Genomic DNA, 144,179 nt, shown 5'->3' on the forward strand with positions numbered 1-144,179 from the left:
GTAATAGACCAAAGATCATGACGGCTAAATCATGTCACACTTGTTGCAGGATCCAGTTTTATTTGTATACCTTCAATTCACAACAGTCAAAGCGCCCTAAACGTATAATTACATATAAGATCTTATATAAATATATATAAAATAGAGGTTAGGAAGCTGTAAGATCTCAGCGATCTCAGAGAAACCTCATTTCTCCACATCTGTGCAGTTTTCCCCGACATGAGACATGATTGTTATTTCCTGTGACGTTAACATCAGTTTGTCTTAAATTGAACCGAATCACACACACCCAAAGCAGACTGCCGCTCACTAAAAAGTGTGTTTACATTATTCACTTCTATGAATAAATCACTCCACACTCCTGATTGTGCAGCATATGTGGGTCCTAAGTTGTGTTCATCTGCCATTCCCAACATCTGTTCAGCTGGAGCTGCTGAGGAGCGCCGCTCAGGAGTGACCTATCCTGAGCCGATGGGACACGGGGATGAAAAATACATGACAAGTGTAGAAAGGAAAACACTGAAGTGAGTGCAGGGCGGTGGGTTATTGATGATCTCTCATCCCGTCTCCAGAGCTGCTACCTCTCTCATTTCCCAGAACTTCTCTGTAGTTCACGGTCATTCCAAGATCAGAGGTTCCTGCATGCAATTCTCCTGTTTTAGTGTGGATTGTACTCATTGCATCCATTGCACAGTACATGAACGTTGACTGAGACAAACAATAAATATAATTTAATAAAATGCATAAGGATTATCTAGTGATATAATCTAAATCGCCATTAGATAAGGAAAATGCATATTTGCTCAGTGACTTCTTTTCTCCCTTTGTTCCTCTTTTAATGTGTTTGTCATTTGGCTGCTATAAAACAGAAAAAGCAGATCAGTCACAGGAATAAAGCTTCAAAGACTTATGAAAGAGGATTTATTTGGCATATTAAATTGTGAAGAAATCAAGTGAGCTGAATATCTGGTGGCAGAAATGTTTTCCTTCTGCTATCCCATCTGAAAGTTTGTTTTGAAGCAGACGTTTTAGCGGTGATTTCTAGTATGTAATACAATCCACTGCATCTTCATCTTCATTAGAATCAGCAGAATCATTAGAATGCGGTCTTGCGGTGTAGTAGGATAAATAAAGCTAAATTATTTTATGTACAAAAGTATATAGTTCTGCAAATACATCCACTGTGGCACAAATCAGTGGCATGAAGTCTACCTTCAACTACAAAGCAGTATAGAATAAAAGAAGTTAAAATATCCTATATACCAAATTCAATTGTTATAAATTTACTTGTTTAGTTTAATTCATCCCCTCACTGCAGTGCAAACACTGTCTATATTTCATACACTGTCTTTCATTTCTTATTTTTTCCTGAACCAGAATCTGATCTGAGCGCTTGCTTATTGCTTGTAAAGATGATAAAGTCCCTCAAGGCCAGTTAAACAACACTGTCAGTGAAAAGGAGATTAACTATGAATGCTGGATGCAAACTTGCCTGCTTCACAGACAAAGACCATAATATGTTCAACTTTTAGAAGAAATTAAATATTCTCAAGTAAGTTAGAGCTGAAAACTCCCACTTTAAAGTCTTGCTTAATTCCAAAAGTGCAAATGATTTGCTGGTAACATGATTTGATATTAAAAGAGCTTCACAGTAAGACTGAGATTTTAGCTGCGGGAGGGGTTCATCACTCTGTGAGAGACCGCTTGAGCAAATGGTTTAATAATTTAAGACTCACGTTTTTGTGGATTTCATAATCTACAAGCATAATATCGTTAAAAGATTGAGTGAATCCAGAGAAATCTCTGCACTCAAGGGACAAGGCCCCAAACCGTTATTTGGCTGTGATCTGTGATCATGCAGAACTGCATTAAAAAGCAGATGTGAATCTGTAGTGGAAATCAGTGCACGAGCTCAGGAACACTTCTGGAGTCTGTGCTCACACTTAAAACTCCATGCAAAGACAAAACTATGTTTATGTTAGATCCTGTTATGGAAATCTGAAATAAATTGATCTCATCTTATCTGATTTTAAAGTATACTTATGATAGGAGGGCCTGTTAGGCCGTAACACAGGAAAAAAATTGACTCGCTTTGACACAGAGAATATGACAACAGAGGCTATTGAACGATTGGGCAGCTGAAATCCTGAATAAGAAAACATGTTGCTTTTGAAACTTTTAAGACAGTAATGGGTCTCTTCAGTGAGATAAGTACATTTGCAGCCTGGTAGAAAAAGTTTTATGCTCTTTAAATGGGTTCCCTCTTCATAATAGCGGTTACAATTACACAGACATCTTACTATTCATCACTGATTGAAGAAAATCAGAGCAACCCTAGGTTTCTCTTCAGCACTGTAGCCAGGCTGACAAACAGTCAGATCACTGTTGACCCAACCATTCCTTTAATGTTAACTAGTCTGACTGACTTGATCAATTTCTTCACAGATAAAATTTTAATCATTGGAGAAAAAAATGACTCACACCACATCACGGACGTAACATTATCTACAGCTACTTTCAGTACCATTTTTTCTTTTTCTTCAGTTGATCTTTCTGAGTTAACTTCAATAATTACTTCCTCCAAACCAGCAACATGTTTTTAGACCCAATTCCTACAAGACTGCTCAAAGAAGTCCTGCCATTAATTAATGCTTCAATCTTAAATATGGTCAACCTATCTCTAATAATCGGCTATGTACCACAGGCCTTTAAACTGATAGTAGTTAAAGAACTACATAAAAGTCTTGAACTTACAAAGATTAAAAATCTAGTTGTCTTGATTAATTATAGGCCAATCTCTAACCTTCCTTTTATCTCAAAAAATCTCGAAAGAGTAGTTGTCAAACAGATAACTGATCATCTGCGGAGGAATGGCTTATTTGAAGAGTTTCAGTCAGGTTTCAGAGCTCATCACAGCACAGAAACAGCTTTGGTGAAGGTTACAAATGATCTTCTTATGGCCTCTGACAGTGGACTCATCTCTGTGCTTGTCCTGCTGGACCTCAGTGCAGCGTTTGATACTGCTGGTGGTTGTGGTTTGTATCATTGTAGCTATCTGACAAGGTCCAATTGTTCATATAAATGGAGAGTCCTCTTCACACATTAAGATTAATTATGGAGTTCCACAGGGTTCAGTGCTAGGACCAATTCTGTTTACATTATACATGCTTCCCTTAGGCAGCATCATTAGGAGACATCGTATACATTTTCACTGCTATGCAGATGACAGCACCTTTATCTATCAGTGAAAGCAGATAACACACACCAATTAGTTAAACTGCAGGAATGTCTTAAAAACATAAAGACCTGGATGACGTCTAACTTTAATTTTCCTCCTTTACACTGCAACAGGTCTAGGCTGCGGGGGCTTCCCATGAAGTGTTTCTTCTTCACTTTGCTTTTTCACTCACTATGTGTTCATACAACGTTCTGCATTTAATCATTAGTCATGATTAATCTCTGGCTCTCTTCCATAGTGTGTGTTTTAGTCCAGTCTTCTTCCACTCACCCTTAACCAGCTGTGGCAGATGGCTGCCTCTCCCTAAGCTTGGCTCTGCTGGAGGTTTCTTCCCTTTAAAAGGGAGTTTTTCCTTCCCACTGTCACCAAAGCCCTTGTTCATAGGGGTTCATCTGATTGTTGTGGTTTTCTCTGTATTATTTTAGGGACGGACTGGGTCAGACTGAAGAAGTCACTTGGATGAGTGATGATGTGTTTCTCACACTGAAAACGTTTCATCCAGATGAATAGAATCAACTCTCTGGGATTTCCTTACCTGGATGATTGAGCATACATGAAGACATGTTTCTCTTTAAGCTAAATACAGGTTTTCAGTGATTGTTCTATTTAATTTTTGCACAGCATTTCAACTTTTGGAGCTGTTGGGATTGTAGTTTTAGTAGAATATCTGCATGCTACACTTTGAAAAAAATTAAAAAAGGAATTTTACAATCTTCAGAAATGTCCTCAGGGGTGCAGGGACCAAGATGGACCTGATCCCATGAGATAAAACTCTGTGTGAAAGAGCAGGATGAGATCAGGGACATGGCAGACATCCTACTGGCACAGTCCGCCGTGTTAATTTGTCTAGATTAAGTTGTCTGAATCCTGTTCAAAGTGTGACCTCCTCCATACAGTAGCAGGTGCTGAGGCAAGTAAAATGGCCCTTGATGATTGATGCCTTTTCAATTAGTCACAATGTGAGACCTTCACATGTCACTCTCGCTTCCTTATTAATGACACGCTGTGTTAATACTGGGTCTCTGAGTGAGGTTTATAATTAATGTGCATAGCCTTAAAGACAGGAAATGGCTGTGGGATCATATAACAGGAGCTTGAGGTGTTTGATCTAAACTTTTCATTTTATATTTATGTACTTAATTATCTGCATGTAGTTCACACATTTATGCAATTCACAAAGATTCCTTTTTTCAATTAATTTAGAATTAATGTGCTATACAAATAATTTAACAGTATTTAGAAATTAATATTTATGGGAATTGAACTAACATGCAGTTCTGACTTTTGATTGATAGAGAATTCAATCTTATCTCTCCCCGAGGCTTCCTATAATTATGTATACAAGAGATACACGAGTTTTTGATGCACGAAAATTTAGACACGCTTTTAATGCGTATTACTTTTTAACTTGTTTTAGCCAACAGCATCAATAGGAGCTAATTTGAGTGTGTGTCGTAATTAAAAGACAAGGGCTGTTCCTAGTCCTAAGAAGTCCCATTTCCACGATTGAAACAAAAAACGAGTGTGTCAGAGAAGGAACTGCCGAGTGTCTGTCACAGCCCGGTAAGGCTGCGGTAAAGCTTGTGCCTTCGATTTTTATTGTAGTCAGATACACAACAAGCATTCACACTGTTGTAGTGGGTGACATGTTCCCTTATCATGAATTAAAGTATTTTAGTGTCAAATACACAAATTATATTCTCCAGAGCCTCAAATGTGTGTTGATCTGACATGAAAAATACTGATTATGAAATAAACTGTTTTATTGTCTCAGCTCCATTTATGGGAGGGTCATGGTCATGAAGTCAAACCGGTTAAGATGTTTTCTAATGTTGGTTTAAATCATATGAATCTCGCAATTAAGCACGAGGCGTTCACTGGCATCAGTGCACAGACATAACAGCAGAAACGTTTTAACAGAATGAATAGGATTACATGGGAAAATTCAGGAATGGCGAAGACGACAGTTATCCCACAGTTTCTCCCCCCAAATCACCATCAGCAGCTGAAATGTGGGAACATATGAACCAATGCACACATATAACTGTGGCTCATGATGACTTACACTGTGTTTGAAGGCACATCTACTCATTTTCAACCCAAAGAGGTCTTTGTCTTTTTCCTCTGCCCACTTTGTCTTTAATGTGCATTAACATCACATTTGAATTATATCAGAATCAGAATACTTGAATAATCTCTAAGGAAATTATGTAAATAGATCTGTTACTGTATCTATGCATCTGTATCTATTATTTATCTGACAAATACTATGGCCTGCTGGATGGTGCAAATCATGCAAGACGTTCATAATTCCAGTATTTTATTATTTACTTACTTAACACATAGCATGTGTGCCTATATGTTGTACACACACATTTAATGAATGCAGCTAGCTTGCATGTTTAATGTTAAAGTTCATGAAAGTACAGTAAGAAACAGACTAATAAGTAAGGCTTATGTTTGCAAAGGTTGCCAGGAGAAAGCCTCCTAAACCAGGGATGGGAATGGAGAACTGGTTTTACAGTAAAGCAGTCACCACAGCGACTCTAAAGTCTCTTTGGTTTTCATATTTGCTTTGAGCTCCCAGCTTGGTGTTTCTACCTAAATACTAAGACAAAGAGTGTATGCGTGTCCTCATTAGGATGGGGATTTGTGTTGGTGTGTGGGACTGTTAAATATTGTTAACTAGTACTTATGAGAAATGCATTGCAAGTCATTTTACAGAATGTTCTGTGTAAGATGTGTAATAATCCAACAATAACATGATTCTCAAAGCGGAACCAATTAGAATCCAATGAGAATCGATTAGCTGTCATACCAACTGTCACCACGATGGTGGAGGGGAAATTGTTTAGGCTTGTTTTGGAGCCACATGACCTGGGCACCTGCAGTCACTGACCCGACCTCTGTACACCAAAGTATCCTAGAGTCAAATCTGAGACCATCTGTCCAACAGCTGAAGCTCAGCTCAATGGGTAAACAGGACAATGATCCCAAGCACAGCAGGAAAACTACAACAGAATGGCCGGAAAAAAATTCAGACCTTAACCTGACCGAATTAAAAGAGCTGTGCATGAACGCAAGCCCACAAACCTCAATGAACTGAAGCAACATTGTAAAGATTGGGCCAAAAATTCTCCACACTGAGGGACTGATAAAGTAACACAGAAAATGAATACTGTATTTTCCGCACTATAAGGCGCACTTAAAATCCTTTCATTTTCTCAAAAATCGACAGTGCGCCTTATGTAGGAATTCTGGTTGTGCTTATTGACCTCGAACCGATTTTATGTGGTACACACCTCTTGATGGATTGTCAGAGCATTACGGCTGCCGTAGTCAGGAGCCTCGCGGAGTAATCTGGGTCCAAAACGCCATCTACTTCAGGTCCCAAAGTCAAATGAACACTGCGGCATCACTGAGAGTTATAAACTGACTAAATTCTTTCATCTGTAATAAAATGATCAGTATTGCTGCTTTACCAGGTAAGTTTAATATCCAGGCATCCATGAAAAAAGAATTTATTAAATTTAACAGAGTTAGAAGTTAGCAGGAAGTTAGCTCGCTAGTTTCCACCTAAACGTGATATAGCATGTTCTGACTGAGAGATTTCTGAAAAAACTAAAACGTACAGCTCTGCTATCACTTCCAACATAAATGAAGACAGAAAACTAAACAGCAGTGACGTTTGTAGGGTTACTGAAGTTGGGCTGGTATATAATGGTGTGCTACTTGATTGCTAGCGACACAGCTATGTTAGCATAACATTAGCACAGTGAAGGTAGAGGATGAACGCTAACTTTTTTCCACTCGGTAAAAGTTAACGTGGGGGTTTCTGGTGGTTAGGGACAATTGTTTCGCGTAATGCGCCTTATAATCCAGTGCGCCTTATGGTCCGAAAAGTACGGTATGTCCAAGTTCTTACCGCTAAACATGGATCTACAAGCTACTGTATCGTGGCTATTTTGTTTTTCCCCACACTGCTTCTGAATTTTAGTTTAGTTTGTGTTTAATAAATAACAACACAGTGAAATATTCTATATGCTGTTGTTCATCTGAAGGTGTATTTGAATAATTGTAGATGCTAGTTTGATTCATCCAGCAAAACTAATATGCCAAAACAAGAGCCGCCCGCTTTAAATGATCCCTTTGTGAAGTTAATATTTTCAGTCACAGAAAACTTTATGGGGATATTTGGAGGATGTAGTGATGTTACATAGTGCTAAATTGTATTTATAATAACATTTAATCATTTCATGCAGTATAATAGCACGTGACTGAAACTCACAAATTGCTCCTCTTCAGTTCCCTATAGAAAAGACATGCTCTACATATTTTAATCTCATCTGATTTTCTCTAAAGGAAGGTCTTTAATACGTGTCTTTTTTTACAGGATAGCTGGAAACAGGATAAGCTGTAGGGCCATCCTGCCGTGACTTCCGCTCTGCCTTAAGAACTCTAAGAGTTAAGCTGTGTAATATGTCAGAAAATTCCCCAACAGATTTTCATTTGGTCCACATAATAACATCAGCGACCCGCCAGCCAATGATCCCCCCAGTGTAAGTTTGGAGGTCACGTAAGTTTGGTCACGCTATTGGAGATTACAGCAGTAACTCCAGACAAATAAAATATACAGGATTATGTAGTACATACAGTACAAATGAAAATACATATGTGCTCTCTCATACTGATTATTGTTGTTGGATAAAACCCTGAGGGACACATCGGATCTTTATACAGCATTGACTGAATTCTCTGAAGAGACGGACAGATTTCTAATGTAATCAAGACCATGGGTTTTTCACTGATCCCACTGGCTAAAGCCCTTTGAGGAAGGATATGTGTGTTAGCAGCAAATTCAGTAAATGCACAGTGCTGTTTTATATGGAATCAAACATATTCTGACATGTGACACTCAGGTAATAAATGCATTTAAATGATGTAGGTCTAGATCTCTGCACAGATCTCTGTGGAAGCAGGCGAAACATGTAAGTAAATGTGGAAACTTTTGATTAGCTGTATTTATTTCTACAGAAAGTTGGAATAATCGTATAACTGTTGTGGTTTGGAAGCTCTGCACACTGACTTACCTGCATTAACACAAACCCTCATCTGCAACAACATTATACAAAAAAGCCTCCTCTTCATTTATTTTAAATGGACTGTGACACAGTGAGGACTTTGAGGCAGATTCTTAGACAGACAAAGACATGGACGTCAAACCGAGCAAAGATTTTTACTGACATGCAATTCATTATCAGTGCACTGATCTGACAAATCAAATATGTAAGAAGACACAAAGAGGGGACTTTGTAGCAGCAATGATGTAATGCTGCACTAACTCACATATGGACAGTAATAAACACCGTTTATCTAAAACTTTTAACTTTATGCCATTGTTTAACTTTTAGAGAAACGCAAGTGCAAGTACACCACTGCAGGTAATCTAGGTCATAATAAGTGCCAAGTAAATAAACTTGCTACAGGTCTAGATATGTCCATGCTGCCACGACAGTGAGAATTAATGACATCGTAAATACTCGAGCTGCTATTTAACAATAGAGCAGTTTTTCTCGAAGTTTTTCTAGAAGCAGAACAGCAGCAGTGACACGGTGAAAAAAAAAAGAATTTCAGTGAGTCAGTCCCAAAAGACTGCCATGTTATTTCCCTTTATTTAACCAGGAAGTCCCACTGAGATCAAATCACGTTACAAGGGCTAGCCAAAGGAGAAGCCATACTATGTCAAAGTATTAAAAAAGTACAGCAAATACAACACAAAATACAGGATCTACAAATAGCCACAACAAAACAACACTACTGTCCTCTCAAGAAAATAATCATGCCACACATTACCACAGTCCTCATTACACTTTTACATCCAGCAGTACATATTTAGAGCAAAGTGTTTAAGGGCTTCCTGAAAATTATTCCATGTCCAAGGTCTGTATGAAAATGCCTCCAAACAGCACATTGAAAGCAGCTGTTTGGAGTAAACAGCTGGAAACTGTTGGAACTGCAACAGAGAAGGTTGCAAAGGTAAACTTTATGTAGCAGTGACGCAGAGACCTGGCATGTGTAAAAAAAAGCAGCGATGCATTATACACTGAATAAAGACTGAATGTTTACCATCATAACCAAGCACAGGCACAAAGCTGGTTCGACGTGGTTTTTCTTAGAGAAAAAATAAAACAATATGAAAACATTCAACTTTACTGAGATTTTGACATCGGTACCTAATATTCAAATTTTTATCTGCCATACAGGGCAGAGGGTTTTTTTTTTTATATAAGCTGGCCCTTTTTATTATGGAAAGTGAGGTATGTGAGACAGTTTGTACAGTACTGGGTAATATTTATTTGCCAGACATTCAGTACGCGCTATTTAGTATATGCTATTTTTCATGGGAGAGAACTTCCCCTAGTGCACACACATTCATCTCTCTTTCTGTATGAAATTGATTAAAGTTATGCCTGATTGAAGGTGTAGCCATAGGTTGGTGCCAGTACAGGCAGCTATCTGCAAGATGTCTTGATGCATGCTCAATCATCGATCAAACGCTACGTCCAGATGAACAGAATCAACCTTTTGGGACAATCTGCAAACTTAAGTGAGTCACCTCATTGTGCCAGTCTCCTTTGCTTTTTGGTTTAGGTGAGTGAAATGCTATTATTGTTATTATTATTATTAGTTATGACTAATTAGCAAGCATAATGCGATCTAATGGATGGTTTTTTACTTTATTTTCCATCCATTCTCTTCTGCTTATCGGGGTTGCAGGGGTGGGGGATGTTTGGGGCACCCTGGAAAGGTCATGAGTCTGTCACTGGGCTATCACATAGAGACAGACAACAATTCGCACCGATGGGCAATCAGAATCACCAATTAACCAAATCGCACTAAATGCATGCCTTTGGACTGTGGGAGAAAGGCGCAGCACCTGGAGAGAACCCACAGAACATGAGAACATGCAAACTCCACACAGACAGGCCACGGCAGAAGGTGGAGTCGAACTCAAGACCTTGCTGAGAGGCCTCAATTTACCACTGTGCCACCTCGCTGTCCTTATTCTTTTTTTTTTAGTGTTACTTATTCTTCAAGAGTCCACAAACCAATAGCTGACTTAAGAAGGGCCGTGCCCATCTTTTTTATACAGTCTTTGCTCCAAACACATGACCCTATTTTAAATGTAATAGAGACATTTGCTACTAATAAAGTGGAAATTTGTAAACAACAGAGCGCCACATGTACAAAAAAAAAAAATCCAAAATATATAAAATGTGTGGAAAAAAAAATCGTATAGTGCAGAGGTGGGACCAAGTCATTGTTTTGCAAGTCTCAAGTAAGTCTCAAGTCTTTATCCTCAAGTCTCAAGTCAAGTCTCAAGTAATGTCAGGCAAGTCAGAGTCGAGTCTCAAGTCACTGGTGTAAAAGTCCGAGTCAAGTCACAAGTCTGAAACTTTGAATTTCAAGTCCTTTCGAGTCTTTAAAAAAAAAATAATAATAATAATGTTGCAGTTATGCTAAATGTAAATATTAGACCATGTAATTTTAAAATCTGTGTTTTTCTCAACACATGACAAAATAGTGAACTTAGAAAATATACACAAATTGTGAAATTGCACCTCTTTAAAATGCAGCTCAATTAAACTTAGCTCCAAGAATAATTTTCACCGACAGTTCTGAGATAAGCTGCATGTTATTCTTGGATGCGGTTGTAGGACCAGCTTTAAAATCGCATGACAAAAATATCATACACATTAAAAAAAACTGTATCACCAACGTAGCCTGGACAACATTTGCTAGTTAGATGAAGTCAGCTATCTCATCGTAGCATATTTATATGCATATTTATAATCATACGGTTCTTGGAGTGAGTGCATACACTCATGAAGTTTAGTAACTTCAGGTCACAGCAACAAGCCCAGGTACAGTTTACCGACGGATGGGTACAGGACCTTGAAATGCACCGTGTCGAACGAAAGACCATCGTACGTATCATAAGTTTACCAGTCTCACAAATCGTCGTCATAAATACACATTCCTTAACAGTTTATTAATATAACCTTTGAGCTCAACGGTAATTAATTAGTAGTGGAAATAATTTCTGGTACCCATCAGGGAAATGTAGCAGTGACAATAATACTGTATGCTGTAATCGTACTGGACAATTAGTGATACAAAAAACCTGTTTTATCCTGTGAATAAAAGTATGTTTTTGTCAATGTACCATAATAACAGAAGCGAAACGCAATATTGTGTCAGGACAATTCACTATTTATGCACAATAAACAAAGGAGCATAGCGCGACAATTTCTGTTCAGCGCCAGACTTGCTTGTAACCTATATCACCAATTATGTTATGAAAAATGACGTATTAACTACTAAAAAACACTGACCTTCGTGTAAATGCTTGGAGCAGACTAACCTGTGAGCTGGAGTGTTCTGGGACGTTATATTTGATCTTTGAATGGCTGCAATCCAGGCCATCCGTCGCCTCTTTGTTACTTCGGAAACATGGCTCGAACAATTTCTCTTCAACGACGTAATCCGATAACAACCGATCTCTTTACCCGTCGGCTTCCCGTGGCTGTCATGCGACCGGCTATTGCAGTTAATAATACAACAGCTTCTTGACATTTTTGTGTTTCTTTTTATCGCTGTATAACTGATTTTAATTGAAAGCCTGCGCGCGCTAGTACCGCTTGCCACGAGTTCCCAGAATCCTTTGCGGTTCTACCCGTGAATGACGTCACATTTTCAATCTCTATATAATATGCATGTTAAATTTTATATTTGGGGTAAAATATCAAGTCTTATAGTGAAACCAAAGACTAAAACTCAATGTGATGTTTTTGAAATGTTACACATGGCACCTGAAAACAATACCTGGTGTCATTTTTTCTTGCTGTTTACTGCTGTTACAGTGCTGACAGTTACCATTAGCTTCAAAACAAAGAATAGATGAGACTGGATGACGCTGATGGTGTCACAGCTTGACAGGTTTTCTAGCCTGGACTGAAAGGCTGATATCAGTGACTGTGTTTCTTTAAAGAAGGGGGGTATTAGAAGGAGGCAGCGCAGGGTTGTAGATGAGGCCAACCTTCGCCCAAGGCCTTGCTCAGGTGAGGACATGTCAAGGAAATCTTGAGCTGGAGCTAGATTTCTTCACGGCAGAGCCACACAGGCCCCCAGGGGCCACTCTCACTTCATTTTAACATCATTCACTTTCATCCGTCCAGGCGAGCGAGATGATGGAGGCTGTTCCAGCCAACTGTCCGAACAGGATTTGGGAGAAGTGCAAGTCAATGAGGAAGAGGCGATAATAGTGAGAGCGATACACGGAGGGTTCAGGAATTATTTTTGCTGGTGCAGATTGCTTTAAATCAGAATATTGCAATAACTATGGAAAGTTCATCCATTATAGGCACAGAAACAGCAGTCTCTAAAGCTCTTTCATTAACTCCACTAAATTCTTGGTTGTTAAAATATTGCCTGGGTGGCGGTGACTCAGATGGCAAAGCGGGTCGTCTATTATCTGATCCCTGGCACAGACACATGCCGAAGGCGCCTCGCATGGCAGCTCTGCCACCTTTGGTGTGTGAGTGAGTGTGAATGAGAAACAAACTGCAAACACATTTACAGTAATTACACAAACAAAAATGTAAACGTGATTCTGATTTTAGGGACAGTATGTATTTTGAGGTATTTCCACAGCCATACTCTGTCCATCATCTGCTACACTGTGGCAGTTATTTGAGTTATCAATAAGTAGTAACTTAATAGGTAAATGTTTAAACAATTACTTGAAAAAAGCTGATAAATAGTTCTGATACAATCTGCATATATGACATTTTATCCTGTGTCACATGTTTGTTTATGATAACGAAATGTTTCTCAGTTTGCCTTCATCTAGCAACGACCTCCAACTTGCACTCGGGAATTTGTGGCCAAGACTAAAGAAGCTGAAAACGGTGGATGAGAGTTCAAGGAGGAGTTCTGTCAATTTACTGGTCAGACTATGTTCCTGTAGAGCTGTTACTCCTCCACATTGAAAGAAGCCAGTTCAGGTAGTTTAGGCATCTTACCAGGACGCCTCCTGGACACCTGGTAGGTGAGGTGTTTTAGCATATCCAACATAAAGAAAACCCCAGGCATGACCTGGGACATGCTGCAGAGATAAAGCTTCTTGGTAGCTTGGAAATGAGTCATTGTGCTGTCAGAACAGCTGGAGAAGCTGGAGAAGGTGGCTGCAGCAAGGGAGGTGTGGCCATCTCTGCTTAGACTGCTGCCTCTATGACCCGGGCTGTCATGGAGACCATCATCTATCCATCCATGGATAGATGGATGACGAAATAATGGCTCTGTTTTATGATACATATTTTGATTGATGATTAGTGCACACGTTCTCTCTCACAGGGTGAAAAGCCTGCCATTTAACCAAACCTGCTGCAGTGTCAGCAACTCACATGGTGTTGGTTTAGTGATATTTGTGTCTCACTTAATGTTTTTATGAACTAAAACCATTGCTTTTTACAAATTTCACAATTTTGGGGGGGCTATACCAAAAACAACTATAAAGGTGAAACTTAATAGGGGATAAAGAGGAAGCAACCTATGGGCTCTATGGTGCCTCCAAGTGTCATGAACATCAGTAAAAACTTAAAAAAAACAGTCAAAACATTTATTTTTTCTTGAAAGTATTATTTTTAAATTTGATTGTGAGTCAACATCTTTTTTTATATGTTACAAAATAGGTTTGTTTCTTTCTATTTTTACCCCTAAAGTTAGGCTTTGTTATTAAATGTAATCGTTAATATTTGTTAACATACAGGACAAGGGGTGGTGTGTGTGTGTGTGTGTGTGTGTGTGTGTGAGAGAGATTGGGTGCTATATAAATACAATTACATTGAGAATTGAATCACCTTTTGACCAAATATGAGGCTAAAATGAATTTCAATAATGATCGGTGTGGATGAATAATTTTTCCAAAAAAATTTGAAAGCAACAGAAAGGGAAGAAAATTAAAATCGAAAGTTGTTTTTTCTCTTTAATATTTTCTTTCCTCATCTTATCTTTTCTATTATAATCTGTGCTTTTGAGCTGAGTGGCCAAAACACCAAAGTGCCCCCCCCCCACCCCACAAAAAACCCCCCCCAAAAAACAAAAACCCACCCTATTGTTGTGTTTACCTTTACACAGATGTCTATCAAAGTCCGCAGTAACTATTTCGACCTGATCTGGTCTGCTGAGGCTGGAGTGCAAAACAGGATAATCAGGAGGATAATCTCAGTTATTAATAGGATGGAAAAAATATGATTTATTCACCAATTGTTTGAAGACTTTAGGCTGAAACAAAACAAAGGCAGGCCAACGTAGGTAGGGAATTATTATATACACATGTACATAATAAAACTGGGATCAGCGATGTGACTTGTTTTCGGCTCAGTCCGTTGGTCAGCCGTCATGTTGTTTGACTTCACCGTGTTGATCTGAGGTGCTTTTGGTGGATTTGGAGGAAAAATCCTGGAATTACATGGATTCCACCATACATGCTAAAAAAATAAATAATACATGCTGCAAAAAAACAAAGTAAAATTCACTTAGGAAAGATCAACAAAGTATCAGCACTCTTCACCACACACTTCAGATGGTAGCACACAACATCCTGCCAACCTCATGAATAAATTATTCCACTCCTCACTGCCAAACGGTGCCACAATGAGCTAGACTGTATTTTTGCCATTTAAATTTCGGAGCCCATTTTCATGCAAATGGGAAATTTATTGTCACAAACCATGTAACGCTGGCAGTAACGCCTTATCTTAATGAATATCAAGTGCGGCTGTATTTCCCTGCTGCAATAGCTCACTAATCAAGTTTTAGTTGGGATGTGATTCATAAAGGGACGATTCATGGCCTCTCGACTTACACTCAGACTCCGTTATAAGGATTGATGAAGTCATCCATCAGATTGATCGCCAGCATTCTACCAAATGAAAATGATTATCAAATTACTGTGGCCGAGGCGTTAAAAGACCCCTGACTCGTAAAACTTGGAAGTTAGAGCTTCTCTGAACCCACTCAATTAAAAAGTAAGAGGTAATCGCTTATACATGCTGTTAGTTTGAGTTATGGTGGTTAGTGCGGTCTCTCTCTGCTGGTGCTCCCGAGTCTATTGTGCAATTACTTAAGAAATGATACATTAAACCTCTGAAGGTACCAAAGGTTTAAGTTCAGGTGACCTTTAAAAGTGCAGTAAAGTTAAATAGAAAGTTGGACTGTACCGTTTTCTTTTTTTTCCCTATTAAAACTGCTCGAATGTTGCTGTGAGACATAATCCTCTTCCTCCACTGTCTGTAGCGTGACATGAATTCTTTGTCTGTAAGCCAAATATTGATATTAATCAAAACCTGGAAATGAGTTAAGCCTCTTTACTTGTTTATCGGTTTGTTTTTTGACCTTTCACACCGGGGTGAGAAACCACTCTAGAGTAGGCCGGCTCTTGCCTTCTGATTGAAGTATTAATTTGTCTGCAATATGTGCAAGCTGCAACATCACTGTACAGTTTAACAAAGTATTCAGGATGTACACAACAGTGGCAGAGGAACACACAGGAAGTGTCTGACTTTCACTAACACAGGATATCTCTTATATGCAAAAAGAGATTAAATATGACAAGTAGATCTGGTTTACTCATTTTATTTATAGTGACAGTGCTCGTGTCATTTAAAATTTTCTTACGAATTAGCCTGTGTGATTGATTCGGGTGAAACTCAAATTCACATTCACACTTACAGCCAATTGAACTAACGAGCAACTGGTTTTTGTTCTGTGGGAGCTGGAGCACCTGTATAGAACCAACTTAAGAGATGGAAAAAACACAAAACAGAAAGGCAGAGGCCGATCGACAGGTTCAAATCTGCCATCTTCCTTGTTGTTAGGTGATGGTGCAAACCACTGCCACCCACTAATGTACTGGAGAAAAAAAGTTTCTGTACCATAAATTACTAAACTGTTACAAAATGAATTCAATATTTTAAGTGTTGCAGTAAGAAATGAAAAATCATCTTGTGAACGACTGATAAAGCATTTCTATATCCGATGAAGTTTTTTCAAACACTAAATACTAATCTTCTCTCCGTATATATGCTGGTAAATTTACTGTAAAGACCATCTTGGGGGGTTGCACATAGAAAACAAAAAAGGCCATATGACTATTTTCCCACAATACTTTTAGTACCCTTTATGAAATATCAAACCCATCTTTAGAAATGACCATAATTTTCTTATTTTAACTGCACACCTGCAAGATTTAATCATTGCACACATAGTTGTGCTAATATCGAGTAAACAAAATCTTTCAACAGATGAACAGAGACAAATTTACACGTGCCACAGTACTCCAAATACCTTTATTGGGTTTTACCACCATGAAACAAAGTGAAAACAGCACCACTCATCCTCCCTTCTTCTTGTGTATCCGTATCCTACCTTCATTAATATAATCCAGATTTACAGTTAACTGTTAGTCCACTTCTCTAAATCTCAACATTTCCAGATTAAACTAATTCATTTAAAAACACAATCAGGGAAACACATAATGAAATGTCATAGTCCAATAAGAAGACAACTGCTTTTGTCCTGAATGTGTTTTTACGTTCTCAGACTAGACTTGTGGCTGATATTATATGAAAACCATAGAAAGAGGAATGAAATAAAAAAGTAAAATATTAGATTTGAATGTAAAACACTATTATGCTTTTATTTACTGTATACACTGAGCACCCGCTCCATATTTCTAATGCTGGAGATGTTATGTTGCTATAGCAGTGCATGGGAACCCCCTCAGCTTGGAACGAGATACTTTAGAGAAAGGTGTTCAGGTACTGCGGGAGGAAAAACAAAAACATCCACTCTCACTGATGCAAACTAAGCTCTTAACTCCTGTTTTTGGTTAACAATCAAACTCATCTTGCTGCAGAGTGGAATACCTCACCTTCTGTCAACAAACAGTTTTTTTCTTTCTAAAATATGAGCTTTAGTGCTAACAAAGAGGATGATAGACGCACATGTAATACTCTCACTTTCTGGGAGGAGAATGACAACAACAGTAATTCCCTGAAGGCTTTTGTCCCTTTGTTTTTGACAGCTACTTCAATTACCACCATATGACACTGGGGACAAGGTGACAAACATGTTGTTGTCTGTGTGCACATGAAATTGTTTGTTTGCATTTACAAACTGCGAGGTTTAGCTAATACCTCGCAGACTTTGCTAAATTACACAGTTTGAGAGGTATCAATCAGCAGCCCTGCCTACTACCTTTTCTGCAGTGGACCAATAGGAAAGCGGGGAGCGAGCACCAGCCTCCACCTTTCTCCCCTTCACTCTCACCATCTCCCTGTCCTTTTCTCCCCTCATTCACTGAGGATCAAGCCTCCATAATCCCTGGATTTTATATCCACCAAAACAGCTTGGGCCCATCAGCAAATTGCGATGGCATATGGTATAGGTTTATGATTCATCTGGCACATGCATAGCAATGAGAGCCTCATCATCCGTGGGCAAACACCGGGAAAATATCGTAATGTTAAACGATGCCAGCCACGGAGAAAAGTGGCACCGGGCATGTGGGAGGCCTGTGTTTGTTCGGCCCAGCGAGTGCAGCAGCTGAGGTTGTAAACAGCGTTTCAGATCTGCCCTCCTTCCGCAGTCTGGCCTAGATTAGGGCCTGCTGGGAGTGGGAGCTCCGAGCAGACCTCATCTCCAGGGGGAGAAGAATGGAGAAACAGAACATCAGCAAAACTCTACTATTTAAACACCAATGTCAGATTTGTTGGGTTTCAGACAAGTGTTTTTAAATTTAATATTAGTTTTGATGAGATGCTCATGGGTATTTTTGCAGCCCCTTTTAATGACATGTACAATACATACATGTGATTAATACCATAACTAATGGCTTCTTATAAGCAACAAAGGATCCAAACACATGCACTTAAAGAAGTCAGATGGTATTTTTGGAAATCTCTTGTTAATACTGTAGCCTGTACAAAAAGCTGGTTTTAGCTACCGGAAGGTTAATCCTTAGTTTTTCTCTTTTGGACCCAAAACATTTTTTCACTGAGCTTGGAGCATAAACGTCTTGGATGGCCTGTACCCCACAGAGGTCCCAAACTGTGAAGGCTTCATCTTCACACTTTGAATCTACTGCAGGTCGCTAAGTTTAAACCACCTTTTTCTGACACATCAAAGTTTTATTCAGTTAAACTGCCATAAAACGTTGATTGTAACGCACTAGGAGTGAGATCCAGCCAACACACCTCTCTGCAGGATAACATTTCACTGTGCTATAACCGTATTTTTCTTGAGCTCCCTGCATTCATACACATACAGTTTCTATTTTGATCCATTCAAAATAAGAGAGAGCTACTTCTGTTGAAATGTAAAATGCAGAAGGTATCACAATAACGCACTTAATGTGCAACTCCAGGCGATTACTAACACCAAATGGAGTCAACAAAACCTTTGACTGGTCAACTGGGATTATTTTTAGTTTCTCCATGTGAGCTCTGACATCTGCAAACTGAAGCTTTCTAATGGCCAGCCGGGGAAACCCCACTAAAAGTCTGTGGGAAAATAATGGGTGCATCTGTGACATCAGTAAACACTTTTCAGTTGTTAACTTCAAATCATATCCACAATAATTGTTTTCATTTTGCAAATAATGGTTGTTGGATCTTTGAACGGAATCAACTCTGATTTCCTTACCTGGATTACCAAACATAGAAGACATTCAGGTCACAATCTTTCCTCTTATGGAGCGTCAAGATCAGTTCGGAGGTAGAAGGAACAAGAACGGGGCAAAAAGTGCCTTTTATGGAGCGCTGATTACTAAAAGCTCAGTATAAAACAATAAAAAGCACAGACCTTGAAACTGGGCAAAGAGGAGAGACGCTAGAAGACAAGCAGAAGACAAAGGGGTATTTACTCAGAGGGCTTATGAAACAAGACACAGGTGGAGAAAATCATCCACTGATGAGCACACAGAAGGGAAAAAACAGGAAGTGAATAAAACAGGGACAACTAACAGATACTAATAGATGAATACTAGATACAAGAAAGAAAGTAACACTAAAAAAGACTAAAAGCTAAAGGAGAGCACATAACACATTTGGTCTCTTCAGTCATTTTATACCTGTCTGCTTGCATATGTGTTGTTGTGTTGGAGCATAATTTATTGTTTATCATGTAGGAAATTAAGCACACTTCTACAAAGCAGGCATGTGTGATATGAGTAAAAACCCCCAGACGTAACAGACTACAGAGAAATAGCAAAGTGAAGCACCACCACTGCTTACCTCGTGCATTTCTTTGTGCAGGAAATCAAAAGCACATTTCACCAAAGTTAACTCAGTTCTCATTAGTATCAGAGCTTCTCACTGCTTGCTCACCCACAGACATAATCCACTACATTAGCACCATTTCCAAACATCTGCTGGAGAAGTCAGAGGCGATCTGCTGCCTCTTCTGCTCATGGCTCTTTGGAAATGTGACATGATTACATACAAACACCTCCAGCCAATGTTCCCCTCTGCCTTCATTAAAGTGCAACGCAGAGCGCTGCTGGCAAGGTGACTCGACCCGGGTCTGCTGCAGCTCCACCCCCATCGGTTCAGCCCAGGCTCCCAGAGCCCCACGCGATTGGCTCAGAGGGCCATCCATCAGTGCGGGTAGTGGGTCAGTATGGGTTCAGACGTGGAGCAGAAGCGACCGCGGCTGCCTGCGTGGATCTTCTGCTCAAAGAAGACCTGCCATGAGCTGACAGCCAGTATGTTGGAGGTTTATCATTATCAGGCTCCAGACGGCCTGCCGACCCCTCCGGCCGGACAGGTGATCTCTCCCTGGCCGCCTGACTCAACATATGCCCCCGTGGAGCTTCAACACACATATTATGCCATCATTATTTCATACCTAGCAGGAGCTTCACGTAGCACAGCCCAAATGTAGGTGCAAATGCCGGCTACTGTGAAAAGAGCTTTTTCCCCCCGCATAAGTAGAAATAGGTTGGAGAGGGAAACAAAGCACAGAAATGGCATCCGTAACCTTTTGCATGTGTTGGCCATCTGCTCATTTTAGAACAGCTTCAAAAACACTTCACACAAGCGATTTCAAAAAGCAACACAAGATTTTTGTCATGTCGCTCACCACTGCCAGAGTCTTAGCTTAATATTTATCACGTTTGCAAACTGATCATAGAGATTTACTTTAAACACACACTCTAAGCACACGCAGACTCCACAGGAACTCCTGCTTATCATGTCACTTCACCTGAGTGGTAAATGGAAAGGTTTTCTTAACTGTAGCCAATGAAATGGCAAATGGCATTAAAATGTTTGTTACTTCAAGACTTTTATAAAGAAATTTCCTGTATCTACACTAAATTAAAATGGCCTTTTAATGTATAAACATGAACCACTTTACAAGAACTTAGAGTTCGTAGACCTCTACTCGACTAATCTTTGTTTAAAGATGGTACATATGTTAATTTAAATGAATTTAACAGTTAGAACTTGTTTTTTGTACTAGTATACTTTAAGGGTTGATATGCATTAAGTCCTGTTTTGATTAGACAGTTAAACATTAACAGGGCTGCATGTGTGTTAAACTATTTTGGCAACTGAAATGTTATGTCAAATACAAGATGGTATTTTTTAAACCATTTTTTCACACATGATGCAAAATGATGCAAAACACTCTGAAACCACAGACTATAGACTGATTAGATTAGAACTTTATTAATCCCTCGGGTGGGTTCCTCCGGGAAATTCAGTTATAGAACTCATATAGAACTTAAATAAGAAAAATAGACAAAACCAACTTGATATTACCCACTGGTGTACGGAGTCCTGTTTTTAAACCTGATTTTATTTTAACATTTTGTCCGTTTTGGAGCCTCAGGCTATTTAAATAAAAATGCTGTTAGCTAACTTGGCTAACTTGCTGACTTAGCTTGTTAGCATTAGCAAGGAACTTCCAAAGGACACTGAATGTTTAATAAAGATGGACATAGCCACTGTGATAGCCTTATCTTTTGTGAAGCTACGTGAGGGACCTGACTGAAAACCAACGTGCCACCAGAGCTCATTTTTGGATGTATTTTGTCCGCCTGGGAACAATCGGCTGGTTTACAGCTAATAATTGACTGTATATGAAATAAATGCCCTCACCATTTTGGAGTTTTGTAATTAAATGACCGAGGGTAGGGTCGACTGTACAAAAACAGTAAGACTGCAGGCTCATGGCGTAATTGTCAATCACATTTCCTGTTTAATTGTCCTTTCTGACTCTAATGTAAACTTAACATGATGTTATATCCGATAAGACCCCAGACATGAAGGGAGCAGAAGCGTTGTTTTCCTGTAGACTTCTGTTGAATCAGACTTCTGCCAAGTGCCCCCCAAACATTTCTGCAATTTAGTTCAATGTATACAGTGCCGATATGTTTTATATTCTAAGGTATAGAACAATACAGAGAAATCAGATGACCCTGTATGAGCAAGCATTTGGCGACAGTGAGAACAAAAACCTCCCTTTTAACAGGAAGAAATCTCCAGCAGAACCAGGCTCATGGAGGGGCAGCCATTCACCTTGACCAGATGGGGGTGAGAAGCACTTTCTATACCAGGGGTGGGCAACTCCAGGTCTCACGGCCCGGTGTCCTGCAGGGTCCTTGATCCAACACAGCTGATTCAAATGGCTAAATGACCTCCAAAACATGTCTTGAAGTTCTCCAGAGGCCTAGTAATGAACTAATCATGTGATTTAGGTGTGTAGACCCAGGGTGAGATCTAATACCTGCAGGACTGAGGAATGTGCTATTAGTGCATGGGAAGCCATATATGACAAATAGTTGCATTGAAATATTCCAAAATGCATCAAACACAAACAAGATGTAACTGAAACTAGGGTAGGTAAAGCAAATGGCACCCACCTGTAGCTGAAAGTGACTATTTATGTAGTAATGCACAGATTTAGGCCTTTCTAATGTTCAAATGGCTTATTTATTAAAAACTAAACAAAACAAAAGTCAAACGCACAATCAGAAAGCATTTTATCACGGGTACCTACGTGAAATGATGTTTTTGGCACTTTGTTTGTCAGCCCTGGAGCTTTTGTCTTGATGGATAACATCATTTAAGAGCAGAACTGAGTCACTGTAGTTGCACCTTCCATCTCAGTTTTCCACATTCACTTAAAGCCACTGGAAAATCACACAACGTATTTTCTTCTCTTCCGTCACATTAAAGCTTTATGACTTGCATTACATATATGTGGCTTTCCCCTACTTTGCTGTTCTCTTGAAATAAATGTACACCATTACCAACACTCTAATCATCTTACAGGAGTCCTAAATCTTTATCAGCATATATAGTATATTGGGCTTAAAAATTCACAGCAAGCTCACAGGAAAGAGCATCAAGATAAAGCTCTGAAATCCCAAACCGTCAAGCTCTCTTAATCCTCCCACCTGCATTTTCCATAGCCGTCAGTGAACAGCAGCCCTCCATATCGCCTGAGAAGGGGATTTAGTTGTAATGCTCTCGGAAATACAATGCATAAAATCAATTGTCAACTCTAACAAGCTGTTCTTAGGGCGGATGGACGGCCCTCTGGATCTGACAGGGTCTGGGCTCGGGCTTTGAAAGGTTAGCGGCTGTGCAGCGCTGCAGCATTTGATCCCACAGTTACCCGAATTTCAGAGACAACTGTGCAAATCTGGATAACCTGGGAAGCCAGACGGGCTTTCGGGGGGCAACAGCTGCTTAAGTCCATTCGCTGCCTGCCAGAGAAACTTTATCAGGGGAAGTGGAGGTTGAAATTTTATGGCAGCTAAGCCCCCTCCATCAAATTGTGAAAACAGAACCTTGTGGCACAGATCAGGATGGATTTAGGAGTTTGCTTGCTGTTTTCTTGGCTGCAAGCGCTAATATAAAAATAGAAGAATGCAAAGACCTTCGGATGCCGCTGTCCTCATGTGCCACTTTTATTCCAAGCACGATGTTAGTTTCCATCTGAAATACAATAGTGAATTGCAGGCAGACGCCGCTACAGTGGAAGGACGTGAATTTCTCCAGTGTTCAGTCAGAAAATTACCACCAAAATTCACTTCTCCTCTACGGCGCTTCATGTTTCTGTTTTGTAACGCATTTGTGAATTTCTTTCCTGCTAAAATGAAGAATATGTGCAGCATCTAAGCTTCTTTAAACACACGACATCTTTTGGGTAAATCGGCTGCTTTATTCTCCTCTCAGATGTCTTTTCATCTCCAAACTATTTTGTTTGTTCTAGTATAGCAGTGTGTTCATATGCACCGAGTCCATTTACATAGCACATGATGTATAAGCTTGAATGACAGCATGGTATATAAAGCGGCTCCAGTGAAGTAAAGGCAATAAAGCAGATGAGTGAAAAATGTGTGAAGAGTGTTTTTGGAAGACAAACTGCATCGCTGCAGTTGCATTTTGTTTTTTCTTCTTCTTCTTTTCATTTATGTGTTTTATTGTTTGTATTTAAGACAGATCAATGGCTACACAGCCTTCATAATGATAAAAAAAGGCTTTTTAGGTCTTGTTGGTAGCTCTGATGACGGCTCAATTTTCCCAGAAGGATAGCCAACTCGATCGTTGGACTTATTTCATCTCAAGTGATTTTTTTTTACCCCTTCTGTGTGAAGACATTCAGCTGGTGTTTGCTAGAAACTCGGACTCACATTTTTATGTGATCTTGCACAGCGTTCATTACTGATGAACACAAACCGAGAAAAAAAAAGAATAAAGGAGGAAATTCATCATGCAAAATGCAGGAAGAAGGAAAAAAAACTTTATAAATTAACAAAATGAAACTGCATCGTGTTTGAAACAGCAGCAGGGTTCATCCAGTTAGAGCGAGGCTGAGGTAGAACACGTGTTTTGTAATATCCTACAAATTAATTTGCTAGTATTAAAAAAAACAACAATTAAAATGCAAAAATGTAATTTTGATCATCACCACATCTTTACCTGCAGTTAGATTAGTCATGCCTGCCAGTTTCTACTTCTGTAGTTATCTTTTAATTCATTCCTTTATTTCAGTGTGTTTTATATAAATATCTGATGTTTGCAGTTTAAAATCAGAGGCCAGCTTCTACATAAACCCACCCTGTGGAGGAAGTCGTCATACACCAGACTTCAGTCTAGAAATGTCAACTTTTATGGGCTGAATACTAAAGTCAGATTATCACCAAGTGCTTCCTGCAGCCTGCTCTGTTTAAAACAACCCCGCGTGTAGCTGCCGTCCTAAGCACAACGGTAAACAGAGCAGACGAGCTGATATTTCACTAAAGCTGTTTGTAGAGTTGTGCGATTTCATTTTTAGGAAAAAGATGATTTCTAATGTCTCTGTTTTCTAAAAGCTAAGTGAAGGGGCGAGAGTCTTCTCATGATTTAGTTCATTATTGAATTATGCTGCATGTAGAGGTTTTTTTCTTTAAAAGAAAATCTTTTTGACTAATCAACAATTAAAGGCCATAAGTGAGTTTTTCTTCAGTGTCTTTGTAAAAATTGTCAGATTTCAGTTACTTGAAAGGAAATGATCAGACTGTGACTCCTATTTTATTGCTGTCAATATGTCAATGCATTTGTGTGTGTTGTGATTATATAACTGGGGACGTTTTGAATACTTTTAATTTTAACGATTGATTAGTCAGTTATTCAGAAAACATTAATTCCCCAGTGGCATCATCTTCCATCTACTTATTTTTTCTGAACACTGAAACTGCTTTTACTTTAATTCCTTTGTGTGGGATCAACAAAGTTAATCTGATCTCATAGGCAGAAGACAAAAAATCGCTCTATAAGACTATAATAAATAATTACAATTAAATTAAATCAGTGTTAATTAGTCTTAATCCTGTGTTTTTGTTTCAGAGGAAAAAGAAATCGAGACTCTTTAAAGATCTCGTTCGACTGTTAGATGATGATCACTGCTACATTTATAAATTTAGTAAACAGCGTGCGGGTCTGTTCAGTACTTTAACAACACTCTGCTGACTTTTACTTTTGATAGATCAAAGTAAAAGCTCGATGTGCAGACATGCAGGTTTAAATAAACTGCGCCCCGTTTGTGCCGTTTGAATAGATTCGTTCATCCTCCGTCTCTACATCAAGTTTCATGAAATTTGACTTGTTTTTTTATGATTTTCTAGAAAGAAACAAAACACAAACCAACAACAACACACAAACACAGTTGTTATGACTTTACAACCTCATGTGAACAGCTGAGAGTATTTTGGTTCGACTATTTGTAACGTTAAAAAAAGTTGATTCATTTTTAAAAAAAGGGTTTTTACTAAGAAAATTCTGGTATCTGAAGACAATTTCAGTTTTATGAATAAGTAACATCTTTACTATACTTCAAAACTGACTCGTGGACTGCACAAGATTATTTCTCGATGTTTAAAATACCAGAAAGGACATTCAAAATCAGATTTTGCTGAACAACACTCATGAGTGAAGCATCTAAACTAAGAAAAAAAGTGTTTTCATGACACAACAAATCCTTCCTCAACATGGCGTTGGGGTTATTGTATATACAGCCTACACACACACACACACAAACTGACCCGTACACACACATACACACACCTCAGCTGGCATCTTGTCACAGCATGCAAATGTGGATAAAGCAGAAGGTGTACGAGCGCATATTTTTTACTAAATGGAAGACCTCATTTTTGGGGCGTTGAAGACCTTGAAGGGATTTTGTGTGTGTGTGTGTGTGTGTGTGCGCCTCCGGTGACTGACTTCACAGGGGGAGAGGCTGCACACTGTCCACTCTGTCCACACACACTCTGTATAATCATGTTCCCTGTCGGGCCCTATAAATCTGTAAGGGCCCAATTAAAGATAGCCTTTAGCATGACCACCCCTACCAGCACACATGTGTTAAAAAGAGAGAAAGAGGAAGAAAAAACACACACACACACACACACACACAAAAACACTGTTCACTTTTTTGTTGAATGTATATTTGATACAACAGACTGCAGAGTGTACAACAGTGACAGAAAAAAAATCAGATTAAAAATAAAAACAGTGTAAAACTCAGAAAAGCTTTAAAAACAAAAGAAGATGCAGCGGCTCACACGAATGCGAGTCGAACTTGGTCTTTAAGGTTCTACGTGAATATAAAAAAAAGACTTGAAGATATTAAAATGATAATTTACAATTCTGCACATGAAATGAGCCGATACAGAAAGTTGTGCATGCATATCGAACCGAAGCCGGAATTTGTTAAAAGTGGACAAAAATCAAAATGTGAAGTTTAAAGTTGTTGTGAAGATGTTTTAAAAAAAGTACAAAAATACTTGCATTTATTAAAAAAAAAAGCATTAATTTACAGAGAGGTACAAGCAAATTTGATTTGTTACCTCTAAATGTACAACAACGGCGTATGTGGTGTGGGGAGGGGACGCAGCGGTGACTTGTGACATGCTGTAAGCAGGATGAGTTGTGTTGTGACTGCTATGTAAATATCTCATTAGTTTGGGTTAATAATATTCCCGTGCTCTCGGTCGCTACATAAAGAAGACAAGATCTAAGTGCTAAAATTTCTCCGTCCCCTGCAAGTCCAGAGCTGATGAGCCTATTAAATGTCAGCCTGCAAAATTATGCAAGAGGCTAAAAGCGTTTAAGTCGAACATAAATACCAGCGCACCCCGAGGATTCGATTCGGAATTATTTATGTCCCTCCGATCGGGACGGAGAGGAAACAAAGGAATAATTAGTCCGGCGTGCTGCTCGCCGCCCGTCTCACGCACCCTCGTGCCCACCGAATGCGAGACGCTCGCCCGTTCCCCCTCAAACTTGATGGTTGTTGAACTTATTTTTAGTGTCATTTGATAAGCTTCCCTGCTTGCACAGAGACATCCCACTGACCCAGCCACTGGTCATTGTCTATACCGCTTCCCGTCAAAGCCGGCACGCTTTGTCAGGTTTCGACTCGAATATCCATTTTGCGTCTGAAGTACGGTATCCAAAGTGACTGGATCATTCGAGCCTTTTTCTTCAGCTGCTGCCCCCTTTCCTCCCCCACAGTGTTTCCGCTCACACTAACATCATTTGGGATTGGCGTCGTGACAGCGCGCTTGAGAAATCCACAATATATTTAAGTACATATCCCTTCCTTTTTGGGTTGGGGCGGAGGAAGGGGAGGGGGACGAAATAATTTCTGGAAATGAACAATACTTATCCGTCCATCGCATCCGCTGCTTTGGGTTTACGTTTTGGACGCGGTGCACCGTCACCGTGGCGCCGTGTCCTCTTTTTCCTGTGAATAACGCAGTAATAGGTCATTCAATGTCAAAAGGCATAAAAAACAGACAGCCAGGTCTTCACAGGCTGCTGCTTGCTGTTGCCTTTAATTATTTTAATTAAACTTTGATATTCCGCTGCTGAGCGAACTAGCGAGTTGCGACGCAGCTCGGGAGCCCTCGGAGAATTGAGACGGAGAGTCGGGCAGTGTCGAGGCAGCCGCATCTATATCTTAAAACTCTTAACTGATAGGCCTGTTTATGGTTTGTGATGTGCTACGCCTTACTGAGCAGGGAGCAGACTGAACTGAAAACAGGGGCAAAAAACACCAAGCGCCATGTCAAGGTCTTAAAGGCATCAATCCCTCAAACCTAGCTGGAGATCACCCCGGTCAGGAGGCTGTCCTGCGGTCGAATAACGCTCTATTAATTTCCTTGTCCCGAGTGCATAATGAAAGGAAGGTGTATTAAAAAAAAACAAAAAACTAAAGGGCAAAGTCTTGGTGCCTTCCAATACCTTGGGGCATCCTGTCTACAATTTGTCATGCGTGTGCACTTCTCAGTGTTAAAATGACAAGATAAGCCAGTCAAAGGGCAGCCGCCAGGCATCCAGCACAGCCGAAGTTGGAGAGGAGTCGTGATGAGACATTGCCAAAAGGCAGTGGACTTCTGCACTTGCGAGGCCCGCTGGGATTATTCCGACTTCCACGCCAAAGGCAAACAGCCCCTTCCTCCATGTTTTTTTCTTTTTTTTTTTAAAGATAGCTTCTGTCTGTGTCCACGAAATGAGGTTTTTCACAGAAGCTGCAATATGGTCAGAATATGTTAAGCCTTTGGTGCGCATGAAAAGCTAACCGTGTCTGAGTGCTAAGTTCTGGGGCACGCTGCATTCCTGCTTTGGCCTTTTTTATTAAATAAAAAGATTTGGTTTGAGGAAAATCTAGTAAATAACTTAATAAATGAAAATTAGAGCACTATCGTTCTCCCCTTGTGTGATTTTTAAAACTGCAGAGAGGAAAAAGAACCAGAGGGGGAAACTTTGTGCACAAAGTGAAGCAGAGCGAACAGATAGTGGTTTTAGCTGCAGGGCTACACGTCTTTGAGAACAACCTGAAATTCTTCTCTTGTCCACAGCAATCAGCACATGCTGGTTTTCACACAGTAGTTCTTCTTCTTCTGTTTTACGCGTGCTGCACACGGCTGAAATTAACACACCGGCCCTGAAAATGACACACACACACACCGAGAGGATTAAAACTTTAGTAATAAACGTCCACTTTGCATTTTACTGCAGTTTTTCAAGCAAATTACACATTTTTTTTTAAAATGTCTTAATATTAAATAAAATGATTTGCATTTGATTTTGAATTTGCAGAATTTGAAAACATGTATTCCTGTGGGAGATATTTCTATACATATTATATATTCTTTAAATTGGTAAAAAGAAAAGTATAATTCAGACAGCAAAACAAATCAATCAATATTGCGATTATATTACAAAATACTGATATAGGTCTCACAAAACAATCCCCTTCCCCACGCACAACAAAAACAAAACAAAAAACCAAACTGAAGAAGATTTTCATAAACACACACAGAGCGCGTGTAAACACACCGGGATGGATATTCAGAATAAATCAAATGAAACAAAATCTACACCGAGCTGAAATCTTTGTCTCAGCTTCAATCAAACGAAGAATCAACTGGTGACCCTGCAGCAGTGCTTTAAAAATAAAGTAAGCTCAAAATAAAAGAGATCTCAGTCGTCCCTGTGCTTTGTTTTATCTTGTGTGTTTGTAGCTTTGCCTGAGCCTCTCTGTGCAGCAGCGCCCTGCTCACTAACAGTAGGCTGACTGGCACCAAGAGGGAGCTCTCGCACAGCGAATCCCCAGCAGCCCGTCAGCCTCCATCCTCACATCTCTGCCTGCGTGAGCCTCCTCTCTCTCTCTCTCTCTCTCTCTGTGTTTCCTTTAGCCTGACTCCAGCATCATCCAGGTGCTCAGCTACACTTCATTCACTGATGCTAGCTGTGGAATTTGTCTTTCACTCATTGTTTTACTGGGTTGTTCTGTAATTTCACTGATTCTTTATTACGCAAAGCTGGCGCCCTCTGGGAGGCGAGAGATCTGGTTCAAACACAGGCCAAGAGGTCACAGGCCACAGACCAACTGCACAAGAGGAGAGTAAACAGGAAAATCCAGCATGTAAACATCTCCTGATCTTCTGCATGGAGTTTTTGGTGTTTAGGTTTGGCGAATGGTCAATTCACACATTCAAGAATAACAAGAGTACAGTTTGGACCCTTAACTTTCTGAGGTCGAGGGCGCTCCTGGGCTGCCTGTGTGGAAAGTTTCTGTAATCCCATCGTTAACATGATCGATTGAGTTCTATACATTTGATTTTTTCTGGAAATTAATCCCTAAATCAAACCTTTATGGGATTTATGAGCTTAAAGAAGAAGAAAAAAAACCAGCCTGCTTTTTATGCAAGTCCTGCAAAACTCATGAACAGGTACTGCGGCTGGCAGGGTTCATAAAATCAGGATTTCTGCACGGCTGCATTGCTCTGCAGGAAGAGCAGCTCACTGACTCACAGCAGCAAAGAGTAGATGAACATTTTATTTCTGCTTTTCAACACAGAGGCAGCTGAAACGCTTTGAAGATTTCATCTGAAAGGCCCCGATTCATTTCCTGCGCTGCATTTGTACCGACACGGTGACACGTGCACATGTTCGAGCGCTACAGCTGCTTCTTTCTCCTTCTGTGGAAACAAAAGCACATTCTTTCACATGCAGGCCTAACGCCGTCCAGGTGGATGCTTCCTATTGAGGCACGGCGGACAAAAATGACCAGGACTTTGGCTCCCGAGCTGCCTGCTGAATGTGGAGCTCAGCAGCCAGCTCCTCTGGTCCCGGAGCTCTTACAGTATCTGCTCTACAGTCTGGCTCGGGAGCAGAAGTGTGCACGGACCGACTGTGACAAGGGCTTTAGACAAGCTGGAGATTCTTCCATTTCTCATTATTTGGCAAGGCTGGTGGGTGTTTGGTGGAGGGGTGGGGGCTTTGCTCCATCTCTGCATGATAAGCCCCTCGACGTGTACCCTCTGCAACTAATCTCACACAGTCAACAAATAAGGCACATCAGATGCTGTTTTGGCCGCGGCCATCAGAGCGGCTAAGTTCAGTGGATTTTACGGGTTTTACGTTGCGGGGGCTTGCGAGGGAAGAAGCGTTCTCTGCAGTGGCAGAATGGCAGGCGAAGCAGGGGGATATGGTGCGAGGGCGAAGCAGGTGCAGCACAATACGGTCAAACCCATTCCAGTTCCCCTGTTCCCGGATGAACGGGGCCTGACTTGGCAGGGAGCGCTGCATTGTAACTGGGCCATGTTGGAGAGACGGAGGCCCACCTGTGCCACCCGCAGCGGCAGAACAATAGTCTGAATATGTCAGCACGGAGCGTCGGTGAAGGCTCATCAGACGGACGGCAGCGTGACCGCGGATGGACGGTCGGATTAGTCAGACGGGGAGGTGGAGAGACGAGAGGAGGGGGGAGTGGGTCAGAGAGGGTCATCAAATCCAAATGAAGACTGAGATTAATAAGGTTCATTACAGACACCCCCCGCTGGCTTTCAATTGAAACTAATGGAAACAGCTTGCAATAAATTAATAAATATATTAAATAAACAAAATAAACGCTTTAAGGTTGTGATAATTTTTAACGTACCGTAGAGGTAAAACACCATAAAAATCACAGGATTTACGCACCATTTACTCACAGTTTTGTTCTGCGAGACTCTCAGCACGAGAACAAAAACTTCCAAAGTGGAAGGAATAATAATCTGATCGGGGCCGTCGCCACCTACGCCGCAGCCGTGTTAGGAGGCCTTCGCGGCGTGCGGAGAGGAGCCGCAGAGGTCCACGTTCGTCCAGTCCTCAGACAACATGTTTGTCACTTGGACTGTCGGCTCGTTACTTGAGGCACAGCTCCAGAAGTGAATTGGTGTGCGCGTGTTTGCATGTGTGATTTTGACTCTCATCTCTCGCAGCGTTCACACCCTGAGCAGCTCGAGTCCCCCACAACTCTTTGGAGATCTCTGCTGCACGAGGTTGTGAGACTCTGCAAACTGTTAGTGGCGACTAAACTCTGCGAGATTTTTTTTTCTTGCTATTAAACGAGCCTGCAAATCATAACCAGCAAAGCTTCAGTGAACTAACAGGGAATTTAAGGAGCAGTACTTTTCCTTCTTTTTGTGCTCGAGTCGTGCATTTTCACAACAAATTCGAACCACAGATTGGCTGCCACATGTCTGCGTGAGGTTTAAACTTCACAGCACTCCTGTTTTACATCTCGGTGCCTTTCAGTAATATGAAACTGCAATATTTAAGGTGTCCCTGTCTACTTTTTTATTATTTCAGTGTTTTCATTTACTGCATTTGTATACTGTATGTTTGCATGTGTATATGCATTGACTACTGACATCAACTTGGAGAGGGGATGACTTGAGGTTGTGTAAACTCTTCAAGAAATGTCACATGACCTCAGAAAGCTTTGGCTTTAGCAAACCGGCTTTCATAACTTGTGTGTGTGTGTGTGTGTGTGTGTGTGTGCACTGCAACTGTTTCCAGAGTCAACTTTCTATTTAAAAGCAATATCTGCACACAATCACTCGGGTCCTCGCGAACTTATTTAGAGTGAACTGTGTCTGCTGTTGACATGAACACAGATGAACCTGGAGTCTGAAGCGTTTGAAATGTTTGTGCATGAAATGCTTTTAGTAAGCCGGCACAGCTGCGGACCCGGCTTTCATTTCACTAAAGAAGCGGAAAATATTATTTTCCGTTCACTGCTGAATACTTTCCTGAATGTGCAGGGTTTTGGGACACGCGCAACAAGGGTGGACTTACACCGTGACAACTTTCTGGGTCCCCCTGTTGGCTGGAATAACACAAACCTGAGCATGCATTCCAGACTTTCTTGCACTAATTAAGCAAATAACTTGTAAACCATCAATGATTTATGAGCTAAAGAAAAACTTGGGTTTGTCAGAACAAGTTTGAAATGTTTTTCCTTCGGCGTTTTTGGGAGATTGCTGGAAATAAACACAGCTGATGGAGAATTAGCTGCTTTCCAAATGTTTGTATTGGCTTGGTGTATTAATTGATTGTATAGTTTGTCACATTTACAATATCAGAAACCAAAAAAAAGGAGATGCACGAAAAGAAGAATCCATTTAGGTTACAGAACGAATCTCCCATCTGGACTGTAGTGTGAAAACACTTGCAAGCATGAGAGTTGTAATCCAGTTGCAAGATGCTTATTTTGCAGTGATAAGCTACAGGCTTTGAAAGATTTTATTACCAGAACAGAGACTTTTTTTCCACATTAGGGCTTTGCAGCGTATACAGTAGCTTAGTTAATCTAGGGCTTACTTAATCCAACAGCAACACTCATCACTCATTATTCCAACACTCGTCTCTGGTTGAGACAAAATGTTAATACCGTATTTTTGCAACTATAAGGCGCACATAAAAGCCTTAGATTTTCTTTAAAAAGTGCGGCGCGCCCTATAGTGCAGTGCCCCTGTGTGTTGTAAGGAGGACGTAGTAGAGAACACCATGAGAACGCTAAAGGGTGAAGTGTGGGCGTTGATCGTATATACCGGACAATCGCACATACCTGTATAAAAGGTCAGGTATGTGCGATTATGTGGAACATCGTTGTTTTAACAACCCTGAAAATGGCAAAGAGACACGCTTATGAAGCACAGTTTAAACTGAAGGCCATCAGCTACGCGGAGGAACATGGAAATCGAGCAGCCGCGAGAGAATTTAAGATTAACGAATCGATGGTTCGCAAGTGGAGGAAGCTGGAAAACAAGCTCCGACAGGTCAAGAAGACGCAGCTGAGTTTCCGCGGACATAAGGCGAGGTGGCTCGAGTTGGAGGAAAGACTCCAGCTGTGGATCATCGAGCAAAGAACGAGCGGGAGAAGCGTTTCGACGGTCACCATTCGACTAAAAGCAGTTTCACTAGCAGAAGAAATGAAAATTGAACATTTCCAAGGAGGTCCGTCTTGGTGCTTTCGTTTTATGAAACGGTGCCATTTTTCCATCCGGACCAGGACTACGGTAGCGCAGCAACTTCCAGCGGATTATACCGGTAATGAAAAGCTGGCCATCTTCCGCTCCTACTGCAGCAAACACATCGCCGACAAAAACATCCAGCCCAGCCACATCACTAACATGGACGAGGTCCCGCTCACTTTTGACATCCCGGTGAGTCACACTGTGGAGAAGAAGGGGACCAGCACGGTAGCGATACGCACAACGGGGCACGAAAAGTCTTCTTTCACTGTTGTGCTTGGCTGCCATGCTAATGGACAGAAACTGCCGCCTATGGTGATTTTTAAGAGAAAGACTTTGCCTAAAGAGAAGTTTCCAGCAGAAATCATTTTCAAATTCATACTGCAAAGTACTCGCGTACAGTTATGCATGTTGCATTTCTCTTACAGTGACCACGTGTGGCACGAGGTCAGGCCGCGGTTTTTCATGATGCACACATCATATGTCAGAGTAGTGACCCTAACAATGAGAAAGATCACACGTCCAACACGACTGCGACAAATGCTTCTGACACTTATGAAATATTGTATCCATCGATCGTCTGCAAAATTTAAACCACTAAATAAGAGACTTGTCCCAATGAAACATGTTCGCTGTATATGAAGCAGTAGCATGTGCACCCAAAATCTTTAAATACATTTTTAGAGAATATCATAAATCCTTTGTAACAATAAATAACAAAGCAACAATCAGCTTCCTCAGATCGGTAACTTCCTGATCCGGTTTTCGGACACCACCTCCACCATCTTGGACCGGAGCTGGTGATAAAAGTTTCTTTACTGCTCTGCAGCTCAAGATGATGGAGTTAAAGTCTGTCCGACCGAGAGACGAGAGATCAGAGACGGCTACATGGGTCTGAATACAGCAACGACAGCGAATTTAACAGTGTGTTTGTTAAATGTACCACAGGTGGTCATCAGGAACTAAACCATCAAAATAAAAGTGAGGAGACTGTCCAACAGTCGTGCCGCTGCCTCAGAGAGATGAAAAATAAAACTACACTTCGCGTACATGTTACTTTGACACAGTCACCTCTAGGGATGGGTATTGATAAGATTTTAACGATTCGATTCCTTATCGATTCTGTTTAACGATTCGATTCCTTATCGATTCTTTTTTTTTTCTTTAAAAGGAGAACACTAAAGTCGATTAGCTTAGAACTGTGTTTTATATCTTCTCTTTGAACAAGATAGAAATTTAGGAGTAACATGGCCTTACAAACCCAACAGTGAGATCTTAAGAGAGCCACAGCCTACGGCTCTTCAATGGGGTGTCACAGGGTCCCCAGGAAAAAAAATGTATATGTAAAATAATAAAATAAATATTCTTCTGTAGCAATAACAAAGTATAACATCAATTATTCAGTAGCAATTACACAAGAATATCCAGTAATGTCCTGCCTACAATTAAACACATTCACTTACCAAAGTGAAATCGGGGGCATCTGCTGTGGCAAATGGGTGCAAGCCTTTGACCACAAACTTAGACACTGCTCGGTGACATTCGTCTATCCTGGCCTGAAAGGAGACGCTACCGGTAGACTGCAGCGAGAACTGGCAACATCTGAGCCAGACTCTGTCTCTCTCATCATGGTTATCTAAATGCAACGCACAGTAATAGCAGGTTTTGTAATAAGGTAAATCGCGCTAACATAATATGCAATGCTAATTGATTAGTTACCTGCAGTATTAACGGGAGAGGACGTGGAAACGCTACCGCTGCTGCTGGGTTGAGCTTCGCTAGTCCGGAGCGGATCAAAAACACGACATTCGTTGAAAGCAATCGCGTGTTTTTTGAGCAAATGCTTTTGCATGTTCATAGTGTTTCCTCCCTTTGATGAAATCTCTACTTTGCAAGTATTGCACGTTGCCCTGTTGTCATCCTTTCTCATAAAGTGTAACCAATCTTTTGAGCGTTTGTGCCGCTCAGGCGCCGTGTTTCCTACTGGGTAAAAGACGCTACTCAACGTGATGACGTCATTCGGGGCGACTGGAATCGATAAGGGAATCGTTTTTAAAAGTGGCAAACGATTCCAAGGAATTGAAACAGTGGGAACCGGTTCTCAACAAGAACCGGTTTTCGATACCCATCCCTAGTCACCTCCATCACATCACTTTCAGATGGCAACAAACACAGGAGGCTGTTTTCCTCACCTCAGCAGATACCACATCACAAATCAACCGCACGTCTCTGGGATGAACAAGTACGTCTAGTCCGTCACACTGAGGCCTCAACATCCTTCCTCCAGAAACCACAGGAGTCCCCAGAGGTTCAGTGTAAAAGCCAAAATATTACTTGATATCCTCTCTGAACTATTTCACTATTGTGTGAAGATCATTCTCTCAAATTAAATTACATATTGGTGAGAGACTTAGGACATTTTAGCTTTAGCAGGCAGAGTTTGCTCAGGACTTCATTTCATATTTTTCATGTTTGTTCTGTTTGTGCAGGAAACTAATATCAGTGCACCACATTTGAACTGCCTGCCCCTCCTCCCTTGTATTAAAGGGCCTTACTGCCTTTGCATTGCAGTGCATTACACACTATCCTGTGCTGATGAGATCAAGGATAAATAAGCATTTTAAGACTAATTCAATGACTATTTTAATATTCCTGTCATGACCAATCTAGTCCCGAGTCCGTGTTCCCTCTCTGGGTCAGAGATATCGATAACAAACACTGATAACTTTCCTGATTGATTCACGGCTCCTCTTTATATCAATATGTTTTGAATGAGATAATATGAAGTAAGGATTAGACACCAGTGATTTTTTATTCTTTTGTGAGACTGCTACACTTCACACTTTGACTTTAAGTAGATGCTGTACAGGGATGGATATATGCTACCATCCAACGGATGAGGATTCACCGGGTATCCTGTTAACTAATAAATACGAAGGTTCTTCAGGGACAGAAATTTTATGAAAGATGAATGCAAAGTTTCCTTCCATGTTCAAAAAAATCAAGGAATCAATTCTTTAGGGTTTCTGAACTAAGCTATAAGCTGCTTAGTTTTAGTAATCTGCTGAGTTTTCATAAACAAAACACCAAAAACAGACAAATCCGATACCATGTGACCATGTTGTTGTTTCCTGAGTTACATTATGGATTAACTTGATTTAACTTAATTTAAGCTCTTTTCTTAAACCTTATTTAAGACTTCTGTGAGCCCAACAAAAAATGTAAACATCCACTTTTTAAATCACACTGACAGCAGCGATCTGAAGAGAAATAAAGGTGCAATTTAATCTGTTGTGTTTTATAACAATTTCAATTTATTTGTTATAAAAAAAACCAGGAAAAATTAACTGGCAATAATGCAGAATCAGACTGTATCAGTGCGTCTAAAGCAGGAGCAAATATAATTTGCCTCAGAGACCTGCAGGATGAGATTTTTGTATTTTTAAGATGTTTAAGCTACGTGAATTAAGCATCCCACTGTTACCATTAGACAAAAAGACCAGAAGAGTCCATATAAACTTTAACTAACACCACCGTGTGCTGGAAATTCACACGGTGACGTTCCTACAAACTTGAACACATATCCACGTGACGTGAACTCAAATCGATTTAATACTTTTTAAGTTTTTTATTAGTAAATGTTTGAGACTTTTAAGAACACGCAGCCACCTTGTGTATTTGTGCAGCGTTGGTTCAAACCCAAGTACAAGAAAGCAAACGCTTGATTAAAAAAAAGGTGTGAACTATTCCCTTATGAAATCCACGATCTCCCGGAAGCAGCAGACTTCGACATGTTAAAAAACAACTCCGCGCGGTGTCATCCTCCCCTTCGAGTCCCTGCCTGTCGAGCCTCAGCCACCAGACATGTGTTCTGTTTTACTCGGTGTCCTCTGCCACATATTGAACAAATTAAAAGTTCAAGTTGGACGGAGAAGCACAGCTGCACGGGGACAGAGGACAGAGCCAGAGTGTGAGCAATCCTCCCTTCATGAGGCTGCTGGCCCTCTTCTCACAGCCCCTCGTCCACACACACACATGCTCAAAGACAGACACACACATATACACTGCCCACACAGCACTGCCATCTGGCCTGCTGGGAAATCAGAGCCACCTGAGACTCGGCCAAATACATGATGCTCGCTGACAACTCGGGCATTTCTACTGATTGTAAAGAGATGAATAAAGATTACACAAGCACATAAGGTACATTGGAGGAAAAAACAGTAACTCCCTTCAGTACTGCTGTGACGTTCAGCAGATAGCTCGGAAGAAGCTGGCAAAAAAGTACGACTTTCAGGAGGAAAGTTCCAAAACAGGAAAGAGTTTCCGTTCTTACTTAATGGCCTTAGGAGCTGTGCGTATATGCAAACACTATAGTGCAGTGAGCCACAATACTACACGCACTTCGATACTCATTAAGCTTCTGTGTCACTACCAAAAACGTGCACCTGCATGGTCAAAAGTATGCAGACAGATAAAGCACAGACTGGATCGTGTGCTCCTGTAACAACATCCGTTCTCTGGACTAAGCTGGCCGCTGGAATTTGCTTCCTTTCAGTAAAAGATCCAACACTGATGCTGGGTGTTAAACTCTGAATATATCCAAATATCAAAAGTCATTGTTTCCGCCTTGTACTTTGTTTACTGCTGGTTCCACATCTCTGTCCAACAATACTGCGTTTTAAAAACCTAACCATGTCAAGTCTGAAAATTAGCTGAGGCTAGAAGTCCTGCATATGCTGCAATTTACTTTAATGGATCAATATTTGTTTGTACCAAGGTTTTGCATAGAAAACACTTCCTGAAATACATTTTCAACAAGGAATCAGTAGAAAGGATTAAATGTTAGCACAAAGTCCAAGGAGTCTAATTCACACCAGAAAATAACCTATTGCAAAGCAAAAGTGCAGAAACTGCACATCCCTCGATATGTTAACTTTAGTCCCAAGGAGACTGTAGACTGCACCACGTCTGCTGTGATATCTGTTCCATTCATTCTCTTCTCTTGTCCTTATGAGGGTCGTGGGGGTGCCGGAGCCTATCCCAGCTACCATAGGGCATGAGGCAGGTACCACCCTGAACAGGTTCACATTCACATATATGGGCAATTTAGTGCTACCAATTAACCTAACCCCACTAACTGCATGCCTTTGGACTGTGGGAGGAAGCTGGAGTCCCCGGAAAAAAGAAGAGAACATGCACACAGAAAGGCTCCGCCCAGAATCTCCAAATAACTGAGAACATATTCTGTGAATCTTTAAATACACTAATTGGCCACCGTTTAAATATCACTGACACCTTCTGTTAATTCTGTTCATCATCACACTGATTATACAGAGCTCTGCTGAGAAACCTGGGGCACTCCCCAATGGCTGCAGCCTCCCTCAGCAAGACAATAAAAGAAGCTCCTAAGATGTTGTCTCCAGAAACATGACAATGATCCCAACCTGAAATATCCACTGCTGTTCTAATGCAAGACACCTCCAGAGAGTCACTGTCCAAGCCCCTAATACATTAGCATAGAATAGAATGAATAGAACAGAATAGCCCTTTATTGTCATTGTACACGCACAACGAAGACACGGGTGCACCACAGCGACTGTGCTGGAATTAAATATAAATATCCAGGTCTGTGTAGTACTGATATATACATTCAGACATCTTTAATAATTCAGTAACTAGGATTTGCAGTTGAAATTGCGTGACGATAAAGTTGAATTCTCTACACTATATTTATATTTCATGGGTTTTCAAACTGCGACGCCGCTTTGCTTCTCTGTGAATAAAGCGGTGGATGATGGGAAATCGGGCTCTGATGGCTACTTGACTGACCCTGGGAGCAGAGAGGGAGTGAGCGACAGCTTGCAGTAAAAAAGTTACGCTAACAGGCAGCAGCATATGGTCTGCAGACTGTCAGAGCATTGCTGGCTCCCGTTTCTTGCAGACAGGAGAATATTTCAGCGGAAAAGAAAATCTGAAGGCAGAAAAGAAAAAGGTCGAGTTATTTGGGCTGCTTCTTTTTTTACGTTTCTGCTGCAACTTTGAAAACTGTGTCGATCAGATCGGGAGGATCTTGCAGCAGAGTTCGTTTTCTAACCATTACAGCAAGTCAGCGGCCAAAGTCAAAAGATCAGATCTACAGAAATCTGAGAGCTGTTATAGTTAAGAACTGATTCATTTAACATTAACAAGAATCTAGATTGTAGATTTTTTTGTTAATGTTTCTTCTCTGTGCATCAAACTCACAGCAGTCGCGCTTTTGCACGTCTCAGTTACACACTAGCCTTTATTTTCCTCTGTTTTCCGCCCTGTGCCGCGACCCGGAGGCGATAAAACAGATGCGTTTACGCTGTGAAGACCCCAGCCCCTTCCTCGCCCAGTGTTTCCAGACAATACAACTGTTGCTGGCACACTTGCATCTTTCTATCTCACTCCTCTCCCGCCTGGCTGCTGTGTGCTCGCCCTCTTAGTTTTTCTTCACTTCTTTGGTTTTGTTTTCATGCCTCGTACACGATCATTATCTCCACTCTCATGCACATCCCACGCTACTGCTTCTACTGTCTCTCACAGTCCACGTCTTCATTTTGTATTATAGATTACTTCAACGGCAAGGACGTGTATCCCCCCCTTCGGTTATCACAACTTTCAAGCCTAATTTTTTCTGCACACACATCAAATGAACACTTTGAAGCCTGATATTTAGCAGACAGATGTATCTACTACCGGGTCTATGCTGCTGGGATAATCTCGGCTTTTCGTAGCTCCTTTTTTACCTGACTTGGCAGAAAAACTATGAACAACTCTACATCAAAATCTCCAAGAAGTCTGTGAGAAAAAAGAGGAACAGCCATTCTTTCACTTCTAACTTCTTGCATGTGTGATCGGTTTACTTGCAAATAAAGCTAAAAAACTACTCTGCAGGCAAGGCAACCTCTCAGTTTCCTGCAGAAAAGGTGTAATTTTAATGCACAAATACATGTCGGCAAACATTTGAGGTCTGTGCTCGGTTAAATTAGGTTTAACCACCTGATGATGAGGACGAGCTTGTTGGTAAGCAGGCGCTAATCTGTACCTGTACCTGTTCAAGCACGCAGCTGATCATCGTGCTCAGTAAAGCACCAGCTAAATGTCTAACATGCACGTCCTGCAACAGCCTCTGCATCGTGCGTTTCTCGCTGCAGAGATAAACAATATCTCCGGAAGCAGCAGTACTGTAGGTGCAGCTGTTTCCTGCCCAGGCCTCCTGCTTGCTTCCACTCACCCCCATCCTCTCTGGTTTTGTCAGAATAAGTGCACATCATTGGCAGCTAAAAGCTCTGGGCACCGTCCCTCTGGTTGTTCCAGAGAAATGCCAATCGTTTTGGCGTCAACGGGGCCCTCACAGACGGCGCATGAAGGCACAGATGGCACTAATGGACGAGCAGAATCCAACCGAGGGACCGGGACAGAGCCACACCGGAGCGCCGTCCAAATAACTGTAGTGTGAATGTACTGTATGGCCAACGCGTCACTCTGCTCTAGCGGGGCCGGTGCCACGGCAATGCGACATAAAGAATTTAAAATGATAAAATAATCATAAGAGAGAGAGACCGTGGGAGGATCAGCGTGGAGTGGTGCCAAGAGGATCAGACAGAGGAGAGATTGTTCCTGGGCTGATATGTGCTGAAGCGATTTAGACAGGCCTCATCCAAGTCAACCCACTCCAGTCCGACAACTGGGTATACAGCTAATGGACAGACTGAAACACTCTGTGCCAAGGAAGAGCCGCTTTATAGACTGCACCTTCTCCTGGTACAATGGTACTTTTGTACAACGTGCGAGCCAGCCGATAGCCTGTTCCGAGACCCGTGAGGCGTCAGACTCGCATTTAGGCTTCTTTCTTTTTTTCCTCGTTGACGAAATCTTTCCCTGCGTTTCCACGTGATGCCCACATACTGCACAATTTTAACATTTGTTGTGTAATGCATTCACAAAAACACTGCTATGTCTCTTATTTAGCTAGTAGTGCTAAACAGATGCTTGTAGGAAGAACTAGTCACAGCTTTTGCTGGTGCTAAATGGCTCCCAAAAACCTGTTTGGAGCGCCGTGTACTTTTGATAAAAGTTTAAATACTTCCAAGCGGTCATGATACTTTATGTTTGAGCTTTTTTCAGCCGTCTGTGTGGTTTCTAAAAATGCAAGCGGCTTTCAAATAGGAGTAAAAAAGCGGATAAGTGGGCAGCTTGGAACTAGAAAATTATAGAACGACATTATAAAACTACTGACATACATAGAAAAAGTTTCTCTGGTGCAAGTAGGGCACAATAAATATATCCAATCTGTCCTAAAATTCCAAAAAAGGTATTAAGCTGTTGCACACTTCAGGTAAAAACATGCGAACTAGCAGCACCGGAATTCTGCAAAAACAAATAAAACAAAAAGGAGCCAGTTCTGCAGCGGACAGTCAGCTGTTTAGTGTCCCAAAAGCTCAGATCTACAGTGCAACGCGCTCAGATAACATGTGCAACGCTTCTGAGTAAGGACGCCAAACCAAAAATAAAGAAGGGGGGCATTTGTTAATTTTTCTTCTGGGTGCCACAGTGTATCAGTGTCCACAGAGAGCCAGTGGGCTCATCTGTACTTTCAAATTATGCGTCATCACCACAACTGTCCTCACAGAGAGGCCAGGAGAGACGCCACAAACACTCGGAACTGCACTAAAAACATAAGCTCACATCATGTCTCTCGGCCATCATCAACAAGCATCTTTTAGAACTTAAAGCGTGCGGAATATTTGTGCGTGTGACGCTCAGAGGAACAAACCTCGCTGCTGCTTAAACTTGAGGGTCGTTAGACATTTAAAGTAAACAAAGGCACCGATAATTAAATTATGGACAAATAGGATTCGTGTAGCTGCTGGACATGTCAGTGTTTCTGCTCGAGGACACATCACCACACTGCAAAAATGTGAAGCAAGGTAGCAAACAAACAGGCTTTTGCAGACGACACAACGCTGGGGGATAACTAAACACCGTGCATGCTGGACTTACAATGCAAAATATTTCAAAGTTACAGACGGCAGTGAGGTGACAACAATCGCTCTGAGTCAGCTGGTGCGATTCTGGCGTTACAACATGAACAGAAAGTCATTTCTGCAGTCGTCATCAAGTCAAACATATTTTAATATCAGTGCATCCTCCAGCTAAATGTGGGAGAATAACACGTGCCCCTCCTCAAGGAAAGAAAACTTCCACAGGACAATAAGAAATGCACTGATGATATTCACAGACGTGTAAATGCTCATCAGTCACTCAGCAGCTCTGCAGCGCGAGTCTGTTTGCACAAGTGAAAAATGCATTTTTTTCGTTGGTATATTTGAAATGTTGCCGCAAATGTGACCTCAAATGCTATCTTCATCATTTATGGATCTGTAACATTCAAAATAGGACAAAGAAATAAAGAATGTGGGGATGAGAATCAAGTTAAGAAAAACTACTAAAAGCACTGAAAAAAGTCAAAAGAGGATAAATGTGTCTTTGAACTATTACACGTTTTCTATTTTTTCAATGCTATGTTTAAGAATTTGACATTAGATTTCAGCTCTTCGGTTTCCAGTTTTCTTTGTAACATTAACGCCAATTATTTACATAATTAACGCGTCACGTAGTAACAGGACATCTTCAGGAAACCACCGACATACTACTTCCTTTTTTTAGTCTTAAAGGTTCTTTTTATACAAATATTGCAAATATCCATTTTGGCCAAACTTTGTTGCCTCAAATGAATCTGTCAATATTTGAAAAACACAGATGATTCAATCTTCACAACCTATTTGTAAACAAAGGTCTTAAGATGACTCACTAGCAGCAATGTGCTCTTACTTCGATGCCAGTCGTGTTCGTCAGAGGAGGCAGATATATTTTCAAGTGCTGAAGAGCTCAGTTTGAAATGAAACTCTTTGATTGGCCTTGATTTTTGGAAAGTGTCCTTTTAGTGTGTGTGTGTGTGTGTGTGTGTGTGTGTGTGTGTGTGCGTGCTCCTGTTCCCTGCGTGGGTCCCCCTCTTCCCCCTCCACCAGCGGCATGCTGGACGGGGTCACATGCGATCTGCTCTGAGTGGAGATGCAGGCCATGCGACAGCGAGGGCCAGTAATTGGAGTGAGCTGTCAAGATGGGGCGGTGTGTTTATATATATGTGTGTGTGTGTGTGTGTGTGTGTGTGTATGTGTGTGTGTGTTTGTGCACATGCCAGGGCGGGTCCCCTCCTACAGGGTGCCACACATTAAAGTCCCTGATGAGACTAATGCAGGAGGAAACGGGTTTGGCTTTTTGCCCGGTTGACAGGTGAGAGGGAGGGCTGGTCTAGGTTGACCTAAAATCCTAAATACTTATTTCTACTTGTTTCACTTTTCTTGGTGTTATCCTTGAATGTGACACTTTTAACAGTTCCGCTGGATTTAATTTGCTATGAATATTCATATTTTTTTTCCTGCCGATTCTTTAAAAAAAAAAAAACGATTTCCCAAATCTAAAGAAAAGAAGCTCTCATATTTGTATCATTACTGAATCATTGATCCTTCAGACGCAATTAGCGAGAGCGAGATCACAGCCCCTCGTTCCTCTTTTAAGAGTTAATCAACAAATTAAAGATGCAGATTTGCAGCTAACGACGTGCCGGCGTGAACTGCCAAAGACGTGCGATGCAGCGTTCGCGCTGCTGACATGATTAACTACAATTACAAAAAAGGTAAAACAAAAGCATTAATGGCAAATTGTGTCTAATCACAGACACAAAGGAGATAATTGCGTTGTGGGCTGATGAATTAGTTATTATTAGTTTCTCTGACAACTGTGGTTTATTTCATCTTTGCCAGGACGTGAACATCTGTAGCTGCCTTGTTATTGTTGGACGCTGACAGACAGAAAAGTTCCTTCTCCCACACTCAATTAGTCATTCGTGGTATTTAAAGCTTTCTTCTGGATTATTTTGTGTGCTAATAATCACAACAGCACAGTTTTTTCTCCTAAACAATATCTTTTTTACTTATATTGCAAAAAATATGCAATTTTAACAGTTAACATACACCTGATTTTTCTAAAGTTTAAGAATGTTACCTTAAACCATCGGCTTCACTGAAACTCAAAGGCAGAGGCCGGTTCGTTTTTTCTTCTTCCCTTTTTGTCATTTTGACTTTGAACTCTGTGCTGTTGTGTTGTATATATTCCAAAGTTGTTCTGCTTATTTAGCAGAGCTTGCGGCTGATTTACACCAAAGCTTCTGTGTGTATAAATCACAGCCAAAATCTGTCTTCACGCTCAAAGTTAAATCTGATTTTACGGCAAAAACTCCAGCTTTAAATCTCGACTGGAGAAAAGTTGTTATTTACGAGGCTGTAAACTACCACAGGGTGGAAATACGAGCGGGTGGCCGCAGCCTGCTACGGCGGGCGGAAAGGCTCGGCGATAAAGCATCTTGTTAGCTCTACTGAGGAAAATATGCTTATCAAGCCGCATGTTAATACAAGCAGTAAATAATGCGATCATCGGCCAGTGATGCTGGAAATATAACAGCGTGAGAAGGAGCCTGAAGCTACGTTGACTACAGGGAGGTGTTTGTGTGCTTTTCTTTCTTTCTGTCTTTCTTGCTTTTGAACATGGGCTACAAACTGTGAGAGCTGGGTTAACATGTCCTAAGCACAGAAGACACAAGCAGCAACCCACACACAAAGACGAAGAAATATATATGAGGAAAGCTATAAACAAGTTTTTATTTTGTGAGCAACATTCAAGTGGATGTGATTTGGCTTCACTGTGTTTTTTGCATGTTAGTTTATCATCTTTTCCAAAATAATATCACAATAATACAAATTTTTAGTCCAAATTAATGCTGACACTTGATGAATGAAGCCTGAGTTGGCCTCATATACACACCTGATTGTTAATGCTTGTCTATGTAACAGTTTAGGTATACACCATACTGAGATACACTGTGTGGATGTTAATAATGTTACAGTATCTATTTTACTATAGTGTCATTGTTAGTCCTAATACATGCATGTTTGAACACAATGTATCAATTTAAAACAAATCCTCTATCTTTTATATACTACTCCTCTGACTGCTTTCAAATATTATCCCTATAAAATAAAGAATGCAAAATATCTTATATATGAAAACAAAACAATAGTGGAGATACAAAGTCAAGCTCAGCTGCAAACCCTGACTTTGACATCTGATAAGCCCTCAAAACATTCAACTGGCTTTAGCCTTCCAAACATTCCTGCACATCTGCAAACCACTTTGCAACCCACCTCCACCCCAGCTCCTTCTTTTCCCCCATGTTGTTTCTCACCTACTTAATGTTGTATTTGTTGTCACTATTGCTCTCCTTGCTTCATGCAGGCACATCCCAACATTCAGACGGCAATAACAATCTTTTTTGGACTGTAGTGGTGAGTAGTTCAGTCAGGTTAACAAGTTATCCAGCACGTTCAAGGCAAACATAGTGTTACGCTTAATGTTGCTCAACAACTACGTAAACATCAGTAAGTTTGTTGTTATCGTCATCACTTAACTTCAGGTCTCCATAAAGTTCTGCTGACACACAACAACAAATGACTCTTTAGTAAGTCAACCATTCTTCACAAGGGGGCAAAAACTCTACTGTTGTTTGAGCTCAAGTCCCAATGCAAACAGTTCAATGTCAGGAGAACATGACAGATTTATGTTTTAGTCATACTATGTTCCACTTGGCTTTTACCAAAGGTTTTAAAGAGGAGAAAACTGAATAAATCAACTCTTTTTCATTAAAACAACCCCACTTTTTCTCCAGTAAGTCTATTTTAGTCATCATCCTCTGCTCAGCAGGGTCACTGTCCGGACACACTAGCCTGCCATCTTCTCAGGAATACAGCGCCTTTGTAACTTCAGCCTGACTGCGACTGAGTCACCTCGCTGCCTTTGGAGTGACAACAGGCCCTTGACCTTTACCATGTTCTCAGAGCTTACACTCCAAAATCGTGAACAGGAGATCAGCAAACACATACATAAATCACCCTTTGGTGTTTCAAGCTCTGTACATCCAGACAATAAAACGTTCAATCAAGTTTTTGCTTCAGTTATAAAAACATTACTTTTGTAATTTCTGCTTGTTCAAGCACATTTGGTGAAAGAGGCACATTTTTATAGAGGCCAAGAGTTCACTGGAAAGTTACTCCTCACGCTTTGAGACAAAACTATGCTGAGTAATGCAAAGTCAAGAGGAGTTTCTTTAAAGAAAAAGGCCGCGCTGTACTTGCATGGATTGGAGCGTGTTACACTTAAAGAAACCTAGATTGTTCAAGAACTCTCAAAGGCAGCTACAGTTCTCACAACTGTCCTACGTGAGCAGTGTTCGCCATGCTGGCAAGAAATTGCCTGCAAACCTGTGTCAACTCTGGGTGACCTGGGAGTTGGTATAACAATGGGCGGGAGCCTTGATTTGCAATATGATGAATCCTTGCACAGCACACTAAAACCTTCCCTGAGGCACAGGAGTGAAATTAGCAAGTTTGGCAGGCCTGCGCTGCCTTCTCCGGCGGTCGCAGAGTGTTTCTTTGCAAGAGGAGGGCGGGCACTGCCTCTTTGTCTCAATGGAGACAAATCTTGGGCGGACTGTTTGTTTGGGGAAGGGGTGTGAACGGCACACAGTCCATCAAATCAATTACAGTCTTATGCAGAGACGGCCTGGCTTGGCCTGGGCTGAGAGCTTGGCCCGATCTTTTATGAGGGGTTATGTGAGTCAGAGTGTTGCCACAGCCAACAGTCGTGACTCGTGTACTCACAACACCAGTATGAGCACAGAGAGGAGGGGTGAAAAGCTCGCATATGGCCAGAGCCAGCGTGTCACATTTGGGCTAGAGTTCACATTGGGCTCAGATGCTCACACCAATGAATTCGTGAGGATTGTCGAGTTGCGGCACCGCGGTCGTGTTTGAGATTTAGCAGCTTAGAGGCGGCGGCGAGAAAACTGTACCACATGTACACTGACATCCAGCAGTCCAACTGTATGTTTATATTAACCGTCACAAGCAGGCGAGCGCTGCACATAGTATTTGTTTGAAACATGTAAATCTCATAGTGTACACAACGTCTTTAACACAGAGTTTACAAAGAGGTCAGACAAACATATATAATACAGTCAGAAAGGAAAGGAGGGATGCAGCAGATAAAAAAGTGCATGAATGACGTTTTCCAGGTCTGAGTTTGAGTTAAGAGCTGAATCAGATTCTCCTCTCACATTTCTGTCAGCACTTCTTACATCAGCTGATAACGAGATTGGAACCCTTTCAAAACAACTGATGTTCGTATGACTTTGAGGTATTAAGTTTGTTCCATTCAACAGTTGAAATTTAAATAGCTGACTCTTAAATACATTTAATGATTACTGTAAATTCATGACTGCTTATGGTTCAGGAGAAGAAGAAATGGAGGCGTTAAACCACGTTTTCCAGCAGTGTAGTGCCTAAGGTGATCAGATATTTTGAAATATGTTCTCAGTTTCATAGTGCCAACAACAATATCACAAAACGTCTTCCCTTGCACCTAAAAGAAAATAGTTTTGTCACACAGCTGCCAGGGATTCCTGTCAGATAAATACTGGTCATGTCATGTTAGTCATTCGTCCTCCTTGTTTTACTTCAGCAGTGATGATTCAATCCTTTTATTGCAGAAACAATTAGTTGATAAATTAGAAAAAATATGAATTCATTTTTATCACTAGTTTAGTTTACAGACTGGGGTGACTCACTGAAAGAAAAACAGATATTTGTTGAAAAAGATCGACGCCGAAACATCCATCAGAACAATATTAGCTAAGAATCTGAGTCGGCCTCTAGTCAGAGACTCCAAATCTTCAAATGTGAAGCTCCACATGTGAAAATCAAGTTTCTGTCGCTGCTCTTTTCACGATTTAAATCTCTGCAGTAACACTGATTGCACTGTTTAATTAATCGGGTTTCCAGGCAGTTGGTCAACACTCGTTTCAACTTCTGCTGCTGCCATGAGCAAAACTCTGAGCACGATCTGCATTATGGTAATTTATTTGCATATGCTGGAGACTACAGACATTCGCAGTTGCCTGCAGCCCGATCTCAAACACACTCAGTCTTAAGTGTAATTATTCAACGGCGAGCGGGTCCGCTCTCCATTGCGTGGCATTAAAAAGGCTAATATCGCCGCCGTTTTCCTAATGGCGAGTTTGGTGGCCATGCAGTTCATTACTATGTGCATACTGCGAGTCTCGAGAGGATATTTCACCAGGAGGACCCACATATGATGTTACGCTAACTGGCCGAGAGCATGTCGCTGCACGTATCCAAGTTTTTTGGGGAGTCAAGCTGTACTGTTAGGGCGACATGCATGCTAATCAGCGGCGCCTCATTCTGTAGTCTTTTATTATGCGCTTTTCAACATAGTGTGTCAAGATTATTTCGTTTGAAGGAAAACGCCAGCTGTCATGTTTTATGCATTCGCTTTCAGTTCAGTTTCACTTGCGCGTAGCTGTTGGACGATGAAGCTTGACTTGAGCTTCAGTTTTTATATTTTACAGCGTGCAGGTTTCATACATCCGCCGCAGATGCTTCGGCCTTGACTGCGTGCCAGCAGACCCTCGACACGGCGGCGATGGGATCTGACACTGACGTAGCATCTGGATGGAAATGTGTTTGGCTATAGCATCATCTCATCTTTATTTCATAGATTGTGTCTAAACTGGTCTATTTGAAACAAATGGACTGAGCAATTTCTTCTTAAGCACTACATCATTTATGAATTTATCCTCAATAAATAACCCAAATTTGAATGTGCAAAGACCACAGGTGTGTCTGTCTGGGCAGACAGAAGATGCAAATATTCTTCCAGCTCGTGCTTTATTTCAGTTCTTCTTACATCTATACATGACTGCACTGAACACTGACAGGCACTTTAAATCTTAATTAGTGTAATTTGCCATCATTTCAACATTTCTCCATACTGGTGCCAGTGCAATGCATGGGCTCAGAAGTCAAGAAGCAAACCTCTTTAATTAGGACTTTTAGAAATAGAAGCTCAATACTTTTTAAGGGAAACGTACTTGTAGCACCCAGTGTGAATAACTCAAGAAAAGAAAGTCAGCACAGCACGCTTGACCAGGTCTTTTTTTTTAGCAACTTATTCACTCATTTATTTTCTTTCTCAAAGCCGTTTCTTTATATAAAAAAGAAAGTTTTTGAAAGACAAATACTATATTCTAAATATAAAACACACACACACACACAGACACACAATTTTTAATTCTACGTTACAAGTTGCACGACTCCAGCAGATATCGTTAGGTTACAAAGAAAGAAGAAGAGAAGTGCTTCATAGAGCTATTACAAAAACTAAAAGTCAGCATAGAAACTTTGGGATTTTATATGAAAGACACGAGGTAAAAATCACAAGTGCAGTTAGTGTTTCCACTGCACTTGTGACCGTCTTATGATGCGTGGCCTTTGCCTGCTTTATGTAAGTCAGTGTGACATCTTGGAGAAAAACATCTGACCTCTACTCCTGAAGAATAAATTAATAATAATATAATTTCACTTGAAGAAATTCTTCAGTTTTTCCCACCATGATTTTACTCCAAATATTTAATATCTCGAAAATATTTGAACAACCATCAGATCAAACTTATTTCCAGATTAGGTCGCCGTGTCAACAGCACAAAGCAGCTTTAAGGAGCCAAAAAACGTTTAAAATTCAAGCATTCAAACAAATAGCATGAACTGTAATTACAGGACACTTCTTATAGTGTATCACCTGATATGCAGGAGAATGGGTGAACGCAGATGCTGCAGAAGGCATCATGAAGTTCTCACACAGAAACTTAGATTATCAGGTTATCCTTGCAGCATCAAAGACACAGTGAGACTAAACGTTTCCAATTACTCTAAATTATTAAGACATTGTCAGATAGAGCGGTTAAACTCCCAAATCCTCTAGAACACGTGCAAAGATGCTGATGAAAGGCTTCACACTCACTCAATCGCACACACACACACACTTTTTACAAATGTCTTTGGGTAACAAGTCTGAATGCAGATAATTAACAGCCAGTAAATGACAGCATCTCTCGTCACCCAGCCATAGAAATGATCTTATATTTGCAGAATACAGCACGACCATCATACACTGCATGAGTCTAAGTGCAGGGCAGCAATTCGCGTACTTGACCTGTCTAATTGGCTCAAATATACTGCCCCTGAAATCCCACAGGCCACATAGACACATCAACACACACATGCTAATATCCCCCCTACACACACACACACACACACACACACACACACACACACACACACACACACACACACACACACACACACACACACAGATACACAGAGACCCCCTGTCCCCATCGCTTCCTCCTCAATAGCTCTGGCTTCATTAGCAGCGGTTTGCATCATCCCTGGTGAAAACGTCACATGTCATCAGTGACTCCATTCTTTATCACTTCCCGCAGTATAGACAGTGTAACCTTCAGAAACCTGCTGCCCACAATTTTACGTCTTAATTAGGAGCACTGTCACAGGCACCCAGCGCCCCTCGTCCCGATGTGAACGGACAGAGAAGGATGGAGACGGGAAGGGAGTGTGAAAGACGAAGAGGAGGGCAAAGTCAGACACGAAGGTGGCAGACAAAGGCGGCGAGGGAGAAGGAAGGGAAAGATGTACAGTGGGAGGGAGAAAGAGCAAGGCAGACTGGGAAAAGGGGGAGGAAGAAGAGTGGCTGGAAGTTCACAGCGTGCCTTAAAAGAAAAGAGAGAAAGTTTTTGTCACGCAAACCAGATGGCAAAGCAAAGTGTACGCAAGGATTTTCATCCTGTGCTGCAGAAAACACGCATTTAACTTCAGGGCTAAGGATCACATGCTAGTCCTCCACAGCAGCGCTGATAAAAAACTAGAATGTTCTCAGTGGGATGACAATTTTTCAGACCTCGGTTTGAGAAATATGAAACCCAAACGACCCAAAGTGTGACACTACGAGTGCAGTGGGCTGTAACTGGCTTAGATGATGACAGCACAAAGACGTCTGTCCAGAGTTTGCTCACCTTAAAAATATTGAAGGGAATTTCAAACCTATGTAAATCAGGAGAACCATTTAAGTTTTGTGCAAACAGAAAAAATGGGAAATGATCACATAATGATTTAAATATTGTAACTGCACATGTTTCATTACTGCTTTTGTTTAACTCAAAAATAAGTTGACGTAAACTAGCTCACGTGCTTTGTCGTTCCCCTGAAGGCCTGCTTTGAGACAGGCTAAGTTTGCATGTTAAAAAAAACTGACAAAATGCTTAAAATATGACAATATTTACTTGAATACGAGGCTCATGCATTGATACTTTGATAATTTTGGTACCCAAGGGCAAGCATAGTTAAATTTAGGTTCCAGAAAATGGTGATTAAGCACCATAAGCTTGAAATTACTCGGCATGTTAAACTATTAAAACATTCTTGCCTAAATACTGTCTTCTGTTTACTAGCTAAGAGTGTTATAATTTTTTAATCTAACTTTAAGATTTTACCTTGTACAATTTTTAAACGCCCGCTATTAGAAGCACGGAAAGTTCAAAAAATAAGGCGGATGATGGTTTTCTGCTGAAGAGATGAAAAGTGGAAGTTGTGTTGGCTAATTGCTCAGCGAGAAAGAGTGAAAATCCGGCTTAGTGGCGAAAACACTGGAGACGCTTGTGTCCTCAGTGTGGGGACAGCTGACGGGTTAACACTATTAAGACTGCAGAGAACACAGGACTGAATGTGCATCTGTGCTCCCCAACAGTGGGATTGGACGCCGCTTTCGAGGCATTCATTCTGAGACACAGATACATAGACAGACGGACCACAGAGAAGCAAAGGGACGACTCAGGAACACAGATTCTTTTTGTGTTTTTATTTCTGCACTTCTATGGAGGCTTTATCTCGTTGGGAGCTCATCAACAAACACGGCTTCAAGATGAATTAAAGATTGTTTACCATCGCAGTATGTTGCGCTTTAGTTTACCTAATTTTTGCTCACGTTTCATTCTGTTTCTTTTGATTTTTCTTTTACGCGCTTTTCTTTTTGCAGTATTGCACCTAAAAAGAATCGTTTTCTGCACTTTTAGGCGCACTAAACTACGTATTTCTGGTGTGCCCCTCAGTAAACATCTGCTATTGTGCCTCCGGCTTATACTGATATAAATAAATGTCAAAAAATAATAAAAAACCCACTAAAAGATGCACTTGTGAGCTGTTGTACAGGTATTAAAGAAAGCCATTAGAGCACTTACGCATTAATTAAATCTGTATCATCATTACTCAGTGTAATTGAAGTTGAGACAACCGATCAATTGTAAAAGATCACACTGTCATTAAGGTTAATAAGCTGTTTTACAAACTATCATCATTAACATTAGATAAATCTATTATAATAATAAATGACATATTGATAAAATATGTAGTAAAAATGGGTGTGCTTCTGAAACTGGTGTGGGCAGAGAGAGAAACGGGTGAAATCGTCCTATAAAAATGAAACCTTGATTCTGTTTCTGACTGTAGAAAAAAAATAACTGCACTAAGGATATTTCCAGAGGTGAGAAAGATCCCCCCAAAATTACAACTACATCTGGAAGCCCTTCAAGAGTGTTTTCAATTAGCTACTGTGCTGCTCTGCCAACTATTGTCACATCTGCATCTTTTCTCTCAATCAATTATGAAATACTGTAATTTATTCATGAAATGTTCAGGCTCCAGTTGGTTGAAGAATTTAACCACTGGAAAGAAAAAAGAAAAAAAAGAAGCTTTTTGCAGTATCTTACAGAAGACATCTGTTTAAATCACTGGGCATATACAGTGAAGAGCCTCAGGAGGTTGGAGTTTCTTATCAGAAACATTTTAACACACCTTTAATATAAAACACCCATATAAAAATAATAAAACAATGCTCCGCTGTGTAAATAATTAAACCAGGTTTTAAGCTGCTTTTCTTCTCATCTAAGGTCACGGGGGAAAAAAATTAATTAAAAGGTCAAATTGAATTCAAATTAAAGCATCTTTAAACAGCAGTTGAGCCCACAGTTTATAATGAAAGAGCTAATGCTTAAGTTCATTAGCTTAATTAGGAAGGATGTTAAAGAAACGACAGAAGCCCGGCGCTGAAAGAGTTAACGAGGTGGAGCCGGTAATTGGTTGAGAAGTGACCCTTTCACGGCGGTGACAGGGGCACCGCTAATTCACTTAAATGGCCACTTGAGGCCGAACATTTGGTTCCTGTGAGATACAGTCAGCACCGTGGGGACGTCTTAATATTTAAAAATATTAATGCAATAAAATAAAAGAAGGAAATATTTTTAATAAATCCGTAATTGACAATAATAAGTTTCTGGCTGATTCAGTGCAGCATGTGTCATATTTTACCTTTATTAATTTTAACCATTACTAGTCGGTTTAATAGATACATCACAAGCCTGCAGACGAGAATGCTCGTCTCCCCCTGAAGGCAGTGGCAGTAATTACACACTTACAACACTCACACTGGTGTCTCTGTCTGATAAGCAGCCAGTGCAGTTTTATTCTCAGAAGCTGTAACTGCTGCCCCCCCCCCCCCCAGTCAGACTAAAAACGGCTCCGAACTACAACAGGTGAAGTTTAGCTGCTGCTGTGTGAACTTATTATAAAAGCAAGTTTAAATGTAACAGATGCTAACTCATACGTAAGTATTTGCTAATATTCCAACATAACTGTCACAAATAAAGTTCAATGTCTTTGTAATTTTAATTTTTGTATTATAACATCACATTAGCATTATTAGCCAAGAGCGCTCAACGAAAAATTCCAGAATTATATAGTTTTCTAATAATTTGTTACAGTTTTTGGAATGTCCACCACATTTGACACCTATTTAATTCCCCAGATATGTTTTCATCACCCTGTGAAGGCTGAAAATGGAAACATGCAAACAGGACCAGTCCTGTAAGAATCGCTTTCTTATGTCTAATTCTGAAAACACCGAGCTAAAACCGCTCAAACTTCCTTTGAGATGAAAATGTCCAGAGGTGGGATGCTTTTGATGTGATATTTAAACGACCTTATTGTTACAAATTAATCATTTATTTTGGGAAACCCTAAATACATAAACTGGGAGGGCGTGTGCGGTATATGACGTTCCCATTTGTCTGTGCAGGAGTCTGTTTGTAAAGCTGAGTGTACCTGAAAGAAACTGGACATCACTCCTTGGCACGAAAATTATTTTTCAATTTCACGAGCTCCTCCTCCTACAAGCTGAGGTTTTCTTATGGCCGAGTGACCATTCAAACTGTTCACTGATCTAAAGGAGAATCGAATCAAGTTGAATTTTTATTGTCAGAAGTATCCAGCAGGGGTGTCAAAGTGGCTAACCTGTAGGAGCTGTGTTATCGACACGATTTTGAGGAGCAACAGCAGCAGTAAAGAGAGGGACAGAGGAGAAAGGAGGAGGTTGTCGGGGTGTTTATTGTCATGAAGACACATTTCAAGCCTGCGAGCAAATGAATAGAGCCACATTAGTGACACTTCACTGCACCCTCTATTCACAATGGAAGAAAGAGGCTCACAGGGTGAGATGTTCAGCCGGCCACTCGGCATATTTTCCCAGAGAAACATTAAAAACAAGCACAAATATTACCAAAGATCAGTCGGTAGTGATTTTGATTCTGCTGGTAAAAAGTTTAATTCCATTACAGGATGAGAAGGAGTATCATATAAGCTCGTGTTAGAGGCGATATAAGAAAAACAGCATTACCGCAGACAGGAAGGAGCGAGGATTATACAAGTATGAAAACAAGAATTAACTTAAAGACTGCTGCACTGTAGCGTCACTGTGAGAGTTACCATCTGAGGCTCAGAGGCACATGTTTACATGTTTATTCATAGCGTACGTCTGCTATCAAACGCAACGCAAACTGTTTAGAATGGATCTTATTGCATGAAGCTGCGCGCGAGGGCCCTTCACTACATATTAGCCGGCACTGTCACAACGTTACATTTATGTATACAAAATACGATCGGGCTAATTGAATATTCACTGTGAACATATTCCCTGCATAACACGACTCCCTGCTTTCATCTTTTTAAAAATTCAAATCGATGGGAGGAGAGCTTTAGAATATATTACTTCATGTATCCCGTAACCCCCCCTCCAAGTCCTATATGTCTGTCAGGAGGTGAGCTGAGGAGGAGGGCAAAGTGCAGGCGACAGAGCTGGCCTCGGCAAAGCTGACGTTAACAATAATGTAATTTAATTAAAGCCAAGATCCCAGCGGTCCTCGCCAAACGACGGGGCTTTGATTTTAATAGGTGATGAAGAAAAGGCTCGGCACACGGCGCCGCCGCCACCGCGCCGACCGGTCTGAGGGGTACTGGGAAAAAAGGCACCGGCAGGACATCAGTTCACATCGTATCAGGCGGAGAAGGAGGGAGGGAAGGAGGGAGGGAGGGAGAGGAGAGGGAGGGACAGCGGGTGCAGGTACCAGCCCCGGCCACCCAAATACAACAACACCGATCAGCTAATGGAGAGGAAAAGGGGAGACCGCCCAACTCGCGGGGGTGCTGGACCGTCCCAGAAAACAGTATCGAGCTCAGCAACACTGGAAAATACTTAATATATAAAGCTGTGCGCAAAGTGGATTTCAGTGCAGAATGAGATTTAAGGGAGCGGGAAAAACACGAGCTAATCCAGCGTCAGACTCTTCACATGCTCGGAAATGACATTAAATCTGGAAGGATATTAAAGCGTCCGACAAACAGCTTGTTTTGTTCCGTTTTCTTTGTTTGCTCGAGAAATCATGAGGCAACACTGAGGCTACAAAAACACAAAATGAAGAGATTACAAGACACAAATAATTTATACTTCAAAATACAGAAAGTGTATAAAATGCACACGTTTATCTCCAAGTAACAAGCTGTTATCTGCCTGCCTGGACTGGTCAGAGTGTAACTGCATATTAAAATGTCCTAAATCTGCGTCATTACTTCAATTAACACGTTTACATTTGCTGTTACAGGATGTTTTTTTTTCTCATTACCAAACAAATCCAAGAATCAGTCTCTGAGAAATTTGGAAAGACCTAAAATTAATTTGTGTGTGTGTGTGTGTGTGTGTCTGTCTCATGGTGATTTTCTCATGATTCTCCACATTACACCACTTTTCATTTTACTTCTCCAACCAGTCACCACCAACAACAATTAGCTTCCTTTTTATTGGTTAAAGAAACACACACACACACACACACACACACACACACACACACACACACACACACACACACACACACACACACACACACACACACACACGAGGGTCCCCTCTTCGGTAATCCTGTTACCAGCCAGGTCGTGAACGAGGATGTGCTGGGATGGTGGGGAGGGGGGGGGGATTAACATGGCGGTCATTATCAAATTTACAGCCAGTCACACGGACATCTGCCCTACTTTTCCTCGGTTAATGTAAAAAGAACTAATCTGGTTAAGAGAGCGTGGGCGCGGCTCGTAAATCGGCGGCACTCCGCCGTAGTTAAAGCTGTCACTTCTCTTGTGGGGGAGCGGCGGCTGAATGGAGCTGTCAGCTGGCTACTTGTTAGGGCTAACAAGGCCGTCCACTGATAGGACTAATGAGGCCCAGGGCCCGGCGCTACCCCACGCAGCCCACACCGCCACTACTTCAGCTGCATTCTCTGCTATATAATGCACACAAGGAGAAAGGACAGAGGGCGAGCTTAAATTTCAGTTACAAATGAATGTAAAATCCAGAAAGTGGATACATTCTTTCCACTTTTCATCAGCAGATTTTTTTAAAAACATCTGATTATTTTTATTTGATTTTTCTTACATATCACTTTTTTAAAAAGACAGGGTTTGGATTTGAGAAAAATATGATTTGTACACAAGAAACACGTGCAAGCTCTGCAGACTGTTGACACGTCTGCAACACTGTGACTTTAAACAACATCTAAATGCTGGAAAACAGCAAAAACTGAAGCTTTTTCTTCTCTTGCGCTCTTTTGGTTGCTCTCTTGAGCGGTAGATTTTCTGTAATCCACTGTTACTAATTCCTGTAATTCCTTCTGATTAAAAAGAAATTATCGGTCACAGGTAAGCACCCAAGCCGATCTGCAAAATGCCCATTAGGTTTTGTATTAACGGCTTTAAACCCCCTTTGAAAGTATGTGTAGGAGGACTGCCGACAAAGCAACCGTGATGAGAAACTGAGAAAACCTGACAGAGTTTACAAACTCAACAAAAAAACTAAAGGACTTGCAGATTTCCCTGAAATGTTACATTTCACCGTGTTGGCCAGTTACAACATGTCGCCTGTTGTCCGTCTCCTTCTTGAGCGAAGCCCACACAGCACATACGCAGTGTGATGAAGAACAACCCGCGCTTCTCTCTTAGCAGAGCAAAAAGCCCCTGAATTAATGCCTTCATCCTCAAACTGAAGGGATCATTTTAACAGTAGCTGGGGGTTAAACTTCAAGCATGAGCAACATTTGCAGCTTTGTTTTTCAGAGTCAACTCCAGCCCTGTTCGATAAAGCATAGTCTCTTCTCCCAACGCTTCATTATTCGTGACGCCTTGGTTTAATTCCAATTACCCCTGTTAATTAGGAAATCTCATGCTCTCTGATCTCGAGGTTTGTTTCAACTTAATGTCATTTGCCAGGTTGTTTACTTTCGATTAAAGCCTTTTATTGTGAAATTAAGTGTTACATTTGCTTCAGCGAGGCATTTGTCCGTGTGACGGTAAACATCCTGACTGATGTCAACATGCAGGAGTCCTCCCACGTGCATCACCTCGCGTTTGTGCCGTGTTAGCGCTGCTATCGACTCTTTCTTTAGGCATTTGTTAGCGCCGCAATAGCATTTAGGTACCAAATTATTCCTTTCACCAGCTGTGGAGAGAGCAAAACGGCCTTCTCCAGCGCCGAAACCCTACAAGGATGTGTCATGTTTTGGCTTCTATCAGGCATTTATTTTTACACCGAACGATACAGTTTGACGGCTTTATTAGTTTCAAGAAAGATGTTCTCACCATATTCAATGTGGCATTGTAATGCAACGAGACAAAAGCAAGGAAAGCGTGAAAGGATGAGTATGTGTGCATCTGTTTGTGTGGGTTTCTTTTTTTTATATTCAACAAATGTTTGCTCTGCTTTACATACTGAGACGAAGCGACAAAAGATGCAAAGAAAGAAGCTGCTGACGGAAGAATAAACGAGTTTTCAGACATGCTCGGTGGAGTTTTAAAGTTTATCCTCTTTCACAGTATTTTTTTTATTCCCTGTATTGTATAAATGGATCACTGTGCATCTCTCAAGCCCTAACCAGCCTCCTAGTTTCCAGTGCAACTCACAGGTTTGACTTGTTTTTTCACAGGTTTAAATTTGATTGGACAATTAAATCTCAGTGGTATTCAGTCGTAGTCTACAACTGGAGGCATTACTACAAGTCATTTTCACATTAGTACATTAATAATATTTCTCTATAGGCTCACCAAGCCCACCACATGTAGCTGTTCATTGTTTTAAATCATACATGTTCAGTCGAATGTAACATGTTAGACACCAACACATATTGTAAATCAGCGGTGCCCAACCTTTTTTGCGCCACGGACCGGTTCATGTCCGACAATATTTTCACGGACCGGCCTTTAAGGTGTCGCGGATAAATACAACAAAATAAAACTAGTACCGGTACCTAAAAAAAAGAAGATTTATTCATAACACACGTGAAAAGACCCAGGAAAACCGAGTTAACGATAAAAACCATGAATTTCACACCCGAGCCTCGACTCTCGTGGCCCGGTACCAAACGACTCCCGGACTGGCCCAGGGGTTGGGGTCCGCTGTTGTAAATGAACTGGCATATCTTTGTGAATTAAAGATCCTAATCGTTTGTCTTAATCTTAGCTGTGATCATGAACTCTGGTTAAAAGGATGAAACGGTTTCATTTTCCTCTGTAGGAGTTTCTTTAGATCTGCAGACTCAGTGAAAGCTGCAAGTGTACGACACTGGTCGAGAACTACATTAGGACATCGAATTTGACGGATTACAGATGAACAGAGCATCACGATAAAACTCAACTCAACATTTTTTTATGTTTTGTGCGTTTTCTCTGGATGACTTGCAGCCATGCAGAGGTGACAGGAGAGCCTGGTGTATCAGAATAGTTCAGTCCACTTTATATTTATGGATTTTAAATAACCTTACAAAGCATTTCTTACATGTTAAGACTCACTTCCTGTCTGTAATCTGCTAGTTTTTGTTTTGCATCACTGGAAAAGGGTTGACACTGAACCATTTCTCCATTCATGGTTTACCTTGGCACTGAGGCTCTGCCACAATATTAGGTTAGTTAATATTCTGAGTTTTCACCTCAGTTTTGCTGATGCACTGAGCAACTCTTCCAAGGACATTAGCAATTTTCTTTCAAAACAACCAAAAATGTGTTGTAAACGATCACTACTACTACTAAGGAAGAAACTTAATGGAGTCCCTGCTTTGGCGAACATATTGCCAGAAACAAAGTAATGGTACAACTTATTTAAGAAAATGCCTCCATAAACCTCCCAGTGCTCGTCAGACAGATGATGATATGATGAAAGCGTTTCTGAAGATTGTAAACATATTGGACTTTTTTCCGCCATCAGTCGTTCACTCCTTCCACCATCTGCCATTGAGAAAAACTCTGAGAGAAACTTGAGCTCCATTTGCACTGGAAGAACATTTCCCGCAAAATGTGACCTCGTGGCTCGCGATGTAAAAATGCAGTGCAGAGGCCAGAAACAGGCTGCCAATCCTCTCAGCCACGGCCGTGTTTGTTTGCAGTAATTATGATCATGTCTCTGTAATTACTGATGACTTACTGATGTTAAAGGCTTAAATACTGAAAATGAAAAGCAAAAGTCGTACTCCACTGTTTGCCTCGGCTCTATTTCAGGAAACAATAGCGTCGCATCTTAACTGATGAAAGAAGATAAACACAAACAGAAAAACACGAGGGCACAACACTGAGCTGCTGAGAATGGAGAACATAAAATGAAGCGTGTATTGCTGTGACCTCCGTGCACCGCGCTCTCTCGCATGCCTGGCAAGCAGACTGTCACCCCTGCCCCGAGTGGCCCTCGGCTCGAGATGGTCCTTTTTAATTGTTTTTACACCTCCCTTTAACGTCCCTCGCTTCCTCCCCCTCCTTCCCAAGCAGGTCTGAGGAGTCGCTCGGCTCACAGTCACTTAATTAAATGCCGTCCACAACTCGATCAATGGTTGTTAAATAAAGACACTGATGCTGTCAGAGAAACAAGCACAGGCAGGGAGAGGGATCCACAATCCAGCTGAGGAAGGAGGATTCGTGGGCTCCTTTTGTACCATCCCGGTAGTTTGTTGTTATGTTTTGACTTTGATCCATTCTCCTTTTCTTTAGCTGAGGGAGAATAATCCCCTGATTGGATTTAGCATCTCTAACTATTTAGTTTAAAGGTATAAAACTCGATAAAAACGCAGAACCTTTGCAGAGGTTGGGATAAAATGACATCAGGAGATGGATGTGGGAGGAAACACAAGGCTTCTGTTTCTCTTCTGTGTCCTCTCTCTACCCCTGGGATCAGAACCCATCACCTCGTTAAACTACCATTTCAACGTTCAAGAAGGGAGATTCCCCACCTCCCCACAAAGAAGTAAGTTTTTTCCAATAGCAATAGCGTCAGCTAATACTATTAACCTCCGCGCACACCAGCACACTCAGCCCACACATCCCCCTGGTGAGGAACAGATGAGCCTGAGAGGAACAAATGGAAATTCAACTGTAAATCCTCACGGACTCACAAGAACTCAAAACGCCTTTTTTCTCCGTTTTTTTCTCCTGCGTTTTGATCTGCAGGAGGATGAGGAGGGTTTAATGTATGGTGATGCACCCTGTTTGGACATTTTGTAAACAGCTGTTTTTAGAAAACAATACCTAGAATTCAGAGGTAGGCGTTGGAAAATGCAGAAAGAAATGCGTGCACGCACACCGCCGCCTCTTCAAAAAGAGCCTGAGAGAGCATCAGAATAAGGCCAACCTCCCTCTCTCCCGCCCTCCCCTTCTCTCTCTGCCACCTTCCTCTACCTGCTGTCCCCAGTCGATCCCCGGCAAAACTTGGCGGCAGATGTTGCTGTGCTAAGTTGGCTCTGAAGTGCCTCCCCGGCTCCCTGGTCTCACCAACAACACAGTCAAACCGCATTAGATCTCTTTATTTGTGCCTGGGGCAAGTTCGGCACTGCAGCTGTGTCCACCCCCACTCTACCTTTGGTGTTGAAGGCCCTCGGGCGCTAAATGTGAGACCACAAAAAAAAGGGAAAAAAAATTGTTTCACTCTCATTTTCTGTCTCTCTTCTGCATCTGCTGACAATCCAGCGGTCTGGCTCCGGGCGGCAGCACTGAGGGAGGGAGGGAGGGAGGGAGGGAGGGGGAGACACAAAAGGAGACTGCTGGGAAAGCGAAGGGGGAGGGATGGAAGCATGGAGAGGAGCGAGGGGGTAGCACGGACACCCGGGTCCCCGTGCAGAACAGATGTCTGCGACAACCTGCTTCCTTACACCTGTACGAGTCCTTGTAACCCTGCGGAAGCAGCGTGTTGAAAAATTCATGACCCTGGAGGTTTCCTGTCCGCCTTCAAAGACCGCTACCCTCCTTTCCTCGTCCCCTCCCTCTGCCGCCGCCGCTCTCCTCTCTCTGTCACTGTCTGCTCTGCCATCTACACCTAACCTGTCACTGGACAGTTCAGACACCTCACACTTTGATGAATCTGTTCAGAACGATATCACACGTGTCTCAGCGGGGCCAGGCTGGAGAAGCACAACAACAGCAGCGCGTACGGATTCGAAATAAGCTCTCTAACAACTAATGAATGTCAAATATGAGATATTTGCCATGATAACATAGATGCATGGAAGCTCCCAAAGCATTTCCACTCCAATCAAAAGGCAACATGTGACACCAGCGCCAGTTTTATCATAGAGATTGGAAAAATACTAAAATGGAAAATGAAATGTAAAACCACAAATCGAGATAAACAATCAGGTCTAGGCTCCATTTCTTTCCTCACATGTTCCAGACATGATGTAGTCTCACTAGTGGAAATACTCTGGTTTAGGAGTATCATTAAATCATTCAGGATGTCTGACCTGTAAGGATCCCAAGTCCCAAAAACTCTGAGAATTTGTGTTGTTAACAAAAGATTCTCAAAAAACTAGCCTGGAAATTGCTACAACTTAGCAGTTGACTGTCTAGTTTCAGAGTTAGAAAGTGAATCAAATCAGCTGAACGGTTCATTGGATTTCATATTTGTGGATAGAATCAAGGATGAAAGATTGATTGAATCTTACGAAACTCACATGAAATCAATTACATGTTAGCAACACAGCTGAAATTCAACTGTGAGCCAGTAGGCGATTTAAAATAATCATCTCCAAAATGCGATTAGGTTTCAAAACACCTTCCACTGCTTCTCAGTTGAGACATCACTTCAAACACACTTCGTGGCCCTCTGTTTGATTCTCTCCCGCGTCCTGTGTGTACGATGTTGATCACAGACTTAATGTGGACGCAGTGATCGGCATGAGAATGAAGCGAGACTTCAGCAGCAGCAGCCTTCCCTCCTCCGGCCGACGTGCTTTGACATAACTTGTGTACTCACTGGTGGGCTTCACTCTGTTTCCAAACAGTTTGCTCAGAGCGACAGAGGTGACCCCTTGTGTGGGAATATCAGTCATCTTCTACACAGCTGGAGCAGCCGTGATGTTTCCACATTCAGACAGTTGGATGAATACCGGGCAGGGGAATTCCTGTCACTTCACGAAAACCCTGTACTGCAGGTAAATATGCACGTTTAGTCTCATCATGAAGCCTTTCAACAAACTCAAAGAGCATCAGCCTATTTAACAAACTTTTAACAATTTATTTTGTCACTTCACATCATACTTGAGTTGTTTACGCTCTTGTAGAGAATAACTGGTTGATGCTCAGTCGCTTAGGAAGGCAAACAGGTTTGAAACAGATCACGAGACCTCTAATTGACTTCCACCGATGTTCATTTTATGTCTTGACTAACTTGGTTAAAAGGTTGTCACTTTAAAAAGTCCAGATTACACGTTACTACAGCTCCCAGCACCTCAAGGTGTCGCAAATCCTAAAACTGAGCTCTATAATGTTCTATATTGATCCATCACTGATGTATCAACAGCAATGGTTGAACTCAATACTCTGTATCGTATCTCAGTATCTTCACTGTGACACTGAGGTACACCACACTGTACAAATGAGCAAAAATTTTAATTGGCTACTGGTCGTCATGACAATGACAAACATGAAAGGAGAGAGTGTGGTTACTGCTGAGTTGAGAGACTTGCATATATAACTACAGCTCAAAAAAATCTAATATGTATAAAACAGGTGAAAAATGTGGAAAAAATCTTCTGTTTTTAAATAGAAAGAGAAACGAAATCTATGAAGAAGAGCGTCCAAATGTTCACATTACTACAGTCAGCCTATACCACATTAGATCTGCATAAATCAGAGTTTCAAACAACCTGTTTAAACTCCCTTCCTCCTCTTTTCAAGCAGTGCTTTTCTCTGATTGGCTGCCCCTCTCAACAATAAAGTTTGATCAGCAGGTGGGTGGAGCTTCTGCGCTCACAATCAGAACTGCATGTCTGAGATGACCATATTAGGGTCATCTGGGCTTACTGACATCCTGCAGTACATAAACTGATTTTAGTCCATACTTTAACCAAGTTAACATGAGCGTCCAAAGTCGTATCAGAATGATGGATCATAAGAATATCTGCTAATGTAAAGTAAGACTGTAAGACTCTATATTAATACAAACATCTCACATCTCTTAAAAACAAAAGCTGGAATTAAAATCAGCACTGGCTCAGAAACATCAGTGTCTGCATGGCTTTAAAATACTTTCATTCAAATTTTGGCGACACACGTCGCAGTGAGATTCTGATGAATTTTAACCACTATATCTAAACATCTTCTAAAATGTGATCTGTCACATCACTACTCACTGGAACTATGAGAGTTGTTATCTATTTTTACCAGTGCATCTTCTGGCATTCTGAAATTTGCTAAACAGCACTGTGACACCCCGAGTAGCAACTGGCAGGCTCACAGCTGGCCCACTGGCTCGGGTTTTTTCCATGTTGCAAAACACGACTCCACTTGAGAGATTTGCAGCCTGACATCATTCTCTAAACTACTAAAAGCTTGGATGGTTCCTGCTCTCTAACCTCTGTGAAGAGGAAGATGCACAGAAGTTGGAGACAACAGGGAAATAATGTATGTGCACCATACAGGTGCAGATTTTTTGGCCCATTCGCCTGCACAGCTTGTGCCCGTGAAGCACCGTCCTTTGGAAGAGTCCGCGCATTTCTCTTTCAAGATTCACGTTTGGTTTTCCCCTGGCAGTTTTAATACTAATACATTTCTGCTGTGTAATGTTAAAAAGGAGACTGACGGGGAATTTCTAAAATTACCTCACAGACTTCAGAAGAAGCAGCCCAGGAAAAGCCAAGGACGTGTTTGTGGGCCACAGTAATATAGCTGCTCCACTTGTCTGCAACTTGATTCTAATCTCACCATTAATTCTGACATTTGGCATACAGCACAGCGAGCACAGCAGATTGTATTGTGTTTGGATTGTAGTCAGCAATTAAAATATATAAAAATATATAAAAACATCTGGTTAACTGACTTAGCAGCAGGTTTCACTGCGCCGATTTGTGGAGTCGATTTGCTTCCTCTTCTTTTACACTGGTTGAAAAACACACACCAAAAAACCCAGAGCATAACCATATTAGGTCATCCCTGTCACGCTTCCTTCTGTGAGTATCTGCAGCTGCAGCTCACATTGGCTCCCTTAGGTAACAACAACACAAGGCACAACTTGTGCCAGCAGCTTCCTCTGCCGAGAGGAGCTGCGATACAATACAACAATAAAACAATGAGCTCTTAAGTGTAACTGCGGTGACTTTAAAGATTTGGAGGGATAAAAGTATTCCTATTAAGGCATAGAGGGGATTAGGGACTTCATGGAATGGTTACAGGAACATTTACCACTTAAAAAAAGAAAAAGAAGAACATCCACGCTGCTGACTACTGCAGGATATTTTCTATTTTTGCTCCTGTGTACTATAAACTGCACTGATGACCACTGATGAGACTTTGACTCACTGCCTCAAGCTGTTGGTTTGTGCAACTAAAAAGCAGCACTGCACAATCTTTGCACACGTGTACACTTCACTCTCGGTATGACTTCCTCCTGCATAATTCACCAATCGCAAATGAGTTTGTATTTTTGGCTAATATGCAAATATTTTGTTTCCATTAGAGCAAATTACCGGTGCTGAGAAGCTTCGAGTTTGTTTTAGGTTTGAGAAGAACATCAGGGATGAATTTTGACTTACCTGGTCTTCTGATGTGGGTCGCATGAGGGACACTCGGTCGTACTGCCGCCGCATCAAAGCCCACAAAGCATCGAGACGACCCTGATGAAGCACAGAAACGGAACTGTGTGGGTTGTCTTTATTTACGTAATCTTGTGTAGATTTTCAAAACCAGTGTTTCTACAGACTGATCTTTAAGGTAACGCACAAAGCATTAGACATCCATGGATGCCGTTTTCCACCGTAGATGCCAGTCGTGGCCTCTTAAATGAATATTCGACCATTCTCTATTTCAAGAGTTTCACTTCATGGTAATAAAAAAAGTCTTAACAGTTCACAGGGAATCTAATTTGAAGCGTTTCTTTTCAACTACCCAAAGACAGCTTTAACTTTTAACCACAATTTAGAGATTTTCACATGAGTGTAATTTGCTGGATGAACCTTGGAGAACTAGTAAATGGGCCTTTAAGCTGAGACTTTTCCTATCAGTATCATTTAGAAGTACCCAAAGTAGGAAAAGAAAAATCCTAAAGTCAGTCAGTAACTCTCACCTTGATAGGAGTGTACCATTTGTTCTCGGGTGGATGGTTGGGAGCGGGCTTTGGAGTGGGCCGTTTGATCATTGGCTCCTCTACATCCTGTGGTATGGACACTTTGGCATTCTTTGCTTTCTCCAGCCGGGCCCCCTCCTCAGTAGAGCCTTTTTCCCCCCAGCGCACCTTGAACAAGAAAATAGAAACGTTAAATGAGGGCAATTAAGCAGTTAAACACCTGATTGGTCCATCAGTCTGAGAAAAACTACAGGAAATAAGATTAGAGATGCTGTGAGGACTGTCTGTGATCACTACAGCAGTGTGTCAGCGTGATGAGCCTGGCCAAACACCTCTATCTGTGACCAACTTTAGCTTCAGGACCACAGCTTCAGTAAAAGATCTGTACGTGTTGGAAAAATCACTCGGATTCTTTTATCAATAAGGACGTTTACATTTGGTATAATGTGTTATTGTGTGTGTGTGTATGTGTGTGTGTGTGTGTGTGTGTGTGTGTGTGTGTGTGTGTTGGGGGGGTGTCAGCGTGTGAAAGCAAGCCTGTGTGTTAAGTAAAGCTGTCCTGCTTTTTAATTGAATTCATCACATCTGTTACAAGGAGGAGATAAAAAAAGGAAAAGAAACCCACCGTCACATGAATGGGGTGAGGTGATTAATTAGCAACACAGTTTTCAAGCTGTAGGTTAAGCCGTGACAATATAGAACAGCTTTTCAGAATCATCTCTGGGATACATCGCCGGCCTGCCGCATCATCAGGAAAAGAGAAAGGCTGCCATGAATAAAAGATACGTTGTCACCTCAATAATCGTTTGAAATGCTGGCAGCGGCAAAGCGGCGGAGGTGGTTTTCTCAGCATGACGTCTTAAATGTGGATGCGGAGGAGCGGACGGGTTGGTCTTTACAAGCAACTCGTTATCTATCAGTGGGGTGACGGCGGGGAGGGAGTGGGGGCTTCAGATGTGGAGACGCGCCTGTCGATGGGAATCAACACGCTAGTGGAAGAACAGAGAAAGGTAACAGCCAGGATTGGATCTCAGCAACACTCTGGGGGGGAAAAGTCAAGAGGTAGGAGCTCCCCGAGGATGCTGGGAAATCCCTGCCATGCCACCAACTTCCTCGGGGCTAGGTAGGAAGGAGGGGGAGGGGCAGCTCGCTTTTAAACCTGAATTCCCTTCGGAGGAGGCGGATAACAAAGCGAGCTGCCAAGGTCTGGAAGTTGAGACGGGGGAAGCAGAGAGGAGAGGTGGGTATGTCAAGTTGACAGCAGCACTCAATCTTTCATCCCGGCTGCGACTTGATCCAATCAGCCCTCGACGGCCAAGGACGAGATGGCAGGGCCTGTCATGTCGGAGGCATCAGTGGGCTGACGAGGACAGCGGCCCGGCCGGTCAGTCAGCCAGTCAGTTGCTCGGTCGGTGGGTTTCTCCTCCTGATTCCTGCGTAACTCAACAAAGTTCCCGCCTCGCAGAAAAGACTGAACATGATGATGCAAGTTTACGGGACCACACATATGTGTCATTTCCTGCTGTCTGCATTTTGACCTTTGGAATATTTCAGCTGTTTTTGCTTGTTTCGTTCAGCTTTTCACTAAGAAAGAACGGAAGCAGCATGTTGGCCAATAGTTTTGAGTTTCTGACCTCCATCCGACTGATCCCTCCGACTCCTCTTCCTCCGTAGTACGAGGCATCCACAGTTGGCCACTTCTTCTTGGGCAGCGGCTCAGGCTCCTAAGAAATAAACACAGAAAACAAAACCAGGAAACACATAGTTGTGTGTCAAATAAGAGTGTGTGCAAATTTTCTTTCCATATTTATATGTATGACATTAATCAGAGTCACTGTAATGACAAAGGGGAGGAAGTGCAATGATGTGTTTGCTATTGTTCTATTTTCTTTCGTCCATATTTGTCCCTGCACACCAAAACAACGTTTCCTTTCATCGGGAAGATGTCACTTTGTCAGGAAGGAAGGGAAACGTAGGCCTTACTCCTGGCTCAGCGCGTGTTCAAGTGCAGAGGGGAAACCGTTCGTATCGCTCCGCTGACGTTTACAGTTCCATCTGCCGCAAACTGAAAATGCTGCAGTGGGATGGGATCAACTACCACACAGGGTAAAGCTTTCAGAAGCATTTACACTGTAATCCTGTGCCCTGCAGAAAAGAACTAAACAAAACTGTAGCATCATGCTAACGTGTTTGGCAAAAATTCAGCCAATGATAAGCCAGATATTTAAATGTCTACTTTACGCTACAATGTTTCTGGAACTAAACTAAACTCAGGCGGGTTTTCTGCTATAAATTTGTTCGTATTTAACAAAATAAATGCGCAGACATTCGTTTTTGACTCTCTGAACTAACACAGCCCTCAACGTGTCTGTGCTCTCTGCTCATATTAAGTCGTTTTTTGCTTTTTAAAAAACTTATTTCAACATTGCACTCAACAACAAACACATCCTCCCTAACAAAGTAGGGGTGACGTGGGCTGCGAGTTTGAGACCCCCGTTCTGGGGGGAAAAAGTCAAGAGGTAGTAGCTCCCTGAGGATGCTGGGAAATTTAGTGTAAAGCTTTACAAGCAGTACGGTATTTTACTTTGCTTTTAAAAACCTGCAAATGATTTTCACCAAGGAGGTTGAGTAACTCCATCGGCAACTCTCTGATTGTCTAAACCAGGGGTGGGGAACTCCAGGCCTCGAGGGCCGGTGTCCTGCAGGTTTTAGATGTGTCCTTGATCCAACACAGCTGATTTAAGTGGTTAAATGACCTCCTCAACAAGTCCTGAAGTTCTCCAGAGGCCTGGTAATGAACTAATCATGTGATTCAGGTGTGTTGACCCAGGGTGAGATCTAAAACCTGCAGGACACCGGCCCTCGAGGCCTGGAGTTCCCACCCCTGCTCTAAATGTTATAGACAAGTTAAAATGGTGAGGTTTGGTCCAGCTTAGGGGTGATTAAGTATCACAAAATGACCCGGATCCACTTATCCGTCTGGATACAGAGATTCAGTTCAGGAATGGTGTGAAAATTTAGATTTTACACAGTGAAATCTAAAATATTAGACCTCAGCTACATACTTTGATATTGACTGTTTCCCTCTGGAATTTAATTAACTAAAATAATCAGTTAAACATTAAAATCTTTTTCTGTTAATGAATCTCGTATTGCAGAAGACGCTTTTTGATTCAGTCTTTTACGATAATCGTTAGTCAGTGAAGACGAAAGGTGTATCACAAGCACCAACTTTTCTAAAGTCATTTTTTGAAGGAACTGCTCGACACGTTGGGAAATATGCAATCTGACTTCATTTCATCATGAGAAGAAACAAGCTCCATCACTCTCATGTCTGTGTGCAGAGCTGGAGCTGGGATTACTCTAGTTTAGCAGAAAGACTGAAATCACGGGGCAAACAGCGAGCACGCCTCTGTCCAAAGTTCAAAAATCCATCTACCAGCTCACTAATTAAAATGTGATCTTGTTTATATGATCTGTACACAAACAAATGTAAAAGGGACACGTTATGGTTTTAGTTTTAGTCTGAATTGGCTCGAGTTAGATGCCCAATGCAGCGATAACGGCCCTGTGAAATTCTCAGAGAGACGCTCAATAATCCTGATTCTCAAAACGTGCAAAGTTTCCCTGAAATTTCAGTGCTGCACCATTCTGAGCTCTGGAACCTCCTCTGACTCCCATTTTCTTCTTTTGCACCGCACAGATTTTCAAACCTGAAAATAAAACAATTGTGACTCACGGGCGGAGGAGGACGAGATGGTGGAGGCGGCGGCGGCGGGTCCTTGATGACCTGGATAAACAGAAGAAGCAAAAGAGCGTCAGCACAGCCCGTCAGGAGACGCATTGGGACACGCACAAACACACGCGCTCAAACCTCATTAAGACGAGCGCAGACAAGGCTGACAGAGGTGATTCGTGACAGGTGACTGAGCCAAACAGAAACATCCCTGAGCTCATCTCACGGTGGAGACGCCGTCGCTGCCAGCCTGTTTTGCAGCAGCGACTGCTGCCCCATCGCGTCACTGACTGCTGATTACAAGGATTCTGCTTGTAAACCAACATCAGGGGCCCCCCGTGCAAAATAAAGAAAAGCTGAAAATCAACTTGTTGACAGGGGAGTCTTTGGGGCGAGCGCCGCTGCCCATTTAGCTCTTAATTAATTGGATGGGGTTCAGTGCTTCCAAGCAATCCCCCCAATCATAAAGTCCTAAGGAGTTAATTAGCTCCAATGAGATACAGAGGAGGAGGCTTGGGCTCAGCTCCAAGCCCCGTCTGAAGGGAAGATGAGTGGCGGCAAACACACACAGAAAATACAAGAAAACACACACACACGCGCACCCTCACCCACATATAACCAGGACACGACTCTCCCAGAGCAGAGTGACCGGCCAGCGGCATTGTTTGTGACAACACTGGATGAGAGGGCACCTGAGGAGCAGGTTGTCCACAATGTGATTCCACTCAAGGACAAGATGCCTCGGCCGGGTTTTTCAGATGTGCACGGCAAAGCAAAGAGAGGCCTGACAGTGACATTTGTCAGGTGTCAGTCAGACGCTTCACATACTGATGTCCGACTCTTTACTGAAGACGCTTCTGCCACTCACTCACCAAAAACCCATCTGTGAGCGGGCTGGCGCTGGAAAGACCGAGGCGCTTTATTCTTCGGTGTTGTCAGTTGCTGTAGGTCACAGCCGTCACGTGAAAACACAGGCCTGCACACTTGCAGTTTATTTATGTTCTTTTTGCATCTTTAATGCTTTTTAATGGTTTTTAACAAGTTTTCTTTTATTTTGTGTATTTTTCACAAGGAAACTAAGAGAAAGTCACCATGCAAGTCAAGTTTTACATAGTGAAAAATCGATAAACTCAAAGAAGTCCAGTCGCTTCTCTTTCCAAGCTCCTCAGATTAGCACCATTGGATGACTCGTCCAGCAGCTGATCCAGCAGGTAAAAATACCAATACAGTCCAATATTTTGTACTGTTTCCACTTGCGATAGGGTTATGGATGAACTGGCACTAAATATTTTCACTACAACACGTTGATGCTTTTAAGATTGACCCCAGCCAGTTTTTTTAAATGAACAAAGTCTCTGTTTCACGACTTGAAGTTCATCAAACGGTGTAATTTAAACAGACGGCAGCTCACAGTGAAGATTTTAATTAACTAAATCATGCAGTATTGCAGAATGGCTGTGTGGAGATACTGTGCGATATCTTAAAGTACAGTGAGGTCACAATCTCTTCTGAATAATGTCTCCATTATTACTCAATTAATCGATTAACATGCCGGTGACAAAAACTTTTATTTATTTAACTATAGAGCAAATCATTTATAGTGAAGGCAGGGAGATGTATCTTCTTACAAATTCAGTTCAACTTTCCTTTTTTCTGTTACTGTTTGTTAAAAGTCTTCAGGTTTTGGATCAAAGTCATCAAACTGAGCTCAGGAAGTGTTATTGGAATTTTGTGGGACATTTATTCAAACCTAAATCCTGATACAAAGGAAAAAGCTGCTGTTCACCTCCTCGCCCACTCCCCGCTCCCCACACAGGGGTGGACACAGTAGGTGCCCTATAAATGCAGTGCTTATAATTGCACTAAGGACATATCTCAACCTGAGGTGCGCTGCAAAGTGGAAAGCTGACCTTTGTTCATTAGTCATCAAGGACAGATACCACAGTGTCAGAGCTGGTTATGCATTTGCTAAAGTGGTTTCGGAGGGAAAAGGAGCGATGTAATTACGGCATATCATAGATCCTAACAGCTGTTTCATTCACTCTTAAGCTCAGGGACGCTATCACACTCTCTGCTTACTGTTGTCATTAGAATAATGAAAAATAATCAATTAGGGTTAATTAATTCCTTTGTAACACACAACCGGCTGTAAGCAAATCTAGTAAAGGGCTACTGGTGGCCTCGCCATACGCTGATTAACATCATTTCAGCCACACCTTACGTTCACAGGATTATCTCTTTTATTAAGTAATTATGCAGCAGATTTCCTGCACATGTTGTGAGACAAATAAAGCGTCACACAAACGCTCTGCTGCTCTTTCCCAGCTACCTGATGGACAGATGTGAAGAGGAGCAGCGCGGTGGCATAATTAAAAACTAAACCACAGGATATTTCGCCATCTGACACAAGCCCCAGCGGCCCGCCGCCGCAGCCACGACACCGGGGGGAATTGGACCAATCAGAGGCACTCGGGGTATTGTCCCCATATGGCCGTCTCCGTAAACGTCCAACTGGACTTTATAATCTGTTCGTTCCCAACCTTAAGCTCGAACCGTGTCGTGTCAAGCTGTTTTGGGAGGCTTATAACGACGGATCAGTGGCAGATAGCATATTCGAAAGTTTAAAATTGCTTTAGGTCTTCATCTGCGGAGAAACTGTTTGTACGAGAACAAAACAAATAAAAAAATCAACTGAAAGAGAACAAAGACGACAAAAGTTCTGCAAGAACAAGAAATAATTAGAGATTAATAACATATTAAGGACCAAATGAGTCGCAAATGTGTCCAAAAGTGCATCCAATTTAGCAGCGAATAGTTTGTAATTTGGATAAACTGGCAATGTAATTTAAAACGGCATCTCCAATCCTGAATCCTTTGATTTGAACTAAAGGCGATGCCATTCGAGTTTAATTTCCAAACAAATCATAAACAAAGAAATTACCACTCCACAGCTTGTATGACCTCTCTCCTGGCATCGGTCCACGCGGGAGAGAGAAGGGGAGAGAGGGATTGTGGGAAAGAGGTTGGGCATGTGTCTCTGTGTATGTGTATGTGTGTGTCGAGCGTGTGTGCGCGGCCTCATCCCGACTGCTGAAACCTGGCAGACTGGGGGTTTAAATATTAACAAGCCACACATGGCCCTCCTCTTCTGCCGCGTCCCTCGATGGAAGGCAACAGCAGCTCTCTCCACCAAGACAAACACGTCCACCGCCAGACATGCTGCAGGGGGTTTACATTTTAATGCCTTTGTTGGTTTTCCAAAATATGCTTCCATCTCATCCTGGATGGGATCCCTTCAGGTCCACAAAGCCAGGTGACGTCTATCATTTAAGGGCCGGTGCGGGTGAGCGGGAACAGAGGTCCGCCGCGAGGGTCGGCGGAGTAGAGGGTAAATTTGCCTTTATCAGATCTCAATAGAAAAAGGCAGAGACAGAAAAAAGAGGCTGCACACACCATCTGTAGCCCCTCTCTCATAGCCTCAAACGATAATCTGTTGTGGATTTTTGTAAACGGTTAAGCGGGGGAGACTTTATTTCCAAAGGGGGTGAGGCCAGAGCGAGGTTTTTAAAACAGTACTCTTTTTTTTAACCAACTAAACCAAAGTTTCAACTCTGGACAAAAAAGCAAAAATATTTTCTAGTCATAAGTTATGACTTTAAGAGCAGATTTCAGATGAATTAATTAAACGCAGCCTCAAGTTCCACTTTAAAACACCCCGTACACATGGGACTGGAAATGTGGTGACTTGTGGAATTAATGAAGAACCTCCCAACCTCCACAGAGAGAGAATAAAAAGCACGACCAAGAAACACAAAACTAAAAAAAACTAAAAAACCTTATCCCTAAGCAGAAACATTTAAGTCATAACCGGCTGTTTCCACTTTTCACACTTTTAGGACCAAAACGAAGGAACAAAAGAACATTTTTGATCATTTTACAGCAGATGTGTGTCTCTGTTTCAACATCCTTTACTCAATTTATGAGGATGAAGCTGAAAAATAATCTGTCCTGTCAAGTACGTGGAGAAAGATTTTTGTCCGTTTCATATGCGGTATATGTGTGCATTATACACTGAGCCACCTTTGTAATTATATCTATTGAACTGCCTGTTAATACAAGTGTTATATCAGCCAATCACATGGCAGCAACTCCAGGAATTAAGGGAGGTAGACATTGACTGTTGTTGGTGGCAGACAGGCACTGCTGGGAGTTTCCCACATAACCGTCTCTGGGGTTCACAGATAATGGTCCAAAAATAAGAAAATATCCTTTGAGTAGCAGATCTGTTGATGTTGAGTCATAGGAAGGCAACAGAAAGTCAAATAACCCCTCGTTCCAGCCAAGGTTCAGAAGAAGCCGCCTCGTAACGCACGACATGTCAAACCTGCATCGATCGATCCTGCCTGTATCTGCAGTTTGGAGCGGCGGCCTTTTAGTGTCAGCTGAGCTCAGTTTAAAGGTTGCACTGTTGCTGAGCATCTCCGTCTCTTTGTGACGACAGCGTGCTCGTCTCCTCATGGCTGCTTCACAGCACGCCGCGAAGCTCAAATCATCTCCAGCCCATAACAATGAGTTCACTGTCCTCCAAAGGCCTCCACAGTCACCACATCCAGTCGAGCATCTTCACTTTTGTGTTAGTCGGGTGAGGAACAAACAAAAATCAGCAAAAATATTCACTCTTATTTTTTAGTGAAGTACACGCACAGGCCTCTGGTCTTTAGTGGGCGGGTTTTAAACAGCAAAGGGAGAGCGACAGTAGAGGGATGTTTTATTTAATCCAACTTCTGCCTAATGCAGGTTTAAATAAACAATATTAGCAGCACTGAGGAAGAATAAGAAATATTCATAATAGTGTATCTAGAACATGATTGAATAGATGTGTAAAAGTGTTTTAAGCTGAAGCAGGACATGATGGATTCTAATGCGATAAAACCGCTAAAAGTCTGTGTGATTATTCTGAATCCCTTCAGTCCCCAGGTAGGCCCGACATTAGTCCTAAACAAACAGAGACTCTGGTAACTTTCATGCAATCTGTCACTCACATCTTTCTGCTGCTGGTCTATGTTATTGTTTTTAACAGTCTGTTTGTGTAAAGCGACTTCTCCACATATAGCATGTGCAGCAATCGGCCGCTGGTCTGCAGTGCTCTGCGGTGTTGCTAAACCAGTGTGACTTATCGCGGTAAGCGGGAAGTGACGAGCTTGAACAGATGTTCGGCACCACTTCCCTTCGGCAAGGCTTGGTGAATAACACCGAGCCTGCCCGTCACCTCTTTGTGCTTTTTAACTGGTGATTAAACTCCATCTTTCACCCAAATTAAGTCAGACTTTACAAGACATGCTTTTTCAAGTGACCTCATCTTTTTCAGCAAGGCGGTGCTGTATGTGCCGCAACAGGATGTTTACAGCTGTCAGAGCAATACGAGGGAAAAAAGTGGGTGATAGGGTTTATCCTCATCAGATTTACAGGACGAGGCAGAACAAAGAGCAGCAACACTTTAGCGTGTTTTTCTCCCCACAGTCGAGAACCCGCTCTCATCTCCGCTCAAAGCCAGATTTAATTCATTTATCAGTTTTGGTTGACCAAACATGACTGTGCTGGTTATAGGCGGTGTAGCAGCACTCACCACTTTGCAACACAGAGGCCACAACCACCACATGAGGGCCAGGGCCACGAGGAGGAGCAGCACCAGGAAGACTATCGCCACCACAAAGCCGTCCGACTGAAGGAGAAAAGGAAAAGGCAAAACAGTCACACAGCTGGAAACAACTGGATGCGTCAAAGCTAGAGGAGAAATATTAAAAGTTTGTTAGAAGGAATACGAAATAGAAACAAAGAGGAACACGCGGTCGATAACAGCTAAATCGGAGCAAGCGTATCGTCTTACAAAAGAGCAGATGTTTCACAAAGTGTCTATAAAACTATGACATTGTTTCATCATATGAGAAACACTGAAAAAAAGGAAGTTCTGCTCAAACATAACAGGAAAACTTGTAACCTTATAGTCAGGCCATGTTTTACGCATCACTTCCTCAGTTATAAAATCAGGAAACGCAGCTTCATGTTATTAAAGGGACTTTAAGTTTAATCTGGAATGTGAAATATCAGAGCTCAGCATTTAACTCACACATGTGGTAGCAGAGATGGTGTGGGCACTCGAGATGAAGGACTTGCCGTTGTTAAGGCTGATGAGAACATCCATTTTCCTGTAAAGGAAAGAGTTTAATTAGTATCAGAGGAAATTAAAGGAAACAACATTAAAACCTCGTCTCACTTTATCCTGCCAGTTCTCCCACGTTTGTCAGAGAAGAAAAACACGTTTGCATTTCCAGGGAAGTTCACTGTGTTGGAATTTTCGTCATACGTTTTCTGTTTTTGCAAACTTTGTGATTAAAGATACTTCAACTGTAAACATCGGGTCTCAGCTGATATCTTTTTAATCTCCAAGAAGGACAAGCATCGCGCTGCAGCTTGTGTTTTTTTGGCAACATCGTGCCCTCAGTCCTGTCTTACAGGGGCTAAATGTCACCTCAGCAATTTTCCTAAAAGACTTTTTTTTTACCTCCAACCAGCGCAAAAATAAATAAATAAATAAAAAAAATCACCTGTGTCCATAAAATCAGGATTTAATAATAAAATGAAATTTTGAATATTGTAAATTTTTATTATAATGTAATTCAATTCATTAAATATACATGACTTTTTATTTTCCAGGCCCCTTTGAAGTACTGCAAAGTACCTTTAAATATACTAGGACACATGTTTCACAGACACTCTATTCAACCTCCCAACCCCATTCATAACATAAGCTGGCCTTTAACATCCTAAAGCAATGATGTCAAACTCATTTTAGTCCAGTTGGTCCCACTTTGAGGAAGCCATAACACTACAGCATCACAGCTTATATGAAACACACACGCCTCTAAATTTCTCATTTTTAAATAAGTATAAAGAAGTCTGCTCAGAGCTGCCGCCCTGCTGGCTGAAGGCTACTGCAGGAGCCCAACTTTGAGTCTGCTCTCCAGATCTTTTTCTGCACGTCACCCCACTCTTTCCCTGGTTTCCTGTCCTCTCTCTCCTCTTCCCTCTCTAATAAAGCCTAAATGCCAAAAATAATTCTAGAAGCTTTTTCTATTTAATTTTCAAATGTAACAAACCATCCCTGTACAAACAGCCTGAGTTCTCTTCAGAAAAACACAGAATGTATCTCAGTTGTTGTACAGCCAGTAAAGCTGGAGTAGTTACAATTTAACTGAAGGATGTGAAAAGACATAAAATCATCACATGTAAAGCTTTTGTATCTAATATGAATCAGAGATCCTGCTCAGATTTGCACACATTTTTACTCATGTGTAGTCATACTGGTCATGCATTACTACACCGTAAACAGCAACGTGGTTTGTTTTTAACAAAAACGTGTAATTAATGACTTCACTGTAATTTTATCACACGGCGAAGCCATCCGGTGCGCCAAACGGGATCATCAAATCTCGCCCCCGAGCCTCATGTTTGACACCGCCGTCTTAGAGGTAGCAGCACTGTTTGGGAAGCTTTAATTGCTTTTTAAGTAACGAGTTGTTGCCAAGCAACATTATTATTTTTACCTGTCTCTCTTCTACCGTGCTACGTGTGTGTGTGTTTAATCAGTCTAACAATATGTATTCAGTGTTATTGAAAACAGTTTTGTTCTCCCTGATAATACTTTGCTCTGCATCAAGACTTTAAAAATAGAAGAGCTCTATAATTCTATCGTTGCTCTCGCAAATCCTGTTCTCACAAACGCTAATAAGTCCTGGAGTCATGTTAGCACAATGCTCAATAAAGACAACAATCAGAATTAAATAAATGTCCTCAGTGGGAGGAAATCCTGTCATTATCACATAATCATCGTGTGTGGGTGAAGTAACTTGACTGGCAGTAACAAGGCTCCTGAACTCCGAAGACTTATTTAGAGAGAAAAATGCAAAGCCAAAATGGGCGCAATTAAAACCCTAATGATGAACGGCACCGCAATTTCCATATGTCTATTATGCCCAATCCAATTACCGCAGGTTTAATGAGAATTCAGGATATGGAACGAATGAAACGCCTGAAATATTCCCTCCGACACAAAAAGAAAAGAGGCGAGAGAAAGAAGTACGCAGAGCGGTATTGTGTGCGAGGGGCCAGCTGTGAGTGCACGGGAGTGTACAGAGGAGGCCTGCATTAAAAATGGTGCAGTGGAATAATAACAAGAGTGCTCTCTTTGCTGTGGATTTTGCCTCAGGCAGTGCCTTGGGCCACCAATTCTCCTGTGGTTCTGAACAGATGAGCGACCAGACCATGTGTCCTTTACTGCGCCGTCTAAATATTCGAAACTGACTTTTTTGCACCTCACCTTATTTACTGCGCTAAATATTTAAAATACAGTGCAGCGACCTTTAAGCAGGATCCGCTCTGACACCTCACCAACTTGTTGATGATCAACTTGTGCTTTCAAATTATCTATTACTTAATAAAGTTATATTAAAAAAAATAAAATAAAATCTTTATTGGATATTTGATGCAGGTCTTTCATATTTAAGCAGCTGGTGCATTTTAGGCAATGCTACAGAGGGCAAAATATTCTATTCATTTATTCTATTCTGTTATGTGTGCTGCAGATACACTGACACTTTTATAGTGACAGTCAGTGAAGGATTACAACGTAGCAGGATGAACAAAATAATAAGTAAATGTAATGCTCTTTTAGTTTTAGGTCAGCGGTCCCCAACCAATGGGCCGAGTCGTTTGGTACCGGGCCGCCAGAGTTGAGAGTCGGGTGTGAAATTCATGGTTTTCAGGGTTTTTAATCGTTGTTATTTTATCGTTTTTATCATTAACTCTGTTTCCCTGGGTCTTTTCCCATGTGTTATGAATAAATCTTCTTTTTTTGGTACCGGTACTGGTTTTATTTTGTTGTATTTATCCGCGACACCTTACGCTGACAGATTAACTTTGCAATTCGAGGAAAAAGCATGTGGGAGAAGTTTTCACAAATCATTAACAGGGAACTAAGAAACGCTCTGGTACTGCTGGGAAGGCTTTACTTGACCTGTTTCAGGTTCCTTTAAACTGTTAGTAATGTGCTACATGTCTTTAAACCTACACAAAGAAAAAGGTCTTTTTTTGACTGAAAATGAATGAATGGTAACTTTAAGAGTTGAAAACTGAAGATTTTGAATGAGAATCAGTTTTCTTCCATCAGGAAGCATCACTGGAAACGCTGCACGCCTCCGTAGCTCGGCGAAGATGTTCTAGGTCCCTGCATGTTAACTAAGCGCTCGCGCTGAATGGATGAGGGGAGAGGCTAATTTAGCTGACACCATCAATCCGTGATAATGGTGGGCAGGTTGTTAATCAAGCTGGAGGTGTGGACCCCGCAGTGTGTAGGGTGGAAAGCTCCCAAGCGAGTTACACTGACGAACCCACTTCTCCCTCGGTCGACAACGCCGGACATCTTTAACGCACCACAACCCAACCATAGTGAGCGAGGCCTTTTTTTCTCCTCCCTCTCTGAGACACTGACTGCTAATTTACCAAGTTACTGTTGAGTAGGCAGAATGTGCTCTGACACAGAGGCATAAGTCATAGATCCTCTTCTCTTTTACACACTTTTATTTCCATGAAGACGACCAAAAGAATATAGTAATTGCGTGGCCAAATCTATTAAAGTGTTGCTCTAATGATTAGTCACTCTGCTGCTCGCAGAATATGAATCTATGGCTTTTTCGTTAGTCAGTTGTAAAGTTCATTTTAAAAATGTTTAAATGCAATACTAGCAATTTGATTATGGAGAGGGGGGGTTAAAAGGTTTAAAAGAATTTAAAGAGGCAACCCAGTAACTGAATAATTGAAAACAGAGCAGGCTGTCATTTAACTTTTCCACAGTAAAAGCCAATGAGTGACACTGAGGAGAGAGCTGCAGCTGCTGGTGGGTCTGTAGTTATGTTTGAATAAATGGGAGCTGAAAGGGCAGACTGTCACAGGGCTGAGGGATCGCTCAAAAACAGACACCGCTTCCCAGGGACACCGGTTGAACGGCCGAAGGCTCCTTCCCGCCGCAGACCTCTGGCTCCGCATTGGAAAAAGTTTGTCCCCAGGCTCGCTATAATTCATCAGAAGGTAGGCCTTCTGTGACGCTAAGCTTTGGTGATGCGATGCAGCTGGAGCGGCTGACAATGGTGACGCTAATGGCTTTCAAACTTCCCTTAAAGATGTGAAAATTGAGGAGGGTGAATAATTTACAGCAGAGCATATGTGGGGCCTGTCACCCGGCATCCAGGAATCATCAGTCTGTATGTGTTTGTGTGGCAGAAGTTCTGAAGCTCAGTTGATGGGAGGGATCGCCTCACGAAGCCTGGACAGCAGATGAGAGAATGTGGTCCAGACGAGACAACCGCTATTGCTCTAAAAATTGGCTCCCCGTACAAAATTGGAATATTGACCGGCTTCTTATAACCAATAATCCAATTTGGTGATAATACCAACTGAGAGCACTTCTGATTGGTACTTTCAGCTCCACGTACATTCCCTCTCGTGGATGGATCTTATTAAGAGACAGGAAACAGGGTTCGCCGCTATTCTAGTCTAGAAAACGTGGCAAAAAGATCCCCAAAGTCATGTAGGAAAGGGATCTGTTTACCCATCGTTGAAGATCAAAGGTTGGACAGATTTACTGAGACAGTCAAAAAGGCTTTTAGAGAAATCTGCATTAGATTAAGGGAATATAAAATATTCTACCAATTTTACAGTTAATCAGAAACACCAAGAAAAAAAGTTAAAAGAAAGACCAAACTCCTGGACAAACCTGACCAATGGAGACGTAAAGCAGAGATGGGTGACATATGTGCACTCGCACCAGGTGACCTGCACCTACAACAGGTTTGAGTGAATTTGAACAGAGAGCATTGGCGCTGTTAAGTATAAAGTGCCCTGGGCTGCTCGATGAGGTTGGCCCAGGCACGGTCGGTCGGGTCCAGATCCAGATTCAGATCATGTTACAACCAATCAACAGACACGAAGCAGGCCTGTGCTGCAACATGAAGGGATATTCAGACAATAGGACATTTCAATCAAAACATCCTTATACCCCCCGGGGAGCACACGGGGTGACGGTGTTCTTTGCAGCAGCACGTCTTATTTATCCACCAGCATATCAGCGTCACTGCACCTGCTGTGTAAAGCAGCTGTCACCTCCCTCTTCAGGTATTTTTTTTTGTTTCCACCATTACTGTGAGAACACTTCGTGAGGAGCACCAGTGGGGTGTGCGGGGTCTCCTAATGGGGATGCGCATGGAGGGCTGGAGGAGGGAGCATAGAGTGTCAGCAGATGCCAGAGTTTCAAGCCTGATGCCACAGCTGTCAGCACAGATGACGCCTCTGCCGTGAGTGCTCCCGCACAGCTCGATGACCGGGAACGCTCTGATTCCTGGACGCCAAAGCTAGATGTGGTGCCGTGTGCCCCGGGACCCCAGCGGGACAAGAAACCGCAGCTGAGGACCTCAACTCAGTCGACTGCTGTATCTGAAATATGTTCCCCAGCAACTTATATCTGTGAGGCAAAAACAAAAATTCAAGCAGTACTCGCGAGGACAAGGCCCCATGTGTAACAAAACATGGCTGGAAAGGGGGAAAAGGATTGTGCGATGAAATGACAATTCTTCTCCGGCTGAGTAGAGCCGTGTTAAAGGAGCATCCTTTGCGGCGGCAGTGGTGATGGAGCAGAAGCAGACAGATGGAAGGAGAAGGAAGTTTCTGGGCTCTGGAGTTCCACGCAGGTGGTCCGGGGTGCAGGGATTGTCACTGCATGGTGAATTATTTAAATGGAGAGCACGGAAAAGGGAACGGCTGCATCTGTCGCACATCCTTTTAAAGCCCCTCCAGCAGATGTGTTTACTCACCACCCGTACCAGCTAACTACTTAATGGGTCATCATCGGCAGCCAAGAGTTAATTAAGCAGGCCTTTTGCAAATGGCGGGTACGTAACATCAGTGTCAGCTCAGGTCCTATCAGGTGCTGGAGACCTGTGATGTAGGGCGTCCGCTTCATCTTTTTACAGGCTGAACCAAAACATTGTGTTTGGCTGCCCTGAGCTCGACTCAGGAGAAAGAACCTGGACAAAGTCCAGCAGACGCTTTGAAATGCTGAGAAATCCTCAAAGCTTCTCAAAACTCTATAAAAATATAAAATATATGCATGACTTCACAACTTTATCTGTGCAGTAAAAAATTACAGACGTGTCAAATGACCTTTCTAAAATTCTTAAGAAACCTTTTCAACTTCAGGCTCCTTCCTCTGTTCAGTTATTGCAGTGCTAAAATATTCAGACAATAAATAACCAGCTCTAATTATGATCTAATATCATTTTATTTTATGCAAAATGGCCAAAATGATCTGTCAAATTTCCAAAATATAAGAATTTATGTTTTCTTTTATATTAAAATCACTGAATTCTTCCCGGTTGAAGAGATTTAAAGGTACCTAACCATATAACCTGGGATCTGGGATTTTTGTGGCATTCAACTGAGAAAACAAGGATGAATCTATTAAATCCATCAAATAATGACTTGATCGATTTATCCACAATCAAAACAACTGATAGTTATATAGTGATGTAAATGATCTTTTTTCTCCCTTATAAAAACATGAAAAGATCTTTTTAGACTTTATAGATTGAAAATAAAACAGAAAAATAACCAATTCCATGTACAAGCAGTACAACAAACACTGAGGGTTGTTTAAATGCATGCTTCTGTACTGACAGGTCTGCAACCAAAAAACTTCATAGGATATTTTGACTGTCTTATAGATTTTTACTCGCTGAAACCAGGAAAAATATTTTTAAAATTCCATCTTGTAGGGTCTACCTTACAATATAAAGCGCCTTGAGGCGAATGTTGTCGTGATTTGCCGCTATTTAAATAAAATTGAACTGAATCTCGATAGGTTTCCTTGCAAAACTCATGCTTTTAGTGTAATTAAGTGCATAGTTTCCCTTAAACTGAAATCTGGTATCTATACTTGAGTCAAAGTATAGATACCGGGGGGGGGCAGCAGGTCCTATCAGGCTTACTTTGCTCATAGTGGAAAGTAAGGAATCTCAGAAAAATTATGCATGGTTACTTGTAATAAAAATTGATTTTTTTCACCGCTGTTGTAGTTTATTTAATGTAAACTCCTCCTGTTTTGCAAAAACTGTACGTGATGGATGGAAATGGAGATCATTTTTGGATTCAGCACCCTAAAATTCATAAAATTGACCAAAAATATGTCATGCAACTGAAAATAATTTTTTTTCAGACCTGTGTTATTAATGCATTGATGTATGTTTTTGCATTTAAATGCTGTTTCTTAGAGTCTGTATGTGTATGCTTCCATCTCTTCTCTGTAGTTTAGGCCACTGTTTTTATAAAATATAAAAAAATGAAAATATCATGTTTTCATGAACACTTTAGATTTTTGACATGAGCGGATTAACTGAGGTGAGGTTCAAGTTGAATCGGTGTAGTTACGGCATCGCCGCCGTCATACTGTATTATACACAATCTCATTTAGAGCTGGAAGACCTTCAGGAGCCAGCGGCACTCATAATCATACATTTTTGATTGGATTGCAGTCAGCAAGGACATTAAAATCTGTTGTTCCATCTATAATGCCTTAGCGATCATCTGCTATGGTTTGGGATTATAAGAGATGCCGTTAAAATCAAACAACAGCAACGCGGGCTGGAATGAACGCGTATTTGCACTGTTTTCACTCGAGTGTTTGCGGCTTGTATGTATGGGGTGTTTGTCTCTTCTACACTGTTTACTGCGTCTTTACGCGTTTTAACATACAGCTAATTTACAGACTTAGGAGTTGATTGTTTGCACAAAAGACTTTTGAAAAACTGAGTGGAAAAAAATAGAAAATGTGCACGAGAGAAACCAAGACTTTAATCTTTCAGTAAAACTTTAGAGACGTGTGATTTAAATAAAAATAAGAAGAAAACAAACAAACACAGAGACCTGAGCTGCACAAAAGAAGCTTAAATTCTCCAGAAAAGGGAAGTTTGCTTTTTTTGGGGGAAGATTCTTGATGTGGGTAAAAGGGGAAGTAACTACTACAAAGGACGTGACCTTATATATGATTCACCGACTGAGTTAAGCTTCCCGAATTCAACATAAAGCTGAAAAACAAACACTGAGATCTGGCATTTATCCTACACAACATTCCTTTCTTTCCTTTGCCGTAACAATTTATAGGGCAGCATATTGAATCTATTTAGATTGTCCCTATTTGTAGACGCCAGCGCGATCCTGTCATTGAGACTTCACACGTCTCTTCTTGTCATCGTGCCAAGATGAAAACATAAATGTATCTATAGAAACACAAACGAGCTGCATATATCATGTCATATGTTTCTGAGAACATGCTTCCTGAAGACACTGCTGCATTTCCACGCACAGTGAATATTTACAGCCAAGAAAGTTCACTTTTGTTCATGCTCACCAAGTGTTATGGCAAAAAAAAAGAATATACTGAAATATATATATTTACCTTGAATAATTTTAAATGTCTTAATTAAATTAAAGGTGTGCACGGAAGCATAACCTCTAGCTGACCTCGCCTTTGCATCATATCTGGAGGTCTGTTGTGTTGGAGCTCTGCATGATATACACATGAACCTCTGCCTCATCAGGTGTTGAGCAACCAAACTTAGCACACAAGTACATCTTAGGTCAGTGAGGGGTTTCATCTCTGATGATGTCATCATGTTACCTAGGCAACTACTTAAAATGTAAAAAGTAAGGAAGAGATGTAAGAAAAAACCCTTCAACCTTTCTGAAGTGAGTGAGCCAAAAGTTAAAACGCTGTTTCGATAAAGAAAGTGTGTAATAAAAACATCAAAGCCACAGCTGTGGACAACACTGCACACATGACTGACACATATGTCACCTGTCATGGTAGGTGATGAATCTGATTTTCAATTCACGATTACAATAAAATAATTACACTCAGTAAAATTGATCTTTCTTCTTCATGACTCGAACAAAAAGATTTAAATAGAACAGTTACAACACTATGATGCATTATACTATATCACATAAAGCTTTCTCTGATATTTTAGCATCACTGTTAGCAGAGATTCCACTGTTTGTGACGGCTTCTCCATATACGACAATAAAACAACGTCCTACTTACTGTCCGACTTCATAGAGCTTCGGGGCGGGGCACAGCAGATAGTCATTACGCACCGTGCTCGGCTTCTCAGCTGGAAGAAATAAAAAAAAAGTTTTATTATTAACTTTGCAGATTGTTTAATGAGGTAAGTACGGATTACGCATTGTAACACAGTATCTGTTTATGTATCTGTGCTTGTTCTGTCTACACAGTCAAACATGAAGGAAACCCTCGATCACCACGGTGTAACACAAAGCCAGTTAAACTAAACTGTCCCGTTAGAAAGTGTAAACCATCACGAATCCATTTCACCTGCTCTGGTGTGATTTAAAACACAACAGGTCCACTGGAGGACCAAAAGCAAGACAACATTTTTGATGGTGGTGGACACAGACCATTGCTCTCTCCTCACCTTCCTTACCGATTGTTCTCTAGTTCTGGTCTACTGGTGACACAAGACGGTAACTGCGTCCAGTACAGGTTGGGTTTGCGGTCTCGCCCAGTATAGTCTCAACAGTGTGCAGCAGAGCAGTAGTTACGTAAGGAGAGCTGGAGAGGGGCAGCATCAATCCAACAGTAAGACAGGTATCTGCTGCTTTGTGAGAGGAGGAACAAAAGCAGCGCTGCCAGAGCCCCACAGGATGACCTCCGCTCATGGTGAACCTGCCAGTTCTGGGGTTCTCAGGCAACCAACAGCCTTCTGTGAGCCTCTGTGTTATCCTCCTAAGACCCGAACTCTTCCACAGCATGCATTTTTAATTTCTCTTTGATATTTGGGCTGATTGGGGCCCGATGAATGTAAAAACAAAGAATTACCAGATTTTTTTTACCTTATTTTTGTTTTTAAGAAAAATCAGAGCCACATATGAGGATATTCGTTTAAAATTTCGATAGAACAGTAGCAGTATAATGTCCTCGTAAGTGGATATCAGGCCCTTGTAGAGCAAAATTGAGTATTTTGGTCTACATAACCCAAAATGTGATGTCCACATATGTGGACGCCAGGTCCTAGGAGGTTAAATAGACCTGTATCTTTCCCATTTGAATAAAAATCAGTGATATTGTCACATTTTAACTGACTTGTGTTAATGAACATTTCTTCTACGCTCAGGATGTTTTATCCTATGAGATTTTGGAACTGGGACTCGATTGGGCACAAAATAAAATAAATGATTGGATTATAATCTGAGAGCGTTCATCAGCACAGGTTGACAAAAACCTGAAGCGTCTCCAGTCACAGAGGTCACTCTGATGATTGAAACTTGTTCCTCCTTTTCTACAGAGGGATCCAACTGGTTTGAGTGAAGCATCTGCTTCACATATGTGCTGTGTTCCATAGCTGCCATGATGCTTGTCCATAATTATAAGGTGCCCCACTGTTAAAAAGGTCTGGACTGAACACATGCAAAAGCCAGTAAGGGAATAAATAGCCCCAAGTGGGCGAATGTGAGACAGCCTAAACTGAGAAAGGACTAACAGGAAGACATCTGCTAATGGCCGCTTCCTAAATCAGATGAATTTATTTTTTAAAGGGAAAAAATATGTTCCAAGTATTTTAGTCAAGTTGAAATGTTGAAAATCAAAAATAACTTGACAAGGATGGAAGTGTTGTCATTGGCAGTCACCGATCCCACAGATCCCACGGCCAAATGAGAGCTTTAAAAGATTGGCTCTAGGTGCCAAATCCCGTTTGCTTCCTAAAAAAAGGATTTCTTATCAGAACAGACTGCAAGCACAAAATAAGGAGCGCGGTGACCTACTGTACATCCCCCCCTTCCTTCTGTTGAATTCAGATCATTGAGATGAGTGAGATAACAGACATGTCCGGGCCGGGTTTGTTTTGCCATTTCCGACCTCTCAGCGAGATGAAGATTTTCCAACACATACTGTATTCCATGTCTGTGTCGCTCACGTTACGTCCTTAAAAGACAATAAATCCTCATAGGTTTTCCACTATAAATGAACACACATAAGATCCATTCATAGCAGTGGAGAAAGAGGGTGGAGTGTCTGTTACTGCGAGTGTGGCTCTGGGGAAACCTTTAATCAGAGTGCAGACAGCTATTTCAGGATGCAGCGTACAAAAACGTTAACCACAATTTGCTGAGATCAGTGCAGATGGAACACTTACTGTTTGCTTTTAGGGCATTGCTGAGATTTTGGGTTAGTCTGCAATTATTATTGCAAGTTTTGGGTTATTTTCCAAATTTTGGGAGGAAAAATGTCCACAGTGCACATTCTAAGGTTTGGTGGTTGCTTTGTTCTTTCCCATGTGCGCCTTTTGTCCCATCTGCCTCTGCTCTCTTCTCTTTCCCCTCTAACAACAGATGGAAGCCCGTCTCTAAACCCAGTTCTGCTGGAGGTTTGTTCCTGTTAAAAGGGAGTTTCTCCTTCCCACTGTCGCCAAGTGCTTGTCCATAAGGGTTCATATTATTGTTGGAGTTTTTCCCCATCACGTACTGGTTTTTACTCTGCAATATAAAGTCCTGTTATTGTTACTGTTATCTGATTACTTTTTCAAGTAATGAGTAATAAGGGATTACTATTGCAAAAAAAGTAATTAGATTACTGTTACTTTCCTGTAAGCACGCTACGTTACTGCGTTACTAAACTGTGATTTTGTTTGTAGCGACATTCGTGGTAACGGATGTGTGTAGCTCAACAATGGATAATATGTAGTGTGGGAGAGAGAACGAACATGCCGCATTTAAAGCGTGGAAGTAATCACATTACTTTGAGTTTTGATTCCGTAAAAAGTGACAAAGACATTAGCGTCCGCTGTACACTCTGTGTGGGAAGAAAACTTCTTTTTACAGCGAAAAAACCCCTAAACTAAACATCGAGCACGCTGCCACGGGAATGTGAACTTCACAGAAAAACCCCCGGATCCCCCCACTGACATCACCGCTGTGGCGCCGGGCAAACCTCCACTCACCCCACTCCTGATAAACAGGTGACAATAGATTTCAGAGCGACAGGACTTTGATTTTATTTATTTTCTGCTGTTTTACTTGCAACTATTTGAAAGAGTTTAAACACAAAAAAATATTTTACTTTATATGCTGGAATATGCAGAAAATAGGGTTAAATGTTAAAGAATGTCTTCAGGTCAAAGACTGTTGCATATAATTTAATTTTTGCTTAATGCAATGTGCATAAAATTAAAAGATTTAAACTAAAAAAAACAATTTTTAAAAAGAGGCTTTTTCATGTGATTACAGTTTTATGATGTGAAAAAATAGAACTGGGCTGAAAAGTCTATTGCTTTATGACACACTCAGGTTGTGTATCATGTTTTCAAAAAGTAACTAAGTAACTAATTACTTTGAAAACAAGTAATCAGTGAAGTAATGGGATTACTTTTTTAGAGAAGTAATCAGTAATTAGTTACTAATTACTTTTTTCAAGCAATTTGACCAACACTGTTTGTCAGCATATAAATAAAGATGACATTTCAGGAGACGTGACGTGAAAACATGGTCCTGCCGTGTGAGCAACGGGAAGATTCAACTCAATTTAATTTGGAACCCTTTAGTCAGAAGATTGGGAAACATATTTACTGGAAGGAGCAAAGAAATACGGGTCATGCAAAGAAAATATTTCTGTACAAAAAAGACTGGATGGACAGATTGTGGTAGACAGCCACATGATATTGTCTTCATAATAAATTCCTTTGCGGGCATGCCGACTTCCTCTTTATGATTTTCGACTTCCCTGGTAGTTTTTTTAAAGCCATGAGCGAAATTTAAACTTACGACACTGTAAAAATACAAATCTGAGCAAATATTTGCAAAAGTTTTAGATGTGAATGTGTTGACAGCTTAGCTGCAACGATTGCTCGGTTGTGCAGGATGTAATGAGCTCGTCAGGACATTCTGGTCACTGGTAATCATGATTATATTGGACAATGTGGCTTCAGCAGTTCATTAACGGGGAGTTACTGTCCTATGATTGGTACCCGTGTTGTATATTTAAGAGTCATTTCAAATTATTAATCAATAACTGTGCAGAGTTGAATCCTGCATGCTCACCATCAGTTTACAGCACAGACCAGTCCACTTAAGTCCACCCGAAGGAACACAGAGAGTTATGACATTAAACGACTACATGGTGTATGTATATAAAGCTTTTACTCTGGGTTTTCTCCACTTACTGAAGGTTTGCTGGCCAACTATGAAGCTGCAGACGACGCCCTCATTGCTGCGTCCGAGGGCAAAGCCGTTCCCTCTGAGGACGATATCAAAGGACTCTGTGGAATGTAAACAAACAGCAGACAAGCTCGGAGGAGGAATTTTAAAAGTCTTCGCCTTTCTTCTGATGGCCTCTCATATGACTTTGCACTACCAACATTAAAGTTTTACTTGTCTGTGAGCAGGCTCGACACAATTGGAAGGATGTCATTGTTTCATTCAGCACATGTAAAAACAAAAAGATTCCTGTGGAGGATAAATCGACTTGAGTTCCAAAAACTTGATCGGGATTTACTTACGATTCACACAGACACTGGAGGGCTCCACGCTCAGGATCTCTGTGCACGATCTCTTTAATATCTTGAGGATAAGAGGGGAAGGGGACATGAAATGCAAACATTACTGCTTGAGGGCTGAGAATAAATACATCAAGTCCTGGCCGTTATCGACTCTGTCAAGTTTAGAAAACAGATTAGAGTGCAACACCTGAGAAATGTCTTGCTCCTCTGGACCTGCAGGCTAAAGGAGAGCGCTGAATATCAGCGGTGAGGAGAACAGGAGGTAGAACAGCAGCTGTGTCAGCTTTTATGGGAAAATTATGCAAGACTATTACTGTTCCTCACTTCGATTAAAAACCTCGGGGATCCTGCATTACCATATAAAGAGCCTGTGTGAGCCCACTGTCATGGAGCCGCACTATCGGCTATGATTCAATAAATCAACAAAGGACAAACTATGCAAATCCCAGTACACAGTCAGTAAAAAGAAGCATATTAACTGCAATATAGGACACTTGAACCTTTCATTTGATGTTGGGTTAAACTTCAATCTGAGAAGAGGAAGACGGAAGTGTTTACAGCAGCCTTATTAAATATGACGGTTTGATATGGAATTGTTAAAAGGGGAGAGGGTTGTAGATGACAGCTGGGAGGGAAAAGGATCTGCTGCTGTTCCTCTGTGCCACTATTTTCCCGGTCTAATTACTTCGTTGGCAGTGCGATAGAGAAAGAAAAAAAAGGGGGAAATAAAAAAAAAAACAACTGACTGTTTGCCTCCCTAAGCTTAAAATAATGGGAGGACCTCAGGAATTACACTGTTTTTCCATCTAGTGAAATTTTCCACTTGAAGAAATTCCATCTCACACATACAGAAAAAATTCACTCTTAAAGAAAATTTGGTAAATTGTTTGGGTTACAGGATCCACAAACTACATCCTCGGTGTTTTGAAGATATTAAAATATAAGCTTTGAATGCTGAGATTAGAGGCCTCCATTTGCTTCAACTCAAACAGCAGCTATTCATTTCTCTGGGATCTAGTGACAAACATTATTTACGGGCTGCAGAGGGAAAAGGAGGCAGACGTCCAAATACCCAAAGTCATCCAAATATCTCAGCCAGTGTTGTAACTGGCGGGGGTTTCTGCAAGGATGAGGCTAGTCTAATCACTTTCTGGAAATAATTAAGTGGAAAGGTTCATATGGCAATGAACTCTTTGTCATATGCATTATTTTGCAGTAAAGTGCCACAAGATAACAACTAATGGTGCAGAGTTTAACAGTCCAGTAGCAAAGGAAGTTACTGATAGCAGTTGAATTTGGGGCTTTCCCAAAAGGCCTGCAGCTCAGACAACAAAGGGCCAGTGCAGAAGAAATAAACGAGGGTGCAGAAACCCAACTTTGCTGAGCTTTTTCCTGCGAGTTTTGTCATGCTGGTCACAGAGGCGGGGTGGATCCTGCAGCAAAAGGCTGCACAGATGATCTCAAATCCTCAAAATCCAACAGTGAAGCAAGAAGGCCAACTAGTCAGGAATCCAGTATTAGTAATCAGAGAGGAATGCTCCTCGTTTCATTTGGATGCTGGAAGCGTCACTGCACTCAGCTCCTCTTCTGAGGGGACGAGCTTTTTTGTTGTTGTCCTGGACTTTCTCGGACAGGCTTTCAGACGCTTTGGATAACAGTTGGAGTGTCTCGAGACCACAAAAAACACGCACATGTGCCTTTAGTGGCAAGAGTGCCCTGTGAACAAAGCTCTCTTTCTGATAGAATAAACAGACTGAAGCATTTTCTTCAAAATATCAGTAATCATGTTCACCATTCACCCCAAAGTCTTTTATCTTCTGATCTTAACTGTTACAAACTGGGTGTCTGTACTTCTGACAGTTGACAGTATTCTTGGACTTACACATGAGAACATTTTCATCTTTGTGGTTACTCACACACACACAATAGTTCAACAACAATTACAGCTGCTTTCAATGAATCGTGGCTGCACATGCACGAGCGAGACTCTGCTAACAGCAGCTGCAGTGCTTAAATTAAAAGCTTTACATGTTTCTGTGTCTAAATAAACTATAAAATTAACACATTTATAAAGAACTGGCATGAAGTATCTCCGTATTACCTGTTTATTTTTGCATTCACAAGACAAAGGTAGAAAGCAGCACTTTCCTGTACATCACAGTCGTTTTAAAAGTAGAGCCATCAATCATAGCTCGTGGTTCTTTGCATCACACAGAAACAAGTCGCACCCTTTGGCTTTGTGTGCTTCCAGCTGCATGTCTGACAGCAACATTTAGCTCTGCTCTTTTTCAGCTCATGTAAGTCCAGCTCGGGTCAGAGTGCTCTGCAGGACTCTGGGCTCAGACTCATGTGAAAATGTTGCCATACAAACCCCCACCTTGGCTGACAGCATTCAGGCTAAAAGCTGCAGCACATGGAAAGTATAACTAACTGGCTGGCAGAGGATGAGGCGGCTGTTTGTGAACGTTATTTAAACACTGTTTAAGGGACTCTCGCTCTCTGAGGGCGACTCGCTGATTTCTGTGTCGCACTGGTGGCTTACACCAGCTTTTATTTTGAAAAATCATCTAAAAAATGAGAATTAGCTCTACTGAAGCCCTGCTGCTGCACTCGCGCCTTGTGACACAATAAAAAACACAGCGTGAAGCGGATGCTATATGGACAGTGACTACTTGTTCCCATCACAGCGTGTAATTTGCGACAGAGTGACTAAGACATTTCCGTCTTTGTGTGCAAAAAGAGGACACAACGACCAGTTATTTCCACAGACATTTTCCAAACAGCTTAGCAGGAAGTCCACTGAGGTTTTGCTCTAATTTGTGAGAAATGCCAACGAAGCCAAAGGAAACAACTTTACTCAATTGCTGAATTGACAAACAGCGTGCACTATGTTAGCAGCTGAGCTGTGCCTGCATACGGAGAAGAGAGGTTCAGCTGAAACCCACAGCTTGTTAGTCTACAGCACGAACGACAAAGCTACCTCACGAAGACACAAAAAAAGAGACGTCAGGCAAACTTACAGAGTTGATAATGCCTTTGAGAGCGTGGAAGCCATCTTTGACAGGAAACACATGGTCTTTGGTGTCCGCAATTTCAGCAAGCTGTTGGTATCACGAAAGAATGGAGTAAACAGGGAGCAGTGCTGATTTAACACGGCTTTCTTCTTTTTCTCTTTATGACTGAGCTCTGTCTTTCCCTTCATATTATGGGCAGGAGGAGACAAACAGATGGCATGACTGTGGCAAACACTTTGCTCAACTATAAAAAAAAAAATTGCAGCACAAATTGGGAGCAACATTGCCATTGTTTTTGACTTAAGTTCTCATCAAAGGATCGGTTACCAATGGTTACAAGGGACAGGCCACCATGTTGGAAGAGTGACAGTAAAAATGCAGACAGCACTGAGCATCGGTGACATTAGAGAGAAGAAATTCTTGACGTCACTTTACGATATGAGCACAAACTCATCATTTGCTACGGAGACAAATAATAAATACAATAAAAATAGTGTGAACGGTGTGAGGAGCCAATAACCGATTTCACAGCCAACAGAAATGGTGCTTTTACTCCACAGTTTCTAATGACAACAAATGCTCACAGTAAGCCTTAATAGTTACACTCCTGTGGTCTCTGTACTGCTTAATATAATATCCGGCGACACGCTAAATCAACCTTTAAGAATTTGCTATTCTGGCTTAATAGTATAAACACACTTTAACTATTCCTGTATGATCACACGTTCATTTACTGTGTATTAGTTTAGTTTCTGGTCATATCGCTAGTATCAAGTATTTGTAATGTAATTAACCTCAATTTAATGTTATTTTAAAGTTCAGAGTGGTTTAAATTTCCACGCATTCTTTAATGTTGTGAAAAACAAACACACGAGCCAAAAATATTAGCGTGCACCCTCTTTATGCACCCTCTCATTCCATTTCAAAAGGAAGCTTGTCCAAAAATAAAAAGTATGAAAAGTAATAACTGATCATGCGATCTAAAAAAAGAGTAAATATTTAAATATCATGTCCTAGAAAGTCATGTACAGTATTCCAACTTATTTTGGGAAAATAATGACCGACCACTGGGAATGAAACTAATATTACCCTGTAAGACCCAAAGCAACAAAAAACAGGCAGAAAATTCAGATTTTTTGGAAATGAGATTATAACAAAATCCAAATTTTTTTTTGTTATATCGTGCTCTGTATGATATATTTTTATTATATGTTTTTTGTATTACATTTGATATTTTGGGCGTTTTTGGCAACTTTTTGTTGTCAATGTTAATTTTAAAAAAACAAACAAAACAAAAAAAGAGTTTTGTCCATAACATTTTAAGATAATGGAAAGTATTGATCATTTTGATGAGATACAGGTCTCAGAAACTCATCTATCAAATATGCTACAAATGGCATTGTAGGGTTAAGATCAACACCTGAAAAGCGAGAGTGATTTAAGGTGAGAGAACTGGTCACACGTACGGGTGCAAGAAAAAAGCTTTGGATTAGACGGATTTCTGCACAGATTATTCATGAATTGTTTGGGTTTTTTTTTTTTTTTTTAATCTAATTCACAATAACATGCTGCAGGCTGGAAAAAAAGGTGAACCTTTATGCTTACAAGTTCTCCACAAGCTGCTTGGACTGAGGTGTTCCTAATAATCACAGGCATACAAAGTCTGGTTACTTTTCTTGAGAATAGCTGGGTGGCATAAACTAAGCTTTGATTACAGCAGCTTTCACAAAAGCACCACAGAGACGCGAGAAGCTGGAAAAGTCTACAGAGGAATTTCTAATGAAGCGAGTGTTTATTAATACAAACATAAAGTGTCTACAAATGGAAGAAATCCAGCGACACTGCAGCTGTTAGCAGTGGCGATCCTGAACAAACCAAACACTATAAGCTCAGTCATGAACCGAGGGGTTGTGTCTGCAGTAACTGACACAGACCAAAGGAAGCTTTGCAAATAAATACTGCAGCATCTCAAGTTTCAACAAATGAGACTAAAGCTGGGCTTTCCTGTACAGTGGAGGACTAAAGGAAGTGCGCTCTGCATGACAGAGGCAGCATCATGGTTTGGTTTTGCTTTGCTGCGTCCTCCTGCTCCTTGAAATCGATGTGTAAACACTGAATTTGCAATTTGATCGAGCTGACAGGGATGAAGACATCCCAGAAATATGGCTCCAGGTCCAAAGCTCCTCCACATCATCAAGTAGTTATATGAAGCATTCAGAAAGGCAGAGAAAGCACAACTATTTACATGTTAGAAGTATTTTCAGCTGGTGTTTGTCTATAATAACAGAAGAAGAATCAACAACATTTTAAGAGTAATCGATGCAGAAATGCTGGAAATTCCAAAGACTTCATATGTTCCCTCAACTGTACATCCGGTGTTCCCGGCATGAACTCAAGCTTTAGGTCACGAAGACTCTGTTCTCTGCTTTAATGTAAATTATTATTATTTTTTCCGACCACCTTCAAGCCTTTAAAAGGTGAAAGTTTGACAGCGAGAACATGTTTGGGTGTCCTACTACTTCACTTGGTTTTTCCACACAGGTAAAAGCACTGATGATGTTTACCTTTTCCTGACACTCTTCCAACACGCCAATGTGTCTTACACCAGAACCGGAATCACTGAGCACACATTCAGCGACAGACTCGTCTTATGTTTAGATTAAGACTAAAGCCCTCTTACCTGCTGCTCATCAAAGTCTTTGATACCCACACAGTAAACACGAGCGCCATATTTCCTCGCTTCGTCAGCCTGCAGTTCAAATAAATGCGTGGATGATGTGCAACAGGTTGAAATTTAAAAAAAGAAAAAACATCATGAAACAGAGTGCAAATAAACAGATGAACTGATACTTCTGCAAATGAATAAGTTAAAAAAAAGGTTTTTATTTTCTGAATGAGGAAAAATGCAGAGTTTAATTTTAAACTACGCTGAGGTAAGAAAGCAAGGGAAGGGGGGAGATAAGCTACATTTAGAGCTGTGGTCAGAATGAAAATCACCTGCTTTACAGTCAGTTCGTGAACATAAACTGCAAGCTTCCCGTCTGTCAGAGCCAGGATGATGCTGGAGGACTTGAGCGACTGTTGCTTTATCTGCTCGTTGGCCTGCAAGACCAGATTGGTGACGAACATTTTATCAGATTTGTGTTTTACGATTACTTTACAAAGTAAAAGGAGAGAAAACTAACCTGTTCGATTCCCTTGTGCATATACGTTTCACCTGCTGGAGTCACATCTTTCAGAAGCCGCAGACCTTCTTCAATCTCGTGTCTAAAAATGTTGACGATATAAAGAAACGCTTAGCGGCTCACGCCACGTGTTGACACCGAATCACATTTCAGCGTGTTCTCTGGCAGCACTGATGTGTAAAATGTCTTTACAGCAGCTACATGATGACACTCACTATTCTGACCAACATCGGCTTTGTTGACTGCAATATCATCATTACAGTTACGCTACTGTTCTTGTTCTTCGCATCAGTTTTGCTGTTTGGCTTAATGTTCAAAGATAACAAAGACATTTCCAACATCTTTAAAAACCACTTATTTTATTCTTCATAATAACAACTCTCAGCATCAGCCATGTTCCAAAATGTTTCCAGTGCAGATGCCAGTGTCTTTTCACGTCATCTGTGCATCCCCTGTTTTCTTAATCTGATATTAATAAGTATTAAAAAGTTTCACTTTCCAGAAATAAGACACATCACACTTTTGTCTAAAGTGTTATTTATGTCATTTTTTAAAAATAGTGCTAAATTTAGATATGGTTTTGATGACAGTGCAGATAAAAATACGACAGTAAACCACTTGCCAAATTATTTATACCCTAAAGTGGTAAAAACCAAAAAATAAAAGACACTTAAAAATGCTTTTATTATTATTTGTCAAAGTATTTAATATTTATTTAAAGAATTGGAATTCAGATCAAGTAAATAAACATTTTCCTTTTCTTGGGTGAGAATGTTAAATCAGTAGTTATCATGCAGATCATTGATCCTCACATTTAAGCTTTTTAGGATGATGAAAATGTGAAAATACTCAATTCCAACATTAATATATAAAACCCTTCTGCAATTTTAATTAAAAAAGAAGCAGTTATGCATGAAGTTACAGTTACCACTTCATGCATAATGCACCTTATATATGTATTTACATGTGCATATACATATATATACATATATATTAGGGGTGCAACGATACACAAAATTCACGGTTCGGTTCGATACTTTGGTGTCACGGTTCGATATTTTTTCGATACAAAAAAATGTTCATGCCTTTTTAAATTTGTCATTTATTAAAATTATAAATATAGATTTTAACTCAAACGTACAGTTTTTAAATTTAATGTTGCTGAAACAACAAAGTAATAAAATAATAAATCTGATCGAGAAATCCCTCATCTTTGGAAAAGAGAGTTTATTACAGAGAAATGTCTCTTTCCAAAATAAAAGCTATACTATAGCTTCTTCTGGGCTATATTCTCAGCAGCATATTAAACATATCAGGTCCCCATAAGGAGAATCCTGTGCTAACAGCTGTCTAAATGACTCGGGTAAAGTTTGTAGCATGCTGCTTGTTGTTTTTGTCTGCTTCCACTTGTCTTTGCACTAGGATGATGTCGGAGTAAATGTGCAGTCATATTCGTTGTGTTCCCACTAGTGCTGTCAGCGTTAATTTGAAATGACGTTAACGCCACAACACGGCAAATCTCCGTTAACGAGCTACCGCGGATCGCCCCGTGTATGGGGCTGGACGGCGTCAACACGTTAACAAGCTAACTGCGCTAACGCACTAGTTCCCACCCATGTAATTGAGCATTGCGTGGCACATCCGACATACTGTTTTACTTTAGTCCATGACGCGCTTACCTTCAGGGTCATACCTCACATGAAAACCAAAATAGTTCCAAAGGCCAGATCTGAATGAGGGTGGGGGAGGTTCAATTTGCCATCTTGCAACGAGCTTAGCTTCTGTCTTGCTAGCTTGTGCTGCTCTCAGTGGATCTGCGCTCGACAGTGCAGCCTAGGCAGAGTAGTCGAACGCAGATTCACTGAGCTCTCAACACAGACAGCATCGTCAGAAGACAAGTTGATAAAATAAATTAAACATTTTGTATTGTTCGCTACATATGCGTACTGAACCGAAAGCACTGTATCGAACGGTTCAATATCGATACGAGTATCGTTGCACCCCTAACATATATATATATATGTGTGTGTGTGTGTGTGTGTGTGTGTATTTAGTGAGTACAGTGTATGTGTATTTGCATATACATGTCTGTGTGCCATTTAGGGTTCACTCTGGTACCTTTCTCCAGTCAGAGGCAGCAGGACTTTGGCTTGGGCAGAGAAAACGATGAATGAGACTCTCATTCTCGGACTGAAAAACAGAAGGACATGGATTCGTTTTAAATAAACAAACAGAAGCAATACTCTAAATGTCTCATTTAGTTGCTTGTTTTAAATAATAACAACTAAAAAAAACCCTGTAATATGACACGTTTTATTATCCTGTACAAAAATCTGCACTTCTGTCCTTTGTCGTCTTTACCAAACCATCGCGGCCACAATCAAACACGTGAAGTTCTCAGACTAGCTGGGAATGTGTCAGTGTGACAGACAGTGTTATATAAAGCTTTTACATCAGTTCAGTTCAGTTAAAGGGAATTAAAGACGCATTAATAATGAACCAAACAGAAGGGGCTCTTTTAATGTCAACTAATATTAGTGGATGACTTAAAGCAGCTTCTGTGGGACTGAGGAAGTGATTAATAAGACAGGAAACATGTTGTGGTAGTGAGTCACGCATAAACACACGAACAAACACAAACACACACGCGCACACATACACAGGCGCAAATATAGTATAGAATCTATATATTTTGTACCTGTGACTTTTTAAGGGTGTTAAACGACACGTTGGACACTTTGATGTGTGTCTGACCAAACAGTGTGGCGTCAAGTGTTCGCAGTACAGCCAGCGCTGTTTACATTCAGTACCGCTCTGTCATCTCCGAGCACTCGCTCGCCGCCTCATGAATTATTAATAATTTATTTTTTTAAACAAACATGGCTGGTTTCTGAGTCCTGTACACACCGACGCAGGGACGAAGACATGGCTATGGTGACATTCCCCAAAACTGGGGGTAATAAAATTACATTAGAACTGTAATAAAAGACATAAAATGAGAAATGAATGAAATAGAATATATAAAATTACACATTTTCATATATAGATATAAGCTCTGACTAAGCTGGATTTAAAAAATGACAAGATCTGATGAGTACTGGGGGAATTATTTAGTTTTAATATTATAAAACAATGATTTCTCAATACTTTTATTTAAGCCAACATAAACTACAAGTGCATTTCTTCAGTAAGGTTTCACTATAAAATTCAGTTAACAAACTAAAATCCAAAGAAGCTCTAAGTAACCAGCAGCAGGGCGTGACACACTTTCACTCGTCCTCACTAGAATACCGAAATCAATCACAAGGGTGTGATGGGTCGTCGGTTAAAAGGAGCACGAAATATTGAGCAGGCAAATTAAATATACACTAAACCTTTAGAGAACATCTACAAGGGATTTTTTATTTTAAAAATACTAGTGATGAAACAAATATTTCTGCCAACAGCCACCTAAAAATATGATTACAAGGAAGTGGGTTTGAGAAGTGACCGCATTGAGAGACTTTCATGCTAAAGGTGGCGTTCACTGTAACACATTTTCCTGTTAAATTAGAATAAAGAAGTGCTGGAAAAATAGACATGTCAGCGTGAGGCTGGTGTCCTACGGTTTAACTTTTCGAGCATCAAGTGTTTGATGGTGTAAAAAAGACCAGACCACAGACAAACTGCGAAGCGTCCAAGTCAACTGAAAGACAGAATCATCTTACACTGCAAGCTTGACCTTAAAGTTTTTATCCTGCGCAATCATAAAGGTAACAGCGACGCGGTCGTCCTCATCATATGTGGATTCCAATCAGCGACACAATTTAGGGTGAAAAACATCGTGTAACCATGAAATCACAGGATGCTATAAGTAACTAAAGTAAAGATACTTCTGCGTCGCTTAAACAATACTCTGGTGAATACTCGATTACATGCACTCGGTTACTTCACACCTCTGCTACAGACAGAAAGCACACGGATGCCATCCCACAGAGCGAGTTAAACTTCAGATAATTAAGTGTTTCCTTCAGAGATCCGAAGCCTTCAGAGCATAAGGAGAGGTGCTGATATTTCTCACCCACATGACACATGGCCCAGTCGCGATCCTCCCCCGCAAAAATAGCACAATCTTTAAGCCACACGGCCAGATTTGGCAGGGAGCGGTAGCAGCCGTATACATCCACATCCTGTCTGCAAGTTTCGGGACTCATATGTGGACTAAAAACTAACCGCACGCAAGTCACGGATGAGAAATCGTGGGTGGTGACTTAACGTCGAACTTTAGGTTTTAACTGGAGCTTAAGATGTTATTTGTTACCTCTTTAGCAGTACTGGGATCTTTTCTTATTTCTAAGAAAGACTTGGGATAAAGACGCAGTTGATGCCAAGGACAAATCAGAGGGTGGTGTTGGGTTTTTTTTTCTTTGAGAATGGTGGAGAGGGGGGTGATGAAGTAGTCCAGTTTGCTCCACATGGCGGAACAGAAGTGCTCTTGGTGAGCGAGCATTGTTTAGCAGATTGTCCTCATCGCCTTCCAGTGTTCTTTTGCTTTACTGTACATTGTCTGCCTGTCAGCCGTTCTGTGGTGGAAGCAGGGGATAAGTGTGGAGCCGGACCCCCCCTGGTGCAAATGGCCATTCTCACAGCCCAGAAGACTGCTCCTCTCTGCCACCCACTCCCACCTGGTGCCTTTGCTATTTTCTTCAACCAACCACTTCATTCTGGCTGGGTCGCTACCGTCTGTACTGTGCTGGCAGGCGCCGTTTGACTCAAACGTTATGCAAGCTGAACGTTTCAAGCCGGTTTCTGCCGTTTTGTCTTTTTAATGAATTATGTGCAAGACGGATGCCGTAGATTCTGCACAATGATAGTTTGTAAAACAGGTGGGAAGTCATTTAAATCTGTGCAACTGGCTGGAAGTAACGGTGTGAGCGCTTGAGTGATAGACATTTATCCCATAAAACCGCCATGCTGATGTCAAACAGATGTAAAACAGAAGAAAAGGCCTTCTTTCATTTTCCCCAACTTATTCCTCTTTCTTTTTAAACATCCGTGAGATATGAGAAAGCAGGAAAATATCATACTTGCCTCACAAACCGGTCAGTAAGGTTCTTCACAAAGGAATATATCTCACGCCAGTCATTAGCAACGCTTCCAGACCTGAAAACAAGAAAACAACAGTCAGCTCACAGCTCATCAGTTGCAGCAGATTGTGTGCTGGGGAGTAAAATACTGTACAGTATTTGTGCTTTGTACCACAACCACAGTTGGACATTTAACACCAGCCACATGCTGGATAATTGTGCAAAGTCTGTGTACTACAGCAGCCACTTCAGCTGTTAGAATCCTCAAACGTTCACACGAGGCTTGCCTCTCTACAAATGTACTTGGCCAACAGATCTGAAATTTAACAGGAAGTTACCGGGTAGAGGTTGAAGCAACAGAATGCAGTTTAACTTAATCCAGTTAATTTGTGCAGTTTAGTAACGCGGGAGTTCTCCGATGTCTGACAGGCCCACTTCTGCAACCTTTCGTTACACAGACGAGCTCTACAAGAAGTGCAGAGAAAGATGGAATAAGGTGCGAGTGCTTGTTCTACTGTCTTTGTCTCATTAAAACTAATTAAGAGTTGGTAATTGCCAAAAACGACACATAAATTTTCCAAGGTGGGTGTGAACCTATAGCCCTTGGCCCCTCTCACCCCTCAGTAAGTCGGTCTGACCACAATGAACGAAGTGTGTAAAATGTGCCCTTGATGTAACGACAAAGAGGTAATTAAACCAATAATTACAATTCTATGTATGTACGGAGAACATAAAAAAGAAGAGTTTGACCGTTAGGAGGCTCATCTTTCATGCCACCTCTTTCTCCTCCCTGCTGCCCATAGACAAGGTCACACAGCGGAGGAAAGAGGCAAGAATAAAGAAGAGTTTTACTCTACTTTGACAACGCTGGTGACTCTGCATATATTTAAGTGAGTTCTTTGTGGCTAAACATTGGTTTAATAGTTAAAGGGATGAGAATCACCTCTGGTTTTTGTTGGTTTTTGGTTTTATAAAAATTATAATGAGCAATTTTGAATCTTTATTTGCATGAAGCTCCCAACTTAATCTACTTATGTGTTCATAACAATAAAGACATTCTGAGTGTTTTCTGCTTCGTGCATTAACATTTGGGTTTGCTCTTATAACCTGGCGCCAAATTTCACAAGATTAATTTGCATATCTTGATGCATGCTCAATCATCCAGGTTAGTAAATCTCCAAAAAGTTGATTCTGTTCATCTGGACGTAGCGTTTTGTGGGAGAAACGTTTCGTCTCTCATCCAAGTGACGTCTTCAGTCTCAGCTGACTGCAGGTTTCCCCAATCTTATAAACAGTACATTTGCATAATGACTGAAACCAGCCCACTGATCAATCCTGGACAGGGAGGAACGCTGGTTTGAGGGCGGAGTCAAGGAGGCCATTTACGTGAAAAGGGAAAGACCATCTCTGAAACGAGGAGGGGGCCTAAGGGTACATCTTTCGCCATCTTACAATGCTGTGATTGCAGTCATTCCCCAACTCTCTGTGAATGGGACTCATGGCCATTGATCAGTGGGTTTTGGTCAGTGGTCATGAGAATTTGCATAATTAAGATTAAGGAACTGACCTCCCAGCCCATTGTTCCTTCAGTGGGCTGGTTTCAGTCATTATGCAAATGTACTGTTTATAAGGTTGAAACCTGCAGTCAGCTGAGACTGAAGACATCACCTGGATGAGTGACGAAACGTTTCTCCCACAAAACGCTACGTCCAGATGAACAGAATCAACTTTTGGGATTTACTAACCTGGATGATTGAGCATGGATCAAGACAAAGAATAAAGTAACTTAACCTTATAACTCATCAGGACCTGCACAATACTGTCATGCAACAAAACTCAAAAAAGTGAGATGTTTTATCTTGGGTCGAGCTTTTAAACCAGCTAACCCTGCTTTTTCACCAAATCAGTAATTTCCATCTACTGTTTGCTCTTCCTGTGATATGGAGTCTAACTAGCGAGCGCTGCAGAGTCATTAGCTGATAGTATCTCCTCCTTCAACCTGTTTTGATTAGCTGGTGTGTTGTTGCATCTTCTGCAAGAATTTTCTTGCTTTTGGAGTTTGCAGAGGTCGCTCTCATAGTGTTGAGCTATCCTCCATTTTAAATAAACTATCTCAGAATGATTTAACAGGCTGGAAATACTTGAATTTTATGTTCATAAATCTTTAAGGCTAATACAGCTCCAGGTGGAGTGTGCTCTATCCACTGTTAGAAACCATTTCAATCAGTGTTTGCTTTTCTTTGACGTCACACTGAGGATGTACAGGTTGGTTGCCAAGTGTGAATGGAAAAAGATGACAAGTGAGGCTAAAAAGTGAAGCTAGTGCAGAAGTGCCACCAACCATTCTATCTAATGGCCTGCTGGAAGTCTATGGGAAAGTAGCTCTCAGTTCTCTTGCTCTGTACTTTCAGTAAACACTTTCCCGATGGGTTTTTGGACTCAACTGCTAGTTTATAAAACAACAGGAAGCTCACTTGTAAATGTTGGTTCCCCAATAGAGTCCAAAAGGATTATGATTTGTGTTACTGTGTGACTGACAGATGCTCTGAAAAGGGTTTTGAAAGAAAAAGGTAAGGCAGTGATTGCTGCCGCAAACATTACCGCACAGTCTTATCAGTTCAACCAGGAAATCCTGAAGTAGAGCCATCATAGCTGCAGAGATAAAGTAAACTTAGAGATGCTGCAAGCTGACAAGTAACAAACAGTAAAGTTCAGACCTGTTACATTTAAACTTGCATTTGTAAATCCAACGCATTTGGCAAATTTATAAAAAAGAAATGCTGAACAAGCAAAGATGTGTGCACGCTGTCATAATTGTGCCAAAAAACCTTGGTCATCATCCTGTAATTATGCAATTTTATCCAGGGCAGGGTGGGTCAAACACAAAAGGGCCAGGCGAGCAGTGTTTCAACTCAGCACGGTGGCACATGTCCAAGCCGTGGGAGGGTGGGATTAAAAACAGTTGCTGTCAAGGCTGTAAACTCTCCTTCGTATACAGGAGGTCTTTTTGCATGGCACTACTTTTACAAAGCAGTTTTGCTGAACTGAATGTGGCTGTGAAGTCTCTGCATGTGTGATGTCTGCAGCAGGGCTGTGAGAGTGTGAAACACAGGAAGTAATACAGCATCAACATCTGCTCCAAGCTGCTTGCGCTGGGTTTGTCGGTGCACCATAAGGGTGGTTTCAATGGTATTCGAGGATTAGAAGCTTATATGTGTAAAACTCACACTAGTTAATGCTTTCACATAAAAAAAGACTTAAGTCAAGACTTTAATCAATGATTAAAAGACTTTAATTAATTTATTAGAAGATGCTCTGCTGTCATGTCAGATAGCTGTTGCTATGGATACTGAAACAATGAAACAATACAGCAACAGTTGAGAAACCTTCATTCTTCCTCTTCTCAACAATTCAGCATTTCCCAGAATGATAACATTATAAAAAGCCCATGACATGTTACTGACCTGTTACCAACTGTGCTCTTTAAACATACCATAAATATTATGGTTGAAGTCTGGTTAACGTTCAGGGTGCGAAAGATGAGGTCACGGTAACACTTGTGTGGTGGTACGAGCTTGTCACAGTAGTCGCTTCACCACATGCAACACGAAGCACAGCAGTACACCACGTAACCAAGACACAGCCCAAGAGTATCATTCACTTGAGCGGTCACAGCCCCGGCTTGATCTCGAGTTCACTTGTAGTTCTTTTCAAATATCTGACCTTAGCCTCGAACATTTATCAAAGCTTTTTTACAGCCGAGCAGCTAAACAGAGACCTTTTTCAAGCCCTGTCATGAAATCTCCAGAGACATAAACTGTAAGCTGCCAGTGCATTATAATCATCATCTGCTGTTTTTAATGCATCCAAAGTTCCTGCAGCTGCAGACCAACTGAAGGCTCTACATTACATTACAAGGCAATCCCAATTTCCATTTCCACTTTTTAGTTACAGCTAACACTAAAGCTTCACTGAAAACTAACAGGAGATTAGACATGCAGCTGACAACGAGCCAGCTAAACAACAACAGCTGGTTATAAGGTGAAATTATGTCAGCTGAGTCTAAATGCCAGTAAATGACTATTACATCCTCACATTGTATGAGAGTTTATTCGCTAAGTATCTGAGTCCAATACTTCAGAAAAGCCGGCTCACAGTCACTGACAGAAAAGTTCAGGATATTCACAACATCTCACCTCAGTATCAATTCAATTTTATTTATACAGCACCAAATCACAACAACAGTCGCCTCAAGGCGCTTTATTTTGTAAGGTAGACCAACAATCATATGACCCCTTATGAGCAATCACTTTGGCGACATAAAACTCCCTTTTAACAGGAAGAAACCTCCAGCAGAACCAGGCTCAGGGAGGGGCGGGGCCATCTGCTGCGACCGGTTGGGGAGAGAGAAGGAAGACAGGATAAAGACATGCTGTGGAGGAGAGCCTGATATAATAACAAGTATGATTGAGTGCAGAGAGGTCTATTAACACACAGTGAGTGAGAAAGGTGACTGAGGGAGAAATACATGGTGCATCATGGGAATTCCCCAGCAGCCTAGACCTATTGCAGCATAACTAAGGGAGGATTCAGGGTCACCTGATCCAGCCCTAACTATATGCTTTAGCAAAAAGGAAAGTTTGAAGCCTAATCTTAAAACCTGAATCATTGGACGAAAGTGAGCTCCACTGACTTCTTTCACAAAGCTTTACATATTTGCATATTACAGTTTTGCATATTGACAGACGAAACAAACAGCAGACTGACAGTCACTACAGTTGACTGGTGGTCAGAGATGCTTGTCCTACAGTGACCACCATAACTGGGATTATGTACTTGAATTGGGAGGTGGAAGAAAACACAACTTATTGATTGCAATCTGCAAACCTCTGATATCTAGCAATGAGATTTTGCACACTGCCTAATTTTTAAGGTACCCAAAACCCTGTGATGCAGCAGCTAGAGAAACGGTGAAGTTACTAATCGATCATCCTTTGTCATGCTGTAATTCATGTGATACATCATTTAAACTGTTGTGCAATTTGCCTTGCATAACTATCTACATGACTCTTAAGCTGCAGTTAGGGCTGACATATTTGCTGTTGTGAGAATGAACGGGATGCTAACACAGTAAATATAACCTTTTATACTTCCCCGACTTGCTGTAGTCTTCTCCTAAATGTATCAAGAAAATAGAGACTGTTATACTTCTGGAAAAAGAAAAAGTGATACTGAAGAAGGTTTTATCACACTAGTAAATTCCTGCCAGGATCTCACTGATGGTTTTTTTTTTGAGATATCAGTAAACCTGAACACAGCTTATTCACTTTGAATATGAACCAGTCTCCACTTGTACCAGATTACAAAGAATTTAAAAGATATCCAGCTAGCCATAACAACACCAAAGTAAGCAAGTGCCAGGAGTGATCAGTTTGCACGCTGCCACGCACATTCCTTCTTTGTACTGTGAGTTTTGGTAAATGAAACTTGTTATCACCTTCAGTGATAAGGTCTTTTACATGCACAGCTTTAATCACTCTAGCAAAACAACAGTACGTTCAAAGCACAGGGAAGCTTCATTAGAGCTGACTGTATCCATCAGTCGCTTCGCACACACAAACATCAGCAACTTCAGCATCACTTCACAGTTGATTATTGTGCTTCAGTTGTATAGTTAACTATAACATGTCAATTCATTTTTATCACAACTCGCTGGCTTTTAAAGTGGTTTAGTTTGTTACGTTTCCCTCCCCCTGTCCAACCCCACTTCTGTAACATCACATTTTTACCCCAGTCAGCCACATCAGCATGACTGGGGTCTGCCACTGATGTCAACAGATGGGATTTAGGCAGAGGCGCAGTTCAGGCCAGGCCACTCCAAACTGCACGTTTGGATGTTAAAACTTAGACTTCATCGCCTGCAAAAACTGCCAACTCTAACATGGAAATCCATGTGACCCCCTTGGGAAATAAGAAATCCGCTAAAACTGACATTCAGAAGCAAAACAACATCACATATAAGTAGATTTATTTATTTATTTTTTAATGTGAAAAATAATTGATAAATAAATGGAATGAGTAGAGTGTATAAAGTTTTCAGTGAAACTAAAGTCGAGAAGCAGGCACCAAGTGGGTCCCATCAGACTTTAAACAACCCTTTGCCCCCCCTTTAGGTAAGGCCCTGGCCGTAGCACTTCATCTCCATAACGCAGCAGACCTGAGTGGTTTTTTCGGCCAGTAACAGTAACCCAATGTAAACCTTATAGTGCCACAGATTTATACACAGTCTGCATAAGATACAGGATATGTTGAAAACGCATATTCCTAATCAGGTCGCAGATAATCTGTCCACCCTAACCAAACTATCCCCCCAACATCCCAGGGGTGCACCGGCTCGTCCTCCTCCAAAGGCAAACACAGAAGTCCATAACAAAAAGCATGCTGCTGCAGCGCGATCAGACAGGAGTCATCTAAAGTTCACCAGCTCTGCCTGCAGTTTTCACTTACTTGTCTAAAACAAAGTAGAGGTCGTACGCCCCGTGACAGGACGCTTCTTCTGCCCAGCAGCACGAGGCGAACAACCCGAGCAGGAGCACCGCGACCGCCGCCGAAGTCCAGCCGCTCTGTCCGCGCACAAGTTTCTCCTCCGCGGCAAAGTAACGTGACAACTTTTCCCGCATGTTTGCCACACAGAGAAACGATAAGGAGTCGCTGCTCGTTGAGAAAAATCAAAGTTTAGATGAGTTTTCGGGGAGGAGGAGCTGCATGTCAGACTTCTTCCAAAACAACCAAGTTAACACTTTGAGCAACAAAATCAAGGAAATCGCCGTCACGTCACGTCACGTCACCGATGAAGTTTCTACATCGTTGTGATTCACTGCTCACTCACATCCTCAATAAAATCAAACCTGGCGAAAAACACGCAAAACCCCAGACGGAAGAAACCCAAAAAATATCAGCTTTTCGCAAACTTCACCGAGACAAACTGTGAGAACTTCAAGGGCTGCTCAAAACTCGTACTGCTGAGTGCTGTAGGCGTAGCTTTGGTACAAAATTAATCGCTTCTTTTAAAGTTCCTGCTTCGTTTTACAGATGTGCCCAGAAAAGAGCTCGTGTTGAATTTAACAAAGCTGGTAAATGGAGAGAAAGGTGTTTAATAAGCACACAATAGATGCTTTATTACGTGGTGGAAAGGACTGTTACTGTTACTGTTTTGTAAGTAAATTGCATGACGTTTGTTTTTTCAGGTTTTTTTTAAATATGAAAATATAAAAATACGCAGTCTAAAAGTGCTCATGTTTCTGAAGGCCGTGCCATCAAATCACTCAATCCTTCGTTTTACTGTAGCCTACAGCCTGAACGCTGTACGTTTCATCACTAAAGGTGTTTTAACCTGGACAAAATGGACAACATCATAAAAATGTAACCATCAAAGAAAAGTGACAGGTCAGTCATATAACTTTGATCATCCAGTTAAAATGCACTGTGCTGCTGGTAAACCTGTCCTGCCAGTCAGTCTGCCCTAATTTTACCGCAGACCAAGCTCCCACCTGGCCGCCTCCTCCCACTGAAATGGCAGGCCCTGATCTTACAACCTTAAAAAAAGAAAAAAAAATGTTTATTTCCTCCAAATTACCGTCTACAAACTACAAACCGTCCCATCTGATTAAGCATCCGCAGAATAAGCTGGAACAAACCAGACACAAGGAAGTCCACCCCACACTGCCAAAGTTCCTGAACGTACTCAGAATTAACGAATGGTTTTAATGATGGAGCTGTAGGTTGTTAAAAAACAAACAAACAAACAATAAATATGACATCACCATAAAGCTGCTCGCGACTAATATGATGAATGTGTCATCCATTGACCTATTTTTATTTTTTTTCTGACGTTTGCCCAACTTTGGGAAAGCGCTGTTATACTGACGGCACTTGAAGGCGTCATCAGCCTCCAGTCCAGTCCAGTGCGCATGCACGGGATGGAACCAGCTGTTTCTTATGCAGTGCTGGAGTTCCCATTGCACACACCCAACATCTGTATCACCTTATGAAGAGGACTACATAATAATGATCACATAAGAAGGATAAAGAGTGTTTTTGTTTTTGCTCTGCTGAGATGTCTCATCTTTCAAAAACCGCGGAGAAACATTTCAAAAGTCTTGGTAACCTGGTGAAAAAATGTGTGTTTTTGTTGCTCTTAAACCAAATGGTGCTAGTTAGCTATTTTGGCTCCAAGGCTCCAAAGCTTCCTGTTGCACAGGGGATCTTTGGAACTAAGAGAAATGATTAATGATTTGTGCTTTCAGGCTATGAAAGCTGAAATGACCACACATGCTTCATCTTCTCTTTTTCTCACAATGACACAATTTCCCTAAATTCTTATGACATCTGAGTTAAGAGGCTTTTGTTGGAGCACTAACATTAGCTTGGCTGCAACATGCTTCATTTCAAACTGTATGAACACGTGGCATACAGAGAAGGCATCCAAAACTCTTTTTCCAATACAGATCGAACAGTCACGCTGAGGGAAGCAGAAAGTCTGCTGGCTACACAAGCACAGGAAGAGGATGCAGATGTGAGGTCCACCATGTGTGAAATCCAAGAAGTTACACAAAAAAGACATTGCTTAAGGACACACATGCTTTCTTATTTTTTTATTGTGGTATTTGTTGCAGTTTTTGAGAGAATGAGACGCTTTAGAAGCCTCTCCTCTCATTTCTTAATCTCCAGTCTGTCTGCTTTAGATTTTGTATAAAGTACTGTGGAAAAAATATTTGGCCCTCTTTTTGAATTTGTATTTGATTGCTGCATAAATTACAATCGCGCGTTTCAGATATCAGACAAATTTTAATGTTAGACAACGATCATCTGAGTAAATACAAATGCAATGTTTAAATGATGATTTTATTTACTAAGAGGTAGTAAAAGCTATCCTAACCTACCTGGACCTGTGTGAAAAGGTGATTGAATAATTGATGGTACCAGCCTTGGCAGTTAGAACTGACATTAAGCGCTTGCAGTAGTGTTTGCAATTAAGTGGAGTCTTCACGCACTCGTCTTTGCACTCTGCTGGAGTGGAAAGTTTTCCAGCATGAATGGCCTTTTTAAGGTCGTGCCAAAACTGGGACTTAATTGTTTTTTCCTCATTTTTTTAGCCCTTCCGAGGTAAATTTGGTGGTGTGTTTAAGATTGCTGTCCTTCAGTATAACCCAAGTGTGCTTGAGCTTCAGGGCTAAACTGATGAGCGGACATTTTTCTGGTAAAGGGCAGAATTCATGGTTGCATCAGGTCATCCTGAAGCAGCTCCAGGCCATCACAAAAGTCCCAAATGTCTTGGGTTGACAAGCCTTTGTGTTGTTTTTGACTAGCAGTGGTCTTCTCCTTGAAAGTCTCCTATGGATGCCATTTTTGCATCATTAGATGTTGTTCCGGTTTCTTTTGTTGTTGATGTGCTCTTGGAGTAATTTTGGTATGATAATAGTTGTTACCATGGTTCACTGGAGTCCTAAAGCCCTAGAAAGGGCTTGGTAGCACTTTCTAGACTGATAGATGTCAAGGGCAATAACTTTTTCACAAACAGCCAGGTAGGTACGGATAGTAAAACAAATAAGGAAAACAAATATGCAGAAAGAAAGAATGAAAACAAATGTTTCCTCAAAGAAGTGTGTTATAGGCAGTTGAATAGACTTGATGTGGTGGCCATTTGTTTTTTCATATACATTTTCAGTGCTTGCAAGAATTAAAGATAATGATCTGAATCAGATCTTTGGGAATTCGTGGTTGGATTTGAAATTAAATTTGCCTTTATACTCAAGGGTCCTCACAGAACTACATCAGCCTCCATCATCAGCATAAATGGCTCATTGTGCAGTTTTAAATCCCCCAACCTGGACGACTTAGTGCATTGCTCCTCACATTGATCTACAGTGGGAGCTGAACCGCCACCCCCCACCCCCGTCTCTAATTCTGGCAGCGTACCATGGAGCTGTATGCATAAAACAAAAGCCATCCTCCACCCACCGAGCCACACAGCACCATTTAACCAAATGCAATATGAACATGTGGCCAAGGAGCATTCCAAAACCAAGCCTTCAAGGGAAAACCAAGACAGATAATGCAAATGTTTTCACAGTTGTATCTATTGACTCTAGATGAGTAATTAAGTTTCATAACTCCTTTATATCTCAGTAGCTTTCCCCTCAGGTTACATTCAACACCAGTTATACATTTCATCAGGTGGTGTTTTACACAACATGCAGGAAATTCCAGGTTTGGTCGTAAGTGATGAGTCACGTCTTTTGTTTGAACAAGGTGCGTGCAGCTGGCTCTGCAGTAGATGTGACTCCAGGCTATGAAATTAATGCCACAGCTGCTGTTGAGCTCTTCCTGCTTTACCTGTATCTGCTACAACAAATGTTCCAAATAAAGGTAGATTAAAAGATTTTAAACACTTACTGCAATTTCTGCTTATTGAGGTAGCTCCCATCAGCACTGAAAGCCATGAACACTAGCCTATATAATATCAAAATCAGAGGGGCAAGACTGGGATGGTTTGGACAGTTGCAGAGGTGGGATAGTGGAGTGGTCAAAAGAAGTTGAAGATGATGCTGCCAGGCAGGAGGAAAGGAGGAAGACCTCAGAAAAGATTCAGGGATGTAGTGAAAGAGGATATGCATGGGCTGATGTGACAGAGGAAGATGCTAGGGGCAGGGTGAGATGGAGACAGATGGAAGCAGCTTAATGAAGAAGAAAAAGAAGAAGAAGCTACATTCACATAACTTCATTTCTCTCCATCTCTAAGTTAAGAAAAGTACATTTATAAAATACACTGACATATCATGAATTTTATTTCGGTGCCATAACAAACTCATAAAATAAAGCGAGCTGAATAGAGACAAACATGCCAGTCTTTTCAATAAAGAAATTTATCATACATCAATTATGAAACTAGCCTTTTCAACTGCTAGGGCATAAACATTCTGGAATAACTCTTCAATTTTGTCTTTGAAATCTATCAAAACCTAACTCAAACCCCTAATCATCTAGCCCCGGATGGGTTGCCTGTGATGTGGATGCTAGGAGGTGAAACTAAACTAACTCTACAAGGACAAGGTTGCAACAATGAAATGTTATTTTAAAACTATCGTAAAAAGATTGAGGTCAAGAGGTCCCAAGGCATCAGTATTAGATCAGTATTAGGGTAAAAGTTGAAAAAATCATAACTATATTACGCCTCGGGAGTGAGAACGGGCAACATACTTACGTATAAGGTAGAGACATGCAAGCGAGAGTTCTGAAGGAATTTGGGAAAGTAGCTTAACCATTATTGATTATAAAAGATCTATTGAGATGATGTCCCTCTGAAATGTACAATGTTTGTAGTGTTTGAAAGCCTTTTAAATCCGGAATTGACAAATCTGCTTTAAAGACATTTAAAATAAAAATGTATAATATTGTGTATTTCTGATCTGAACGCTGCAAATAGCTGAATAAAGCTGAAACAACACTATTATTTTGAAAGCATTACTCATAAAAATCATAAAATGCCAGCAAATACGTTAGAGACGACAGTAATATAAAAATAGTGATGTCCACATCTGCCTGTAGAGCTGCTCGTTGTTTACATTTTCTATTCTGAGGAAGTACTTTCACCTCATTTAAGTATAAGAACTAATTATTCACAGCGCAGCTTCTCCTGAAACACGGATTACACAAACAAACTGAATCCATTTTCTTTTGTTTTGCCTCATTGTGAAAACTACGCTGTCACACAACTCCATATCAGTGAGGTAATTACCATAACACACCTCATCAAATCTGAATAGTCCAGAGAACAGCAACACACGATTATAATTATCTAGCAAATCAAAGTCTAATTAGATTTTAATTAGAATGTTAATTCTTTTGCACGCCATTTGGTTTCCGTACATGCTAGCTAACTTGATGTACCCTGAGCAGAGCCCCACAAAACAAAGAGAACAAAAAGAAGAAAAACAACAACCATGTATTTCCCATTATTTGGGAAATGTAAGCATATACAAGAATCCAGTGGCTTGAGAAAATAGTTGTTGTGCATCAATTTGTCATGGGGGCTTTTGAGGTGGAGGAAAAAATCAAAAGCGACAGTTAAAACAATGCTAATTTATGTAAGCACTGAGGTGTTGAAGCTAATCAAGAGTTAAACCCGTGACAAACGGCAAAATCACAAAAACAAAGAAGTTCTTCTAATAACCTAAATTATTAGGATTTCAAGTGCAGGTTCAAAACATCCTCGGGGACAACACACAAGTAAATAGTTGGACATTTTCACTTAAAGGGTCCATAGATATGTAAATCACGCAACTTATTCCCTAAAGAGGAAATCATATTCTGGGATTTTGAGAAAATAGGATGTAAAATTGCAAAACAGGATGATTTTTCTGTCAGCGAAACCTCTGCTGGGAAACAGATCCTTTCCTGTTATAAATGAATAGTACAGATTCACAGCCTGATCCTGTTTCAGCTTCTTTGACGCAGGGTTTGGTTTTCTGGACTTTATGTTTTCAAGTTTAGTGTTTTTGTGCTTGTGAGTTTTCTGATTATGATATTTACATTTCTTGTGATTCAGGTTTATTTGAGGTTGTCTGGTCTCCGTTCGCCCTTTCAGTCTGCTCTTCAGTGTTTGTTCGCCACACTGTGTCCTTCGCTCTCTTCTTTCGTCAAGTTGTGCATCTTAGTCTGCGTCAGTGCGCTTCCTGTTTTATTTTGATAGTCCTTGTCTTTTGTGTTTTGCGTTCAGGTTGCTTCCCTTACCTCGTTATGTCTAATTAGTGCCCCCTGTGCATCCCAGCTGTCTCCCCTCCGCTAATCTCCCCCTTGTGTATGCATCGTCTCAGCCTCGCCTCGGCCCTCGTTGGAGTCTCTGCTTATCAGTCTTCTTGTCTTGCTAGTTCCATGTTCCCTTAATATTTCCCAGTTTAGGTTATTTGTTGCATTTTTTTATTTTCTTTTGTGTACTCTCATGTCCAGCCTAAATAAACAGCTCGCTTTATGTTTACTCGTTTCAGTCTTTCTGCATCATCTGCATTTGGTCCACACTCAGCTCCACACGATCTGCAGCTCGCTGACCTTGACGCTTCTCTGCGTGTCTGTTTGGTAACAGCATCAAAGTTGGGTTCCGTCTAAATTCCTAAGACCAATTCATTCTTGTTCTCTGTGAGGGATACGAGTCTGAGACCTCTACATCAACCAAAATGTATGAAATGTATCCGTACAAGGGGACATCCTGGGCTTTCTCCTGATGCCACATTTGTGGCGTGGGTGTGTCTGAGGCAGGTAATTTTGGAGTTAATGGCTTTCCCTTTTTTTGGATGCTAGCTTTCTCTATGATTCTTCATTTCTTACCTAATATCAGACATAATTGTATTAAATAAATTGCACTCATTCATGCGCAAGGCACAATAATGTTAACTTCATAAAATATTACAACTATGAACTATTCCAGATACTGCAGCAGGGTTTCTCAGGGTGTAAATGTAAATGATAAGGGTTATGATACAGGGTTTAAAGTAGTGCAGTGTGATTACGTGTTTAACATGCAGAATATATTTCTTTACTGTCCTGTAGGAAGGAGATCGTACAGCCTGGTCCTTCAAGTTGACACACCTGCTTTGAGTTTATGTATTTTTATCTTACAAGAGAAAAACATTTTGAGGTGTAAAGGTGTTAAAATATCAGGGCGCCTCAAGAAAACCAACCAAAGAAGTATTAGTCACAATAACGGCGATCTATTGAGTCTAATGGCATCAATAACTCATAATTACCTTAATAACTGTTATTTTAGCTTGCTTTTTCTCCTTTGAGAATGCACTGTTTGTCACTAATGGCATCTTAAGTTGAAATTGAGCACCTTGCCCAGAAGTAAACAGCATCTATCAATCATGACTTGAGGCCAAGTGTCAAAACACACAAACGCCAAGTGTGTGTGTGTGTGTGTGTGTGTGTGTGTGTGTGTGTGTGTGTGTGTGTGTGTAGGTGTGTGTGGTAATTATGCACACTATGACCATCTTGAGTTGCTTTTAACAAGTCATTTTTCATTTCATAGTAACAGGCAAACTCAGCTGCTCCACATCACCTTCAGCATGCCGGATGTTAGTGTAAGATAACAAAATGTAATAAACTTTTTTTGGTTCAAGTCACTTTGCTATTTAAGAAAAGCAGCTTGGGCTCAAATACACTGCACACAGTTACAAGACAGGAGAGAAACAGGAGAGAGATTTTCTCTGGGTGGAGAGGAGGACCAATGACATCATCACACACTGGGACAGCTGACGCCAAGCACAGAGAATCCTCAACACATTTCCATTTGTTTGCAGTTTTCCAGACGGATCGTGGTTTAAAACCAGCTGCACAAGCTGATGAATGACCTGACCCTCACAGGCCCAATCGCTCAGTGTCCTCCTCAGTCATGCTGGTTACCATGACTGCAGCAGCACTAAACTGCTGTGAACCCGAATAATTCAACTGAGCTCACATTGCAAGAACTTATCAGTAATACGGGTGGTTACGTTTTTCAGTACCAAACCATATGAATGAATTATTACATTTTTATACATAGTTCTTGAGTTTCAGAGGCTCAAAAGTAATTGGACAATTGACTGACTAACCAAACTTATAGCCAAACGAGGCCTTATTATTTATGACAAATTAAGGAGATGGACTTGATTCCAAGTGTTTAATTTAAATTTTGTATTTTTTTTTCACTAGATCTGTCAATGTGAGGTCCAGAAAGATATAAATGCAAGTGAAGAAGCCAGATCAACAGTGTGGTACATCTGTAACATGAGGTATTCAATGTTTAGGTCAACACTCCAGCCCGAAGACCACAGAAGACAACAAAAAGAATGACTTCCATGGTTAAGGCAAGAATACTGTTGACGGGGTGGGGCCGTCATTGTCAGAGTCTACAGGCAAGAGACGCCTTCCTGAATGGAAATCCAGAGGGCTTAAAGAAGGTGCAAACCACCAGTTACACTCATCAAAAACAAAAAGGCCAGAAGCCGAAAATTCTTATCCAAGTACTAAAAACATCCTTATATTTGACTCTAATTATGTTTGAGCCTCTGACAATGGCGTGGGCGCTGTGCATACCTGTAATGAATGCCTTGCTAATGTAATTTTTTAAAAACCCCTGGAAGAAGTAGTGGACGTCTTAACCGCGCTGCTTGTAACCGGTTCATCTGACTTGGCTCGCTGTGTGGTTTAGCCCGTGCACGAGGATTTTTCTTCAGTTTTGGTAAACTGGTCAATTCTGTTATTGTATGAGTCTCATACTAAGGGTTAATTAGCATATATCTGTATATGTGAGTTGGATCCTTTACGAGTCAGCATTAGCTGATAAGTTAGCCCTCCGCCCTCCTGACAGTTTACTTTATGTGGATTGTTAGGATGCGTGTTTGAACTGACTTCTTTCAGGTTCACACTTCTACATTCCTGCACAGGGGCCTCGCTTAAAGCACACATCTTCACTGACTCAACGCTCCTGAGAAGCAGACATTAGCATTTAGAGAAGGACGGGCAACGAGGCATCGTCGAGATAATGAAATGAATCCACGTTTGATCCTCTCACCATCTCCCGGTAATTGTTCTTGATTCCCCCTTTGTGTTTCACGCTTGACTCCCCACTTATATCAGGGCCCGCGTACCAAGATATGTTCGTTCCCCCTATCAGTGACAGCAGAGTTCAGTGATTAACAAATTAAGGATCTTCTTTGCCTTAATCTGTCTTGAGGCTTTTTTTCAGTTGGCTTCTGCAGAAACATGTTTGGCGATGACAGCGCCTCTGCTTCCATATTTAATTGGATTAGAGGGAAGTCGGGATTAATACACTCGCCGACTGGCGTCAGGGAGCGATGAATAAGGAAAAAAACAGGTGATGAGGTCGTTTCAGAATTACCTCATCAACTTCTTTTACTGCAGTGTTGAGATGTCGAGGATTTCTTTGGCATGGAGTATCATGGGAGAATGTGAAAGCCTGTGTGCAGGCTTATGGATTAATTTGGAGAAACGTTAGGCTGAACCGATTAACGTCAAAGTAGGAACATTTCCTGATGTTCAGCAGTGGGGATTGGGCAGTGCAAGGTTATGTTCATTTCTCTAGTTAAGTTAGACCAAGTCTTCACATGCAGGGATGTTTGGTATCTTTTAAATCTGATGATTTTCCAAGTTTTTAACAACACAGTCAGCAGCAGCACCAGTTGGGGGTTCAGCCTCCCCACACTGATTCTTCTGGCTATGCTCAGATAGCTTCTGTGTCTGAAATGTAAGTGCTGCATTCTTTTTAACAGCGAGCAGGAGACGACTCCCGTGGAAAAGTGTCTCCTGTTATTCAGTCATCTGGAACCTTTAGTACATGTTTTAATCTTCCCTTCAATGCCTCCAATGAAAACACATATTTATAGATTAGCTTTCCGTTAATCTTCTTCCTTTTATTTTGGAACATAGCCTGCAACTATTTGCATGTGTAGAAGTGCGTGTGCTGGCATGAACGTTGGACTGAATAGCTGATTATTTCTGCGTGTCTGTATCTTCAAACACGTAAACTTTTCTTTGATGTGTGGCTTTTACTGAAACTGTGTAAAAAACTGTGAAACTTTGTATATGTGTTTTGAAAGTTATTATTATTATTCTTAGGATTGATCCATATCACCAATGAGTAGTATTTCCCCCCTTCCTGATTTCTTTCTTTTTTTTCTGCATATTTGTCACACTTACACATTTCAGATCATCATTTGTTTGATGATCAAAAACATTTAAGCAAAAAAACATCTGTGTAAAATTGGCAGTTATTGCATCAGAGTCACAACCAGTCAGTAGGTTACACTTAGTCTGTCACAGGCAGGTTTGGATAGTTTTTCCCACTTAATAAATGAAACCATAATTTAAAAACTTTATTGTGCATTTACTTTGTTAATCTTTGTCTAATATTAAAAACATGCATAAATTTAATTTGGATATTTCATCACTTTGGGTCCACAGTAAGCCATGCATTATTGTCTATGTTAATTAAACTCTGTGTTGATTAAACGAGCAAAAATAAATGTAAGTTTAAAGAAACAGATGGAGGGTTTAATAGTTTATACAAAACATTGCTCTACAGCACAGTTGTGATGATAACTCATTGTCCACCACATGCTGTGATACACGAAACTGAGGCTTCATTAAGGACAATAGGTTTAGTACATTTTTTATTTCCTATTTTGTCTAAAATGATGAAAGGAAGGATGGGAGGAAAGAAAGGAAGGAAAGGAAGCCAGATTTAAGTGTGGTACATTGTTGCCCTTTCCAACTGCATTCAGTATTGTATCATCACGTTAGATCAGCACATTCTGACATTTGATTTTACAACTTTTACTCTGAAACATAGTTATGCGAGTGTTTCTTTTCAGAGTAATATTTATATTATTGGGTGGAATCATCAAAGCACAAGAGCTGGCTGACAGATTTCCACAAAAGTAAACACTCTGTGGAAGTTATGATCACATCCAAAACAAACACAGTCACACAATACAAAGCAATACGACTGGTTCATATCAAAGTCTTGAATGGTTCAGTGACAGGTTTACATACTAGAATAACCCTCATTTATCAGGTTCGTTAACCCTTACAAATAAGGACAGCCAGCGTTTGGTATCCATCCACCTCTCCATTCTCTTCTGCTTATCCAATTCAGGTTTGCAGAAGAGCTGCAGCCCATCCCATCTGGCACACGGTGAGAGGCGGAGTACGCCCTGGACAGGTCGCCAGCCTGTTGCAATGCTAACACATAAAGACAGTGTTTGGTATCCTAGTACATAAATATGGTTATTCTATATAATTTGGGAAAATATGATCACTGACCCAAATAAAATAAATCCTCTATAGCAGAGATGTCAAACCCATTTTACATCATGGGTCACATACAGCCCACTTTGACCTCACTGGCTGGATCAGTGAAGACCCCTTTCTGTCAGTGTGAAGAAGTTTAACCACTCAATCCTTCAATAGATGTGTAAATTACAGCAAAGGTACCCAATTGCCCGGACTGTCCTCTAACTGAGTGGACACACTGAAAAAAATAAATAAATATAAATTTCTATTGTAGATGGTGATAAATCAGATTACTATCTGTTACCTAATTGCTTTGAATGACCCCAGAAATTAAATTAAATTGAAAATACACGTAGAAGTGCTTTTCTTTACATCTTCCATAGCTGGCTATGGATTGGCGGCTTGGCTAGATTGGCGGCCGATTCTGGCCCACGGACCATATGTTTAACAACCCCACTCTAAAGCTTCCAGCAGCTGCCAAGTGATTTTGGCTAAAACTGGAAATGATTTCCTACTAAAATATTGTACAGCTGCTTGTTGACACAAACAACTGTAGATGCTAGCTCCCAGATAATAACAGCCGACCCAAATGTTACCCAGATCTAGTTTTCTCTACTTCATGTGCGTGTGACTGCCACACCTCGACCACAGGTCTACCATATATGTGCCAGGTGTGCTGTGACTTCTGGAGTCAACATCTGGTCCAGTCAGCATATGCTGGTTCCCATAGCAACCTCGCCTCATCACTTTTGGCAGAAAAAGACTTTTGCCAGTGTCACAGCTGAACGGTAAGTGCCAAAAGCAGGTCGGATTGGACCCAAACATCAGCACTGTGGGGTGTGTGCTAGGCTAATACTGTATCTAGTTACTGAACTGGACCTCTTGACTTTTTTTGGAGTATTTTGTGTGATAAGAAATGTGCTTTTCTATGCCAAACCAGTCATGTCCAATACACCGTGCTACTTAGCATAGTTTACCTGTATATGGAGTCTATAGATACACCTTGGTAACAAAGCCTGATACGGTTAGCTCTTTAATTAGCACTTGAGCCTCTAGTGGAAATAGAGGTTGACTGTAGTGCTTAAGTTGAGAGTTCACAAATCAATGAAAGACACAGGGTGGCTACAGATACAGTATATTATATATACACAATTTAATAAATGATCCTGCCATTCATAAATGACTGCCTATAATAAACCTTTTCTTTTATTTAAGAGTAGCTTTTGATTTTTCTGGTTTACATGCTCATAGTTAGACGTTATCATCTACTACAGCCTGGTTTCAAACTCATCTTTACCAAAACTGAAACAGCTTATACCCGCTGCCTCTCTCAGTTCAGAAAACGCCGCCAGTCTGTAAAAACACAAGCATCAGATTGCATCCATCTCTTTCCTCTGTCTCCCACTCCTACTGGCCTCCTCCCTGCTCTCTGTGTTTTATTTACTTGGCTGACATGCAGCGTTCACGCTGGCAGCTTTGTCCATCAAAAGGCACCTGCTCCTGGTGATTGTTTGCTCACCTTCCTGTCCAGAGCGCTGCAGATGAGTGTCAGCAGTCTTTTTCTCTCACCACCTTTTTGTTATTTTTCCACTCTGATGAAATGTCTTCCAGGCTGACGGCTGCCTGTGCAAACGTCAGGTTGGCTAGTCATCCCGAGGCAGGCCTGTCTCATAAAGAGCCACTGAATTTCATCACCGCATTACGTCTACCACATTTGGAGGAGGTATTTTGTTGAGACTCATGCATCAGTGTGTAAGCTGGGAATTCAGTCTTGCTCAAGGACATTACAAAATGTTCAAGTCTTGATAGATACACTGCCCGCTATTGCTGGGGCCGATCCTGTAAACTTCCAGGTACAGTCTGCCTCTGAAATCAAACTGATATTAAACTCTGTTGACCATGCAGGCTCTACAAAGTAAATCTAGATTATGAGTAATTGTGCCTTACCATAACAAGACTGTGGTATAATTATTCTGTTTTGGCAGTGGCAATAAATCGTTAAATAAAGCACAAGTTTCACTTCCTCCTTGGATTACATGAAAAAAGGAGCTAAATGTAATCCAATAAGGAAGTGAAATTCCTTATTGGATTACATTTAGCTCCTTTTTCATGCTTTAACATTACCTTTTAATGCCAGCCATATTCATGCAGGTCTATGATGAACCAATTGCAAACTCAAGCTGCCTCCAGTTATCCCAAAATTGTTCTGAGATTTATGCTCATGCATGTATACATTATCACAAGCTCATATAGAAAATGTTTAGGACATTCACAAAAAATTAATTAGGATTTCAAGAAAAGAAAAAGCAATTTCAATAAATATTTTCACCCTTAAAAATAATGAAGGTTTGTGCATCTGCAGCAGAAACGACAAATGCTCCTGAAAGACAATAAAGTAAAGTCGCACTGAAGCTAAAAGACTGTATGTGATGAAACAAACACTTACATTTCCTCATTGCATCTCCTGTGTGCATGTGAGGGTCAAATCTTTACATCACTCAAGAGTTTAATGGTTCCTGTGCAGATAGCCTATTTCATAGTTGAACCGTTAGCTTTACTTTTAAACCTCTAAAGCTTGAACCATGATGAAAGGGCACCGTGATGCCAGATATTCTCATTTTTTGAAGGCAGAGTGTTTATTAAGCCTTAGAAAAAAGGCCACTTTGAGTTTCATATGAGTTGCAATTTTTATCACATTTGCTATATCTGGCATTGCTTAAAACTTATTTTGCAAATTATTTTATTTTCTTTGAGGGGGGGACTGAAACACTGGTTTCAAAAATTCAAAAACTTACAGGGTTAAAGTGACTTTCTTCAGTATGACTGAAGTGAATGTTCAAAGTAGAAATGCTGCGTTGTGCAAACATTTGTCTCTGACTTTTAAAAAGTGGGGTTACTTAACAAAAATATCCAAGTGTGTTCAACAGAATGATCAAATAAGAGGCACAGAATCAGTGAGCGGAACAAAGAAAGACAAAGAGAACGAACAGCAAGAGCGCAGCCGCCCAAGCACAGTGGACGAGGCTTTCAAATAGCTGTTGCTTCACATGTCAGGCTGCGGTGCGGCTGAAGACTGACGGGGGCTGATTGGTGAGGCCCATCATTTCACAGCTTAATGACCGTCCCACAGCACCCTGTCCCTCGGGGGGGGTAAACAGTTTTTAAAGAAGCAGGAAATCCACAAGCCTTGCTGTCACTTAAGTTAGCAACAAATAATCCGTCCAACCTCGTCACCTCTTCTGCAACCCACAATCCTCTTCCCCCCTTGTTCCACCAGTTCCAGTTCAAATTGCCCCGGGCGCTCGGTGCAAGATAGCGAAGAACAATTGCCGTGTTCACAGTTCATCTTGCCGATGTTTTTTCCAGCCTGTCACAGAAGTCTTTGTACTTTTCCGGCTTTAAAAGAAAACTTGCTAGCACATTGTTGTTTTGTCGTGGCTCAGGAGAGAGTTTGACCTCGGACAACTTTTCAGGAAGACAGGTGGCCTGATGAAAGTATCACAGCGCAACATGCAGCATTAAACTTTAATACTAATTAAATGCATGTACGCTGAATACTTCATGCATCACTAAAGTGAGGATATGCAGTAAGTGTTGTGTCAAACCTTTCAGCGAGAAATCTCTTCACCACTCTGCTTTCCTCGATTGTTTTTTTTTTTTCAGAATTAACTTATATTGATTAGCCATGGTTGTCTTTCTTTGAGAAATTTGAAGTGTTACTAAGATAGAAATTTCATATTCATCCAGTTTTCCCTCAGAGTAAGGACATAATGTATTTTCAGCTGATTGTGTCTGCTTAGCATTAAACAAGAAATGCATGTTTAAGGTTTTGGAGCTTCTTAAACACCATATCAAGAGGAGCTACTGTGCTTATGTGGATTTGTTTGCATTCCATTATTTTCAAGGACAATGGCCGGGAAAAAAAAACTGCAGTTCCACTAATGGTCACTTGAGACTGACTCCAAAAATAAGCCCGCAGACTCACATAAAATGCTTAAAAGAAATAGAAATAAACATGTTTAGATATGTGTACAAAAAAGGTTTTTAGTCTTTATAGATATTTTTTTCCTTGGTAACTGTACATTGGGTAATTGCTTTTCCTGTGCATTATTGATCTAGAAAAATAAATGACTAATAACTTTTTACCTTCAGGAATTATTTTTAAAAATTGCTCCATTTCAAAAATGAATTAACAATCTAAGATTAGATTTGTTGTATTAGCACGAAAAATGAAATTTGAGCTGCAAATGCAAATAAATTCAACTCAATGATAGATAAATGGACTGGATATGTTAACAAGATACCTGTGATTTCTTTTATTCATAGTTATATATCGTATAGTTGTAGTTGTTGCATTGTAAGCTCTTCAGCTGCTGATGGTGGTTTACTTACAAGTTTGTAATCTTTGTCCTGTTACATTTTTCTCTGTATTATGGACTGTTGAATGTTAGATATGATGAGGTATTCATATCATCTGCATCTATATATCTTCCTCCACTTCTGCCTGAATCAATGAACCCCCCTCCCAACATCCACAGTGCTTTAATGGATTTACCTAAGCAGTCACACTTGACTTCCCGCGCCGACATACCTCCTCACTCAACTTGACAAGCTTGCCGGTCCACATTTACGCTGACGACCAAGAGTATCTAACGCATGTGACAAAGTCTTCAGACAGGCTACGGCGGCGTGGGAGGGAGGGAACTCGTGTGCTTCCCCCTCAGCGTCACATCTCTTGACAGGTGCCATTTTCAGTACTGCACATCGCCCTTGTCGCCAGCCGACCGCCAAGTCCCCATCAGCTTTGCTTTCTCACCGCCTTTTCCTGCTCAGGTTTCCAAAGTGCAGACTGGAGACAGCGGAGGGAGTTGGCGCAGTGTCGCTAATGATTAGCAAGGAGGGTTTGAAGGCCAGCAGGCCTCCGCACGAGCAGCAACGATAGCTGAAGAAGACAAAAAGTGAAATAAGAAACATCCTGAAGTTGGTGCAGAGTTGGAGATGAGGCTGAAGTGGAGAGGATGCTCTCTGCCTGCTGGTGTGGCGATGGTAATGCTGGCAGCTGGCACCAAGACTACACAAGCAGTGGGAGTGCAGAGCTGAAGTGTACCAGTCTTTTGTCTAATGTAGCGCTGATATTACATCAGAGGAAGGTTGGAGACTTTAAAAAAAGAGTCAGTCTGTATTCAGTATATATATGTGAAATTTTATGTATTATATTCTTATAGCATTACTTATCCCACTTAAAAAAAAATTAAAATATCCTTCAGGGTTCTGAGTTTGAAGATTTTTAGAGCAAACCTACAGGCATCAGCTGCAACATTAAAATCACTGAAGGGTGAAGAAGTATTAATCTCTGAACGTTAGGTCCTAACATTCATGCATATATTACTTTGTATCACTTTCTTTTCTTTCCACACAAAGCACCACCTAAACCTTCACCTCCACTGGCACTCCACAATGACAGCAGCCTCCTACAGGAGCACTCAGGAAAAGCCCAGCAAACATGCTAAGAAAGATTAATACTCCAAAGACTCCAATGCAATCAAGTGGAATGTGCTGGTCCATGAGACCAAATGTTTCCCTGTCAAGGTCCTGGTGACAGACATCAGGCACTCTGTGCTCTTTTGGCTCAGAGATGACCCAAAGGGGAACATGAGCCAGGTGCTTTTAGTTATGTGACCAGTTGGTGTACTTTCTGTACTTTTTATTAAAGTACACAAGAGAAACAGAACATCTATAAAAGCGTCTTTGGAGGGAGACAAAGATTTTGTAGTTCAGACACTATTCTAGAGCCACTTTGGGTGTTACGGAGATGCTCAGATTTCCAAATCCAAATTCTTACACTTTTAAACCTCTTAAGTCTTAAGTCATCATTGCTGACAACCCTTACGCTAATTGTAGAGTTATGTGTTTTTTTAAAGTGTGGCAATCATGAATCATGGAAATCATAAAACAAAGAAAATCATCATTCTAAGTGACACATATCCCTTTTTCCCCCAAAACACAGAGCCAAGGTAGATTTAGAGTCATCGCCTATGGGGACTCAGGCCTCAGAGGGTTAAAGAAGGAAACACAAGAAAGTAAAGTAAAAGGCAGCTTACCATGTTTGTAGCATGTAAATGATTATGATTAGTGCAGGACAAAAATGGATGGATGTGTAAGACACACAGAATGCATGTCAGGGAGAGTTGCGGACTCAAACTACAGACTCAAAACAGATTTATTGGTGAGTTTGCAGTCAAACAACTAAACTGGGAATGGTAACTGGGAAATACTAAACAGACGGGGAATTACCTTATGGACAGGACACACAACAAGAGAGAAATTGCGACAAGGAACACAAAAAGACACAGACAATATATACACATGAGGGAATCAGGGCAGAGAGGAAACACCTGGGGAACACAGCTGGACAATAGTCTAATGAGACAGGGGAACAAACACTGACTAAACACAGAGAGAGGGAGGGACACACTGAAAATATAAACAACCACAGAGACATGACTATACATGGGGCATGAAACAGAGAGGAGGCATGACAACAGAAACCTAAAGATTGGATAAGAAACTAAGGCAACATCATAACAATACAAATATTAAACAGAAGGATAAGAATAATAATAACCAAAACAAGGAATAGAATCTTAACCTCAGAATATGAAATAAACCAAAATCAAAACTCCAAATGCATAAACGCTGGGTCACAAACAGAGGACCATGACGATCCAGAAAGTAGACATATGCTTGCAACATGAAAGCTTGCTGAAACTGCTAATTACCACAAACTGTAGTGGTCAATTTCCTGGACTAACCTGATTCTGATCACAGCAAAGACCACTTAGGGCTTTAGGGCTTGCAAAATTCATCCGCCAATCAGCGTCACTGTATATTTAATGCTTTTCAGCCTGTAAACATTGCTTCTGCCTGCACACTTTGCTAACATCTCGACTGCTTTTATTATCTCAAGGTCACTTTTGTTTTCTGCTATTGTCATGACACAGTGCGAATTCCCATGGGTCACAATAATTAGTGCACTCCCATACCTGTGCAATGCTAAATACTTAAAATACTTAATAATTTTTTTTATTATTTCTCAATATTATATCTATGTGCTAGTGCTATATCTGTGTGCTATGTGCTCTCAGCCTTTTGTTTGACCCTAACAGAGTCTCCTCTCTTATTTATTTTTATTGTTTTATTTTTTTTCTCAAAAATTATACAACACATGTAGATACTTGTGTGGAAACATATGACAGAAACTTTCCCTGCTCCGATAGGAAGACAGTGCTGATTAATCACTCCTCGTGTGAGCTAAGATATACTGGCAGAGGTAAAATGCAATTTTGATTCCTACAGTTTTCCAAAGTGTAATCAATAACGTCGACACATTCCGTCTTGCTATGCCTGAGTAAGTGAAAACACTTGCAAGGTATTGTAGAAGTATCAGAACATCCATGAATAATCATGTCTGGCCAGGGAACATAAGTGACTTCAGCCGCTGTTTAGAGTTTGGAGGACAGAGAACACAAGCAGTCCTCCAACTCAAACCCCTGTAACCTAGAAAGAAGCAAACAAACAGTAATCACAGTGACAAACTGTAGTGTACCTCACCCAGAGTACCTCAGCTTAGGCTGAAAGGATGATGAAAAACATCTGTTTAGTTCGCCTGCATGTGCTTTATTTCATTTTAGCTACAATAGCATGAAACTGTTATTACTATGAAACTCATCTGATGTACCTGTCATGCTGGATATTGTAATAGTTTTCTATTTTTCCATTTTAAAGATATGTAGAGTGCTGATGATGGCACAAGAATGCCAGCTTTGAAAAATTCCGTAAACTTGTCTTCTAGTTTAAGTTAGCCGCGACTCCAGATAGTTGCTGTGCCTTCGGATGCATTAATCTGCATTTATTTACAGCTGCTAGAAGAGCATAGAGTATTGCACCAACATGTGAACACCTCTCCTAACCCTGCCTTACAGGCCAAATGGCACCGAACCCTGCTTCTCCACTGTAGTTCATGTAAACAGTCGGAATGATTTACCTGACACTGGAAAAATACTTGGTCGACTTTACTGATGCAACATTAATCCGGTTGTTCAGTGATGACGTGACGAATCCTACTTCCGGGCCTAAAGTAGTCTGCGTTTAATATGGCTTTTGTGTTGTTAACATGTTTAATGTTATATATTTTCTTCTATTTGATCTCAAAAAGCTCCTAAAACAGTCAGTGATCACTGTTGACCTCCCTCGGCTTTTATTACCGCTAATCATTTATTTAAGGTCAGTTTTTAAAACCTTAGGATGTAACTACAGCCCAGCCCATGCAGCAGTATATGAATGACTAACCTCGTATTATGGATGGATTATCTCAGTTGTTCTCCTGGCTGAAGTTTGGTCCTTTTACAGCATCCTGCCATGCGATTACATTTGTTCCTGACCACCGAGAACACTCACGTTAACTTTTATCGAGTGGGAAAAAAGTTATCTTGTTTATAATATGCTAACATAGCTGTGTCGCTAGCGGTCACGTAGCACATCATTATATACCAGCTAGCCCAACTTCAGTAACCCTACAAACGTCACTGCTGTGTAGTTTTCTGTCTTCATTTATGCTGGAAGTGATAACAGAGCTGTACGTTTTAATTTGTTTCCAAATCGCCGCAGTCAGGACATGCTATATTGTATTTAGATAGAAGCTAGCGAGCTAACTCCCTGCTAACTTCTAACTCCGTTAAATGTCATAAATTCCTTTTCATGGATGCCTGGATGTTAAACTCAATTGTTACACCTGGTAGAGCAGAACGCTGATCATTTTATTAAAGATGAAAGACTTTAGACAGTTTTTCAACTCTCAGTAATGCCATAGTGATCATTTGATATATGGACCTGCAGTGGAGTTTAGGTCCAGACACGGCTAGTGATGTCAGACTGAACAACCGGATAGGATAAATTAATGCCAAGTCTTCTGACTCTACATCCTTAAATGTCCAAGACAACAAAATGTAAGATTTATGTGTGGTAGTTTGTTTAAGCTAGCTATGGAGCGCTTACTTTCGCTTCAACAGTGAATAATTTCTTTGTTTTTCACCTCCCCACACAGCATTTACTCCATTATTTACAATGGAGTCATGTTTTGCCCACTAGGATAAGGAGTCGGTCACATGAATGAAAACTATGGCTACTGTAAACTTGGCTACCTGGGGAAAACTTCTTTGTTTTGAGTGCTAGTACAACAGGGGACAGATTTCTGTACTTTTTGAACAGAAGTTTATCAATCTTAGCCCTGTCACAGAGCGGTTGCAAAAAGGATAGCCAGGACATACTCCGCCTGTAAGTTTAATTTATTATAGCTGTAAAGCCAGACATTGTTAATTTTATACTTGTGTTTGTGAACCAATTAAACAAAAGAAAAGTGCTAATTAGAGAGCTTTAGAGACGTTGCCAAGCTTTAAACTTTGAACAGAGCCAAGCTAGCAGCTTCCATTCCTTATGTTAGCTTTGCTAATTAGCTTCTGACTTCTGACTCTATACATAAGAAATCGTACCAAACCTCTCAAAATGAATAATTATCCAAGCCTATTTATAATAAATATACATTGTACTAACTGATAGTTTTATGCTTTATTTTTAAGATGCTGTCTCTAAACCTGATATCACAAGCTATTAGCAACAATAGTATGCTAACCACCAGCTAGGTTAAGTAAGGAATTTCTGCAACCTACTATAAAATGTATACATATTACATCCAGATGTCAAGAAATGAAGATGATTATTAACCTTTACTTGAGTGCGGGCAAACATTACTTAAGAGTAATCCCAGGAAACTTGTTTAGTAAGATTTGTTTGACTTTTATGTAGCAATGTAACTGTATTATGATTCTTTAGATTTCACCTAACATTCAATCTCACCAGTTCATTAGTGCCTTTGGAGTAAAATTGGTAACCTCCTTTTCCTTAGTATTTAAAGAGTTTGTAATCATTAAAAGGTGAAACCTTGTGAAACAAAATTGGATGCTGTCATTGCATTTTCAGTTCACCAGGCTGCTGTTTCTTCAGCTAACGTCCCGTCTGTGACTTCACTCTCTGAGGAACTATATAGGACCATCAGCTAACAAGCCCCATCTCAGCCTGAAGCCATGTCCCTGTAATGTACACCAGAGAGCCACATCATCTCTCCTCACATGGAATCCGTTTAAGGACAGCCACGGCACAGCACAGTTTTTTCATCTCTGCCTACTGTGTGAACTTTTAATGCGATTACCGGTCACATAGGATGACACGAGTCCAGGCCACGGCGTCCGTTTTTCCAAAGCTAACATAAGAGGTTTGGAAAGATGATCGTCAAATATCCCTGCACATCCCTCCTGGCAATCAATCGTAAAGGGCTAATATTAAAATCTAATATTAAAGGGCTGTGACAGTAATGAGCACTGTGGATGTGTGGTCCAAGGCTGCGGGATTAAATGGGTGCACTTACAATACCAGTAAACTCAGGCCAATCTCAGCAATATTTAGCTGGACATTGAGCTGCAGTGCCTGAGCCTCAAGTCATGTTAGCTTAACACCAAAAGGCACTCAAGTACAAGGGGGTTGGGAGGTGTGCATGTACGTGTTACGCTCCATTAGTAGCTTACATTCAAACTGAGTCCAAACACTTAAATGGGTTGCATACTTGGCTTAGCAGTGAAACGTTTGCTGCCACCCAAAGTTGCTTCAACCTCCTGAGGCAGTTTAAACAGATACACCTGAGTGCTGCCTCAGTTTTCTAAACTCTGGAGTTAAATAACCAGGGACTCATTCATCCCCACTGCAATTATAGAAGACTGCTTTATCTACATGCAAAATTAGGAAATCTCTTGCGCTTGCAGTGAAAGAGCTATTTTGCAACTACTCCTTGGTGCCCCATCTATTTGCACTGTGTAATTGTTTTATCTGATATTCTGCTTGGTTTGAATCTAAACTCTTAACGCCAAACCTTATTCTTGTATAAAACAATCAGGACTTGAATCGTGCCACATCCTACTCCCCACTCTGCTGCCTTTTGTTCACACTCGCTTTCAATTTTTGCATGCTGAAGGCCAAGAATATGAGACCAATTAAAACTCAGAGCAGGGTCTTACAACCATCCTCTCTCCTGGCAGGCGTCCTCGTAACACGTTGCACATTCTTTGCTCCAGAAAGCCTTGTGCTCTTCGCCCCATTTCCCAAAACCACATAAGACAAAAGGGGGCTGGTGGCTTGGGGTGCGTGCCAAGCTCAGATGCGCAACAACAAAGACAAAGGAGATCACAGTGGGAATTAGGGGATTCCCCAGAGAGCAGAAGGGAGGATGATGGTGTTTATGAGGTAAATCTGCTGTGAAATCTCCCCCACATAGAAAGTGTGCAGGACAACACTGTCTGCTTAGGCCTGAAGTGACAAGAATGAGGTCGATGTACCCCGGGCACATGACCCCCGAGTAAGTCCCGAGAATAAGGTGCCTGGGGCAATGGCACTGCTTCGTCAAACTCAGAGGTCACTCATTAAGGCCAGGATCCTTCTCTCAGCCTAAATGTCTTGAAGGAGTGGCTGTTTCAAAGCAATTATGGTCAGACATGGTTATCCATGTCGACCAGGGTCAGAAGTTAAAGGATCCCTGGTGACTGCTTGCATGTCCTGGGTTGGTGCCCCCCAATTCCCCCTCCTTTTCAGGCTTTACTGGAAGAGTTACGTTTTCCTTTTACATTATAGTCCCACCTCGCAGGCTGTACAGTACTAAACCCATTTGTAAGGACAGAATGAATTTCTCACCTCAGGTTTTGGACCCGTATAGGAGTCATAAAATAAAATGACACATGATCACACATGGAAACATTTTTCTCACAATTTAAAAATACAGTAAACCATATTTATAGTATTTAAGCTTCAAGTAAACAAACAATTTAACAAACTTCAGCTAAACTAACGAACACAAATAAGCAGCTTTGAATCTGATTTATTTGAATTCATTTTGAAGTATAAGGAGTTTGTTTGCCAGAGAACAACATGCAGAAGAATGACACAGATGCATTTTTTGATATTTATGCCCATGTGGTATCCACCCTACTAACAACAATTAGCTCTCAGAACTCAGTTTCTGACAATTACAAAAGAACTGTTTATATTAAAACAGGGATTATCATCAACACAGTTCCCTTTTACATCCCTTTTATCATCATGTCAGAACTTCCTTAAAATGCACAGTCGGGGCATTCCAGTCTAACCACAGTTAATTCATAGTAGTAACCCAGCAAAAAGTTTTGTTGACTCTGAGATTGGGTTGAAACATGAAACAAGAAAAAACCCACCTCTTTAATACTAGTTTGGTTCTAAAGGAAAGGAGATCTGAAGGATATTTTTCCTCTCCACTGCATTAGACACTCAGCAAATTTAGAACCAAAAAGTTCTTGTTATAAGGAAATAAAAAGCAGATGCATGTTTTTTTTTTTGTTTTTTTGTTTTTAATCTATTTAGTGGCCTGATCACAGTAATTTAACAACCAAATAAAGTATTTATCATGGACATGTTAGTGTGTAGCTAAATTTTCACTTTTTAGCAGTGGCTGCAATATAGACGTCAGTCAACAAAATTTGTTGAGTGGAAAAAATAAATGAAAGGGTGACTGTTCACCTCTCACTTTTCACCCACTTTTAGATGCAAAAATGATGTATTGAACTATTTGAGGAACTAGTACAAACATGGATATGAATATCAAAGAGGGCAAGTTTCAAATAATAGGGTCAACCCTCATTTTACGTATTTGTAATCACTGTTCTAAATGTTCAGTTTCAGGCAGTTTTTTCTACTTGTGGTTATCAATCATGTCAGTGAGGCACACATCCAAGTCCCGCCTACCAGTTGTTTAAATGAAGCGGCAGCCAATCAGAGGAGGGTTTGCTTAAAGTGAAACACTTGTAATCCGTACCACCACTGTTGTGTTTATGACTTGCTAAATAACCCATACACAGAGCGCTGACCAGGCTTGAGTAATGCCATGGTGTTTTTGAGCTTAAAATAATAACTTTTTTATGGGAAAAAACTGTTAGATATGGGTTAAACAGGTTAAAGCTGTTCTTGTACAAAATAAACAAATTATTTGTATTCAGCATTTACCAAACTTTGTAACTTCCTGTGCCTGCAAAATTGCTGGTGTTGAATTGTTTTTCCAGTTCCAATCAATCCTTGTGTGCTTCCTATTTATTTATTTTTAGGAGCCAAAGCTGCACCGTGGTAAAAATGTGTCATCCCACAACACGCGGATCTCTGGACCACATACTTGTAAATTTGCAGCTCATGAATGTCCATGATGGAGGTCCTCCTCACAGAGGCCTTTTTCATGTCGCTGTCAAAACAACTCGTTAGCTCTCGGAAAAAGACACTTTTTCAACCCATCTTTTGAATATTTCTCGCTGGACACGATCCAAAAACTTTCCCAGCCTGGACGATTGTCCTGGGAGCTTTCATTGGATTAATTTTTTTGTTTTGATTCGGTTTTTCTAGTCTGTCAGTCAACCCTCTACCCCCCTGAATTCTCGTACTCTTTGCTGTCTCTGTGTGTTTCTGTCTCTGAAAGGAAACTTTGATGCACTTATGGAATGCAGTGCTCTCTGCTCTCCCTGTGCAGGGAGCCTGAGAGGGGCCACACACCCCTGAACACTCACAAATTACACACCTCAGACGCCCTGCACGCAGCAGCTGTGTCCCAGTGCTTTAAAGGAAGCCTTCCCCTGCTCTGCTCGCTGCTGGCGTCCGCATGCCGCTGCCCATCGGGACCCTTCTATGCTGTTTGCTGCTGTTGCCTTTGATTTGCTGCTCTGTGCAGCGGTCCTGCAGCCATCCCAGACCTCCGTGGGTTTGGAGGGGTGGATCTGGCTGTATGGTGTCAGTGATGCTGACAAGCCCTCCTCAAGGTATTCCACGTCATCTGTCATTTTCATCCCACATGTTTTTAACTTTTCTTTATTCCTCCCGACCCCCAAAATTTTAAACAGACTCTGAACACACAATCATGCATTTTTAAAGCAGCTTACATTTAACGATGCACATGCACTGAAATGTGTAAGAAATGTTTTATTCATTTTTTTTTTCAAGTTTCATGGCTATGGGGACACAGAAAATCTATTTCTTTGCTCTGTCTGTATGGACCTCTTATATTGATGCATTAACTGTCAAAAAAAATGTTATGAACACTAAAAACATTACAAACTGCCATCCATAATTCGTTATTTTGGGAATACCACAATAATTCAGAATTTGTTGGCTAATCCAGACAATAGCACTTAAAACCTAATTGTCTGTACAATATAAAATTTTCCATTACTTCAGAATTACACTACTCAAACGTCTTGATGCATGCTCAATCATCCAGGTAAGTAAATCTCCAAAAGTGCATTCTGTTCATCTGTTCATAGCGTTTTCAGTGGGAGAAACATTTCGTCACTCATCCAGGTGACTTCTTTAGTCTCAGCTGACTGCAGGTTTCCAATCTTATAAACAGTACATTTGCATAATGACTGAAACCAGCCCACTGAGGGAACAATGGGCTGGGAGGTCACAGAATCAACTTTTAGAGATACACTACTCAAACAATTTGATCCTTCCAAAATATTCCTGAATGTACCGACGTGAAATCAGGGGAAACTATTCAGATATTGCTCTGAAAACTTTCATTTATTCTCCAAATTAAATTTGAGTTTTACTCTTAAGAGATTCACTGATTAGGAATTTGCTGTTTATACAACACAAGACTACAATACAGCAGGTAACACTATACCAGGACCAGGGCCTATCTGCTGTAAAACACACCTGGCCATTACAGACATTTATCAGTGAAGAGGGCCCCTGATATTAATATTATAGTACTAAAAATGTGACAGTAACATATAATAATAGTGCCGAAGTGTTAGTCTTCATTTCTTCATTTCATGGAGTTTCAGTTTAACAGATTCAGTAATTTTACTGTCAGCCTGTTAGTTGTTTTTCTGCCTCCATTTTTTTATGATATCGTTATTATAAATTACTTTTTCTCTTCCCAGCAGATGGCCCTGCCCCTCCCTGAGCCTGGTTCTGCCGGAGGTTTCTTCCTGTTAAAAGGGAGTTTTTCCTTCCCACTGTCGCCAAAGTGCTTCTCATAGGGGGGGTCATATGATTATTGTTGTTTTTTTCTCTGTATGTATTATTGTAGGGTCTACCTTAAAATATAAAGCTCCTTGAGACGACTGTTGTTGTGATTTGGCGCTATACAAATAAAATTGAATTGAATTAACTTATATTATGCTGTAATGTGGATCACATAATAAGATATCTGCATCTTTTTAGTGACCAGTGACAAACAAAGATTGATTGTCACATTTTTACACCAGTTTTAGTTTTCTTTTCTTTTTTTTTTTTTAAGTAAAACACAAACACACAAAATGTTGCTTCAAGTATTTTCTGTGTTAAAGTCATAATTCACAGTAAAAATGTTCAAATTTGTGTTTTATCAACAAACTTTTTAAATCAGGGAATTCAGTCAGTTTGAATTATCGCTGTTGTGTGAGACAAGCAGAGCGAAGCCAAGCGGAGCATTTGAAGAGTTTGGAGGATGCTGCCCTGCCTTGACAGAGTCAGACATGCAGCTCTCTCCCCAAAGTGTATTTTTGTGTGTTGGGTTGTGTATGGGAGGATGCCCCGAGGGCAGAGGAACCTGGAACATTAAGCCTTGCCATGGCGGTTCAGCGCAGCTCTGAGCCTTGAGCCGCTCTGGCAGCTTGCCTGGGGTGGAGGTGGCAGCGGGGGTGGCACAGGTTTGGAAAAAGGACCCTCAGCTCGCTCCTCTTCACTCTTCTGGGACGCGCAACCCACTCCCTGTCTGAGTCGATGGAAATGTTTTTGTCACTTTATTTTTGGAATCACGTACACCACAGAAGGGAAAGCTGGCCTTTGCGGCCTTTGTTTGACGGCCTTCATCCAGAACAGAGAGCAACACAAATTATAAACGTTCTGGAAGATGGATGCAGATGACCGTGCTGTGTTCAACTGCTGGACAGCCTTTTATGACGGTACCTTTGAAAATCCTAAATTAATGTGCACGTCCTGAACACCATTCTTCATGCTGAGAATATTTTATTTTGATGAAGTCTCAATATCTCAAACCAGAAAGTTTGCTTAAGGGAAGGAGAGGGTACAACAACTCATACATCTACAATAACCCTAACAATCAATCACTGATAATTTTGCACTACAATATGACTTCTCTGGTTCCAGACCTTCTACCAGTCTGTGATACCTGTTGGTTTACACTCACACTCAGGCTACGTCCACACTGGCCCAGATAAATTTGACAACGGCGTTTTCGTCTGAAAATGCTCCGCGTCCACGCTATCGTTTTCAGTCGTTTGCACAGAGTTGTGCGTCCACATTGAAACGTCTGAAAACGCTTACGTTCCACTACTGCCATGCGTGAAACGCAAGACGATTCGACCTGCCTCTTTTCTGTCTGCCGTTTATTTACTTTCCGGCTCTTTGAAACGTTGCGGCAAAAGGTGGAGGAAAAGCACTGAGTTTTTTAAAATGGACTAACAATGAGGTGGAATTGTTGCTACGAGTAACACAAAAGTACAAAGTTGCAAAAGCGAGTGAGAATTAAATAATTTGAAGAAAAGTTATCTGGCGCATGGAGATGGAGAGACTGATATTAATCTTTAATAGGGCTGTCAAAATTGAGTGCAAACAAAACAACTGCTGTATAATGCCCTCCGCTATCTTAGTTTAATTGGTCACATGACTGCATCACATGACTAAAATGTGTCATCGTTTTCGAAAAGGCTCCGGGTTTGCTGTCCACACTGCGACGTGAAAATGTGTCCGCTTTGGAGAGCGTTTTCAAAACGCTGTGTTTTCCTTGACCAAAAACGCTGTCGGGTGTGGATGGAAGGCCAAAAATGGAGAGAAAAAGTGAGTTTTCAAACGAAAAAGTATTAGTGTGGACATGGCCTCAATCACTGTGATTGAGCGTCATGTTATACCACTGGAAAGGAGGTGCCAGCAATAACCTACCAGAACAGTTGGTGGCTTATCCTAAGTAGAAATGGTGGGTTGTTAAACCTTCATTACTTCACTGTGTTGTGTGTGGAAAGTTATTTGGGCTCCTATTGGTCAGGGTTGCTGTGGAAATTGTCACACAGTGTCAAAGAAGCGCGATAGGGTTTTTAATTTTTTCTGTCAAGGCACCGAGGCACCGAGGCATCTCAACGTAGCATCATGTAGCTAGTTAAAACCTGGCATCGCCTGCGGTCCATCGTAATGATTAATCTCTGGCTCTCTTCCATACTGTGTCTTTTGTCCTGTCGGTAAAATGGTGTTCAAACTAGAGATGGCACGATACCACTTTTTTATGTCCGATACCGATACCGATATCATAAATTTGGATATCTGCCGATACCGATATGAATCCGATATAGTGTTTTTTAATCAACAAAACTGTTTTTTAAATATCTTGCTGCATTTTGTATAAGTTCATACTCAAGTTTAAAACAACAACTACACTAAAGCTATTCTGTTATACCTGTATACAAAAAAAATATTTCATAGTTCAGCAATACTGATCAATCTAATAAACTTAAACCTACACCATCCTCCCTATTCTGGTATTTTAAAGAGTACTTAGCGTAAATATTAAGCAACCTAACTAATAGGGTTCCAACTCCCAGCAACAACAAAAATAAATAAATAAAAAATAGGGAACCACCCCTCACACTCCACCTCATGATGCTTAATCGACGTAATCAACCTTAATTTGATGCAGTGTGAAAAAAAATGCACAGAAATCAATTATTTTTCAAGAAATATTAAATAGATTCAACATCTTTCTTCAACAAAATTGCAGACTGCACAGATGGTACCTTCCCAAAGGAAAAAGTACTATAGCTTACTAGGGTATATATATTAGACTTAATAGTCACTATATACAATAATGGACTTCTATTCATTTTACATCAAATTAAAACTTTGGGTGTCAGATAATTATTTATTAAAAGCTAGACATTTTAAATGAGAATAAGAAAGAAAAGTATGTCTTTGTGCCCCCTTTTCCCTGTTAATGCCCTATCGGCCCCCTGGCTAAACTTTGCTAGATCCGCCCCTGCACAGTTACCAGCGTCAGCTACGTAGAAAAGATCCTCGAGTAGAAAGTAATATTAAATAAATTCTAACAACAGCTGATCAAGCTTAAACGTGCTGCTGTTGTTCAGCCGCTGGTTTCCTCTTTCTGGTGCAAAGTGGGCCAAAAACAAACCAGAGAGACGGAAAAGCCGATCAGCTGATCGTTAAGCAGTTTCATGATTGAAGTAGCAGCCGGAGAGGCAGTCGCTCCATATATCGTTTGGTAAGCTTAACGCAGGAATGCTTTACAAACATTCAGAGATGGACTTACACACTTGCTTTACTTCTCTCGGGGATAACTTTGTCGGAGATGAAATGCCGGGTTGCTAGCGAAGCTCCACATGCTATCCAGACCACCGACAGGTCCCGCATGCCACAGCCGCTCTATCACGTGATGCATACTGCTCCGACTGCTAACGTTCTGAGGTGAGTTACGGCGTGTTGCAAGTTTTGTGAGGTGCTTTCGTGATATTTAATGGATCGGATTAAATTTTTTATTTTTCTCCGATATCCGATCCAGTAATTTAGGTCAGTATCGGACCGATACCGATACGTAATATCGGATCGGTCCATCTCTACTTCAAACGCCTTTAAAGGACTGTTTTCACAATCAAAGTTTCATTCATCTGAAAAATCCAGATGACCCGTATAGTTATTTCCTTTAAGCTCTTTCATGTGTGTACGGAGCCAAAAGGAAGTTCTTGAGCTCAGAGAGCAGGATTGCCAGTTGTTTAGGCTCATTTTGGACTTGACGGAGAATAACACTAACGCTCATGCTAATGCTGATGGTCTGTTGACCAAAATGTATGTGAACATCTGGTTACTCCATGAAATAAGTTGCACAAGATTTTATTCTTTCCAGTCAATGAGTTCTTCAGTTCTCCTTGATAAATCAGTAGTCACAGCACCATGGAGTCCAAATGTGAAAGCTAACTTTTGAGTAAAAAAAAACAGCTAGAAAGGCATTTACAATTTCCGATTAACTGGAAGCAACTGGACAGGGTCTAATCTTTATATTTTCAAAATATACAGATAACAAAACTACCAATCCAGTCTAGCATCTGAAGAAAAATCCACAATTGTAGGTATGGATTCTAGGATCTGAACCAAGTGTGAAAACTGTGACAGACCCAAGACTATCCTTCTTCTGGATCAGACCCAGGTGTTACAGCAGCTTTCACACTTAAACAAATGTATTGAATTCTCAGGGCGAATCGCCTCAGGTTCAGTCAGCCTGAGTGTGAAAACGCCCTTAGAGAGCAATCACACCTACGTTTCATTTTCTTGGAAGAGCTCACTTCGTTACATTTGTGTATTTGATTTCTTTTGGATTGCACAATCTAGCCACTGATTAAGATATAAGACAAATATAAAGCCTTACAGGAGCTTGGACCTGTTATTTGAAAACATCACTCTTCATCATTGGCTGACAGTGACACTGAACATTAGCCAGATAGCAGCCTGAAATGTAGGAACTACAGACTTTGAACAGCAACCAATTTTCTCATCTACACATATGGAGATGTGTTTTGTGTTGCACCTTGGTTTGAAAAAACGATTTACCAGGTAAATATTCTGTTAGAGAAACATTTCCATCCATGTGATTATGTATGCAGCTATAGCACTGCTTACAACTGAAATGATAATAAAGTTGAAAAAGTCTAACTCTGATTCGAGTTGTACTGGCCTAACCAAGTCTTTGTTAAGGCTGACTCTGGGACCTTAATGGCATTTTGACTTGGGGAAGCAAGTCTTGGCCAACTGACGATCTCCATGACAAAAACGTTTGGCACAGATACGCCAAAAACAGATATGTTTCTTTTTGAAAGACTACTTGTGACTCTCTCCAAAATGTGAGTCAATCCCATTAAACCAGCACCTTAAAATGCCCAGATTTAGAACAGATGTTGGTTTACATGTTTCAAATCACCGGCCTCAACCTCTGGACTATTTTTGTCTTGTTAGTGCCTTTCAGAGCATTTATTTATACCATTATGATATACGGGTACTAACAGCTAGTCCAAGAATTTTGTACTCCAGTGAGAGAAATGTTAGTATTTTATTTTGATGTTAAGTAATACTCATCACAAGTATCTTTCTCTGCTCCTGAGAACCTCTGTAATGGACCTTACAGAGGACATTGGTCAATATCTTTTGACTTAGGTGAGCTAGCCTACCAAGTCCTGATGGACTAAATAGAGGACATCCTGGGCTTAGCTCCGAAGAGAAAGGAAATCACAAAAAAGTTAAATGGGAAGATTCTGTTTTCCTTGGTTCTCAGGAGGCTATATCATATAACTTCCACTTGCTAACCAAGCTAGCTATCGTTAAATGAAAAGTAAAACGAAGGCTTTAAAACAGAAGCTCAAAAACCAGTGGGTGGCATCATGATGGCTAGCGAGCTGTGCAGGTGCCATAAAAACTTGCTTTAGTAGTTTCATAGTGAGAAGTGTGTACACTTAACTGTGCTAAGTTTGGCTGTTAGCTTGTTACTTGCTACACGTGCAGGAAACCCCACTTTAGTAAAGTGGAGGCTAAAGGCTAATCTGCTGATAATGAAACCGCAACAGAGAGATGCTGCAAGGTATAGGGCAGTACCTTTTTCTTTTCCAGGTTGGCAGTGCAGTGATGGATATGTATACATTAGTGTGTGTTGTTTCCTTTTTAGGGGGCACAAATTCGTTATATCTAGCTGGGATCATCCGCATGTGGCATCATGCACCAAATTGATATGGCAAGGGAACCACGCTCATTCTGCTTGAAATCAGTACCAGGTGCCACTAGTGTCATTACTAAGACTGGGAGTGCCAAACACCCTCTGGTGTTCTTGCTGTCTGTTTCCACCTTGGCATGTCTTCCCTAAAAATCTGTCCAGTGCAGTCATTCAAACATCAGAGTCGTGCAACAGTAAATGCAAAGAACGCTGTCATTGTTTCCTCTAGTGCAAAAAATTGCACTTCAAACAGCCCCTGTTGGCTGAGCTGCCAATCAAACACGTCCTGCCCACTCACAGGTCTGGAGCATAAAGGAGCATTTCACATGCATCTCCAAAGACGCGTCTTTTCTTTTCTTTGAGTAATTAAAAAATTAACAGCGACCTTGAAAATCCCTTTAAGAAGTGAATCTAAAGAGGACCAGTTGGAGACATCCTCAAGCACCTCGGTGACGTGACGCCTGGTGGTATTGTTCACACTTGACCAAGAAAAAAAAAAAAAACAATCGCAGGTTGACCGACGCAAACACGGTCTTAGCTTCTCTTTGTTCCCTCTTTCTTCCCCTCTTTGGTCCTCATTTCTCTTTCTTTCTCTCTCTTTTTTCTCTTTGTAGTTAGAGCACCAGAAGCTGTGGAGAGAAGAGTCCAAGCCGGCCAACAAAGCTATTGAAGCATTACTCCCCCCTTCCCTCCCTCCCCCATCTCCCTCTCTCTCTCCCTCTGTTTCAGGCCTTGCTGTGTTTTTGGCAGTTACTACTGACCATCATGAACGTCATTGCCAATTTTTGTGAAAACTGGCACATATGGCAGCTGAAGTGCCATATGCCATACAGAATATTTTTTGGACGTTACCCCCATTTGTATAATCGCTGGATCCGGTATAAAAGTGGCTCATTATTAATTCATTCCTTCCCAGTTTTTTTCTCTCTCTCCTGTTTGGTTCCCCTGTGTGGGTTTTTTTCCCCCTCATTTTCCTTCATTTTTTTCCAGGTCCGTTTGATGTCTAGGAGGACAGGAACGACAAGTTAATTTAATGTGCAGTGTGGGGATTAAAGCGTTTGGTTAATTCAAAGGTAAATGCAGGGATTATTTCTCGTGTGCACGTCCATCTCTGTGCATTAATCTTGTTTTTATTCTGCTGTACTATAGCACAAATTAGGTTTTAAATGCTTAAATACTCCAGTGCTAAATTGGTTTATTGCAAAAGTGATGCCCTGTAGAGTAGCCAGGGTTTTAAAGGATTGCCTTAATAGTCTTTATTTTTTTTAATATTGAAAAGTCCAATGAAAAATTTCCTATTAGCAAATGATGTATTCGTCTATGTTAAGAGCTAATTTCTGTTTAATATTGTGAATTCCTATGTTTAGCTTTTACTTAACCAAGCATTTTTAATTTGTTCTACTTGAGAAAATAAAACACTTCCTGTGTGACGGAGGAGGACTTTAGCAGCAAATTTAAGAGCTGAACTGGCTGAAGGTTGAGTCACTGTTATATCACTCAAAGTCTGTTGCCAGACTGACATTTATTTATATAAACTTGTGATTAAATGAGCCAAAATCTCTTGGACGCACAGATGCCTTTTACGGCTGCAAGTTCTTCCCGCTCTGTCTCACATGAACAGCTTTCGCATTCCTCGTCCACTATTGCAGGAATTGTTTCCTCTTGTGTGTCTCCGTCTTACTGCAGAGCGCACACACTTGACACACAAACGGCTCACACTTCCTCTCTGATTCTTCCTCACAGTCGCTGCCTCTCTTCCTTCTCCTCTTCTGCCCTCCTTTGGAAAGAGACTGAAAGATCTACTCTAACGCTCTCAGCCTTCCCAGCGTTTCTGTTCGTCCATCATGATGTCAGATTTTGGCTCTTCTTCATCGCACCTGGACCGTTAACTCAGCTCAGAGCTGCTACATTTGAACACTGATGATGTCACTAATAGATAACCAGGAGATTTGAGGCTTTGGGCCAAAGTCACTCCCTTCTTTCGGTGATCACATAACAAACGCACAGCAGTTCAGTTTTTCAGGAGGTTCTCAGTAGTTTTGGTTTATGGCTTCGCGTGCAGCGAGACATGAGCACTTTATTCAGTGACTTTTCCTCAGCTGTTCTGATGAGCTTTAGTGGCTTAATATAAATACTTCTGATTTATTTATTTCTCCTTATTATTATTTCTAGCACCCAAAAAACAAGCAAATAAAAATGAAATATCCTGAAGCTGCATCTGTACAACTGTTTTAAAAGCCGTCAAAGTCAAAGAAAATCTAATCAGTACTGTGCCAACTTACAATTATTAAGCTCCCGCTGGCTTTGACAATTTTGTATTTAATGATAAGCTGTGCAACATGACACCAGCTTTAAGATATAATCTTCCTGCAATTCCAGCAGTATTTTTGCACAAACACAAAAATTAACCTGCAAATATTCGAGCAGAAGAAACAACAAAGGTCTGTGCGGTGCTCAGGAACCCGTCTGCACCAGGGGTTAGTTCATGTGCAACACAATTAACTGGCAGAAAATGAAACGTAGTTCCCTCCCAGTGAATAAATGATTTGGGGCTAAATTGATAGCATCCGAATATTAAGTAAAAGAAAAGAAAAATTAGAGGCACACGAGGCAATGCTTCATATCAGGATTGAAATGTAAATGTTTTCTTGCAAAACAAAATCTGTTATTTCTGCTTTTTAATCTTGCTGTCGTAACCGACAAGAGAAGCACATCAGAAGTTTATCTGAGTCTTTGCATTGAATGACTCCTTCATGCTTTACACCACACAAAGAAAAGATAAGAAGAAATGTGAACTAAAAGCAGTTCAACATGCTGCACCTCAGCAAGACGTCAGAAAGGTGCTCTGCATTGAAAGAGAGAGTTTGATAGGTGTCATATAAACCCTGTGTGATGGTGAAGTAAGAAAGCGTCCTGTCTCCCCTTTATTTTATTCATGCGGCATGTGTGAACGAGTGATTTTTAAAACATATTCATCTCCACATTAAAAGTGGACGGCGATTTATTAAACATTTTTGCAGCAAACAGTAGCTGTCAACACATTCACAGCTGAGAACTCTGACTCTGTCCGGGTGAATAACCTGCTTTTCCTGTGATGTGTTTACCCATCGAAGATCAATGCATTTGTCTCTCGAGCTGCAAAGCAAAACATGCCTAATATTTGATGAGATGCCGTGACAGGAAGACAGTGGGGACGGGACGCGGCGCTGCCAGTTTCTGTCTGCTGAAATCCATTTGCAAAAGCTTCTGTTGTCATTCTCGTGATATGCCGGATGAAAGGAAAGGAAATTAACTTATCATTGCCGGAGAATTTAGTATTACAGGGAGAAGATTAGAGACAAAGTTTGTTTCTGAAGTTGCTCAGGTGTTTGTGAGGAAATGTTCAAGAACGCCTGTTGGTGCATGATAAAAATATGATCCTGTCAAAGTCTTTCTATAATTGATGGCGCGGTGATGATGACCACAAGATTGTTCCCACAAGGTGTTGCGTGATGGCTGTGAATTAATAATGGTGTGGGTATCAACCTGCTTTCCTCATGCAGTATTAATTCATCAGGTAAACTGACCGGATAGAAGTTTTAGATGAATACAGGAAAACATGAGCAACTTTTCATTTGATCAGAGTATGTGTTACAAATTTAATTTTTCAGGTTCTACGACTTTTTTTTGTATATAGTTTGTCAAGATAATGAAACAGTTTAAATCTTAATCAATATCTCAGTTTGAAATGTGAGTCTCATCTCATTGGTCTGATTTTTGGGGTCATTGTCACAGTTTTAGCAGCTCTGGCCGGATGTCCTCTTCTTCCTCCTTCTTACAAACCTCTGATAGGCTAAACCTGGGGTCACTAACGACGGTTTTGTTCCTCCAAGTGCCAAGATGACCGATATCCATGAACTAGCATGCATGACGCATATCTCAACCCAGCTAACCTGATCAACATGACATACCGTGAAATGTTGGCAGCAAAATTGGTTTAGTGGCTTGGTTGTTTGAAACTGTTGATAGCTGTCACAAAAAAGATTGTCGTTTTGAATGTTTATTAAATTCTTGGCACTTAGTCTATCTTGTTAAACCCATGA

General features: G+C 41.0%; 1 protein-coding gene and 1 long non-coding RNA gene across 2 annotated transcripts; both read right to left on the reverse strand.

Moving 5' to 3' along the window:
* Positions 1-16,620: 16,620 nt before the first annotated feature.
* LOC113033694 (uncharacterized) lies at positions 16,621-20,237 on the reverse strand. Its single transcript, XR_003274057.1, has 3 exons — positions 19,597-20,237; positions 19,007-19,192; positions 16,621-18,002 (listed from the first exon to the last, which is right to left on the reverse strand). It is a non-coding gene; the product is annotated as an uncharacterized LOC113033694 (long non-coding RNA).
* A 6,042-nt stretch (positions 20,238-26,279) lies between these two features.
* On the reverse strand, positions 26,280-108,397 carry antxr2a (ANTXR cell adhesion molecule 2a). Its single transcript, XM_026186377.1, has 17 exons — positions 107,883-108,397; positions 101,380-101,451; positions 98,428-98,499; positions 96,310-96,391; positions 96,122-96,226; positions 95,805-95,873; positions 93,131-93,211; positions 90,111-90,171; positions 89,775-89,870; positions 85,643-85,712; positions 76,565-76,643; positions 76,064-76,159; positions 70,441-70,491; positions 68,336-68,425; positions 66,702-66,869; positions 66,172-66,252; positions 26,280-28,807 (listed from the first exon to the last, which is right to left on the reverse strand). Exons 1-17 carry the CDS (start codon positions 108,053-108,055, stop codon positions 28,769-28,771), a joined length of 1,485 nt encoding a protein of 494 aa, XP_026042162.1. The 5' UTR covers positions 108,056-108,397; the 3' UTR covers positions 26,280-28,768.
* Between the last annotated feature and the right edge of the window lie 35,782 nt (positions 108,398-144,179).

The sequence above is a fragment of the Astatotilapia calliptera genome, chromosome 12 (genome assembly GCF_900246225.1).
Source record: "Astatotilapia calliptera chromosome 12, fAstCal1.2, whole genome shotgun sequence".
In the NCBI taxonomy this organism is placed as follows: domain Eukaryota; kingdom Metazoa; phylum Chordata; class Actinopteri; order Cichliformes; family Cichlidae; genus Astatotilapia; species Astatotilapia calliptera.

Bases quoted from the DNA above. Each gene is read 5' to 3' on its own strand.
- antxr2a (XM_026186377.1), bottom strand. From the start codon at position 108,055: ATGCGGGAAAAGTTGTCACGTTACTTTGCCGCGGAGGAGAAACTTGTG. The intron at 70,492-76,063 runs GTGAGTGCTGCT...CTGTTTATCCAG, and splicing joins GGCCTCTGTGTTGCAAAGTG to GTCATCAAGGACCCGCCGCC. The intron at 68,426-70,440 runs GTGAGTCACAAT...TTTATTTCTTAG, and splicing joins CATCTCGTCCTCCTCCGCCC to GAGCCTGAGCCGCTGCCCAA.